General features: G+C 45.3%; 1 protein-coding gene and 1 long non-coding RNA gene across 6 annotated transcripts; both read right to left on the bottom strand.

Moving 5' to 3' along the window:
- Window positions 1-2788: 2788 nt before the first annotated feature.
- Window positions 2789-65275, bottom strand: LOC133344249 (protein 4.1-like). 5 transcript variants are annotated; one of them, XM_061554323.1, is made up of 19 exons: window positions 65129-65275; window positions 38917-39066; window positions 35908-36066; window positions 32832-32936; window positions 30333-30375; window positions 27357-27429; window positions 26759-26977; window positions 26257-26344; window positions 23862-24014; window positions 21836-21933; window positions 21007-21185; window positions 20278-20615; window positions 17785-17850; window positions 12505-12735; window positions 10341-10469; window positions 8630-8728; window positions 5543-5623; window positions 5194-5330; window positions 2789-4210 (listed from the first exon to the last, which is right to left on the bottom strand). In XM_061554323.1, the coding sequence occupies exons 2-18, from the start codon at window positions 39049-39051 to the stop codon at window positions 5220-5222; spliced, it is 2307 nt and encodes a 768-aa protein (XP_061410307.1). In that variant the 5' UTR covers window positions 39052-39066; window positions 65129-65275; the 3' UTR covers window positions 2789-4210; window positions 5194-5219. The 5 variants fall into 5 exon arrangements, with proteins under 5 accessions (XP_061410307.1, XP_061410306.1, XP_061410305.1 ...); XM_061554322.1 differs by having other exon boundaries at window positions 27357-27432; XM_061554321.1 differs by having other exon boundaries at window positions 30333-30402.
- A 31211-nt stretch (window positions 65276-96486) lies between these two features.
- On the bottom strand, window positions 96487-103563 carry LOC133344060 (uncharacterized). The gene is made up of 3 exons (XR_009755308.1): window positions 103380-103563; window positions 102777-102961; window positions 96487-98246 (listed from the first exon to the last, which is right to left on the bottom strand). It is a non-coding gene; the product is annotated as an uncharacterized LOC133344060 (long non-coding RNA).
- Window positions 103564-144179: the final 40616 nt, after the last annotated feature.

Below are 144179 nucleotides of genomic sequence, written 5' to 3' on the forward strand. Positions count from 1 at the left end.
CAGAGTTTATTCAAATCGAACCGTCAACACCGCCTCCATCGGTCTAGATTTCTTAGCCAAACACGTTTCATTTTTATAGGCGGAAACCCCACCTCTCAAACTGCTCGTTTTTTTTTCATGGCTAAAGCACAGATGCTGACACAACTACCACCAATAGCATGTTCACAGTATGTTTAACTTATTTCGCTCCGTACGAAGCCAACCGTGCTAATCGTGGGGTTACGCCTATAAAAATAAAACCGCTTTCATCGAGACCCAAATAAACAAGTTGGCAAATCTATCGGGCTGAATTTTGAAACGAAAAAAAAACCACGCAATTTTGGGTCGGATTGTCTCAAAAACGACAGCAAAATGCTCTACAAATGCTTTCGTCACCCCGCTCTGCAGCAGCTCACGGAAAGAAAACAAACTCCACACTCGCAACCTCTTCCTCCTCCTCCTCCTGCTGCTGCTGTTCTCTACACCGAGGAGCAGGAGACCATGGCCACTGGCCGGGCGTCGTCTCGACGTTGACAGCTCCCGCCGTCTGGAACGCGGCCACCACCACCACCGCTGCAACTGCAGCAAAATTCACAGCAGCAGCAGCCGCATTCAGTCCACACTGGCTTATAAGAGACACTTAAAGACCCCACCTCGTTCTTAAAGGGCCCACCTCTTTTTTTTTATTATTGTTCACCATTCTTAAATTGACCAATTCTTTCTTCAATGCCCACCTCCATCTCCTGGCTCCATGCACCTCAAGAGTAACGTCATATATGTCCGCAAAATGTTACGCGTGTGAAAAATGTGATTCTAGTCAAATCGATGTACCAATTGTGTGCGTGCGAGGGTGAAGGAGAATTAAGTATACCAGCCCATAGACAGACAACCCCATTCCTATACACGTACGCAGAGAAATGAGACTAAATAAAGTGCGTAGCAAGCATAGTACCAAAAAAACTGAGCAAATAACGAATACCCAAACATTCGGAAACATGTGTCATCATTCAGGGAACACTCGATGCTTTCCTGTTCCCATACACACTCTGCACGATGTGCACAACATTAACTTGAGAGATATCTTGGGCTTGCCTACATCCACACGCAGCTGCTGAATAATATGCACTTGAATGCTGAACATTGCTACATACTTTTGAAAAGTCTGGCGGAAACACAGTTGTTTTTGCCCCTTTTCATGAAATATCTGACGCAAATGAGAGTGCATGCGAGGGGTTTTAAGTGCAAAAAAAAAACATTGCTGGCCTTGAACACATTTTACATACAACTTAAAATTCGTATTTTGGCAATGTGTAAACAGACATGTATAAATTCTAAGAGTTAACATTTCCCCCCCATTTGATAATTGTGAAGCCGGAAATGGATCCCACATTTCACAACTTGTTAAGGACACACATTCTGCGGTTCGCAGAAATAAACCGGATGTTGAAAAAATCTTCTAAATGTAAAAATGAAATGTTTTGACGTTTAAAACTTCAGCGATATTGCTCTGGGATATCTAATAACCCACGCACAACACATCATTGTGCCAGGACTAAGTGGAACCAAACCCATACCCCACTGGCTCAAGGGCCACGAGCCCATCCAGCCGCTCCAAATAAATCAACGCATGTGGAAAAACAATAGCAGTCCAAAGTCCCCCCCCCCCATTAAATGTAACTGACCGACAGCAACAAGTGTGGACGTTATCACTGCGGAGCGGTGTATTAAGCAGCAGCAGCAGCAGGGCTTCAGAAATGTTATACGGAGCGCAGAGGCGTATTGAGTTGTACAAGTGGGGAAGGAAGTTTTGGCCTTTGGAGGAGTTATACCAATATAAAATGGTTGCGTTCCATAATAATTAATCTTGTACGCTTGCTGCATTGCCAATGCCCATACACAGATCCTACCTATTCATCATTGTAGACCATTGGGACAAGGGCTGTTAGCGAGCACCAATTGAAGCCAGCATGGTACTACTCGAGGCGATAATGTAGTGTATTGTGGTTATGACCGGCCACCTGTCTCTCCAGTGCTAATGTTCACACACCCTCCCACCCTCCCACCCCACTAGGTATTCATTTTAAGCAGAGCAGACCTCGAGGCGACTCGGGCCAGGATCAGACACCGACTGCCAGCGGTGTTGGTGCAAGGCCAGAAAGTTTGAAACGAGATTTGACCGGCAATGCGTTGCGGTGCACAAAGCACTGTGTGGCTGCAAGTGCACACACACACACGTGCTTCAAGTGGAAGCAATGTTGCAATGTTAACCAGAATAATCCGTCAATGATGAAAGAGGGCCCAAGAAAGTATATACCGTAACCGATTAAAGCAGTTGTGAAAATACAAATTTAAAACAGGTCCTCCAAACGTCTTTCATTAATGGTGGTCTTTGTGCATTTACCTAACATCTCATGCGTCACACATTTGTTTGATACTGTAGTATCCCTCAGCAGCACAACACTTAAGCGAGGTCAGTCCACCCATCACTTTTCATTGTTTCTTTAAGGAATATAAAGCTAGTTGATGACAACGAATCGACGCTCTTCGCCCCTCCATCCCAGCATAAATAGTCGCTCCAAGCCTGGGGCGTGCCATTCAGACTCTGCCTTCTCGACAGACCTGTTCTCCACCTGAAGACGGCTGCTTGCGTTGTGGCCGAAACGTCGTGAGAATTATTTATTGTTTTATTTTTATTCTTTTATTATTTTCCTTCTACGTGACTTTACCGAAAGAACCAAGAAAACGAATCGATGATTTAGAAAATGACATGCAGATATGCAATAAGACATGTAATGAAAGTTCACACGCATGAACACAACTGAATGTTTTTTTTAAATTCCGCTTTTATTCTTTTTAACAGGTGCAAATTCCTGGCTTGCAGCTGTAACATTTTACATGTATAAGATTCAACTTCACAAGATGTCAGAGTCTGGCAAGACACACCGATGCTACTGTGGGAATTGTCAATTCTGGTGAAAGGAACAGTCTTTGTTCACGTCTCAAGAGAAAACACAAAGTACAAAAAGAAAAATACATAAGTTGTACAACGAAAGTAAGTTAGTCTTCATCACAGGTTTAAAATGTGCAGTTTTAAAAAAACATTTACCAACTTAGACATAAATAGGTAGCACAAAAAAAACCAAGACAGAATGAGTGCAAATTCACGAAGGAAATGCACTTCAGAATGTGTTATAAAAAAAAAACTAGTCATCATAACATCTCTAGTGCGCTTCCCATGCTATTGGCACTACCGACATAAAACAGATGTGTGCGCGGGGTTAAAATGAAAGTTTTTCCATCCATTACTGAAGAAGGCTGGAGGGGGGGGGGGGAAGTTAACTGCAGTAAACTACCACACTTGGTAACATGGTGGACTTGCGTCTACGCGAAAATAATCGAAACGTTCCGGGAATAAACGACTGAAAACATTTAATGCTGGAACGCCCCCACCACCACCACCCCCCCCCCCCCGCTGAAGCTCATACTTGAGACTTGTAGGGATGGCGAATTATCCAGGATGTGGGAAACTGTAAAGGTCACAAACTTTAACAGAGTTTAGTGATTTAGTTGGGCCACTGACAGATTTTGTGACCTTGTTCATTATCGAAAACAAACTGATTGAGAGTCCTCATATAGGCCTGCCTCTGGTGTTTTTTTGGACAACTTTCCTCGAAATTCACAGATCTGTGTTCACTTACTGAAATTTGCCTCGAAGCATTTTCCATTTTCGGCACGGAGACTCGCACTGTGCGACACCCATATATTTAACTTAAATATGTCTCCAAAATGGAAAATCCAGTCAAGGGAGTCTGTCAAGTTTACACAAAGATATTGCAAGTGCCATTTGTCCCCCAATAACTGTTTACGTTTAACTTCAAACGTGTCCAAATTTTTCAACGTTAAGTGCACATTAATCTGAGAGTAAAAAACGTTCCGTCGACTTTACATGGGCGGGTGTTTTCACCTGAATCACCGAGTAAGTTATGCCCCTGGCTGACTGCGTGTGCAAGCTTGCATCGGAGTTGTTGCTCTCTTGGCTTTGCGTTCACAAGGTGCTTATCCCCTCCCCCGTGGCTGTCACTATCGGTGGCGGGATCATGACGATGTAATATATTAAGGAATAAAAAAAAGGACAACCCATCCGGGTTTGTTCTGTACGCTCCTCAAGCACCTCTGCAAGCTGCAGACGAGCGAGGTTTGTTCAGTACAAGCCACACTTTCCCATGTCTGCCTGTGGACACAAGAAGAAGAAATCACTTTTCACGTGTGTACAATAACCAGCGAACGTGGATGTGGTGTAATGAACCATCCAATTTAAGCGCGTGAATTGACTGTAATTCAAGGATGGCCTATGTCAGGGGTCGGCAACCAAAATAACAAGAAGAGCCATTTCTTTCCAATTCGGTACAAAATTCAGTATTTCAAGAGCCGCAATGCATCTGAGTACATACTGTACATACGTACATATCGTCAAGAAGCAGCCCGTAAAGAGCCGCATGCGGCTCCGGAGCCGTAGGTTGCCGACCCCTGGCCTATGTGGTTCACGGCAATGTTAGGATGTGCTGTTTTTGTTTGAGATATACAGCGAAATATTGGAATGAGTGGCTTTTGCCATGTGGGGCAGGGATTGTGTGTGTGTGTGTGGTTTCTCCTGGGCATGTGGTTCTAGGTGGGTTAAAGAGGCCTATTTAAGGTGTTGCTTTCCTCATGTAATTTGAGTAGCTATAACATTTTGGTATATGGCTTTCATGATTTCTAAATCTTTTTTTATTTAGGCATCAGTTTGTAAGAGTTTGGAAGGCTGCAAAAATGTTTGACCAATTCAAATACATTTTCCTCGTCTTGAAATCCGAGGCATAAGGGGGCATTTCATTCATGTGTAGTCTGGTTTCATCTGTTACTTCTCTCCACCTTGTCCCTCATTGCAATTTTTGTTTTGTTCCATTTCATTCATTCCACGATGCATAAGTAAACATTTCCAGAGCTAAAAAAAAAGTTTTACTTGCGCAACCAATCGCACGCATGCATTGCGAGCGCAAGAATCGATCTCATCCAATGAATGCCGAGTTTGAGGAATGGCGTGGCGTTTCGGAGCGTGCATCACACATCGTGGTTGCGTGCACCATCGCACGGATGTGTGCAAGTATTCGGCGTAGCGGGGCATGCGCGGTTCACAGGGTGAGACGGTGGGTGGTGTTCACATGCACAACGTACGATGGTTCGTACGTGTCCGGTGTGGTTCACTCGTGGTCAGCGGTGGCCAGAACCTCCGTCTCTTTGTGCACGACGACGCGAGTCACTGCCATGTCTGGATGCTGCTCTTTGGCCTCCTTGATTGCTTGGGCTAAGGCCTATTCCCCAAGGCCACACACAAAGGCAAAGATTCACCAGTTAGCCTTACGGACAATGGGGTCAAATGCTGCGAGTATAAACACATGGCAATAACAACCTCTAGACACAAAAACAATTGCTGTTAGAAACAAGTTATTAAGTCCATTAAAAGGCAGCAAAACCAGCACTCAGCCCAGCCACCTTGGTATCTCAAGTTCAAATGGCATGTTACCTGGTCGTGGTCAAGGTCCGAGTCGCCGCTGATCACAATTCTCTTCTCGATGCGCGTCTCTGAGATGCCGTCTTTCACAGTCTGCACGGGCACACGGCGGCGCATCAACGCTTTGGACACCGAAGCTGTCCGTACCGACACACGCGTTCTTGTGAGCACAAACACAATGCACTTAGGGATAAGGCTTTGATTGATAAAAAGGCACCATCGTCTCAACCGCGTCAATGCCCTGCTAGTCTCACCAATGGGACCCCCAGTGACAGACGTTGCTGTGCAACATAAGGTGAAAAACGTGGTACTATTCTGAAACGGGCATTTGTCTGCAGGTAGGGGGGCGATGTTGCTATGGGTTTGAAATTTAATAAATGTGCGAATCGTTGATCGTACGCCAAGTCAAAGTCTCCCTGCTCGAGCAAGCCTTGGCAACGTGGTTCTCTCCTGCAAGCGGTGGGAAATTCCACATTCGCATGGCGGGAGTCGGTTTATACACGACGGTACTGACTAGCTTCTCACACGTTGGTTCTTTATTTTATGCCCGATGCTGGAGTTCTTAATCGGCCAGGTGGAACGAGCATGGATTTAAATCGCCGCTTTTCCGATTGCGAGTCAAATGCCCTGCCATAGGTGGCCACTTGACACTCAAGTGTAGCCAGGTGAATTCAACGGAACACTAAGAGGGTGGGAAGGTTGATAAAACTTTACACGTAATAGTGAAAAGAGTAAGACACACAGTCAGCGTGGCCAAAATAACAGAGGGATGAAGAAACAACAGGACAAGCAATTGGGAGAAGGCACAGATAGGCGATAGGATGGACGCACATTAATTCCACAGGACGGGTTAATTCATGCCGCAACAAGGAGGCGAATTTTGTTTTATTTGCAACGTGTCCATCATGTGTCATTGGCCCACGTTCACCCTGCAGCCACTAGAAATGCCACATGGAACAAACAACGGCAAAACACCCATTATTGAATTGAGACCTTGAGCCATGACAATTCGTCCAATAATTTCAGCGAGGCGAATTGCTACCCGCCGAGCAGACACCTTTGCAGACGTACAAAGGCATTGCAACGCGCAGCGTCGTGTTTTTAAGAACAAATATTGTAGATTTTTTGTTTTGTTACACCAGTTTGTAAAGCCATTAATTGCAAAATACAATATTTCAATGCATATAATCGCAGTGCAGTTCTGTTATGTCAAATTAAGCTTCGATTTAAAGCTTTCGTGACTGCATGGATTCATCTTCTTGGTTCTTTCGGTAAAGTCACGTAGAAGGGAAATAATAAAATAATAAAAATAAAACATTATAAAAAATTCTCACGACGTTTCGGCCACAACGCAAGCAGCCGTCCTCAGGTGAAGAACAGGTCTGTCGGGGAGACAGCATCTGAATGACCCGAGGACGGCTGCTTGCGTTGTGGCCGAAACGTCGTGAGAATTATTTTATTATGTTTTATTTTTATTATTTTATTATTTCCCTTCTACGTGACTTTACCGAAAGAACCAAGAAGATCAAAGTAAGCTGTCACCGCCGGTGCAACAGCGCCCTCAGGTGGTTGTGTGTCGCTTAGCCAATGCACTGTGCACGGCACCACCACGGGGGGCAGCTCTGTCGACAGGCTCAGAGTATGTTTCTATCTCCCTGAATTCACCCAACAATATACATGGACCATCTCGTCCCGGTTACGGGGAGCGGTTCTGTGCGAGAGCCATTGGTGGGAATGTGTTTTGTAGACTGGGGGAAATATAAGGCAGGGATTCATATTCTTAGGTTTTTTTCGGTAAAGTCACGTAGGTACAAAAATTTAAATTAATAAAAGTAAAATAGCTGTATCTCACTTGATACAGCTATCGTGCTGTGACGGTTCCACCTGAAGGCGGAAGCTTGTGTTGCCTCCGAAACGTAGTGATTTTTATTTTATTTTTTATAAATTTTAATTTTTTACCTGCGTGACTTTACCGAAAAAACCTAAGAATATGAATCCTTGCAGTCACGAAAGCTTCAAATCTAGAATATAAGGCAGGGGACCGGTGGATAAATGATCAGAGGCTTCTGCTATGGGAAGATTGAGAAAATTTTAGTTTCGAATCATAATCTTTATATTATATCCTGGAGCGAAAAAACTCTTTTTCACAGATGTCTAGAAGGGGCGGGTCACAAACTTTAATCAAATATCTCTTATGTTGTATATTTGTACTTGCATTGTGTACCCTAGGCTGTCTAACAAGAGTCCAAAACCTTGTGAAACGGGGAAAAACTGACTTTCAGCCGGGCAGGAGCGCAAGTAACGTGATTGTCGTGATATTGAAACTAAAATTAACTGTGACACCACTGCAATGTCACCAGCAAGCTCTCGCAATGGCTCTCGTGACATCACCACTGGGTCAAAGTATTAATATGTACGAGTGCTGTCACATCGTCATCACTATGACGGCCCACCTGAGTGGAGCTTTAAAAAGCTCATTAACAAGGTTTTCAAATACTGCGTCAGCCACACATCGCAGGTCGTACCTACGCAAGCAATTTATTTCACGAACTGGATCTTACTTTACGTTTTAGGGGAGCAGAATACAGTATTTCATATCGGCCCATGTAGCACGGTTCCAAGCAGCCAAAGACTAACAACTCGTGTTATTGTTACCCGGAGGTAACAGCACATGGCACGTAGCAAACATTTACAGTGTTTGAAGAGTGTACCAAACATGTTGTCTTCGCTTAAAATAAATACCGATGGAGTATTTTAAACGACTGTTGTTGAATCTGCTTGGTTCTTTCGGTAAATTCACGTAGAAGGGAAGTAATAAAATAATAAAAATAAAACATAATAAAATAATTCTCACGACGTTTCGACCACAACGCAAGCAGCCGTCCTCAGGTGAAGAGGACGGCTGCTTGCGTTGTGGCCGAAACGTCGTGAGAATTATTTTATTATGCTTTATTTTTATTATTTTATTACTTCCCTTCTACGCGACTTTACCGAAAGAACCAAGAAGATGAATCCCTGCAGTCACGAAAGCTTTAAATCGAAACTGTTGTTGAAATCAAGTTCCCATAGCCTTTGCGAATGGATATCAGACACCCCTACCTTGGTGATGTGTGTAGTCATTGTGGAGCTGGAGGTCTCGGACGTGATGGTCTGTGCACTCATCAGCAGCCCTGGCTTCCCATCATTTTCAACAATATCCTGCGCACAAAAGAGACAGATAGATCCCCCCCCCCCTGTAGCTTTAACAGACTTTTCGGGAAAGTGCTGTTCGCGAGCACCTATGAAGGCCGGCATGACACACGAGGGGGTGGCCAGGCAACATCACAAATATTTGTCTCCCGAGTGGCGATGTTTACACATGGTAGACAATCGCACCAGGTACTCATTTGAGGCTGAATCGACCCAGGGGAGGCCCAGAACCGGTCCAGATAATCGTCACCGGTGTTGGCCGTGAGCGGGAATCGAACTCGGATCGCTGAGTTCGTAGCGCAGCGCGCTAACCGCGACACTACCGTTCCTCACAAATCACAGATGCACGAACATACACATAATCACGTGCCAGCATTTGTACCCCTGATGCGATACTGCAGACGTGGGAATTTCTGACATTTATTATGCATACATCCACTATAAACATCGCATTGACCTTGCAGACAATCTGTAATTAGTTTCTTGCTCTTTTCTTCCCCCTCTTGAGAAAATCGGAGAGGACTTGAGTTGAATAATCAACTAATCTTCCCATTTCTTAATGTGAATCCCATGTAAATTTTGCATTATGGGAACAAACCATTCACCTCAATACTGGTTATAGATTTGGATATTACATCGGCACACTAAGGAGTGCTGTGAAAGTAGAGCAGATGATGACCGACCTTGCACCACCTCTGGAGGCCGAGTATGTATCGCATCAGCCAATCAAAAGCAGGAATCCACCGCTATAAGGTGCCACGTTATGCGTTATTTTTTATATACATTGCCGATTAATTAGGAAAAAAATTCTTACAAGTGTGATATTACACACAATCGTTCTTTTACAGATATATGCGGCATTCTTAAACTAAATCTCGACTTAAAGCTTTCGTGACTGCAGGAATTCATATTCTCTGGGTCTTTCGGTAAAGTCAAGCAGATAGGTTCAAAGAAAAGAAAAAAGAAAACTACGATGTTTCGATTACAACAGAAGGGATCGTCATCAGGAGGCATCGCTTGTGTTGTGATCGAAATGTCGTAGTTTTTTTGTTATTTTCTTTGAACCTATCTACGTGACTTTACCGAAAGACCCAAAGAATATTCTTAAACGAGGAATGCACGTGCCGAAAACGGACCACTCTGTAATATAAAATGCATTTTTGTACACTTCATGACATTTAGCCTCGCATTTTTTCCCATAAATGTCAGCTAGGAACATTATGTCTATGTAAAATTAGAGTTCTCTTTTGGCAATTTCGAGTTCAGTAGCATTTCCCAGGAACGCATCCCTCACATATAAAAGTGGGGGATATTCCTGCACTTCAAAGATAAACCATTTCTCAATATACCGAGCACATGTAGTCATGAGACAGAGCATCGGTGTCTGTGCCGCTATTATAAACACGACATGACAACGCGTGCAGGCATCGCACTTATCGCTGCAGCGTGGAACCTTTCAACCAAAATAGCGGTTGATCAAGAGCGGCGGCTCTAACAAATCCTCACTGTTTGTGGTGGGGGTGCAGGATGGGTACGAGGACAGATGGTGGAAGGTGTGAGCAGGTAACTGCGCAAGGATGGGTACGAGGAGGGTAGGTGATAAGATGGTGCGAGCAGGTACCTGTGGAGCCTCGTAGGTGATAGTCTTCGTTTCCGTGGCGACAATCGGCACATGGCGGGTGGTAATCTCCGTACCGGAGGCCGGGGAGGCCGAGTTGAAGCTCATGGTCTCAGTCTGAACCACAGGCGGCTGCGTGCAACAAACGTGGGAATGGGTGTGAGTGCACGCACAAAGACCCCCCCCACCCCCCGGTAAAGCTTAAACAGAATGTCGGGGAAAGTGCATTTAGTGAGCACATGAAAGCCGGCACTGCACACGAAGGGGGTGGGTGGACAGCACCACACCTGTCCGCCTTTGTCTCCCTCGTGCCGATAGTTACAAATCGCACCAGGTACTCATTTGAGGCCGAAATGACCAAGGGGAAGCCCAGGACCGCTTGAGATAATCGTCACTGGTGTTGACCGTGAGCGAGAATCCAACTTGGGTCGCCAGGTTTGTTGCGCAGCACGCTAATCGCTGCACTACCGCTACCCACCACATGCACGTACGCAGACAAACAACAAAAACAGCCGCCATTCGTCACTCAGTGCTGGTGACATCACCACGGCGCTTGTTTCAGGCCAGGTACACTCCGAGGCCATGTGAAGTGTCGAAGGCTAGCTGACAGGTCACGGGACAAACCCAGATGGCCATGGGTTGACAGATGACTGGCAGATGCACAACCTGTGCCCCCAACTGAGCCAACTTGCTGCATTTCAGCTGCCCGATGCTCCACTCTTTGTTGTGAGCGTCGCTACTCTGCCCTCCTGCTGCTGTTGGAGGGAGACTGCCTCCAACTGCCCAGTGGCGTCCTTCACAATACCCCTCTCATAGAGGCCTTTCTTGACACCACTGGTCTTGGGCACCAGCTCCACATACTCGAATATTGCATCAGTCCATATCTTCTCCAGCCCATGCCATGCCTATTTAGCTTCCTATATCTGGCCAAATAGAAGCTGCTTGGGCATGCGGTGGCTGGGCATGCGTGCTACATGACCGAGCCAACGCAGCCTTGCCCACCAGTGGAGCTCACTGATGGGAATGTGTCCAGATTTTTAAAGGATGTGTGAACTCCTCAAACAGATAGGACCTTAGAAACACACACACAGCCACATGCACACCCACAAACACAATGCGTGGACACATATAGATACAAACATTAAGCGTAAGAGACTTTAAGGGCAATTTCTGAAAAAAGAAAGCACATTAATTCTGTAATAGCATATTATCTTATTACACTCATTTACCAAGCAAGGCCTCACCGAGTCTCGAGACTTTTTAAAGAGAGTACTACCAATCTTGATTTGAAGCTTTCGTGACTGCAGGAATCCACTCTTTGGTTATTTCGGTAAAGTCACGTAGGCATGGGCTACACCCATGGGCTACACCCATTTCAAACCTTTAAAACAGTCTGCATCAGCAGCAGGCCATGCTTTCCCACCTGATGACGGACGCTTGTGTTGCACCCGAAACGTCGTGATTTATTTTATTTTTATACCTACGTGACTTTACCGAAAGAACCAAAGAGTAGGGTACTACCAAGTTTTCACAGGAGAGGGCAATGATTGCTATGTAAGTTCCAATTGAGTAATTTTGAGAATATGGCAACTTTGGACCGAGACAACGGTGCACGACGGCCTGCTCTTGCTCATGACATCACACACTCCTTAAGGTCCAGTGCGTGGTTGATACACCTGCAGAGTTAACCCTTTTCAGTTCAGAGACGTCTGCAAGTTGCAGGGTGGGTCCCGTTCACCTCTGAATCTCGGAACCCACAATTGGTTAGGGTAAATTTTATTTAGAGGCGTAGCGCCATTGTTTTTAAAAGACATTGCACTCACCGCAGAGAACTGTAGCGACAGGACCGCAACTACCATAGCTGGCGCCAAACTGTACCACACGCACTCCCACGTGGCCATGTGGGAGTCTCGGTACTGATAAAATTAGTTTTTTTTTTGATGATGTACACGTATCGAAAAGGAATTGGAAGAAAAAAATCAGAACGCGAAAGAATTAACAAAGGCAGCAGCTAGGCTCAATCCGCAAAAACTCTGCTACGAATGGCAAACTCACACGTCTCCGACCAAGATGCTTGAGGTACGTAAATCGGGGCAAAGGCGAGGGGGGGGACACCACACTGGGACGGCGCCATCAGTGAAACGCGCCACGCAAGAGCAACGCCCACCTGCTCCGGCTTGTCCTCAGTGCCGTTGGCGAGCGGACCCCCACCCGGTGGTGCGGTGTCAGCGTTGGACTGTTTGGCGGCTGGGCCAGCCGTGGCGGGGACTCCGCCCTCGCCGGAGAATCGCTTGTTCCAGTCGGCGTCCGCAGTCTGCGGGGCGCCCAGGAAAGAGCGCTTGAGCTCCGCCAGGTTGGCCTGGTGCCGCACGGCGTGCTCCGGCTTCTCGTCGAGGCCCTTGTGGGTGCGTGCGTTATGTAGGACGGAGAGCGTATGCGTGTACACATGTGTGCGCGGGATGATGGGTGTGTGTTATGCAGGAAGGAGGGTGCATGCATGTTCACGTGTGTGTGGGATGAGTGTGTTATACAGGAGGAAGCATCCATGCATGTACACGAGTGTGTCATACAGGAGGGAGTGAATGCGTACACGTGTATGCAGGACAATCAATGTTCGCCGGATAGTGTGTGTGAGGAGCATGACGTTCCGTGTAATGTACACAAGATTGAGTGGATAAAAGTGTGGACACGATGAGTGTGTGTACAGGGTTTGTGTGCGCACATAAGGAGGCAGACATTTAGAAGTAGTGTATGTGTGTGTGAGGGGAGAATGGTGGGAGAGTTCACAATTAGCAGCAACAAACACATGCCTTTTCGCAATACAAACTAAACAATTTTTTTATTTTACCAGGTAAGGCCCACGGAGCTATATTGCTATTTTTCAGAAGCGACCTGGCCACAAATGATAGCTCAACAAAGTGGCTTATCACGTTGTAATTTATAGCAGCCAAATACTCTAAATGCATGTTGATTATAACTGTGGAAGGAAAAACTGGAGGACCATGGGAAAAATCCACACGATCACGGGGAGAACACGCAAACTCCAAATATACAGGTGCCAGGGTCGGGATTGAACCCACGACCTCCTGTACACCAGGTGAAGTAGTTAACGTCGCCACAGGGGCACCACCTTATACCCTTGAAGCTATTTGTTCCACACGCTAAGCACACCATTAATATTCAACAAAATCCACATCACCGCAAGTTCAACAAGTAGCAGAGTTAATAGCACAGCCGCTCTGGACACGTGAAACGTTTCTGTTAGGAAATGATCGAATGCCCCGATGAAGCATTTTATGCATTTTTTTTTAAATACCAAATTAGTTGCTTAAGCTTGCTGCGTCAACACCGAGCAGCATAGCGTACCTTTAATGACTTGTAACATTATGAGACCTCCTTTACCAGTGGCAAAATATAGTAGTAGGTTTTTACCCTTTCAACTAGTACAAAACTGACACCTTTATACAAGGGATCATGTTTGCAATAACCACAACACAAGCAGTCAAAATGCAAACAAAAAGAAACAACTCTGATACTGATATGCACTGTCCTTGAAGTTGATTGGTCCACACAGTGTAAATGCTTACCCCGAGCTCTCAATACTCTGATAGTGCGCTGTTTTTTGAGTTGTACGCCTTTTGGCGTCATCTGGTCCAACACCAATGGAGACTAGGCTCTAAGAAACGCTGTCTCGGGTGTGGACCAATCAACTTCAAGGACAGTGCATATCATTATCATTATCAGCGTTGTTTCTTTTTGTTTGCATTTTGACTGCTTGTGTTGTGGTTATTGCAAACACGATCCCTTGTATAAAGGTGTCAGACTTGTAACATGGCAAGTACCTGCAGGGTCTTTCAAAAAATCTAATAACAAATGTAACCTTTTAATAACTCTACCTGTTTTACGCCTTCACGGTGTGCACTTGCACGCCTAATAATTCAATGCACGTTTGCGATGTTGTCGTAATTCCATTGAAGATGTTTTATTTATTCATGTTGTTGTGAATATGGCAACCTTAAAACTATTTTAACCCATATTATAAATCATCATCAACCATTATCTATCCACTGCTGGATAAAGGCCACCTAAGCACCCCTACCCCCCCCCGGCTCTTCTTGTTCTACATCTTCATTACATCATTTTTATCGCAATTCACCTTCAATAACTGCCCTCCGTATATATATGAGACAGGAATAAGCAGATATATGTAGACGTTTTAAGCATCTGAAAACAAATGTTGAGAGGGATACAACTGGAAACTTCACACCATGTACGCAAATAGAAAAACATCGATTTTTCCAAATGCGATTTTTCCCAATGAAAATGTATGCACGTGTCGTAAGGTTTAGTATCAATAGTAATCAATCACGTACGCATTTTGGCGTCCTCTGGTCTAACACCGTTTGAGACGAGGCTCAAAATAAAGCTGTCTCTGGTGTGGACCAATCAGTTTCAAGGACAATGCATATACTATCAGAGTATGTTTTTTGTTTGCATTCTAACCACAAGTATTGTGGTTAATGCAGACATGATTCATCGTAAAAGTTTTCAGTTTGGTGTTTTAACATCTCAACACCTGTTTTGTTGCCAGAAAAAAGGGGAAAACATCTTCTCATATTTTGGTACTGGCAAAGGAGGTCCCATGAAGTAATCAATCATTATACCCATATAATCTATACACGAAGTTCACATGTCAATGCCAAATTTTGTTAACAGCCTTTGGATAATAATAACTTACTCTTTGGTTCTTTCGGTAAAGTCACGAAGGTAGAACAAAATAAATCACGACGTTTCGAACGCAACACAAGCACCGAAACGTCGCAATTTATTTTATTTCTACCTACGTGACTTTACCGAAAGAACCAAAGAGTATGGATTCCTGCAGTCACGAAAGCTTCAAATCAGGATTAATAATAACTTGCGATCCTGCAAACTCAGGAAATAATACTAATTTGATTACAACTCACATTACTGATATTAACTGTGATGCAATGGAATAAAGTTTCTGTTTGACGTTGGGCTTCATAAAACATGTGTCCACTTCACAGAAGACTGACATACAATCCATAATGTCCACAAGAGTATTCCGATCTTTGGTACGATGTCCTGTTGAAGAGCCTCATGTCACAGTGCCCTCCAGCACTCGACTGGGTCACTATTCTTGGTTCTTTTGGTAAAGTCACGTAGAAGGGAAATAATAAAAGAATACAAATATAAAACAATAAAAATTCTCACGACGTTTCGACTGCAACACAAGCAATCATCATGAGGTGTGAAATCCACAGCAAGAAAATTTGAAAAAAGTGGCGGTTTGTCCTAACGTCAGCACCACAGACAGCGATTTGGCAGTTGGAATGCGGTCTGAAAGTCACCGTAAGCGTGAACACAATCAATTAAGACCCGAAATGGTTAATCAAATCCTTCCAATGATTGCTAAGCCAGAATCCATCTTCTCGGTTGAAATTGTCTCTGTGTTTGTATATGTGAATAGCCTCATGAACGAACCTCTCATGGTAGCCAGATGGCTTGCAAAGAACCTCTGTCTTGGATAAATCAATGTCATGTGAGCCCACTGAATTATAACAGTGATCTGGGTCATTATTATTCGTCGCTAATAAACAATTACAGGAGGGACACTTAGAAGCGCTGACATAATTGACCCCAAGCCAGAATGACGAGTGGCTGACGTACAGAAGCACATCAGGCTTGATTAAACACTTCAGGCATTTATATTCGTAACAATAATCAGCTACATTTAGAAAGACCCTGTGATTGGAATAAATACCAATGCGGATTCGGATAAAAAAAAATGGGGGCAAAAAAGCTGGACAGACAAAGCACAACAGCAAAGCGACTCAATAAGTGAAGAGGTGGTTGCCTTTTTAGCACATTTATATTGCTTAACATTAATTGGTTTAATTAAGCTGTCGGCCTGTGTACAATTAGTTATTTAAATAATTGTGCATTGCCGTGCTTAACAAAACATATTTTCTGCAAAGACTTTACCCGTTTTAACTTTGCAGTTGAAAAAACTGAACTTTTTTTTTACACACAACATGGGTAAATCATTACCGGATGGTATATGTTAGAGACGCTTGACTATCATCGCTAACATCACCTTCGGATAATTGGCATACGTGTTTACTGGCTTATAATAATGATAATTCACTGCTGCATTTGCTAATACGAGTAGGAGGGTATTCACGGCACCGTAATACGTATGTAAGCAGCATTGCATCCAAACGCGCTCCTTCGATGCATATTTATCCCCATGCCCATTATGCTGATTTGGGCAAAGGGGCTCTTGTCCAATCATTACCAATGATGCACAGCAATGCGGTTACCATGACCACTATCGTTACCACCTGCAGGTGAACACTGGAACAGGTGGAACGGCCCATTTGTTGAAGGCCACAGGGCAATAGCTTTTAACACTGGGGAACCTTTTATGTGGAAGCTCGCTGACAACACCGCTTAATTATTAAAAAGGCCCACTTAACAGGCATTTCTCGGCCAGCTTGGGCTATAACTCACTTTCATTCAGAGCCACGCAATCAGAGAACCACGACTCCACTGAATCACTTCACACGGCAACGGGTTAAACAAGCAGTGGCTCCCAACCTTACGCTTGCACACATGTAAGCAGAGTAATAGCAAACTGACCAGAACCAACAACTGTTCGATTCGTTGCCAACAAAGACTCCACTAAGTGTGGGAGGTTATGCCAATCAAGCGGTGTGTCATTGTGTACACGAGTACGATTTCGTGCGCTTGTACAAGTGCGGTATTTCAAGCATTAGCGGTGTGATCACTGTAAGGGCAGGGCGGCGTGGACACAGACGTGCACTCTATGTTAACGGCCGAGGGCAGCGCGAAATAATGAAACGTAATTGCCAGCGAGTGCGCTCTTAGGCACTCATGATAGGCGATGTCAAAACGTCCAGGATGAAGTCAGTTATGTGCGAACAAGTGACCGCTTGTGTGGACACAGTAAGGGGACTGCAAGTGCGTGCGTGTGTTCGTGTGCGAGCACTGCTGGTCCTGTGGCGAACGGTGGCGTAGCGGTTCGCGGGCTGCACGCCGAACCCGGCGACGCAAGTTCGATTCCCGCTCGCGGACAACATCGGTGACGAATATCTGAACCGGTTCTGGGCCTCCCGTAGGTCGACTCAGCCTTAAATGAGTACCTAGTGCAGTGTGTAAACATTGCCACTAGGAAGACAAAGGACATCCAGAAGTGGTGCTGGCCACCCACCCCCTCGTGTGCAGTGTCGGCCTTCATAGGTGCTCACTAACAGCACTTGCTTCAATCGTCTGTTAAGGCGACACGGAGGGGGGGTTGCCTTGGAGGGTCGTCAGGCAACAGGTTGGGACCCACAGGGTTAGAGTGTTAGGGCAGCATGCAGATACACGAGGAAAGCGTCGGCACAAGGTGCTGCGTACAGACCTCCAGCATGAGCCTGCTATGCCTAACAAACACATTTTCACCTGCCACTCTTCTGCTGGGATGGTTCTGGGATGAGACACAGTTCATGAAAATAAAATAACCGCAAACTGCTTTGAAAAATCAGATGCAAACCTAGGCTGTGTGTCACGGGCTGGCCAAAGGGAGTGTGAATCTTCGTTCATAAGAACAAAAGACTTTAAAGGTCAGGCAGGAGCGCAAGTTACATGACTGCGGACACACTGCACTAAAAACGCAAAAGCGTGGAGCTGCAGTTTACGTCATCAGAGGGGTACCAGGCCTTGACTTTAAAGTATTTTTCCTCCTTATCAAAACGTCAAACTCGTGCTGAATGTGCATGCATGGCACACAGCCTAGGTACATTGTCTACAAGATAACAGCCAATTGCTTTTTTAGAATTACGTACTTGCCAAATGTCATCAGTCACACACTTACATAGCAAGCGAATCTCAAGATAAAGTTTCAGGAGAAACCATCGACACAAGCTAATAAGAAACAGCTCCAGAAACCAATAGCACAAGGCTCTTCCAGTGCCTCAATCAACATTATCGACTCTTGCCTAATCTGGAGATCAACATCTAAAATTGTACACCTCCACTTTTGCATGATGCTACTTGCTGTCGACTCAGAACGGGGTAAAACAATTAAGTATGTTGTTATTATGGGCACTTGTCATTGTATCAGGGGCATAGCTAAACATCAATATACATGGCTCACCAGACCATGCGGTTTCAGGCATCACCAAACTGTGATTGTGCAATTTCCCTGCAGTATTGCGCAACTACAAACTCAGTGTAATGGTGCCGGTTGGTTGTGACCGTGCTGGTGATGGTGTTAATAGTGTTTGTATGCGTGCGCCTTTTCCATTAATTAACAACAGTTGTGCCACCGGTGGTGACGTTGTTGATTGTGTTAATGGCGGTGGTGTTCTTTTATTGAGGGCGGTGGTTATGGTTGGGAAATGGTGATGGACTGCACTGCCGTGTGCCATGCTAGCTGGACATACCGCCGATTGCGGTGCGGGCCAAGGTGGTCATGAAAGTCGATGCCCACGAGCACGAGGTTTGTTTTTGCCCCCCCCCCCCCCCCCCCCCCCCCCCCCCCCCTGCTAAGTTTTAACTCTGCGATCTGAGGCACAGGCTCAGTAACCTGACACATGCATCAGTGCTCCAAATCCACCTCGGCCACTTAAAACATTTCTGAAGGATAACAATCTGCAAATAAATATGGAGTGTAAACAGACGTGCAAATCGCATTATAAAAAGGTCCCAGGGCCGCACCAAAGAATGAAAAGTAACCGCGAGTGTGTGCAGCATTCTTAGTGCTCGTTTCAGCTTGGGGTCTAATCCTGCCAACCAAATGCTTTGCAGAGTGGAGAGAATGTCAGAACTTAAACGCTGAAGTCAATCAAACTATTATTCTGCTCAAACACACAGTAAATTAGCAATTCCTTCGCTTTTAAATCCCCATCAGCTACAGTCCATTGACGTTATTGAAAATGACATGAGAGCAACCGCATCTCAAGACCATCACCACGTGAGCAATTCATTATTCAATGGTGTGGCTCCCACTGTTTAAAGTGTGACTGCTAAGTGTTTGAGAACTGTCATTTTCAGCTCACTCTAGCGACCATTAAAAGAGGCCAGATAGAATGGCCAGATAGACTATTACTCGACTTGTCAATTAACATTAGGCGAGTTTAGTCATTAAGTCTCTGTTGGTTTTAGACCATCCAGTGTATCTCTTCGTGTAAAGATGGTTGCAGGCTAACCAAATATGCATTGTAACTGCCAATGAAGGACGTACGAGTTGTGAATAAACTACTGGCGATCAACATTGTAGCAGTCCATCATTATTATTAGGTTGGACGGGAGACATGATGATGGATATTATCATTTAAAAGAAAATAAATAATTATTTCTTTAGTTTCGAGTCCATCACAGCCAAGCAGTTATAGTCTACATTTCTAACTAGGTTAGAACCCGCTAACGAGGTTAGGATTCAAATTGTTTTTTTGTACAGGGTGATATGAATCTTGTCATAACATAAATTATATATATATTTAAAAAGACAATGCGTTTAGCCTGTTCACACAATTTCGGGGTGATATTTGTCATATGTACAGCCTTGAGGCAGTGGTGGAAATTCCACATTCTTATGGCCCCACAAGGTTATCCTCGAACATAACACTTGGCAAAAATGGATAAAATAAAGCAGAAAAAAACAAGTGATGGCAAGATGTGGTGAGATCGCATCATTCGCCATAATGACCTCTTGACCTTGATTACTATTAAGATATGTCATCATTATTACAAAAAAGAAAAGAGCACAATCATGACAACTACAATGTTGCAATCAACAGAGCGTAAAAATCACTCTCGAACAATAAATAAAAATCACAACACAAAGAACAAATGCAGCAGGGCAAACGGTGTGTGATGCGGGTTGGAGCAACCCCAGTAGCTTTCCACACACCTCTCTCCCCGTGGGGGGCGTCTGGCTGCTGCCGGCTTTCTCCCCCTCCCCCTCCGTGCTCGTCTGGTCGTTGGGCGTGGTTCCATCCTCGGGTGTTGCCATAGCCACCAAGCCGCCCCCCTTGCTGCTGCCGCTGGGAACCTTAGCGGCCCTCGCCCCGTCATCACCTTGCCGCCGCTGTTTGTCGACGGCGGAGGGGGGGGCCTCGTGGGGTTCCGCAGAGGCCTTGGGGACGGCCTCCACCTTCGCGGCACCGTTGGAGTCTACGGAGGGCGGCTGCACATCGCGAGCGGCTGCGCCGTCCAGTGACACCTTTTCGTGGTCGCTCACCATGGGTGCTGTGGAAACACGACCATCGACACAGTGACACCTCCAATAATAGCGCTCTTTCTTCCGTTCGTTTGTCACCGCATGCGACTCGCACGCTAGGTGGTGCCAGTGGGATGGTTGACAAGACATAGCGATAAACAACAAAAAAACAATTTTAACTAGCTGCATCAAAATAAACACACACGTTCTTTTCATTTCCCAATTTTCCAGGTCGCTAGCCGACTTGAGGTGGTACATAATTAGCAGCTTTCATTCAGCAGCAGATAGAAAACGGCGACGACGAAGATGACGAATGCCAATCGAGTGGCGGCCGCGAGGGAAAGGAGAGCCTTCCCCCGCACCTCCGATTAGCACGGTTGGCTACGTACGATGCTAAAGAAGTTCAACATACATACGTACCGCGGTCCAGGCTGCGCGTGCTCGTCTTTCGTTTGCTCGACGAGCGCTGGAACGCGGGCGCGGGGCGGTCAATGGCGGCGCTCATCTGCCGCGTCTCGGCCTGCGTGCGGCCGCTGTAGCGGAAGCGCGAGCCCAGCGTGAAGATGCGCGACTTGGGCTGGGGGTCGGCCGACACCAACCTGCCCGGGGGCGCGACGCACAGCAACAGAAGCAGCAGTAGGGGCACTGATCAGACACGTTGGCAGGCGCTGTCCAACACGACCCGTGAGAGCAACCGCTGGCGATCCATCTCAACACAAGCTATGCCAGCGATTGCTCACTACACCCCCCCCACCCCCCTGCGCTTGTGTCCGACCACTGACCACGTTAGGACTCCACCGCTGCTCTTCATTGTCATGATTCGGGGGGCTGAAATAAAATTTGTATCTATTATTTTTCTTCTTGCTTGTAACGTTTTTCTTGCGTCTGTTTGCATTGTGTCCCATTTGCTCCCTAATTTCATTGGGGTCATTAAAATAAGTACCACAAATTAGTTGGCGAAACTGCGTTGGCAGTAATGAACAAGCATAAACAACAAACCCACGTTTGTCAAGAACATTGCCTTTCTTAGGAACACTTATAAATCGGCAAAATAATATATTTTATATTTTTGCCAATCACATAGTTTTACTTTGAAGACAGCGGTGTTGACAAATGTGTTGTTTTGTAAAAAAAGATTACAACCCCAATTGGGCAGTTGCTGAGTTAATCAATGCAAAATGTATTGAAACAATTTGTTCACCACTAAATTAGCTGCTCCCTGACGCAATACTTTGGTGTTCCTTCTTACCGGAAGAAAGCGTGGTGCTCAATGCAGGTCTTCCACAACCGTTTAGCAGCTCTGTGCGTTGGGAGTTTAAATCCGATGGTGCTCTCAAACTGTTCAAACTGAATGACAAACGGCACCAATCCATTCAAGTGTTAAGGCGATGCGTCGGCAGTGTTGTACATGCACAAATAAACTCAGCAATTTTCGTTTTAAAGCTTTCGTGACTGCAGGGATTCATCTTCTTGGTTCTTTTGGTAAAGTAACGTAGAATGGAAATAATAAAATAATAAAAATAAAACAATAAAATAATTCTCACGACGTTTCGGCCACAACGCAAGCAGCCGTCCTCAGGTGAATAACAGGCCTGTTCTGGAAATAATAAAAATAAAACATAATAAAATAATTCTCACGACGTTTCGGCCAAAACGCAAGCAGCCGTCCTTAGGTGAAGAACAGGTCCGTTCTTCACCTGAGGACGGCTGCTTGCGTTGTGGGCCGAAACGTCGTGAGAATTATTTTATTATGTTTAATTTTTATTATTTTATTATTTCCATTCTACGTGACTTTACCGAAAGAACCAAGAAGATAAACTCAGCAACTTCATCGATGAGCAACGTAAATCTTTACACCTGCCCTTTCTGCTCTAAAGATCTGTCACTTCCCAAAATGTTAATTATGTTTAACTTCTTTCGCACTGTACGCAGCCAACCGTGCTAATCGGAGGTGCAGGGGAAGGACAAACAAACTAAAAACAAAAAGCAAATCTAGAAAAATTCGCTTTCAATCTAGATTTAAATCTTTGTTTTAAATCATTCATCTCACTTGGCACACGTCTCACGGGGGACTGCTCGCATTGACTTCACCTATTACACTTTAATGAGAGATGTAATCTAATTAAGACTTTAATTACATTGAAAAATACTTTAGTAAAGTGCCTTGTGCATCATTTCGGCAAAGTAAAATTTAACAGAATATTCTTACATATCTGAACGACGGTTGACGTGCAATGTATGTTTTTTAAACACTGCATGAAACACGTACAATTACACATTGAAGGAACACATCATGTAAATTCAACAAATATGTCAACATTGATGTAAGGGAGTCGGGTGACATAGGGTGAAAAAACGAATATACTTAAGTATTGCAATATTAAACACTATCCATAGTATACTTGCCGTGTATAACATTTGCAACCCAATGTACGAATGTCATGCCAAAGCGTTTGTGAATGTACAAACGAAATGTGGACGTTTAGTCCATTGGCAAACCAAGACTGGAAGAAGGCCTCCCCCCATGCAGTGTCCGTCATGGGGGTTGTTTGGCCATACTTGATCGGGCTGGTCAGTGCCGGTGGGTAAAAGTGGGGAAGCCAGGAAAATGTTTGGATATTACTGGCTACTGCTGTTAGCCAGGCAGGTTACTCGTGCAGTGTGCTAATCACTATGCCACTGCTCAGCCCTCGAGAAAAAAAAGAAATCACGTAATTGAAAAATAAACTTAATCGCAGAGAAATCTGTTACATCCGAAATAGCTATTTAAGCCCCCCTCTGGCTGCATTTGAATTTTGCATCGATAATGGCCGTTGGGATTTAGACTGAATATGTAAACAATTACGGGTAAGGAAAGATCTCGCAAAGAAGATGCTTCTCCAACCATCGTCATTTCACTGCTATAAAAAGGCAGAGTGCCAACCAAACTTCTTTTCTCTGGACGTGCATGTTCAAGCACTCCTGAGGAGTTAACCTCAGGAATTGGGATGTGGCCTGGCAGGCATTTAAAGGACTGGGGATTTGCTGGTCGCAATGTCAAAGGATAAAATTAATATGATTGGAGAAAGAATCTTCGAGGCGAGAACTTTCATTACCTATAATTTGTTTCAATATTAACATGGATTTACGCAGCAGCAGCAGCAACAAAAAGAGAGATGCAGCGGCTACACCCATAATTACGTTTCCTTTTGGGTCGAATCGTGTAAATATCAGTGTCGGTTAACCCACCACAACTACCCGACACAGCCAATTATTATGAATAATATTGGTCGCACCTCGCCCGGCCGGATCTTGATGTAGAAGTTGGTGCGTTTGTACGAGATCTTGAGGATCTTGGGCCAGGCAAAGCGGTTTATGCGCAGGCGGTCCCGGTAGATGAGCAGCCCGTTGGCGCAAACGCCCAGCATGATGTCCAAACCCTCCGAGTCCTGTCGCACACGGTGGTAAATGTAGGCATCTGGTCGTTAATTACTCGTTGCGGAATCCGCATTTAGGGCAGAAAAATGGAAAATGAAATCACATGTCATTATAATGCTAATAAGCGGCATCATCAACAGCATCACCGTCATCAGCAGTATCATTTATAGGTTAGATGACATGACCACAACCCGGTGGGAACTCAAAAGTGGCTGTTCCAAGGATAAAATATTAAAAGACTTCGTTCAAAGTGGTTGTGCAGAAGGGCCATTGTTCAAAAACAGTTGCCTGTACATATTGCTCTCCACTGCCTGAAACGCGAGCCGCTCGCGCTGTGGTCGAGGAGCACTCATTTAGCTCAAAGTTCCAACAAACGCAAAACCACCAGTTACTGAAGAACTGCTTTGTAATCCTTTCCCTTGGTGGAACTGGTGGCTGTGCATCAATTATTGCGGCCGTGTGTTATTGTGCACACGCAGTGCACGTTGTCGTGTTGGTGAAACTCTTCGTTTTTCCGGCCTGCGCCAATGTTTCTGTTGCGATGGGCTCGCTCGCAGTTTACGGATTTGAATTTGTTTATTTCAGCAGTGGGAAATGAGAAAAGCTGATGAAGTTAATAACGCTTGATAAAAATCACTGCTCTTCTTAACAAACACCGAGTTGGGACTATTCGCATAATTGGACTCAAACTAATTACACTATTGAAAGGCGTATGTCAATAATAATACGCGTTAATTCCCTACAAATGTACTTGTGTTTACTGTACAAGCCAAACAAAACTCGATAAGGATGGCATGGGAAAACAAAGCACCCTGCCCCCGACTTCCTCCTCTGGGCTCCGCTTAATTACCACAATGCTCAATGATGCAGAGCCACTGAACACATTGCGCATGCAATTTACAACCATCATTAAATATCCCGCAGGCTTAGGGTTTTGTTTTGCTTTCATTAACGACACCCTGTCTGGTTAATGCACAACCCACTCCATTCTCATGGAAATGCATGTAAACATCTATCACAATTAATGCCTAATGCATTCCAAGGCAATCAATCAACCTAACAAAGACTTCATTAAAAAAAGCATTCTGCTAAAGGGGATAAAACAAAAATTCCCAGCTTCTCCAAGTCACAACGATATTGTGAGTAAAACGTAGCTTTAGACATTCCAAAACTCGCCGAGCCAAAATATAGCATCCAGGAGATTGACTGTGGCTCCAACAATTGTTTTGTTTACACAATTGATTCATCTAGTAGAGTTATTGTCTGGTCAATTCAAATATATATACACACTTAATTGGTCTCATTGGGAGGGCTTTTGATGTCATAATCAGTAAGCAAGCATATATACTGAACATAACTTAACAGGCCACCAACATTCCTGGGCAGAACAAGATAATTTGACCTATGCAATAAATGGATAATCATCGCCATAGTCTACTGAATGGATCTTGCGGAATGCATGAGCCACAGCGGATGATGCACAAGCCCAGCAGACAGCAGCTTCCTTCACATGTCAATGCTGACAAACCAACACTGTCACGTACAACGTGTTGGGCAATTCATTTGTTGGTGATGTGAAACTTGGGGCATGCCCGTCACCCAATGCTTTCATTCTCTTGAGTCAAACATCCATTTTATTGAGTAAAATCCTTTGCTAAACTCCAACAGAAATGACCCAATCAAACAACTGGTTACCAACACTCTCCTGGCACTGGGATGCATTTGAGTTGTGGCGTGCATGGCTAGTTTGCGGTGCTATTGCTGACCATATTGCATTGTTAAATTGAGGACTCATTGAAAAACCATACTCTGACTCACAACCGTGCAGTATTTAACAAGTAAATGTTCTCTATTTACACAAGTGCCGATCAGATGGAGTACAATAACCATTGTCTATGAAATGTCTACGGAACTACGCAAGTATGAATTTAACTTCTTAGTTTAGTGGTGGGCAATTTCTAAATTTGGCATTTGAAACAGGAAGCCAACACAAAGTAGCCTACTATAAAAAATATCACGAGTTCCTGAGTGTTCCGCATTTGGTGTTGAATCTCTGTTGATTTTTACTGACGAGCCTTTAAAAAACATTTCAATGCTCTCACCTCCAAGGTGAACTTGTCAAGATGGCCATCTGATGGCTTCATTGGCAACAACAACAACGTCCGATGTATATGCAGCACAAAGGGATCATTACAACAATAAGCAGGGACACCATTCCCAATGAAGCAGACTTCACAGGAGCTGCTCACTCACCCGGGCATGGTGCAGATCCACCCCATACATAGACAGCTTCTTAGCATTCTCCAGAAAGTGCTGGTCAGCTTCTGCAGGAGTCATGTTCCTGTGACACACAGCAGAGGGGAAAATCAGATGATGGCGGTGACATTAGAGATGGCGATGGCTTATGGAGGTCTTCATGCACCAGAGGATTGATCATGGCTGATGATAACAGACTGCAAAGGTAGGGATCGTGTTGACAGTTGTACACTTTATGGCAATAAGCCTAGGTTCTTAAATTGATAAAATGGCCAACACAAAAACCTTGACGATTTGGTGCATAGTGATCGTAGCGGAGATGTTGGCACACTGGTACCGTTGTTACCACACTCCTGCTTTTGCAACGACTACAAGTGCTGCTGCTGCCCCTACTGCCGATAACAGCTGATGCCGCTTCTGCTGCCAACTCGACCGTTCATGCTACCGCCACCAGAGCTTCTGCTACGACAGCGGGCATGTAGACGCGCCGGCAACACACCTGTGCGTCTTGTGCAGCTCCACGACCTTGTCCTCCAGCTCGGGCGTCTGGTTGGGCGCGAAGCGGAACTCGGACGCGTAGCCGGGGCCGTGCTCGTCCGGCTCGTGGTCGCCCAGCTCCGCCTGCAGCGCGTACGAGCCCAGCACGGCGTGCGTGACGAACGAGCAGGGCAGCCGCCCGCTCGCCACGTCCTCGCGCAACTGCAGGCAAATATAGTACCTGGGGGAGGAGGGGGTGGGCGGATGACATTTCACAGGCTAAGTACACGTCAAACACATGTGTGGGAACAGAGGCATAGCATCGTTGGCTGGCATGGACCCAGATGAAAGGAAATAAATGGAGAACCCCTGCCTCGTATGCCATCCCCACCACTCTTCCTTGCCCTAGCCCCTCTGACCCGTGGGCCCCAGTGCATTTACACTGCCTGTATACCAGATAGCCATGTCAAAGCAGGGGCATAGGAACACATTTGTGAGCCTTACAATAATTTTGCTTACGATTCAGAGTAGAGCCTTACAAATGTTAATCTTTTGTGACCGGTTCCCATTCATCCACTGCGGTGGCATTTCACTCGGCACTGATGAGCATGTGAGCTTACCTGGTGATATCCTCAGTCAGCTGTGCAGGGTCTGGAGGGTAGAACTTGGTGTTAAAGATGAACGTCCAGGCTCCTGCTGTGGTGCAAAGCATCAGAGTCACAACCGTAACCGACTGCATGTCAAACTATCATTGACAATTCCGATATGGTGCTAAAAGCACCAACACAGTGAAAAGCAAACAAATTAACGGTGGTTGGGCTCAGCAGCAAGGGTGGATTATGGTTTGGGATAGTACTCAAGGTGCTGGTACCCTGGCCCCTTCTACAGTATGCATACTTGGCCAAGCAAAACCACAGACAGCATCTTCGTCTGCGGTGCTCACAGCTCTCGGTCCTCCATCCAGCGAAGTCATAGGGCAATATGCACCTTGAAAGTTTGAGCCATCTAGGCACCGATTGGCTCGTTTGGTTATGGCAAGGGAAAGGGTGAGTGGTGGGCATCTGTGCTCAGAGCGGTCTCGCTATTGTTGTTCGGATGACAAAACTAAAATCGGGTGCAGAGCTTACACTAGCGAACCTGACTGGCTCATTCAGCTAGAGTCGGGAGTTAGAGTCGGGAGTTAGAGTCGGGAGTTAGAGTCGGGAGTTAGAGTCGGGAGTTAGAGTCGGGAGTTAGAGTCGGGAGTTAGAGTCGGGAGTTAGAGTCGGGAGTTAGAGTCGGGAGTTAGAGTCGGGAGTTAGAGTCGGGAGTTAGAGTCGGGAGTTAGAGTCGGGAGTTAGAGTCGGGAGTTAGAGTCGGGAGTTAGAGTCGGGAGTTAGAGTCGGGAGTTAGAGTCGGGAGTTAGAGTCGGGAGTTAGAGTCGGGAGTTAGAGTCGGGAGTTAGAGTCGGGAGTTAGAGTCGGGAGTTAGAGTCGGGAGTTAGAGTCGGGAGTTAGAGTCGGGAGTTAGAGTCGGGAGTTAGAGTCGGGAGTTAGAGTCGGGAGTTAGAGTCGGGAGTTAGAGTCGGGAGTTAGAGTCGGGAGTTAGAGTCGGGAGTTAGAGTCGGGAGTAAGGCTCGCATGGTCAAGGCGAGGAGACACTGCTCGTGTAAAAGGTCTGGTAGGCCAAATTGAATGATTATGTTTGACTTTTGTCTCATTTGCTCTCGCATAAGTGTGACATTGATGATTTGTGATGTTGCGAGATGATTAAGGAAACAGTCTTGTCGGCTGGTTTCGCCATAGGTAGGGCTAGAGTCTGGTCGGCGAGTGATCTCCACACCTAACGCTGTGCCGCTCTCTCACTAATGCCAAAAACAGGCTTTTAATTTTTTTGAAATCACTTCTCACATTGTGTTTACAGCACATGAGCAATTTAATAATTAAAAATGTTCACCGATTATCACAATAAAACATAGATAAATGTCTAAGCTTAATTAAAGCAATTAACCAAAATGGACAGCCGTACTATTTGTTAGTCGTTTCCCCGACTGACATTTATTAACACCGTTTTCAGCAATGCCGCAAAAGGTGCTGTGCACATAACACAAAACTCAATTACCAAAAACCTCACTACGGCTCACGAAACCGCCACAGTAAAAACAAATTCACCTCTCATGAGAGCGTGTTCTTACGCGATTGCATTATTGAGAAATTGTAAATTTGAAAAAAAATTATGCCAGAGTCTGGAGCCTGCAGCTAGGAGAAATGAAACCCCATTTGGGAAACAGTGGGAAATGAAAGATAATAATGCATTACAGGACACGTACAAGCGACATTATTTTAACACGACACCGTGCGAGTGAGTGAGTCAAGACGTCTGGTTTGCAAACACTTCATGTCTACACTGTTACGAAAACACATTTACATTGGATATGGAAATTGTTGCCTTTGTAAGAAGCTCATTCCAATTCACACTTCACACGTACGCGAATAATCCACATTTGCCCCATTTTACTCAAATTATGTCCTTTTAGAAACATAATGGCAAGCTACTCAAACACCACCACTGTTTTAGTGTCACGATTCACCCTACTCGTTAGGAAATTAATTGTCGCGATTTAAGGTTGCAATTTAATTTGAAAAAAAAAAACTAATTTAAACATTGTTGGGAATGTAGCAACCTCTAGCGGCTGGAGGGGTCACATGGACTTACATCAGCGATTCAACGTTTGTATCACAAGCTTAGGAACAGATATTAAATCGAATTAATTGATGCATTGTTTCAGCACTAGTTTTAACAACTGAATACTCTGGGTATGGAGCGATAAAATCACGTGGATCACAACATCCAGGTTCATGAGGGATGGTGAAGGCATGGCGAGGCCTGCATGACCTTCACCACCAAGATGCTTTATGCTGACCTGAAGTTTAGAATGATTGGACCAGAAATAGGAGACTTGCTTTGGATTGGAAATGATCACCTCTCATTTTAAATTAACTTGTTTATGTCCGAGTTGACGTCACAGTCGCCCTGACTGTGAATGAGCCACAAAACCTTTCCTACTGCTTACAATATTCGCTTCAAAACGGCTGTCACTCACGCGCATATTAGCAATTCTATATATTTTATTTACAATAAGCGCAATGCTTTACCCACGAAGGATAATTCAAACGGGACAAGCCTTAATATGTGATGTTCCTAACAAAAGTGGCAAATAACAATGAAGAAACACTATCATTAACCCGAATTAATTTCGTAATTAGACAACTGCAGCAGCGAAGACATTTTATAAAGTGGCAGCACAAGGCTGAAGCAATTACATTAATGTAGGGTCTCAAGACCATTGCATTGTTAAAATGTTCAGTTAATCGAAGTTCAAAGGCGTTTGGTTGCTTACAATTCCACCCATCTGCCTGGTAATATTCGCACGTCAATTACCTATTTATTTACAGGTGACATAGCGGTGCAATTAAGCTGCACTTGTTCGGCACACCGAGATGTGGGTATTGTGGAAATTCTGGCATTTTTGGACGATTAGACGGGAGTGTGGCTGAAATAAGTTAATGGGTTGATTCTCTCACAAGCAAAAATGTGCGTCCATATTATCCACTTACCTCGCACCTGCCTTTTAATCTCCTTGTTTGGATCCAGCCAATTCTGAAATATCACAAGACAGGGTCCCTCCTAATGAGTTACAAATGAAACCACAGACATGTTAGAATCGCGCCAACGAAACAAATTAAACAAAGGTCTACAAATTATCCTAGTACAATGATTTTTTTTACCAGATGAGGCCCACTGACCTCTATATCGTTTTTTAGAAGTGATCTGGCCACAAATGATCGCTCAACGAAATGGCTTATCATGTGGAAATGTATAGCAGTCAAATACTCTAAACGCGTGGTGTTGAGTCTAAATGTGGTGGGAAAAACCGGAGGACCTGGAGAAAAATCCATGCGACCACGGGGGAGAACATGCAAACTCCAAATATACAAGCGTCAAAGTCGGGATCGAACCCACAACCTCCTGTACACCAGGCGAGGTAGTTAACATCTCCCCCACAATAATGGCAGAGTGGTGGTGCAGTGGTTAGCGCACTGCATCATAAACCCATAACCCAAATTAGATTTTCCGACATACATAGCAGTGACAAGTGATATCTGTACCAAGTATGGGCCTCAGATTTCACAAACCAGCATTGGCTAACGTGAACTTGTCAAAAACCCCATTGACCAACATGGCATGGGGACACCTTCATCCAGCAGTGGATTGACAAAAGGATGTCATGGATCACCTATTCATTTAATAATCTGTCAAAAGCGAGATCACAAACCCAATTTAAAATGTAACATCAACTGCCAAATCAGATTTGACGATGCTTTATTTTTACTTTTTCAAAAGATCACAACATGCATGCACTTGCCCAAACATCTTTAAAAGGAACAAAATACAAATGCCACGATGGCATATGTTCAACATTACACCATTGCCTAATAAGGGCTATTAAAAAAGCAAGCTCATGGACCAAATACTGTGCGTGATACGCGTTGAAATTAATAATATAACGCAAGCAATTTTTTTCCAAAACAATGAGGGTTTTGTTCATAATCAGCAAATATTGTTTCCAAACACTCTAGCATATAGAAACCGACATGGGCTGCGAAACTTTAGAAATCAAAATTTTCCAGGAAGTGAAGGAGGAGTTTTTTTTAGATTGCAGATGGCCTGAATGCAAACCGCAGCAAAGTTGTCGCAAAAACCCAACTACGCGGGTGGCAGCTTCCCCCTCCTGCAAGATCGTTATTTCCCCCCTCCTACACAAACGGAGAGGCTCCGTTTCCTCTTGTGGGTGTGAGCCAAGCAAGGTCACGTGCAAGAACACTGATGGATATGAATAACAAGTCGTGCTGAACACGAACAGTAAACACAAACGGTGAACATTAACGGTGAACCCAGGGCTGTGAAACACCGGGCTCAAGGATGAGGGCATTAATTGGTCAGCGACACTCATTCCCAGAGAAGGCTCTAACTTCGAATTGTTAAGCGGCAGGGATTCTACTCTTAGCCAAATGTATACAATTACAAACATCCTGAATGCCAATACAGCCAGTCACAGTTCTGTGCAATTTAAAGCTTCCACAAACAACCACTCATGAAACTGCTAACACAGACATGCGGCGTTGGTTATATCATCTCTGAAATTACAACCGCCACAACGATTACTGCAATGCTATGCTAAATAGTGAAAATATTGATCAGATAAGTACTGCAGGACCAAGGCCAAATGCCAGCAGACACAAATACTATGCTAATATTATACGTGCAATACTACAACCACCACTTTGTTACATTACAGGACTGTGAGAGGATGTTAATGCTCATGGAGGCCTTCTGCCAGCAGTGGACTGATCATGGCATTTGATGCTGAAGAGTAAAAAAAAGGTCTCCTTTACAAATAACCTGTAGTCTAATGTAAAAAAATATATATTTGGTTATGCTGCATTGGCAGTGGTGCATAAGCACAAACAACCAACAAAAAACTCGCATTCATAAGACTGTGGCCTTAAAAGGAATATACCAAATAGATACCGTTTCAGGCATTGACCATTCTTCATAGCAGTCTCAATGGACTCAGATTGGTTAATAAGTAACATTGATTGAGTATTGATTCTAACTAAAAAAAATGTATTTAAAAACTAAACAATTTTTATTTTACAAAGTAAGCCCATTGAGCTCTTTTTCAGACGCGACCTGGCCGCCAATGATAGCTCAATAAAATGGCTTCACGTATGTAAAATTCTAGCAGCCAAACTCTAAAACGCATGTTTTTGAATGTGGAAAGAAAAACCGGAAAACCCGGATAAAAATCCACGTGACCACAGGGAGGACATGCAAACTCCAAATAAACATGTATCAGGGTCGGGATCGAATCCACGACCTCCTGTATACCAGGCAAGGTAGTTAACATCTCAGCACCACGGCACCCTCTGATGGACCGACAACTTTCCAATTGCTATGCTTATTACAATTAGTGCAAACATGAAAAACAATGGAGGATGACGAATCAGCGTTAGAAAATACACTCCAAGGCTACTATGCCCACTGTCCCGTACCTTTTGCTCTGTATTGTCACGGTAGTTGAGTCCAAAGTAATCCTTTTCCAGCAGGTTGAGGTGCTCGCACACAAGGTCAAATAGGACCTGCCCTTTCGCTTGTTTCTGTGGAACAAAATATATCCACATAATCATCAACAACAAACTTACATCACATTTCGATTTGAATATGCAAATTACTTTGTCAAGGCCCTCTTCCTCCTCCCTCCCAGCTTAAATAGACGCTCCAAGCCCAGGACGTGTCATTCAGACTCTGTCTTATCGACAGACCTGTTCTTCACCTGAGGACGACTGCTTGCGTTGTGGCCGAAACGTCGTGATAATTATTTTATTATGTTTTATTTTTATTATGTTATTATTTCCATTCTACGTGACTTTACCGAAAGAACCAAGAAGATGAAACTTACATCATTTCATTCTCATCATCATATGAAGCTGTCTACAATGTTTAATGACACGTGGTGAAATTAAAATTCCCATCACTCCTTAAATCATAGCTGTCCCAAAAACACACGTGTAAAAAAATGGTTATCATGGAAACATATGGTCATTGGCTAAAATAAGACGTGACCTGTTCAATGCTAGCCAAGTGGCCACTTACATAAGCAGCTGGCAAAGTAGCTGAACTAAACTTAATTTTTTTTTACCAGGTAAGGCCCACTTGTGCTATATAGCCCTTTTTCAGAAGTGATCTGGCCACAAATGATAGCTTGATTAAGTGGCTTACAGTGGAAATTTATAGCAGCCAAATACTTCACACCAACTAAAACAACAAAGGCTTATTTACATTTATAATAACGGTTTATAAAGTTTTACAAATAAACCTGGAAAGCAGCAAAGCGACAGGTGCCACAGCACAGCCGGCCACAGCTTCGAAAGGCACAGTTTGCACTTTAAAACACAAGTGCAGTAACTCACGCATTTTCAACACCCCTTTGACAATATTTCCCTCCGCACAGAATTGTGATCGAGTTGAGAGTTATGGTCGGCGTGGCCAATTTCCATAAAGGGCATCAAAAAGGAAGGCCTTTAAATATAAATAAGGCCTCTCCAGCAATTGCAAATTCACAGGGAGCTATGGTTTAGTCCGATTTATTTTATTAGTTCTATTTGCCTGCATCGAATCCCATCTGCAATATACACAGAGACCAAGATGTGTTTTTCCATATCCAGAAGGTAGGCACTAGTGGCTAAAAAGAGGCTTTAGAAGAGCTACTGTAATTGACAATTCATTCGCATTTTTAAATAATTTATTCGCTCAAGACTGGGGAATACAAAGGTCAGTATTGTGAGCGATTTCATGGCTTATCAAGGGAGCGTGGCTTCACAATACCCAATTCATTTCTTAAACCACACACTAATCTTGTGGCTTTTCAACATTCGAAAATCTATTTAATTGTACGGCAACCACAACGAATTTATTTTTCCACAGATAAAGATAAATGGAAAGTGTACAATGCACACTACACCCAATTGCTGAAACATGGCTTACAAAAATCAAAACGCTAGTCTGCATGCTTCACAAAAAATACCGTGCTTAAAATATTAACCAGCAGGATAAGACACAAAATCATATTACGAATGTCCACCTCAAACTACGAGCGACACATTTCTGAATTGCGAGATAGTGTTGTGCATAAAGATTATTTTGAGCCTCATTCTTACAAATTGTAATTACAATTTACAGCTCTTCGTCTATCCACTGCTAAATGTAAGGCCTCCCCCCCCCCCCCCCCCCCATGCCATGTTGGTCACTGTTGCCGTTTTGACGATACTTCACCAGGCTTGTCATTGCGGAGTCAGGACCGATGCAGATATAATTCACCTCAAACGTTAGCCATGTTGGTAAACAAACTCGGTTAATCTCATTCATAGCAGTGCGTCACCACGCCACTTGAAAAACAAATGTATGAAACCATTAAATACACGCGTGGTCAGCAAAGTGGCCAAACATGCTACCGACTGCAAATTCCAGTTTTATTTGTTTATTAATAATGTGCAAATGGACATGTTTACGTTTACAAACTTGTATATATTTTGTGGTTCCACTTGAAATGCTGATGCAATGGTTATCAGAACACGAACCTTCATATCTATACTGTACTTTATATCTATCTTTCCCCACTGCTTTTTTTTCCACAAAAATAAGGACAGCGAAACAGAACGCACACCGGCTGAAGCTAAAAAGAACAACCACCACCCACAGGAAAATCGAAAAGTGCTATCATATTGCCTTACAGACCAGATTACATTTGACATATTAGAACTCATTACATTGAAAAATCACCAGCTATAAGCTATGGCACGGAAGGAACATGCACGACCAGATAAATACAGTGGTACCAACATGAATAATTACAATGATCATCAATCAACTGCGGTGGGGAACTTTCACCAATGGCTCAGAGCCATCATTAGAGATGATCACCGCCCTGTTTTGGTTTTTTTCAGGGAGACTGCGGCTTTTAATGAAATTAATTTAAAAAAACAATATTCCAAAAGAACAAAGAAACGATAGGTTCATTTTATAATGGAATATACAGGGGTACGCCCCACCCCTGAATTTATCCTGGTATTGAGGACACAATGTATGCCGTAAAATGTTCACCACCGACTCCAAGCCAGGAAAGAACAATGAGCTGCAGCTACTAACTAAAACACATGTCAAGCAAAAATGGATTTTCAAGAACTCTACCTTATAACGCTCATAGCAATTTGAGCGAAATGTCGCAAGCCGATGTTCAAGTCAGTTATGAACAGTTCGGAGAGGTGCTTTATTGGTCAAAACTTGATCAACATATTGGCATACACAAATAATAATCTTTGTCAACATATAGATGTATGTACAACTTATTTAGCAAACTACGTAGCTAACCGTGCTAATCAGAGGTGCGGGGGAAGGATGTTGGAGGGTTATCGACAAGAATGGTGCCATTAAACTCCTACGCGGCAAAACTCAAAAACGACTCGAGCAGCCAGACGCCGCTTACGACCCCACAGCTGACCCACTATTGACATTTACAGCGCTGAGCCACGCGGAGGGCCAGGGGGTGACACCGCCGTCGCAAATCCTTACGTCGACGTCGCATGGGAACACAGATCCGTCAAGCAGGCTGACAGAGCAGGGCACCGTGCGCTGCTTGCGCGAGCCGCGTGCCGGGGACTTGCCGCCCTTGCTCGGGGTGCTCTTGGCCGATCCCTGGTCTCCCTTTGACAGCCTCTCCCCGTCCAGCACCTGCTCTCTCACACAGCCATCGCCGACAGTTGCAGAATACACCGTGTTTTGAATTACAATGATTTGTAAAAAAACTAAGCATGTATTAGAGTGGGAATGGAAAGTGAAATAAATCAATTGCAACCATTAATATTGAAACATAATACTGTAATCTTGCAGATGCTTCAGTCTGGCTCTTTTAAAGTTACCCAACATTTATTGTAATTAAAGCGATTATAATTATCGTCTCGATACCTATGGATGAAACAATTGACGTCTTTCATGATTTGTAGAATTGATTATTAAGTGCATGTGAAATATCATGTGGCTGCAAGGTTTTCAATAATGAATCAACATTACATGGGAATTGGAGCGAACAATCGATTTCTTTTTTAGAACATAAGCAAACCTGGTTTGGTCAAAGTGAGGAATTGTTACAATTAAGCTTTGGCTTTAACCAGCCAGCTGTAATGTTTTTTTGGCAACGACAAAAAACGATGTTGAGCCCCACAAATAAAAAAATAAACTTCAATACAAAAGAATCGCTTCACTCGACGATTCTTTCACGCTTCAAATATTTATCTGCGTGTGACTGCAGAAATGCCTTTAGATTTGTACGAGAAAAAGCATTCTCATAAAAACAAAAGCTCCCATGCCTGAAGTCAACACACAACTATGTCGCTGCAAACAGAAATAGCATTGTGCGCCATGCAGCCTGCCTTCTTCGGGCGAGGCTTACACAGAGAAGAATGCGAGCGATTTGGCTCTTCGCAACAACAATGCAAAACAGAAGCCAAGGGGGGCTAAAAGGAGAGCACGGCCACACGACAAATCGCCTCCAAACATACGCCACCTCCACGGCGCTTTCCAGGCATGCGTCCCCGCAGGTCGCACCAAAAAACTACCAAAAACTCCCGCGGGTGCATAAATCCATGACACTAACAGTGTGTGCCTATGATGCAAGAGTGCTTAGTGCAGCAGCCGCCTTGAAAACCTTGTAGAGGGCAGATTTCCAAGCTCGCGTCGTCCCTCGGCGAAACACTGTGCCGATGACAGAACACCGTTAAATATGTGAAGCCAAGCAAGGATTAATTAGAACGCCTCGCCAACTGTGACAAACACTCTGCAGAGTGGCAAAGGCGGAAAATACAAGCCATTTGCTGCGTTGACTTAAAATTTAAGAACTGTGTTTATCAATGTTGAAAAAGCACGTGAAAAAAAACTGAATCATCATCATTAAAATGATTAAAAATGCCTTGGAGCAAAAAAATATATATACGGATGGCTAAATCTGATTAACGGCCCTGCTTTGAATGGGGCCCACTGTCCCAAAACATGTAGACGCTGTAATGCTGCAGTAATGTTTGAAGCTGGCAGGTTTTGTTTCGCGTTAAATGTCATGTACATACGGTAAAATACGAGAGGGCTTTTCGAATGTTTCTCACTGGAAGCATGACAGGATAATAACCATAGTGCCATTACCCGTGTCCATCGTCCTTGCTAAAGAGACTGAAGACAAAAACATTATTTTCAAATAAGGTTCAAATCTCTCAAATTATCTAAGAAATTAGTGGACCATTCGAATAACATGCTCTTGTATTTACAAGCATGGAGCTCAGTGGGTTCCCAGCGACATTAAGACCCAAAAATAGGTGTACCAAGTGTTGTTTTAATGACAGCTACACTGTGAATGGCATCTCTTGGGCACTCTGCAGCAATCGACAGCTCCGTCACAGACGACCCCTGCCAACTTGTCTTACCGTTACATAATATTTATGCTCACAGGAAGCTTTAATTGGACATCTTTACATAATCGATTAAGTGCAATGGTTAAGACTGCCAATGACAGCCTGAAAATGTCAAGTTGAAACTCCATTATGTGGCTCACTTAGCCCATCATCCCTCAGTGAGCACTACCCTGTGGGAAGTTAAGGAAAGTTGTCAGATGGAGAGACTAAGCCCTGCTGCAGAAAACCGACCTGCTGCAGAAATTCATTGTCAGCGACCCCACAATCCTCCAACCAGAATCTGATCTATCAGAGGAAGATCTGGTCCCTCCTTTAAATAGGATCCGGACCCTCCATGGAAGATAGTGGGACTGTGGTGCCGACATCTCAGACCGTGCGACATATCGTCAACAACTCTCCCAAACGGATCATTCAACGGCGATCTGAAACAAATCCACGCGGCTACTCCTGAAGCAGTCGAATGGATATCAAATCTCGACGTCAATTTGTAATCTGTTGTAATCCCCAAAACTGCCATACGAAAGAAGAAGTAGACTCGGCCCCCCACGTAAATTTGTGAAGTGTCCGCTATTAACTTGGGGCAACCAAGAGAAATGATGACCATGCTGCGATTGCAAGAATGGAGACACCGACGTTTGTCTTACCTTATTAGGTACATTACATTATTTAACGTAAGATACAGCCCCAAAAAGCCAGCTTGTACCTAGCAGGTGCCTATACTCTCTATGTCCTGGGTTGTCTTGACATGAGCTTGAAGCTTCATTAATAAGAAAAATAGTTGAAAGTGCATTTAAGGCATGCTCTAGTGAAGCCACTGTTGCACATCTTGCGTAATGGTTTATATGTCACTGTAAGATATGTCACTATCACTAGTGGTAACACGGTTTGTCCTGGAAGCCCTTTCAAAGTAGGTTTAATCATTAATGAAGCTTAAAACGCATGTCAGACAGATAGCTCGGGATACTGCCTTGGTGCGCCAACACACACACACATACACAAAAAGAGCGTTTTGTTGTTTGAATTTATTTCTGAGCAAAGCCCCAAAATGCCAAGTGGTGGGCAACAAACGGCAATATTTAAGACGTTCTTTAAAAAAAGGTGCAAGACAGCGTGAAACACCCACCTTCTCCTCCTTGCCGTTTCCGGTGGCGTTGGAGTGTGCCGGGCTGGGCGCTGCGCCGTCTGCCATCTCGGGCGCCTTCTTGTCGAAAGCGGCTTCCTCGCCCGTGCTGGCGCCGGCCCCAACCCCGCTAGCCATGCCTGATAAAGGCCCCTGCGGCACACGTGTAAGCGAGGGCAACACCGTCAGCGAGAGCCCTTTCAAAGCAGGCACATTTTCGAAATGACGAGCATCGTCAGGAAAGACACAAGCTTGGATCATTGGTACGGGAAGCAGACATGATCGTAAATGTGACCGCGGATGCCTCACTGTCCTTCGATGCCACTGGTGGTCATCCTCTACGGTGTGTTCTTCATTTGGTGGCCATTCTGTCCCGAGTCTTGTCCATAAGGATGATCCTCCGTTGACTTCTCTATCGAAGCCCACTTCTACACTGGACAGTGCCACTTGGTTGAGGTTAGTAAACTTATTTTTTTGTTGCATGAGATTCCTGACATCACAAACAAATTAACCTTCCATAAGACAGGTTTTTTTTGGGTTAGATCGAGTGATACATAAATGTGTCATTAAACCCGCCACCACCCTACACAGCCAATTAGCGAGGTTTGTCACGTAAACAGAACATGTCAATGTTTTTACAAGTACAGCACACCAGTGTGTTGGGGAGCAAAGCCACAAAATTTAGCTTCATCAGGCGACAGCCAGATTTGTGGAGAAATCCCTCCTGTTTTGTTCCTTAAGTAGAGGGGTAGATGTGATGACATCACTTGTAAGCTCTTCTTGCACTAAGTAGGGACTTTGCTCTCCAACACACCGGTGTGCTGTACTAGTAACGAATTGGCATGTTCTGTTTACGTGACAAACCTTACTAATTAGCTGTGTCAGGTGGTGGCGGGTTTAACGACACATTTATATATTTACGCGATCTAACCAAAAAAACCCTGTATTATGGATGATATTAGTCGTGAAAGCCTTCGTGTTATATCAAAATTAACCGTACTCAGTTTACCATCTCCAGAGGAATGAAGTGCCGAGTCAACCCCTGACCAGGCTTTGAACTCGCAAACTTCCGATTGCAAGTAGCATACGACTACCTACGTACAACTTAGCAGGACAGTATTTACATCTACCAGGTAATAAAGACAGTTATAACTAGGCTATATGTAAAAACAAAAAACTTAACCAACTATTTTGTTTACATACCCATGGCTTTTTGTTAGCATCATGGACAGGCTGAGCCGGAATAGAACGCAGCGTATTATAGCACGAAAGTCTCTCTTCAAAACTCTGCGAACTTAAATAGAACTCGCCAGTAATGTATTCAAAACTCATCGTGACAAGCCAGTTTCATTTTCATTGTAAAAAGGACTTGATTAAATATGCTTAAATGTTGAGGTCATTAACATATACATGTCATTGCTGTAACACTGTGGAATACTGCTTATGCATGTACAACAGGATGGAATCACTTCAGCTTACTTTCTTGAGCAGCTTTGACACACGAATAACATTACTTGGCCACCCCCTCTTGAAGTTTTTTTATCCAGAAGCAACTTGCAGTGAATGTATATCAGGGAAGTGCCATACTAATCAATGGGGGTTAAAGTAAGACTGATGGATGTCAGACGTTCCATTCAAATTAATAGGATTCTATTGGATAATATTTTTTGACTGTCAAAAGTATGCCATTCATTTCAATGATGCTGCAGAATTCACCATTGAAGTGGGCGTGACCCCTATTTTCATCACCAAGAAAACCATCCACGTAATTTGCCATTAATTCAAATCAACAGAATTCTAGTGGCGATTCTGAGGATCACCACTAGATGGGATGCTACCCATGTTAGTGTGCCACTGAAGTGAATGCAAGATTTTAACGTCGGAGGCAGCAAACGATCTTAAGACTCATAATCAACGTTTTTGGGTTTAGATCGCGTTATTTATAAATGTGTCGTAACCCTCCACCACCCGACACGGCCAATCAGTAAAAAAGTGTCACGTTGACAAAAGACAATTAGTTCACTGCTTTAGCCCACCGGTGTGTTGAAGCCACTCAAATTGTAAATGTTGTGGCTTCAACACACCGGTGGGCTAAAGCAGTGAACTATTTGTCTTTTGTAAACGTGACACTTTTTTACTGATTGGCCGTGTCGGGTGGTGGAGGGTTACGACACATTTATAAATAACGCGATCTAAACCCAAAAACGTTGATTATGAATAGCATTGGTCGCGAAAGCCTACGTGTTAAACTGATCTTAAGACTACGCGATTCCTGGTGAAATCATCCGCTCGGAATACGATTCCTGCAGGAATTGCCCGGCACGACACGCAGAGCCATTTGTTCCAACCCGAACCATTGTGGCATCTAAATTAGAACGTGAGCCGAGTGCGACTTGGCGAGAGACCGGAACGTCTCCTCTCCATCTCCCCTGAACTGGATACTTTGCTTAGAAAATCTGAGTGCTTCCGATCGTTGCATCTACCTCATTTGATTATAACTCGTGTTATGCTTTGTCAATGCTTTTTTTGCAAGTGATTAGCTGATTGTTTTTATGCGCTTACCGGATTTAAAACAAGAGATGAATTTAACTTGCACTCTTAATAACCCTGCTTATGCAACCCTCGGTCGCTATTCATTAAAATGTTAGTCTAAATGGGGTTCTTGGTAGTTGAATAATGAATGATTTCACACGTGGTTATAATTTTCATCAATGCTACTCATAACCTTGATGGGTTAAAGCCATAGAACGTCGTCATGATCGATTTTTATTGTCAATGAGCAACACATTTTTTATGTAACATTTAACTCATCTTTGTTGTGCAAATGCAAAGGCTAAACATATATCTTTTAATGTCTTACAGATGAGTATGTGACTTTGCATTATGGGGCGATTTTGGTCACAAATGCTATATCATCTCGGAGGTTTAGCTATTACAAAGCAAACCACAACACTAAGCATATCACATTGAGGGTGAGCTGTGCGCCACTGTGTATCCTTGTGCTGTTATCAAACGTAAACTGGATTAGGATATTTAAAAAAAATATTCCGTAAGTGCCATGGATTTATGGTTGTATAAATATTTAAAGTGCACGAATCAATATGCAGTGTGCACTTAACATTAATTCTGACATGTAAGTGATATGAATACTCAACTTGTAGTCGGTGCATTGATTCAAACTAATGGCCAGAAAAAAGCACCAATCACGTGTCCCGTTTTGGCAGATGGTTTCACCCGTGACCGCCAAGAGAAAAGGGGGGGGGGGTATTTTGTTTGTATTCTGTTAATCAAATGTCCATGTTAATAACAATAGCCACTTTGAAAGTCTGCAATAACAGGAATTCATGCGGTCAAAAGTGGCTCTAAACTACATTTTATTTACACTTTCAGCCAAGCCGTGGGCTTTTGCTGATATTTCGCAGCCTCTGCGGTGTGCGTAGTGGCAATTGGCAAGCGTCTTCCTTCTTCGCATCGTTTTACGGAATTTTATTGAAGGGAGCCAAGAAAAAAAACTATTGTTGAAATTATCTCCTTCTCGTAAAAACACGCACGGCTAAATTTCCCCACGCTTCCATTTTTACCCGATTTAAAAAAATCAAACAAGTCGTAATCTAAATGCTCCAGCATACCTCCGATTAGCACGATTGGCCAAGTACGTGCGAAAGAAGAAGTTCAACATACATACATAGCCAAACATTTCATATATGAAAATAATAAGGACTTTATTTTAGTCGCAAGTTTTTTTGACTATACTTCACCGCAGCGCTGGTATGACTGAATGGGTTAAAGCAGCGGTCGGGAACCTATGGCTCGCGAGCCATATATGGCTCTTCCGGTGACGGCATATGGCTCCCAGACAAATTTGAGTTGAAAAAAATAATAATAAAATAAAAATAAAATGAGTTTGGAACTGATTTTAAAATACTTCTGATATTGCTTAATAATACTGTGTCATTTTAAAGTAAACAGAAATTAGTTTTGAAGATAAAATTTCTCGGGTCACGGGTCCCGTGACCAGAAGTCGCATTAAAAGTAAGACATATTTAATTTATTATACGTTAAAAATACTATATGGCTCTCAATGAAATATATTAAGAAAAATTGGGCTTTTATGGCTCTCCCAGTCAAAAAGGTTCCCGACCCCTGGGTTAAAGTGTGTGGGGTCCAGCACAGATTGAGACATCACTCGCCACGGACGCGAGCCGTTGCCAGCAATGGACAACGTCTAGAGGTTCATTTTCGCAGCGGCGTGCACATTACTGTACCCCCCCCCCCCACACACATAATTTAATAAATGCGAGTTTATTTAAGTGTTCAAGGTGAAACAAATTTCGATACGTCTTCTTTGACGGGAAATGTCTTTTTTGGAACGCGTAAAACCTGCAATCAATGCGCCAGACGTATTGCTGTACTGTACATCAAGGACACATCTTTGCCCATCACTCATTCAATTCTCCTCCAGCATCTTCACCGCCCACACACACACACACAAAGACCAAGACCCCCGTATAGCCTTCAGAGACTGTAGGAGAAAGTGCTGTTAGCGAGAACCTATGAAGGCAGGCACAGCACACAAGGGGGGGGTGGGTGGATGGCCAGCACCACCCCGGCCGCCTTTGTCTCACCAGTGGCGAGGTTTACACACCGCACTAGGTACTCTTTTGAGGCCGAGTCGACCTAGGGGAGGCCCAGGACAGGTTCAGATAATCGTCACCGATGTTGGCCATGAGCAGGAATCGAGCTCGGGTCCCCGGGTTCGTAGCGCAGCGCGCTAACCACTACACTGCCGCTCGCACAATAAATACTGTATCATTATATACACGTGCACACACATCATCAAGCGGGGATAACGGACTTGTCCCATGCAAGCCAAAAGCATAACACAACAATAGCACGAAAGAGGCAACGTACAGAATTAAGTTTTTCATTGCAATACCCTACGAAGGATGGGTACGTGAAGAATGTTTTTTTTACAAGTAACAAACGCACGTGAGCCCACGCAACAAACAACGAGTTTGAAGAGTTCTTAAAATCATTACACCTTTTTACACTAATAAGGAAGCACCGATTTATCAGCGTAACTTTTTATGCATTTAAACACACTGGGAGTTAAAAAGTCCTGTTTAATAACATACATTAAGCCAGCAGCAGTAAAATTGTATTAAGTGCACTCCTTATGCAAAGTGCATATTTCTTTCCATGATAAGCAGTACCCCCATAAACTAGCGACGACCTGTTATTACTACCACGCAGCTGTAATTTTAATCACGGTAATGCATTAACCACAGACTGTGCATTAATTCTGGAGATACCTTTATAGCAAATTCTTTCCGAGCTTGGGAGGAAGATTTGTGAGTTCGGTCAATTTTTAAGCAGGGCTCTGCTTACTGTTCCAGTGGCTATGATACTGTGTGAAACTCACACCGACCAGAACACATTGGCGAAAAATGTATGCACGTGTGGGGCAATTAAAGCCACTCAATCCAATCTAATGGGATATTTGCAAATGTCAGTTCCCACTGAGTTGCCCTGTGCCCTCTTTCTCAAGCATCGCCAAAATACACTCAATAAGCAGCAGCGGCTGGGTTCGCATCTGTAACGAGTGGGACCCTCCCATCTATTAAGGCTGTTAAAATCTCTTTTATTACATGACCGGTAACACATGCAAAATCGGTTAAAAAAAAACTATTATCGGTTTGCCACACATTGAATGAACAAAACATGTTCACCTTTTAAACTCAGGGATGATAGGAGCTGCAGTGGTGCGATGGTGAGCACAATAAACTACAATGCAGAAAAAAGTTGCCGGTCTGATTATATCTCCCGGTGCGGCAGTGGAAAATAATTGGGCAAGTTTCTTAAAATCGCCACCACCTCCCACATCGCATCCGTCCAGCAAACAATTTAAAAGTAATTTGATCGGGAGCTCGCATGTGATAGGGTAAAGCATGGGTTTGTTCACGTCTCCAGCACATGTGTTCAACAAGGAAGAGTGGATAAAATATACTCTAGAGCTCCCTCGAGTGGAGGTCCTTCTGTCAACAGTGGCCTGAGCAAGCAATTGCTGCGCTGCACCTTCACCTGTTGAGTGAAAATTGCATGCGCCAGGGAAATGTGTACGTTCGTGCATGCGCACTCAGTGCATTCATAACGAACATTCAACTGGAAACAATTACCGGCCAATTAATTTTGAAACCAGTGATCGACTCTGAAAATCACTATCGGTTTACCAGTTAACACATTACAAACCTCGTTTCTTACCCAACGGTGACATCACTTCTCTAAATAAATGCAAACAACGAGCTTGGCAGGTTTGTGACAATGCCGTAAAGCATCACGTGAGGAACGAGTACAGTTTTGTACATTGTTTAGCATTGCCTTCGGCAGGCAAAACCCAGGTGCTATTTCAAATGGAATGGATATGTGATATTGCCTTGACCGATCACTTTACCTCGTATTTATACACAACAGCTCAAACTGTCAAGAGTGTACATTTTGCCCCTGCTCAAATAAGCGTTGTTGTTTCGATGCTCATCCACATTGGGGTTGAAAATTCCACAATCATTGGTGGGGACCAGTCTCTCCATTGGGATATCAAGCTGTTGACACTGCAGTTAATGAATGGTTGTTACATGTATGGTCATAAGTATTGGCATGAGCGCGCACAGTGTGTAGGATGCTAACTACTACGCTCTAAACTCAGAAACTCGAGTTTTCCTGTCAGGAATGGCTGAAATCAATACTTAGAAATATACGAAACAGTTCTGGGCCCAACCATTTATCAACCCTCACTGACCACCAACATTACCAAGCATGGTCAAATAACTCCCACGGCGTGCAAGGTGTGGGGAGGCCCTAATCCATCAGTGGCCTGACAAAGGTCTGTACCATGTACATGGATATATTTTTCAGATCTTCAAAAGCATTTCTTGGAAGGGACAAAATTTACACAAAACAGGGTGAATAATGAAAAAAAAACATGGACTTGGAAGAACTACTCAGAGATAAAAACGATAAACTAAACTATTCTTTTCCAGATAAGGCCCACTAAGCGAGAACACTATATTTTCAGAAGCAACATGGACAAAATGATAGCTCAACAAAGTTGCTTATCATCTGAAAATGTATAGCAGCCAAATACATTAAACGCATGGTTTCTAAATGTATGTGGAGGGAAAAAACTGGAGGGAAATCCACATGACCAGGGGGAGAACATGCAAACTCCAAATGTACAGCAGGCGTCCATGATCTGGATCGAATCCACGACCTCCTCCATACCAGGCGAGGTGGTTTTTCATCTCGCCACCATGAAAGAGGCAGGACCCAAGGTGGTACGAACACATGCGGTGTATGGAAGAAAATAGATGGCCAATTGAATTGGGGGATGGGAGGACGAACACCAACAGGCAGCGGACAAACAAGAGCTGAAAAAATGTTGGCAGGAGAGGACTGGACAGTGACTTAGGCAGAGAAAAGATGGGGAGATAGGAAAGCGAGATGAGATTGTCTGGCAACTCGCCCAGGAAACGCGTAGACAACGAGACCAATGCGGATTATGACAATGACTTAACATTACAAATTACCTTTGTTAACCTACAAAACTTAGGGAAACATCAACTACAGATTTACTCTTCTTCTTGGTTCTTTCGGTAAAGTCACGTAGAATGGAAATAATAAAATAATAAAAATAAAACATAATAAAATACAGATTTACTGTAACACTGACACCGACTAAAACTTAACAACATTTCATTGCATTTTAAAGTGCAGTGCACAGAAGGACGAGCTCAATTCTACACACGAAATTGCAATATTGCTGACGATTCTGAGCAGGGGAGATAAAGTGTGTGCAATGTAAGCATAAGCATGCTTTGAGCAAGAGCTAAGGTTTGCCCAGTAAGCATTAACGTCACGAGTGCAACAATGCCTCCGTTTTCATGACCACACAGCCAAAATCTCATAACAGACTTTACCTCCCCCGGAAATGCCTTAATAGCCCGTGCTGTAAAGCACTGCCGTGTGCACATCATCACAACATGTGCACATTCCTGATGCCAGCAAGCAAACTGCTGATGATACGCATTTTGAGGTTCAAGAGGCCGTTATCACCGACGGTGGTGTGGTAGTAACGCAGCGTTTTGGAGACACCAGTTGGTGGACCGCACATACGTGAAAATCGCAAACCCGGTGGGGCTGTCACCACCACCCCACACTTCAAACATTTAAATTTAATGCAAACAATTAAGATGCAGCGAGTGAGAGAGAAAAGCTGTCTTAATAAAAATAAAACATAATAAAATAATTCAGACTCTGTCTCCTCGACAAACCTGCTCTCTCCACCTGAGGACGGCTGCTTGCGTTGTGGCAGAAACGTCGTGAGAATTATTTAATTATGTTTTATTTTTATTATTTTATTATTTCCATTTTACGTGACTTTACCGAAAGAACCAAGAAGATGAAGCCCTGCAGTCACGAAAGCTTTAAATCGAAAAAAAAAGCTGTCTTACTCAGCAGAAAGGCTGAACAAGACAAGGAAGGAACCTAACACTTTGGCCAATTTCAGTGTCACCTTAATTACCTATTTTCCATTAGGTCATAATGCCCTAAAACCTTTATGGGGCATCAGTGAGACTTCAACTATTAAACCTGAAAAACTGCATGGGTGGAAAAAACATTCATGAACCAAAAGGTCACGTGGCCACATGACCTGTGCATGTACTGTGCGTGGGTGTGTATATGGGTATGAGCAGGCTACCGCTACGCTAACGTTTTGACCACAGCGTACGACTGCATCAGATGCTTATCCCGCATTCTGCACACTGGCACGGAGGCACAGAGGAGCCTGCAGCGGAAATCGATGGTAAAGATTAACTCAAAAGCAGAGCCGCAATCTCTGCCACCTCGCCGCTGTAATTCAGGGCAGGAGAGGGTCATATCCTGGAGGACTTATTTCCTAAGCATACCGACTGTAAATTTTAGAAATATATACTTACACGTTGCAAGCACACACACACATTACACACACACCGTATTTTGTTTCTCCCCATATGCACGAAAAAACAAATTGCCGATGAACAATTTTCCATTGCGGCTTCTATATTATCTAGAATTCCACTGAAAAACAATGCCGTTATGAAGATTACCCAAGCCAATCTCCACCACACAAGCAAGTCTCGCCAGGGCTAGAGTGCTATTACGGTGATGTATGGCACACAGACTTCCCGGCCTATCCAATTTTCAGGTTAAACAATGTCCCCTCAACGGAGATGACATTGTAGTGATACTAGTCTGTTGCTTAGATGCAAGAGTGTGTGTGTGTATGGCGGTACAGTGCATATCTGTGCAGCAGTGTAGGAGGTATGCCTGTGTGTGTGGCGGTGTAGTGATTTGCACACTTGTATAACACTGGTCACACTTTTTATGGCATAAGGTATTCCAACGGTTTTAATGTAATTTTGGGGTGCCGATTCCAAATCTGGCATCAGTTTTTTAGATATCAAATATTGCATTTTCAATAAAAACTGCAGAAGAAAAATATAAAATAAATGTGGATATCTACATAAAATGATATTATAAACACACTATCCTAAAAATACAGCACCATATTTCAACACTAAAGCAGTCACTGACTCGCAACAACTTGCAATCATAAGTGACAAGAGTTAATTTCGGGTAAAATCAATGATAATGGGGTATGCCGATAGCATAAAAATGAGATGTGATAGAGCAAATCTGAGATCAGATTTGGAATCAGCACCCTGAAATTAGTCTAAAACAGCTGCAAAAGTCCAGGCCAGAAAAAAAAACTTTTTTTTGTTGACCAGTGTTATCCTTGCTACAAACAACATCAGTGGCAAGTGACATCTGAAGCTTGATCTTCTTGGTTCTTTGGGTAAAGTCACGTAGAAGGGAAATAATAAAATAATAAAAATGAAACATAAAATACAATTCTCACGACGTTTCGGCCACAACGCAAGCAGCCGTCCTCAGGTTAAGAACAGGTCTGTCGACAAGACAGAGTCTCGACAGACCTGTTCTTCACCTGAGGACGGCTGCTTGCGTTGTGGCCGAAACGTCGTGAGAATTGTATTTTATAATGTTTTATTTTAATTGTATTATTTCCCTTCTACGTGACTTCACCGAAAGAACCAAGAAGATGAATCCCTCCAGTCACGAAAGCTTCAAATCGAAATCTGAAGCTTGATAACATGTCCACTGTGGAGATGGAGCAGTGAACATGAGCTCGTGTGCAGGACATCGGTGGACTGCTGTTTCGCGGAAGCATGAGAAGGCAACAGCTTTTGGAGGCATTCATCCAGCAGTGGGCAGATTATTGCTGATGACATTCAATCATCATTCAATATAAGAGAAAAAAAACAATATTGAACATAACACAACACACGGCGCTGTTAGGAACGAAACGGGCAGTGCAATACATTAATTGGCTGAAAGCTGCATATGGGCACATGCTGGGTACAAAACGCACCACACATCTGGCTGGGCCCTATCTATTATGGATGACCTCAAAGAAATGCCACATTTATTTAACCCTAGCAACACTAACATCAAGTGATTTCCGAGCCATAGCAACGCCAGCTCTTACCACCCCCCCCCCCCCCCAATGTATAGTATTAACAATGTATAATGTGCCTTTTCTTTCCCTCGATTTACCTCGGTAGTTTCAAGGATGGCACCCACCGAGTAACGCTCATATGAACCCAGCAGCCAAATGAAGGAATAGGCAAAGACATATGCCGAATGTGAGAGAGAGAGAACAAGGAAATAGTTAACATTCAAAATATTGACTCATTATATAGCCTTGCTGAACCCTCAGTTCATTTTCAGGAGGACCCTTCTTGGTAATGTTTGACCCTTGCATTCTTGAACTGTTTTTCTAATTTATGTATGTAGGGCATGAAAAAGCTGGAGACTCTGGGGGCAAAAAACCCACACAACATGACGTGAGAACACTCAGACTCGACGCAGTTGTCATGTACAATCATGTGCATGGTCTGATTGGCATTGGCACCTAGCCAATTGTCATTAAATCTGCCATGCAAGCTGCCTTGTCAGAAGACCCGTCAAACTAGCCGATAATATATATTTAAGATACTCATCGTTAATAGATCACAGCTTTTTATCAATCCACTGATGGAGGTCTTCACCTCCACATACTCTTATGGAAAGGAATCTGAATCAGGTCATCGGTTTCATAGCGCAGTGCGCTAACCGCTCAGGCACCGTTCCCACTGGTTCAAAATAAGGAAACATAAGTGCAGCTTCTTGATAAAATAACGTTTGACTTGCGGGAATTTTTCCACGAACGCACGACATTTTTTGGCAATTTTACACAATGCTGGGGAGTTACAGAACATAACATGGGTAACATGGTTGTGACATTTTAACATCACAATTTGCATTTCTATGTTGAACTTCTTTCGCACCGTACGTGGCCAAACGTTGCTAAACTTGGCACAAGTTTAAAAGTATGTTTTTTTGTAGAACCATATTTACTGTTAAAAAAGAAAATCGCTAAATCAGCTTTCGTTAACCCCTTGAACTACAGTTTCCATGGTAGCGTGATGCACACCAACACCCACGCGCCCAAATTTTATGGCTGCACAACACGCAATGGGCGATGCTCACCAAAGCTTCGCTTCGCTCGTTGGTCTACTTTACGGTTCACACTGCCAGCATTTTATTTCACCTCCTGACGTGCGGCGATCCGAGTGCCCCCTTGCTGCAATTTTTAGCGCCCGCTGGGGTCGGTTGGACCCACAACAGATTGCCCCCACCCCGCCCCCCCCGAGCTGCGATAAATGGAACCCTTGAAACAAAAAGCCACGCTTTTGATGACAAGGTCATTAAGAGCGCCGTGACCCCACGGCACGGCCGTGGTTACTTACAGCCTGTAGGTCGTTCAATCAGTGCCGCGTGACCGCGTACAGTAGAGATGGAAGCATTTTTAAAAGTCTTCGTTCACAACGTGCGTTGCTCATTTGCAATACTGTGATGACGCTATGGTGAGCACTGATGCTAACCAACTGGGAAAGGATAAAGCAGACAATCTTTTTTTTACAATGATGTCAATGAATAATAATGAACGGGATAAAAGTGGTGGATATGTTTTTCCAAGTCCACTTCTTAACCAAACATTTTGCAGATACACCTCATCATTATATTACTGTTACCATATAACAAATATACAATCAAGCCATACAAAGCTTTGGAGCAAAACCTGTTGGCAATTGCCTATTAAACCTGGAATGGTACATTTTGAATAGTGGGACCAGTAACACCCCCCCACACCCACTGCTTCAGGTACCAATTTTAGGTTGAGTCAACCTAGTTTCAGATAACTCATACCATACAGTTGTGTATACTCTTTGATTTTATCGGTAAAGTCACGTAGGTAAAAAAAGGAAAATAAATTAAATCACGACGTTTCGGAGGCTACACAAGCTTCCGTCTTCAAGTATAACCGTCACAGCAAAATGTATTTTCCTTTTTTCACCTATGTGACTTTACCGAAAAAACCAAAGAGTATGGACCCTTGCAGTCACGAAAACTTCAAATCTAGAAACATATAATTGTGCACTGACCACGAATCGAACCTGGGTGGGTCACTGGGATCAATATACAGCATGCTCAATAGCAAGATGGGTGTCCCACCAAGCACTCGCAGTACGGGACAACGCACATATCACGAATGTGCTGTCAACGCAGATATACTTTGCATGGCGACTATTTTAGGAGAGTGCAATTTTTGGAAGCGGGGAAGAGCATACCTTATCACAAATATAATCATCTCAAATACAGAACAAGGTTGGATGGGTCAGAGTTTATAACCCCTGACCCCCTGAACATCAGAGGGTTAATACTGAGTACAATCTTTATACAAAATGTTAAACAAATGTCCCCTTACACCATTGGAACCTCATTTGCCAGTAAAAAAATATAATTGTTTTTTTTTACCCTTCTATCTGGCGCCTTTTGGCGTCATCTGGTCCAACCCGTGTGAGACTAGGCTCTAAGGAAAGCTGTATCGGGTGTGGACCAATAAACTTCAAGGACAGTGCACATTATCAGAGTTATGTTTTTTGTTTGCATTATGACTGCAGGTATTGTGGTCTATGCAAACATGACTCCTTGTAAAAAAGGTGTCAGTTTTGTTGCCAGATAGAAGGGTAAAAAAACAATTATCAAATATCCCCTTCTCCACCTCAAACATTAATGACAATGTGGCACGAGTTAATGACAGCACCGGATTACAGCAATCGTCCAGTTAAAAGCTACCCACACAACAGGCACACACATCTGGCGTGGCCCACTGCTGCCTGATTATTTTTAGTATTTAAAAAAATGTAATGGTGTGTACAGGTAGTGACACCGCCACCTGCTCACCTCACCTCCGCCACCTGGTATGGACTCTCTCCATGTGACAGGCATAATGGAGATGTGAGACACGATGATGTGCACACTGTTCCGCACAGAGACAGACATGAAGAGGACGACTTTTGATGAATACACACGGCGCGCAAATATAGCACAGAAACAAAGTTGATTTACGCCGGCTTTTATCCACCACACGTTTTGGTCATTTATGGCGAATGGAACTTGCTGCATTGGGTCTCTTCCTCACATGCACAGCTGTGTAGCGCAACTGAAATTCGTCAAAATAATACATCATACGTGTCAAGCAGTGGAAGAGGGAAAAAATCTATACGAGTGCAGCAACAATTGCTCTACACTCTTCATCATCCGTTCGCATTACAAAAATGTTTTCGGAGCAGTTAACTTGAAAAGCAAACAAAACGCTCAAAAGAGCAGAGGGCAACGTTTATAAGCCCTGGGTGTTTTACTGATGGCGCTTGACACTCTTCTAAAATACTTTGGAAGAAAATTGGTTGTTCAGGAATTGCACAAATTTACTTTGTTTTAATGCCGAGCAAAGGACCAGGCCTTGTCACGCTTCAATTGTCTCGCCTTCGAGTTAAAAAGCTCAAGACAGTAATCGATCCCAATTGAAAAAACATTTATTTCAAATTTAGAAATAGGTTTTCAGATCAATGCTCATTGATAAGAGCTAAGTGGAAATAGATTTGTGCAATGAATTCAGTCGCCAATTGTTTTCTCTCCCCCCACCCCCCCCCCCGTCAATACTATATATTAACTTATTTATAGGACTTCTGCAAAAAAACCCGTCAAAAATTGTAACACAAGGAAACCAAAGACAAGTTACACCATACTGGCATCTGAACCCTGTGGGACTTCCAGCATAGACTACACACCGTGACGACGACGAGCCACGTGTCTGGGTGTGACATTGATGCCCGAGCTGGAACAATGAATTCTCGCAATTCAGGCTTCCAATATTATTTTTCAACATTGCGGTGAACGGTAGCATCTTGGTAGCGTAAATCTAGGCATCGAAGTGTATTCACTCTTACGCGCATGATAGGATGCTTGAATTAAGAGTTGAAGAGTCACTATTAAGAGTTGAAACGATACTTCAATCTACCCATACTTTACACAAAGTGCTCATCAGGTTTGCAAGCATCTGCGTAATCAGGTAAGATTCATAAAATACAAATGAGCTGAATTAACCAACCACTGCAAGGAATAGTATAGGGTAAAGAAACATGCAATGGACACATTTTGTTCTGCTGGATTAAGATCTACTGCATGCTGCCAAACATTTATAACTGCTGTTTTTTCCAGATAACATATAAACAATATGTAAAGTGCTTGCAATCAGGGCCTGTGGCGTTTATTACAGAGTATTTGCAAAAAAGTCTGGATTTTATTTACAATCTATTGCTGATGATCTATGTAGAATTCCACCACCTGCTTCCCTGCCTGTTCCTCATTTGATTCCTTTACCTACTCCCCCTAAAATTCACATTAGAATGCACAGCATTTTTAAATCCCATCGAGTCTGAAAGTTTAAAATGCATTATAAATATCACCATCTGTTGATAAATGGCTCATGGAGACAAATAGCCAATCTTGTCCACAATTGAACGAGATTTTTCCTTCGCACACCACCGCCAAGCGTAGCGCTTCCGCTGACAAAAAGCCATTTAGCGAAGATGGTAGCCACTTCATTTTGAAAACGCTAACTTGAGTGGGCCGATTATTAGGTCTCGGAGGCTGTGTAAACTTAATGTTCCATACAGCATAATATTTTTAAGGCAGCGAGAGAGATAATACAGAAGGGGCTGGGATCAGTAACCGGGGAGGAGGAGGAGGGGGGGGGAGATTTTAAAACACAAGCATCGCAATGCGTGTAAACGTATCACAATGCGAATCTGCTCACTGATAGATATTGCCACAGATGAAGGTGAAAAGGGACTCAAGAGATATCTCCAAAAATGCAGAGTGGCGGCAGATAGGAGAGAGCAGCATGCTCTAGTACCATCTGCCGAGATGGGTCTAACAGCAGCACGATAGGTTACATAACCGTCATGGAGCGCAAGCGGTTGACTGCGCCATTTTTCCTGTCGGCCTCAAGATTCGTGATGGTTCATTGATTAGCAGATTGACTGCTTAATTTTACACAGGGGAACGGTTACGCATGCGTGCATGCAAAGGGTCGGCAGGGCACTTAATGGCCATGACGGTGCAGTGTCCGAATGTTGGTTCAACCTCATTTAGGGCAATACGGTGCAATACCTACCGGGTCGATTCTATCTCACAGCATGGCGCTGGCATAACGGTACGGTATGCGGAACAGGGATGCTATGAGAATCGACGTAAACAGCATTTAATGCTACCTCACGGGACGTTAAAACATCGATTGGGGTTGTGTAGGAGGCAGCATGGCAAGTAGTTGTTATAACCAATATAATAGGAGATTGAGTTATTTCCTCGTAAGTGGCAGTTTTCTCGGGGCGACTGCTTTCCTCCACATTATTTTTAATTCACGGACCCAATATCTGACGTAAGCCCCTCGTGAAAAGAGGTTTTAAATTCATAGCGAAGCATTCCCAGGTGAATAAGAATTATTAACATCATTATTATTTGTCAGAAAGCACTTAGACCGGGAAGGGACGTTCCTATATTTTATTTAGCATCCAAAGGCAAGCAGGCTCAGAATGTGCTCCTCGTTTCACAAGTTGCACAAGTGTGATGCTGTGAACAAAGCACTTAAGAGACACTCCACTACACTCACTCAAATCTGTTCCCTCTTATTTGCCATTAAAGTGTCGCACCCATCCAAAACAGAAAAACTGATTTTGAAAGCTACCGTACAGCATTGCTGTAATCACCAACTATTATGGAAAAGCCAGCTCGAAAGGGCTTCAGAGTCAACCCAGGTACAGTATTTGTGAAAGCTCCGCCAAGGAAAGCTGTAACCAGATGCAATTGATCTTGCTTACACATGGGTGTCCCCGGATAGGACGCAAGGAGAAGCGGTATAGGTTTCTGAAAGCATCATAGTGATAGCGACACTGCAGTTTCTCATTCAGACTAAACGGGAGCAGCCAGGGCATGGGGTAAAATAAAGGGACTCGCTCAAGCCAAATTGAGACGTTTCTCCAGGAAAATCAATTAAATAATGAAATCTCTTTTGTTCAGTCTCATCCAGTGCGTAGCATTCGTTTACACCGCAAATGTGCAGAACGACTCCATAGAGAATTGGCATCAATCGTAAATATTTGATTCACAAAAAACACAATTATAGCGCGAGCATAATGATCGATTTTAATAGATCAATGAACAATCAATTATATACACTGCTCTTAGAATTAGATAAGTTTGTTTGAAATTGTTGGCAGTAGTTGAAGATGCTGCCACCCATCGGGTCCTAAAAGTTAAGAGCAATGGGGAGTCCCGCATGAGAGTGACATGCCAGGATGTGCTACCAGGACCCCAGAACTTGTAAATTTGAGGCTACAATTGGGCACTCCTGTATGAATTGTGAGCATTGTTTTAGACTTCAGGGGGCCAAGCCAGACACAGGATGGTGTTGAAGATCATGATTAACATGCTAACAGATAATTCTATTTTTGCTTACCGTTTCCAAATGTAAGATGACCAATTGTCTGCAGCAAGAATAGCTGTTGACGTCAGATTTACAATATTTTTTAAACAGTCCTCAATTGGTATTATAAGTACCAATCAATGCCCCCCAACTAGGAGACTAATGTTCGTTTGCAGGCCAGGTGCTAAGTTACCTTCTGCCCAAAGGGGACAGCTGCCATTGCGGGTGCCCTTTCAACATTATAAAGATGAGATTTGATCTTGACTTAAAGCTTTCGTTACTGCAGGAATTCATCAAGATGCCTCGGCGTATAAGGTGCTATATCAGACACAAATCACTATCATCATCTTCTTCTTCTGACGTCAATGTGAAGCAACAACTATAATGTTACACTGAAGTAAATGAGCCAGATAATAGCATCAAGAGTCCTGGAGTCCATCACTTTGATGCCTCCATCATATTTGTGAATAGGGCATTGAGTTGTTATACATTCCATGGTCTGTTCTGGGTCACCACGGTCGCACACCGTAGAGTTTTTAATTTTCCATTTGTGCATCTCGTATACACATGGTTTGTGCAGATGCAGTTTAGGGCTGCCAATCGGCTTGTCCACCATTATTATAGTTGCTCATAGCATACAATCATTGCTTTTTTCAAAGTAATTTTGTCCTGATATTTCAGACATTTCTTGATTCGATGGTGACCTATTTTACTTACTTTGTCATCTGCCAATGGGAAAATTGTTGGCTACATTTAGCTCACGCAGGAAGGGAATTTTCCTAGAGCGCTATAGTGGAGAACACGTGCACATGGACAAGTTTCATGGAAACGTTTCCTCAATGTGGAACAGATTGGCTGCTTGGGCAATGCCACTCGCAGAGAACAAAGTCTGCATAAATGAAATTTCACGAACACCACTGGAATGAAACTGGAAGCCACACTAGCATGTATAATTCAGACTCCCACAACTTTCACAACATTCAGCAGGGATCCACCTTCCACGCTGAGGTTTAAGCTTTCCACAATGCACAGTTGTATTATTGAAAATACCAAACATTGTATACGATATGATCACAAAGCATTAATAATCCAGTGCATCTTGTGATGTTTTCATTCTACTGGGACGAAAGCATGAAGTGCTTTTTTCTAGCTCGCTTCCATAACTCAGCTGCTTAACACATTAATTCATCACAACTATAATATGAAAGGCTCTACAGTAATGCAATGGTTGTGAGGATAACCCATACGTTTATTTAATTGCAAAATGCTGCGTGATTTTTTTTCTAAAGCTTTACTCAATGGCTTTGCATAAATGCCTTATTCTAGATTTTTGTGCAAAACTTAAAATAAACAAACTAAAAACAGCCAGACAGTAGCAGGCAAAACTTAATTTCAGCCTTGCTTGGCTTAACTAATGAGGAAGATGAGCTCTGCCCGATTCCATCATCTTTGCTCAACATGCACAACCCATGATAAAAAAAGCATTATGAATGCACGAACTATTAATATGACGACGCGATGAGGAGTTTGGCATTAAAAAAGATAAATTCCCAAAAATGTGCTCAATGTCATCAGACATCACTCGCTAAGTATGGCTGAGCCTGGTTGATACTTGAACGGGTGACCAAAGGGCTTGCTAAGGCATCGCCAGGGTCGGGCTGCGAAGTGTAACCCAGGAGATGGCAGTTTTGAATGTCACCCCTTCGTATGCATTGGGTTTTCTCTGGATTTTCAGATTTTCTCAAGTATTGGTCAACTATCTCAAATTCAGGATTCTCCAGAAAAAGAGAGTACCGAAACTCATTGAGGCTTTCCTGGAAAACAAATTACTGTTATGGTGCTTACCGAGCGGACGTTATATATATGTGCCTACAAATTCGCTGGTGAAACGTAGCGTGTGTATAGGTCAGGTGCGATAACAATGTGATTACACCGCCGCGACTCCGTCTTCCACATCGCTCGCGATAGATGCGTGATTATGATACGAGGACATTACACAGCTTGTCCCCAGTGTAGGACGTGAGTGACACGGCAGAGAATAATGCGATGCAAGCTTTTGAAAAACAAGAAATCCACAAGATGAATTTAGAATAATACCAGTCACTTAAACAAATAAACAAATGACTTCCCTGGTGATGGTGGTGTGAAATATTTATTTCAAATACCCCTTTGAAATGTACACGTGAAAAAAAATGGGAACTGCACAGCCCAGTGTTTTCATGTAACAACTATAATAACTCAGTCAACCGTTACTCCATATTTTAGCTCGCAAGGAGCGCCATTGCCAAAAGCTTTATCATTCTCTCGTGGTCCGTCGTAAGGCAAAGCTAATGAAAAGTAGTTACTTTTTGTTGCAATGGATCTTTTAGCCAACAATGCCTAGACTTGGCATCAATGTGTTTTTTCAGGAGGATCCTGTTTACAAATGTTTTGGACAATTACATAACATAAATGGGCAAAGGTAGGTCAGCATCCTATTTGCTCTTGTTCTACAGGCCTTAGAGCCCTACAAACAGTAGCCTCATGCAAGCGATTATCTTTTCATGGTTAAACAACCTCTCCTCAAAATCCGCTGGATTACAGGAGTGACCAGCCCAACATAATTCATGTGATGCATGTTGACATTATGAATCGCCCAGCAATGAGAACCCAGCTGTGTTGTTTGTCAAAGCTATAGAGATCACACAAGACACTTTAGCAGCTTTCACAAGATGTTTGAAAGCGAGCCAAATAAATTGTCCGGAATTAATTGAACGTATCAGCACTAGCCCCAAGAATCCTTAAAATAAGATGGCCAAATCAAACAAATTACCCGTGATGTGCTCAATCAAAGCATATCTTGGAAGCCAAGCAGGTTTACCATTGGTATCTGAATTGGGGCACTGGTTAGTACTCGGATGAGAGAGTGCCTAAGAATACCACCTGCGGTAGGCTTGAGCTGCAAGGTAGTCAGGAAACTGCAAAGGATTCTCAAATATATTTTCTGGAGCGCTTCTAAAGTGTTTTTTTTCTCTTTCCCATAGCATGCATGGGTTTTTTTCCAGGTATACTCTGGTTTCTTCCACATGGGCCAAACACTCATACATGTAAATTGCCAAACATCCCAATGCAGAACCTTCACCACACTTAGTGAGGCTTCATAGTAAATGAGAACTTCCTGTTTTGAATTTGTTGAGGACAGATGTATGTCGAGCTGGGGGTTGTCTGTTCGAATAAAGTCATTTAAATCTCGTAACCAAATTCGCCATTTGGACTTCTCTTATCTCCACTTTAATATAGGGCACGACAAGCAGCTAAAAGGGATGACAGCCAATGGGCAAAAACAAGTGACAGAGTGTTACCGAAGAATAGAACACGACTCAAAGGTCGTCCACTGACAAAGTGAAGCGATGAAATCGGCTCATGTGCAGGTACTTGGGTGATTGTGACATTGTAGAACAGCGAGAGATGGACCGATTAAGACCAAAGATTATATTAGATACACAAAACCAGACCCATGTGCCTCGAGTGGGTGTTTGCGCCAGGGCGTCTTGACTCTGCACCTTGCCGTGTGAATAATTGTGGTGCTGAACCGTGCGATGCTATACAAGGCCAAGAGCTGCTCCTGTACTGTGCCGTGTTTTTGTTCAGCAATGCAGTGCTCAATTGCTGCCCGTGACATTGAACCCCAAGCACCCTTAGTCATTAGTGGAGTGCTCTTTAAGTTGGTGGCATTTTTTTTTTTATACGGGATGAATTTTTTTTTACTGTACGCTAAAGCCTAATAGAAAACATCAGCCGCGACCCTCACCAGGACAAGCGGATTGAGAAACGAACGAGCAATAAGTCGACATGCCTTTAATATCCAATATTTCCCAAGTTTACTTCTATGCTAATTCATGTTTAAACAATAAAGCAGCACCATTTTTTCGTACGCATTATCCACCATATGAAATTGGCACAAATGAAATGTAATTTTCTTAGGTATTAGTGAGTCCCGTCTCAATTTTCCAAAGCCTGAAACACCGGTGGATTGATGGGTGTTTATAGTTTGACACACGGTAAAGCACGTGATGAAGACACTCACGTGCCAGCAACGTACACTCATGCGTGCACATATACACAGACACAGCACATCCTCCCTCCCAGGCAAATCGATTTTATAAGTGTGGAAACACACAGGCATAAGACTCGTGCACTGTGCCCAACCAAAGTGTGGTGTGAAGCTGAGGCTAAATGAGACGGGAAGGAAATTGCATGTTGGGTAGAAAACAATGTTCGCTGAATAGTATTTCGGTAATAATACTAATTAACAATTATGAACATCCTTTTTACATAAGCTCACACCAAAGGCATTTTGCGAAATAACCAAATTGCACTGCCAATTTTTACATAGTGGCACTTCTGACATGAAATGAGTCTTCTCAAAACAGCGCACATTCATCCATATTAAATATGGAGATAAGTGCCGTGAGCAAGCAGCTCAAAGGACGGCACAGAATATGACGGTCTGGTGAAACCAGCGCTACGCATGACTGTCTCTCTAGTGCTGATGATAAAAGCACCATGTCAGATTCTGATGTAGGTGCAGCTAATTTAGGGGAGGCCCTGGTCAGGTTCAAAGCCATTATAATTAGTGTGGTTTTGAATTGAACCCAAGTTGTCAGGTTTATAATGCAGTGCGCTCCCTACTATTCCAACACTTTGACATGTACGAGGAAAGACAACGACTCTCCATAGAGCCACACAGGCTGTTAAAGCAAGTGCTGTTTGCAAGTATCTATCAAGTCAGACAAAGCGCACAAGGGAGAGTTTTTTTTTATTGGATGCAATTGTGAACAATAGCCATATCAGACATGAGTGCATCTAATCGGCATAATCATTCGTTCACTGTGGTCAGCATCACTCATGACCACTTTCATTTCCCCAGTGCCAATGTATCCTCACCCTACTTATTAAAAGCCAAGCAAACCTAGGGGAGGCCCAGTCGTAGTTACCACTCTTCATTAATATTAGCCTTGGCTGGGAATTGAACACAGGAGATCGGGTTCGTAGCACAGTGCAATAGCTACTACACCACTCCTCTCACACACACACAAACAGGCACACACCCTCATTATGCCGACTTAAAAATATAAATGGCACAAAAAACCATAAAGCACAGGCCGACACCATGAGTGGGAAGACATACAACTGGCAGAAACACTAAGTAGGGACCAATTTCCACTCATTCACCCCTGGGAATCAACCAATTAAGCAAGCGGGCAATAAACATGCACTGGTGCAGTGTGGTAGAAAGTTATTTTCTGCATCGGGGTTGGTTGCAGAGGGCGGCGGTGCCGATGAAATCCCTTCCCTTGTCGACAGGAGCCCCAAGGCCATGTCCATCGAGGCTGACAATCTAAGCCCACAACACATTTGCTCTGACTCACATACGATATCACGTTTACGAGTCCTCATACATGTATCAAAAAAACTAATGCCCACTTTTACAGGCGAGAGTTTGACATTGACGACTGTACTTGGGAGTTGACAGTGTTTGGGCCCTTAAAAAAAAATCTGGTCCCGGTCATAGGAATTCAATAAAAATGTGGAATTAAATTAACACGTCTGGCCCCTGTCATAAAATTGATGAGCACTTCCCCATTCCTTGTTTCTGTATGGAAACTATTAGACATATTTGATTGAAGAATTATACTTCAAAAATGCAACATGCCATAATGTAACAAGTGTTATGTGAAGCCACCTGGTGAAAGGATTTTCTTTTAAAAATGCAATAACCAACTGAAGGTTATGAAAGGCATATCACAGATGAGCATCTGTGATAAATGATCCAAAATAATTATTTATTCTTTAAAGGTCAACGCACGTAAAAAGCATTAGGATGGACGGGTCTATTTGTAATTATACTAAGGCATTTTAAATACGATTTTATCTTTTTTAAAAATCTTCCAATTTAGGTGAAAGATTTAAAGGGTAAACCTTTGTCTGAATATCTAAACATATTTTAAATAGACCTTTAAGTAAGCATAACAAATGTATTGACAACTCATCCCACCCAAAACCACAAATGCAAGGTATTCTTGAACCATTACATTTCACCTAATCAATACATCTATGCTCTGTGGAGAACACCCAAAGGCTGCATACAGTCACGCACAGTACGTTACATTTGCTCTACACATCTTTGTTGGAAAACAATGAACGGAGAACAGACGTGCAGACATCCCAGGAAAATAACATTTTCAGTTCTACGTCAATCCACTGGTGGGTGGGGTTGTATGACCATACTTCACCACAGTGGTCACTTCCCAGTTTGTAAAGTGGAAGGGGGGCTCAGAAACAATTCAGATATTACTCGCCACTGATGTTAGTTAGCCATGGTAACGACATAAAACTCAGTGCTTAACGAGTTCACAGCGTAGTGCGTGTGGATACGTGCGCCGCTGCTCCCACTCCAAGAACAAAAGTAACCTCCAAATTTGATGAGTATTACTACACTGACATAGCGATGTCGAGAGCAACACACACGAGGGTAGGGACGCGCGTGGTCAGACGTGAAAACAATTACTCTCCGGACATTGACCACAGACACATCAAATTCCCGCACACACAAGGCCACACATAGGAGCCAGGGCAACAAGCCAGGCTGTGGGTGGCGCTGTGAAGCACAAATTTACGACTGCAATGAATACCCCACAGCGATTGACTTGCCTCTTGGAAACGCTGGGTTTATTTGAATCCGATTGCACTCTAATATGTGCATGCGCCAATTGCACGCCGAGGTGACCTGCCCTTATTTGTCTTCATTCAATGTACATACACGTGACGGTGACAGTAAAGGCTGGGCTTTTAATATTCAATACGACTGACTTCATAAGGCCACGCTTGTTAATGTCTAATAGGTCTCCATGGGGCTGTACTTGCTGATGTGGAATTAAAACTCAGTGGAGCTTATTCACATACATCGGTTTACACAGAAATAAACATTGTTGTACAGCCTTACAGTTTAATCGTAGTAAAAATTCTGGATAAGCGAGTCGTCAACGTCGTGGTGTTAATTTGACCGCACCGTAACCACGCTGGGTCAGCGAGGTGGGTGGCGCAGATGCGTTGCTCACGGTTTATTCCATTTTCAGCAATTACAAGGGTAGTACAATAACAACAAAGTGTTGAAAATGTATTACCGTGCTCCACGAAGCTAATCTTCAAAAATGGTCATTCACAATCGTGGGAAATTGCACATTCTTGTGACAGGTCCTGGTCTCATTCCTTTGAGGCCCACACGCATGAGATGACCAAAATCTCGTTTTTCCACTTAAGTAACATAGCTGCTCGACTTAAACATATGCCGTCCCATCCTGACTCTGAGAGGCTGGTGCGTGCCTTTATTTCATAAAGGTTGAAGAATTATTACAATGCCTTGCTTGCTGGAATATCAAAAAAAAAATTAAATAGACTACAATATCTTCTTGGTTCTTTCGGTAAAGTCACGTAGAAGGGAAATAATAAAATAATAAAAATAAAACATAATAAAATAATCATCACGACGTTTCGGCCACAACGCAAGCAGCCGTCCTCAGATGAAGAACAGGTCTGTCGGTAAGACAGCGTCTGAATGAAACGCCACCAGGCTATTATTTCCCTTCTACGTGACTTTACCGAAAGAACCAAGAAGATGAATCCCTGCAGCCACGAAAGCTTTAAATCGAGACTACAATATATAACAAATTCGGCTGCCCGGGTTTTAAATCAGATCTATTACTCCAATTATTTTCCTCCCTGCGCTGGTTTCCCCCTGTAGTGTACAATAGATTTCAAGATTCTTCTTCTCACGTTTAAGGCCTTGAATGAGCTGGCTCCTAAAATATCTCCCCGATCTGCTAACGTTTTATATTCCACTATGAAAACTTACACCTGCCGATCCTGGTCTATTCATTATTTCCTAAGACCAGACTTTGTTCTATGAACTAGGGAGCTTTTTTGCAGTCAGGCTCTGTGATTGTGAAATTCCCTTCCTCGGTCCACGAGTCGATTTTTGAAATCGCGTCTTAAAACTAACCTTTATGCAAAGCTCATTTGCAAATTGCGCTATAGAAACCCGAGTTTAATAGTATCATCGTTATTATTATCACCCACACGACAAACGATGACTGCTGTCCCATATAGTATATGGTGCCAATTTTATTGCCCCTTAGACTGGGTATGATGACGAGGATGATGGAGTTGAGTAAAGCCTGCAAAGGAATTTGCACTTTGGGTCTCATCGCCTGCTGCTCTAACCATCTTTGTCATCAGCCATGATCAACCCACTGCTGGATTGAAGGGCTCCCTCCCCCAAACCATTGGCTCGCGATGATGTTGCTGCTCTTAAGAATTGAGCTACAATAACGCTCCCAACAATAACGCAAGTTAGTCAAATTATGATATCAACAATGATAATTGACATGTATATCGAAACGTATTATTGGGTCTTTCGGTAAAGGTCACGTAGATGGGTTCAAAGAAAATAACAAAGAATATCGACGAGACTTACCGAAAGACCCAAGAATATGAATTCCTTTAAGTCAAGATTTATATCGAAACAGATTATTAGAATGTGCAGTTAATCAATGCTTTCAAAACGTTTAAGTATTACATGTAGAACGCCTGGTAAATGTAACAATTTATGAAGAAAACTCATCACAAAATAAGCTGAAGTGAGGTTATCTGCGTCGTTGACAAGCCGTGCCATACATCCACAGAGTGGCACAAAGCCAGCTGTCTTACACTGAACACGCTACAAATCGCCAACAGCAGCATGACGAGGCACTAGTCACTTGTATACATTATACAAATCAAGCAAAAGTAAAAAAAACAAAGTGTTGATGTTCGTGACAGTTACAAGGTAAATTCAGCCCAAACACTTTAATTCTAATCAAACCAGCAGCTACTTTGTTTTTTTGTGGTTTCCATTCAACATTAAAGCATCTAAGCTCTATCCCATATTCGTGTTGTTGTTGTTTATAAAGTCGTCGTCGTCGTTGTTATTCAAAAAAAAGACGTTTTAAATCGTCAACAACACATCCACAGCTACATCTCGCGTCACGCCAGCCCCTCTGCGACTAAAACACAGACGCACACACACAGGAGACGATCAGACACACGGCGGCGTTACGAGCCCAAACGAACCACCGCCACGAAAAGCGCTCTAACAGTTGCTTAAAGTGAAATTAGCAAAGTTGTTGCGATCGTTTTGAGGGAACTGACCTCGGTAGGCGCGACGATGATTGATTGACGACGATGACAGGCGAAGGTAACGTGCGCTCCGCTCCCTTGCTCCGCGCTCTCCCGGGCGCGGACTGAGCGGCGAAGGCTGCCGAGCTCCACTTTATTAACGATCACAGCCCCCCCCCCTCACACCTCCTCCAGCCCTACCGCGTCATCGTTCAACGGACACTAGAATCCACGGCAGCCATCTTGAGTAAGGGCAATTGTCGCGGCCGTTGGGTGGGTGGGGTGGGTAGGGGTTGGTGCGCGTCGACCGTTGGTGACGTCACCGCACTGGCCACAATGCACCACCACCCCCTTCCCAAGATGGCGATCGCAGACCTCAGAGCGCACTTCTTTTTTCGAGTACGAATGTTCAGTGGGAAAAAAAAAAAATCAGTTTTCCGGTCATTTACGTACGGAAGCGCGGATTATAATATTTGCGTCAATCCCCCCTCCCACAAAAATATACAATTTCATTTGGAAAAAAAAAAAAATGGGGTGTAAAAGTGCAGTCTCCAACTCTTATCAACAATGTCTCCGCCGTAATTACGTGCAATTCAAGAGGGATCGCTCCCCGAAACGTCGCCTTTTTAACAGTATTCTATTTTACTTTCACGGTGGCGATGATGTAGGTTGTTGTTGACGAACTTGTTGAGGCATTTATCAAGTTGTGAGAGGGGAGTTCTCCAGAAGGCCCGTAACCGCCTCACCGTTGTATTTCATAACGCGGATGAGTATTCGCTGCGTCGCCACTGGGCAACGTTACCCAAGTTGGCCAATCACAGGCCGCGTACGGGGGGAGGGGGGCACGGATCGACGAATCAGAAGGCGCCGCGGTGGAAACGTCATAATGATACATTTTGTTTATACTGGTAGGAACCACCTGGTACCACCAGCCCACAGGGATTATTGTGTCCGTCCGTCGTGCATCAAAAATGAAGGGGTGGGGCTGGGTGGAGAGTGTAGGGGCTAGGTGGGGAGAGTGGGGGTGGGAGGGGTGGGGAGGGGCTGGGTGGGGAGGGTGGGGCTGGGTTGGGGGTGGGAGGGGTGGGGCTAGGTGGGGAGGGACTGGGTGAGGAGTGTGGGGAGGGGCTGGGTGGGGTGGGGAAGGTGGGGCTGGGTGGGAGGGGTGGGGCTAGGTGGGGAGGGGCTGGGTGGGGGGGTGGGAGGGGTGGGGCTAGGTGGGGAGGGACTGGGTGGGGTGTGTGGGGAGGGGCTGGGTGGGGTGGGGAAGGTGGGGCTGGGTGGGAGGGGTGGGGCTAGGTGGGGAGGGGCTGGGTGGGGGGGTGGGGAGGGGCTGGGTGGGGAGGGGCTGCTCACCCCGTGGTGCCCTTATAAAACTCAACGTTTAACCTACTCACGCCGGCTTGTGCCCGCCCTCACAGTCGGGCATATTTGCGGAATACACCACGCCGCCGTTGACCCTGGCCATTGACCGAGCAACCCGACGTTCCTACCAGCTCCCTCCGCAGGAATGTGTTTTACGATTGACGAATCCGATGAGCCCAACAACATGATAGGAGTGCAAAGTATAGGAAAACTAAACAAATCACTTATGATTCTAGATTTGAAGCTTTCGTGACTGCAAGGATTCATATTCTTAGGTTTTTTCGGTAAAGTCACATAGGTAAAAATGTTTAAATTAATAAAAGTAAAATAAAACAAAATAAAAATCACGACGTTTCGGAAGCAACACAAGCCTCCGTCTTCAGGTGGAACCGTCACAGCCACGACAGCTGTATCAAGTAACTAAAACTAAACTATTTTTTCCTATCTGACCAGATAAGACGCGATGTCAGACCAGGCAGGCGAGCCACGAGGCTATAATGATGTGAGCTGTGCTGGAAGAGGTCTTAGCTGTCCGAATAAAAACAAGTTTTGTAATCACTGAATACGTTTTGGTTATTTCGGTAAAGTCAGGTGACTTTACCGAAAGAACCAAAGAGTATGGATTCCTGCAGTCACAAAAGATTAAAATCAATCACTGTGAACTTTAAAATAAACTGTTAGTCTTGAATCTTGACTTAAAGCTTTCGTGACTGCAGGAATTCATATTCTTTGGGTCTTTCGGTAAAGTCACGTAGATAGAAAACAAAAATAATTAAAAAAAATTAACCCGTAAAAACAAAGTTTTTCACTCTAAATCCTTTATATGCGTGGCATCGGGGCGGCTAGAGTCCTCTCGTCCTCTGGCTTGAGATGGCTGCCACCTATGGGTCAGATGATTGTCTGGCAGCATTAAACAATTGGTAATTAAATATTTTTTAAAAATTGCCTAAACAGTGTACAATTTTGGAATTCTTTTTTCACGAAAATGCATTGTCACGCACAACGAGTCTGTGTGCAAAATGTCAGCTCGATTGGATCACGGGAAGTGGGTTAAAAAACGACCGAAAGATTTGCCCGGTCCTAAGCAAGCAAGCAAGCGAACTTAATATAAAGGATTTAATAACATTTAAATTTACAATTAAAATAATAAATTGAAAAAATTAAAAGCCAAAAACCCACGATTAAAATAGTAAAATTTAATTGAAATTTTAAAAAAGTATAAATTGAAAAGAATAAACGCAAAAAACCCACGACGTTTCGATTGCAACACAAGCGGTCTTCATCGCTTGTGTTGCGATCGAAACGTGGGGTATTTGGCTTTTATTATTTTCAATTTATTTTATATTTTATGTTGCTATTTTTATTGCGGGTTTTTGCTTTTTTCAATTTCTTTTAATGTTATTTTATTATTTTTCTGTCTACGTGACTTTACCGAAAGAACCAAGAATATAAACTCTCAGTCGTCTTTCAGATATCCTCAGATGCAACGTACACAACGAATTGCTAATGCTATTATTGAGTCACGTGTCTTCTTTTTTTAATGTACACGCAACGCTTAGCGAAACCTGAATTGGCTGCCAACATTAAATTCAAGCGTCACTTTCGATAACGCCAGCGCGTGCGGTTTCCTTTCAGTAAATTGATGATCATACGGATATTCCTGTCCCCGCCACAGAAATGTATAATTTCCACCACTGGCTCAGGGCTGTAAGGTGTGGTGAAGTATGATTAAGTAACGGTGGCGAGGTCTGGTCCAGCAGTAGATTCACAACAGGGCTGGAAATGTTTGGTCCTGCATTGCATTTTGAATGATGTAACAGGCTCCGAGTGATTTCACTTGGCTTCAATCCAATTGGATGCGTCAGTGAATACTGCAAGCGGCTGTGAACTGCGTACGACATACAACAAACCATGCTCTCTTACCGACCACTGCACAGGTGCAGTACTTTCACGCATAAACGAGAAGCGAGAGACCTTGGAGACAAGTCTTAACAAGGTATATCTACAATAGAAACAACAACAAAAACGGCATGCAAAATTTTCAGACATTGATAAAGACGGTACTTCGTAATGCACTTTGTCCTCAATGTTACGAAATTATATTGCACAGTACGTTGCAATAACTATATACAGTCCAGCTGTCAATACTGTATTCAGTATGCACTATGCATTATGGACAATATGTTTTTATACGTGTAGACTTCCATATATATCTTGGCCAGAATAAAATATAGTCACAATATATCAAGAGTTTGCCATTTTAATGGCATGGTAATAGAATATATAGTAATAGCATGCATTGAAAAAAATACATAAAGGTTAACAAGGGCTTTGCTTCAGTCGTGAAGGATGTGGCTGGCTGCTTTGGAGCTGATTAATGTTTGACCGCCTTAGCTAGTGGTGTTGGTGGAGAGTGATTGAGCTCTACGTACTAAGCCTGGAGGATATAAATTCATTATGGACACGTTACACATATGGTTTTATGCAAAGTAGAGTACCGCTTTATATACAATCGTCAAAGTCTCGCCATACTGCTATCCACATTTACCAATATTAATCGACTGAAAATTGGTTTAGTTGAAACTTGCATGCACCAGGTAATAATGTAAGGCGGACATGAGGTGTTGAGGTCCCTTAGTTTGGAACCCTTGGAGTTAAGATTTCCTCCAACCACCTAACCCAACAAACGTCCATTAGCTCATCAATGATGTGAATATCTTGCCTGCTATTTCTCTAAAAATCTGCAACAGAATCTCAGTCTGACCATCCCTCTCGTGTTAAGCCCTTTGTTCACCTCCCATCTCTGCTGAATAATATCCCTGCCCAATGAACCGCAACATCACCGCCATAATCATATTCTTTTTAAATCTTCAAAACTTCATCCCCTGTGTACCGCATGTGTCGATAATTTTCCATCCACTCTCGTATCCTCGACGTGTACGCATCTTTACCGTATTTGCCTATTCTGCTACTGAGATCATTATTCATGCCTTCATTACATCTACTGTATACTCAACTGCAATATTATAACTTTTCTATGACCTGGAATTACTCACCTTCAACCTGTAAACATGACCACCCCTGCCCCCTCCGAATCCTCCAGTCCTGTCAACTTCAATATCATTGTCTTCAAAATCCTCCATGAACTCGCCTCACCCACCTCACCCCGACCATCTTAGCCCCCATTCATTATTCCCTTCACTCCAGCAACCAAGAGCTGTTTAAAAAAAATTGGGAGGATCTGCTGTTGTCCCAGTTGTCTGGAATTCCCTTCCTCTGGCCGTCTGCACTCCTGAGACCCTTCTATTTCTGAAGTCCAGACTCAAAACTTTTCTTCTGTCTTCAGCTGAATATAAAGTGTCTTCATTTGTACTTCTATCAATGTTTCAACTTCTGTCTGGCCTGCAGCATTTTATCCCTCATTACTTGTTCAACATCCCCCTACCTTTTCGTCAAACTCGAAATGCATATGTTCCCAACCCTTCCCACTCTGTACAAAATGTTGAAGTTTGGTCACACTTTTATAGTTTATGAATCAACACTATTTTAAAGCGTTTTGCGCTGCTTAGTTTTCATTTTCGGTTAAGGTGACTGAAATATTATTCCTATGTCTTCATCATCATTGCCTCTGACTTCATCCTGTAAGAATCCAGGATAAATAAAGATTATGATTATGAAAATGGGTTCGGTGCATGATCACAATGTTTCATGTATTATGTTTGTTGGTGCAAAATCATTGGGTACATTTAAATTCCCACATCTGTATTTCATATGTAAAAAATATATTATATTCCCTTAATGACCCTTTATCCGTCCACTACTTTGGTTAAGTTTGACTATATTTTTCCTCGCTGGTGAATGTGGCTTGGTGAAACAAGGGCCGATGATTGGGAAATAGACTTAGCTCACCGAGTTCATAACAGTGTGTTGACCACTGCATCACCACTCTACCCATGTGGAAAAGATACGTCAAGTGTACTGTATTTATATTTTATGTACGTATTTCATTATAAATCTTTTTTTGAGGTGCCCATCTTCGCAATGGATCACCAACATATGAAACTATCTCGTGCCCCTGTGGTCATGCAGATTGGTTATGAGAATTTTCTCCATTCAATTTGACAATGCAATGAGTATACATATATATAAACGTGTTAGGGATATGCATTCAAAATTATTAAACACGAATGTAATTAATTGAGCCACCTTGTGTTTCGTAGTCCTTTAAACACTGAAGCTGAATTCAGTTTCAGCGTTTATAATCCAACCTCTCCCCGTGATATGCATGGAAACCAAAACTTTTCACTAAACTATAGTATGACCTCACCGGCTGTTATGTGAACAATTTGGTGAATTGTCCATTTTCGTATTACACACTTATTATATTTCACCTGCCTGAATGCTATTGGGAACTGTACACCGCAGGGTTGAGCTTTCAGAAGCTCTTCGATATCCCTCCAGGGCAAAAACTGGCTCATGGGTGTTGTTGAAAAAGAAATAAATGCACCACTGCGTCCGTTTTCTCACGAACACATCTCGCTTGCTGCACCGCATTATGGGCGCTCGAGATCATGTGACGTCGATTTTTTTTATTGACACTGACATCGAATGCTTTTACAATGAAAATTAAGTAATGTTCACAACCGTTATGTTTTGGGGCAATTACAGTATGTCGTTTTTTATTGATTTCAAACATGAAATTTAATTTACAATTGAACATGGATGCCACAACATCTTTAAAAATAAGTCTAACGAGGTAAGAAGAAGTAATGAATTCTGGTGTTCTTGAAGTGAATTGTACCGCATTGGAGACACAATTCCTGATCCCTGCAATCTGCATTGCTCTTAATTCCTGATTCAATTGCATCATCTCAACCTGAATCTCTTTCGAGTACAATCTGTCCGCAACGCGCCGCAGTTAAGTACAGTATACCTTTAAAATTGTCGCTGTTTTTTTTATATCTCACTAAAACATAACCAGCTTGCGGTGCAATTACATTACCGTACGTAACGAATTTTGGCGGCTAACCTGCATTAATGAGGCCAAAAGTCTGGGCCTTAAACATGCTGCCTGCTTGCTTGCACGTTGTAAATAACAGTCGCCTCCCACCACGAGCATTAGGAGCTCGTCTATAAATAAATCAGTATTCGCATGGGATGGGGCGGTGGCTTGCCTGCGTTATTTGCGACACGAGTCCACAAATCGTGCTGCGGCGATGCCCCCCCCCGACCCCTCCCCGCCGATGCTCGTCTGGCTCGTTTGCAACCACTCCCTTGCTGCAGGTGATGCACTCACGGATGATCGGATGGGGCGCCGCTCACTGCACGCTCATCACGGCTGTCAATTTAGGAACGTGCGCGCGCGCGTGCGCTTCTATTTTAATACTGTCAAGAAAGGATCCCAATACTCTGTGGTTTTTTCGGTAAAGTCACGTAGGTAAAAAAAATAAATAAATCACGACGTTTCGGAGGCAACACAAGAAGACTGAAGCTTGTGTTGCCTCCGAAACGTCGTGATTTAATTTATTTTATTGTTTAACCTACGTGACTTTACCGGAAAAAAAACAAAGAGTATGAATCCTTGCAGTCACGAAAACTTAAAATCTAGATTAATTTAAGTTCATACATTGCAGTGTTTGGTATAGGTAAAGCCGGGTGTTGTTCTGGTGGGAAGTTTTAAGGTTGTGCTGTCAATAAATATTGCACAATGCTCGCAAATGCATTTGCACGCGATTATATAAGCCTGGTGTATTTTACTGGGAACAAAATCCACGATGCGTTGGGTGTTCACGAATACAATTTTACAACGATGATGATGATGCGAATTAGTTGATATCCTACACGTGCTGTTTTTGTTAGCAGCTGTGTGATATTATTGAGAGAGCAGAAATTGTTATTCAGATTACGAATCCTTGCAGTCACGAAAACTTCAAATCTAGAAAGGTCCCAATGTTGTGCGCGTGTGCCTGCCGGATATTCCTCGGCCCCCTAAATTCCGACTACCCCATTTGCTCACAAAGCTTTCACGTGCAAACTCGAGGAGCCGGGAGCCTTCCCGACGCATAACTGTCGCGTGTTTTGTTTGGCGTCACGTCCCAGCGTTGTGGCTCCACGTGTGTGACGGCGCCGCTTCAGAGACGGAACCAGAGGCACGCAAAGCTTGCCAGCGAGGCGATATAGTATCGAGGGAGAAAGTGGACCGCTCGTTTCAGTCCCTCCGCCACGTGGAAAGAAATGCCGGACACTCCGGGCGAACGACGACGCATTCACGACCGTAAATCAGAGAACTAGGAAACCCACGTTGATAGCACTTGACTTTACCGAAAGAACCAAAGAGTATGGATTCCTGCAGTCACGAAAGCTTCAAATCAAGATTGTTCTACCACAAGTCAAGCGTGCATTCAAAATGCAGGCCCTATACTATCAATGTTGGTGACGGTAGTGGGTATAAACTCGATGGTAACGATTCGCAAATCCCCAGTTCTCGCCCCTCAATTTAGCAATTCAATTACTGTAATTGCTCTCTGATGTGTTTTCGGGGTTTGATTGCGCGTTATTCGCCATGCTGTCCGACGTTTCGCTCGAATGAGCTGTGCGCTTCTATACTGAACTGAAACGAGAGACTTCGTGCTGATTAAAATGAATTGTTGTGAATACAGGCAGTGTTGGTCCTGTTTTTACTGTCTCGTTTGTTTTGTTTCCCATTCTGGGTCCATCTTATTTGTACAGCTGCGTTCACCCGATTAGCCTAAATGTGACATTCGCATCTCATTTGCATGGCCGAAAAACATGAATTCTTCAACATGTGATTTGGCTCACATTGCGACTCTGAATAATCAATATTAATTGATGAATAGATGCATTTTTATACCCTAACAAGAATATATATCAGAGTAATGTTTTTTTTTAAATATATAATGTCATGTATTCAGAAAGCCTCACTAAATTGTGTACTCAGGGCCACCAGAGGTTTCCTGGTTGCCAAGGACTGAAGGTCTCTATTAAAATTGTAAAATTTTATTCGTATTTTTTTCAGTGATTTGTTTACCTTTCCTATATAGTGATAGGTTTTAACCCTTTCAACTGGAACAAAAACTGACACCTTTATACAAGGCATCATGTTTGCAATAACCACAACACAAGCAGTCAAAATGCAAACAAAAAGAATCAACTCTGATGATGATGATATTCACTGTCCTTGAAGTTGATTGGTCCACACTCGAGACAGCTTTTCTTAGAAAAGCTGTCTCGAATGTGGACCAATCAACATGATGCCTTGTATAAAGGTGTCAGTTTCTGTACCAGTTTAAAGGGTAAAAACCTATCACTATATTTTGCCACTGGTGAAGGAGGTCTCATAGTACCTTTCCTATACTTTGCACTCCAATCGTGTTTTTTTTAAATATGGTTTGTTGTTGCAACGTTCTGGCTTGCCCCTACCAGACATCTGTAAAAAAAAAGAGCTTAATAGCTCATCGGATTCCTCCTGCAGTATAAATTCATATTCAGATTTCGAGAATGTCACGTGGAGCCCCCTTATTAATTAGCGACAACAGAAAAAAAACTAGGCCCGTTGCGAGGCCCTCTTGTGTGTGGCCCTGAGAATATTCCCCCTTTGCCCCCACCTCCCCCAAACCACGCCACCGCACAGGGCAGCCCTGGGTTCATCCTCACACATGCCCTGCTGTTCATCACGTGCAAATCTATTAATACAAATGTTTAGCACTCAGAGCTGGAGTATGACAGATGACAAACCACATTTAATGTAACAAAAATGCGGTGTAGTCCTTCGTGACTGGGCTGAGACCATCAACAGGCGCAACTTGAGAACCCAGTAAATAATGGGAAGCTGGCCAGGATATTAATCTAAGATTTCAGGCATGCCCGTCTCAGTTGCTTTGACATGGTATCAGCCTCCTCCTGAACGACGTCAACAAAGTGACATTTGACAGTGCACATACAACAACAGCCCAGTTACACTCCAATTTCATTGGGAATAAAAGCAATACCGGGAGTGGCAGGGGTGCCGGAGTATTTGGCGCACTGCACTGTGAACCCGTCTGACATCGGTGGAAGATGATATCTGAACCAGACCTGCCTCAAATTTCGATTTAAAGCTTTCGTGACTGCAGGGATTCATCTTCTTGGTTCTTTCGGTAAAGTCACGTAGAAAGGAAATGACAAAAAATTTAAATAATAAAATAATTCTCACGACGTTTCGGCCACAACGCAAGCAGCCGTCCTCATGTGAAGACCAGGTCTGTCGGGGAGACAGCGTCTGAGGACGGCTGCTTGCGTTGTAGCCGAAACGTCGTGAGAATTATTTTATTATGTTTTATTTTTATTATTTTATTATTTCCCTTTTACGTGACTTTACCGAAAGAACCAAGAAGACAGACCTGCCTCCCCAACTCCCCTAACCTCCACTGACCAGCGTAGTTAAAGTACGGTCAAACGGAACGATCGAATGAAAATAGAAATACCGTCCAGCAGTTGATTAGCAAAGGGCTCTAAATTATTATTCTTGGCAGCATTCGTAGTAACGATCAATTACATTTCTCCCATGCACTGACATGACGAAGCCACGTGCACCCGATTGCGTGTTGTTTAAGAAAAACATATTCTCTACGTTATTAAGACATGTTTGTGAATGAAGAGCCTTCTCAATGCACTGCACGAGTGGAAAGGTGACGGTATAAATGTCATGTAATTAACACGTTTCATATACTGCCACTCTGGCACGTGTGAACTATGCACCTTAAACCCTGTCAACAAGAGTAATGCGAACGAGACCTCTTGTATCACCCCCTCTCTCCCTATACACCGCCCAGCCTTGTTTATAAATTGCAGATGCCCGCTGGAGGAAATTACAGTGACATAACGCGAAAAAGGATTCATCCACACACAGTGCGGAGGCTGTTCACGAGAGGATCAATTATCGCTGTAAATGGAAATTAAGGTGTTGGCAGATCTTCTTAAGGAATCAACGAAACACACCTCTAGGCGTTGGGCGAGCTGAACCACCGTGCGAGTTGAGTGCGAAATCCGTGTGGATGGGGGGGGGGGGGGTCCTCAATGCTTTCTCATCGCTGTCTCTGGCGTACGCGCCCTAGCTTCATTTGCTGAACGGTACTCGCATTGCCAATGAACTCCACGAAAGCCGCAGGCCAAAGGTTGAAAGAAAAAAATATAATTCGGATGGTCTGAGTCCTTGGTTTGAAGGTAACAGGCAAGGAGGGAAAAAGTGATGTATCAAAATTATTGTATTCAAGTCAAAATGTCCCAAAGCTCAAGTATTTAGGGCGGATTTTTTGTTGATGGACCTTTGGCGGTGGTATACGTTCTACGTTACTATGGCAGGCAAAGTCTGAATAATGCAGAGGTTTTAGGAGCCGCATCCCAGGGCCTCGTATTTTGACCCCCCCTTCTCGCCAAAACATATATATATAGATACAGTTTAATAGTTGAAACACAATACTGCATAGTAGCACTTTCAGAGGTCCTTTAGGCACCCTAGTTGGGTCATTAAAGCCATGGCTTCACCACGTGTGTTGTAACCGGGTATGCACGCAAATGAACGTACAGGTATATAATTCCGTTTTCATTGAAATTGGAACTGAAATAACAGAGGTAAATGGCAACGGTGTGTTTGGCAACTGGGTGGTAGTAGAAGTGTAATGAGAAGGGATTGACGACTCAAACTTCTTCTTGGTTCTTTCGGTAACGTCACGTAGAAGGGAAATAATAAAATATTAAAAATAAAACAGAAAATAATTCTCACGACGTTTCGGCCACAACGCAAGCAGCCGTCCTCAGGTGAAGAACAGGTCTGTCGGAAAGACAGCGTCTGAATGAACACCACCAGGCTTGGCAGCGTATATTTAAGCTGGGTTGGAGAAGGAAGAGCGCCTTGACAAAATAATTTGCATATCAAGAGGAATTTAGCATATTTATGGGAAATGCAGATATGGGATTAGTCACTACTTGTGGATGGAAGTCATAATGTAAGGTAACCTCGTTTGAGTTTGTATCAAAGTGGTCTTCGTTTTGTTGAACGTGGAGGGATGATGGATGGAGTGAACCCTTGACTGCAATTTGGACTGAAACTGTAGAAGCACCAATGCATGTGTACGTTCATACACCGCGCAGTAAAATAATTAAAACGTTCGGAAACAAATTTGTGTACTATGATAATTGGGGGAAACCCTACAAAGACATTTTAGTTTATTTTATCTAACAAGGTGAGAACTTCAGATGCCAGGACGAGTCTCATTTGCAAGAGTGACACGGGTTACCAACATTACAAAAGCAAAATAGACAAAAGTACAACGATGACGTAAAGCAATTGGACACAAAAAAAAACTCATCAATTACACGGCTACAGCAAAGTTCACGAGTTAGCATCCAATTAATTATTATTGGCCTTTGAGCAGAATGAATATACCGTACTCTTAATTGCACCCTGAGTTATTTTTCTCGAATAAAGAGAAAGGGCTCCACAAGACCACGTGACATTTACAAGAGTTTGGAACCCGCTGCTCCTGGACATGGAACAAGTGTCAACAAGAGGGGGGATGAGAGATAACATGACAGAGACCTTTTGCCTAGCAGTGGGAATATACCGGCCGACAAAAAGAACAGGAAAAAGAAACCTCAGTCCCACATATCCCGGGGGGGGGGGGTGCTTTGCGAACAGGAGGAAGATGACATCTACTTCGGAATAGTTGAAAGACGACCGTCTAATGTTAGTAAATTCATTTGCATGCACGCGGGCACACAGGCGTGTCAATGCCGTAAATGATGGAAGCTTGATATAACGAATTGTGTAGATTACATTTTACAGCAAAAGAAAAACATGATGTAATTTAAAATATGAGATGATGCTTGCATCTCAATACAACACAATAACAATGTGGATTTATGGGAGAGTCTGAATGCAACACGTCTCAAGGGAGATGTGCAAAAACATTGGGACAGTGCTTCATGGGGGAAAAGGTGTATACAGTGCTATTTTTTTTTATGAAGACCAGAGGTGGTGATCCATATTCAGAGAATATAAAGCTTGGGCTTTGAACAGTGGCAGTGGGTCAATGGGAGGGAGATTTTATTATATATATGGTAGTTTGTGATTTGAACATAGTGACCTGAGTTTGATTCCGGGCCGAGGCTAACGTCAGCGAGGAGTAATAGAGGAGTAATATCTGAATTGGTCTTGGCTCTGCACCTTCATCAGCACATGCTGATCAGCGTGGTGAATTTTGGTCAAATAACCCCCATGACCGGCACGACCGCGGAGAGGCCTTCATCCAGCAGTTGATTGAAATAAGGACGTACATTTCCATATTTTATATTTATACGCAGATATATCACCGTTCAGTGAAAAATATGGTGAAGAGTCAGATTTGTGAATAGCTAATAGATGCATAAAATGAGACTTGCCGATATGTCAGTTTCTTTGTATATTTCTCATACAGCGTCTTTTTTGAATATAGGCTTCTCGAAAGCCAGTTCTGGCAATCTCCCACGGGAGCATTCAAGCCCCAGTCAGCAATCTAAGCCAACTCCTTCCAACGTAACTCTCTCTATGCTAATCTATTTAGATCCATATTCATTAAATGGCTGTCTTGTCTTTGACCGGTCTTCTACGCGAAATGATTCTGCACCCTTTATTATTAGAAATCACCATGCTATTGATTTCGCCACTTCTGACTGCTTTATAACTTCATATCGATGTTTTCCATATTTTATTACCACATTTCATGACTTGTGCAGCTGAGGATGAATTAATTCAGTGAACAGATGAAAATAGTGTCCCACTTTACACTAATGTGCCTCATTTTCTTGCAAATTACTAGTTTTCTGAAATGGCTATTTCTGGATTTAAAAAAATGGTGTTCAAATAGCAATATGAATAAGTACACCGCGTATATTGTTTCTTTTAAAAGACTCATAGTGGCAAATATACAGGAATGTAATTTACACAGCCCTCGTCAAAATAGTGATAATGTGATGATCAGAGGTGGGACAAAGTCATTGTTATGCAAGTCCAAGTCGAGTCTGAAGTCATCAAATTCATGACTCGAGTCTGACTCGAGTCCAAGTCACATGACTCGAGTCCACACCTCAGAGGTGGGACAAAGTCATTGTTATGCAAGTCCAAGTCGAGTCTGAAGTCATCAAATTCATGACTCGAGTCTGACTCGAGTCCAAGTCACATGACTCGAGTCCACACCTCAGAGGTGGGACAAAGTCATTGTTATGCAAGTCCAAGTCGAGTCTAAAGTCATCAAATTCATGACTCGAGTCTGACTCGAGTCCAAGTCACATGACTCGAGTCCACACCACTGATGATACAGATCAAATATTCTTTCACATTATTTAGATTTTCTATTTCACCTGCGACAACCGAGGATGATTGTAAATTGTAAATTAAGTTCACAGGAATATCGTTCACAGGCACACGCATACAACACATACAATACAGTATTTATGAATACAATATTTTTGCATTAATACACTCCACTCAAGTGAAGTTTAGTATACTGAAAATAATCAACCAATTCTTTCGGAAGTCTTAGTAATGCCATCTATTCAATGCGCTGAACAACTGTGTATATTTTAGAGGCTGTGACGATTCGTAGTTTTGCAGAGTCAATGCATTTTCATGATTCGTAGCAGAGCAAACGTCAAAATGTTACCCTTTATCTTCTGCAACATACTTTTTTAATTATATATAATGTGTGCATGTGTTTTTTAATCAGCAAACTTAAACATAAAGCCATGAAATAAACTCATGCCACTGGTTAATAATAATCACCAGTACAAAAATACAAGAGATGCAGCCTCTAATCACAGTTTTATTTAAAACTGCACTTTGTGTTCAGTTTGTTATTCTCCCCCCGCACCAACGATCAGCACGGTTGTTTATGTACCTTGCGAAATAAGTTTAACACGCATACGGACCAATGGAATATATGTGAACATTATGAGACCTCCTTTACCAGTGGCAAAATATAGCAGTAGGTTTTTACCCTTTAAACTGGTACAAAACTGACACCTTTTTACAAGGCATCATGTTTGCAATAACCACAACACAAGTAGTCAAAATGCAAACAAAAAGAAACAACTCTGATAATGATAATAATATGCACTGCCCTTGAAGTTGATTGGTCCACACCCGAGGGGTAAGTAAATGCTTACCCCGAGCTCTCAATACTCTGATAGTGCACTGTTTTTGAGTTGTACGCCTTCTGGTGTCATCTGGTCCAACACCAATGGAGACTAGGCTCTAAGGAAAGCTGTCTCGGGTGTGGACCAATCAACTTCAAGGACAGTGCATATTATTATCATTATCAGAGTTGTTTCTTTTTGTTTGCATTTTGACTACTTGTGTTGTGGTTATTGCAAACATGATGCCTTGTATAAAGGTGTCAGTTTTGTACCAGTTTAAAGGGTAAAAACCTACTACTATATGTTGAATATTGCGTATTATAAGTTTGCCAGCGTCACTAACATTGAAAATATCAGCGTTTCCCAACGTTGCCGAATGTGGTATATTTATTTTCAGTATGTTTAAACACCTGCAGGTTAAATTCTATGACAGGCAACAAACACCTGCCATGTTCAGTGTGCGCGTCTTGTAAAACATGGCACAGCAGAGTAAACACGACATCACACGCCGATAGCGAAGGCATCACACACGCGAGTATTTTTATGTTGCTTTAGCATGAACACTGATTTTTGTTGTTATGTTAAGCCATGTCGACTTACAGGGTCTAATGCAGCGTGGAATTTGAACGTCACGACCAAAGGAATTTTACAGCAAACATTTTAAATGTACACGGTGGTCCAGATGTCACGTGACCTCCATTTAATCTTCTAAAAACGTATATTTTTAAAGTAAGGTGTATTTAACAGAGAAATAAATACGCAAAGGAACAAAAAATGTTCAGGGTAAATTGGTTGCGGGTCACAATACATCTGGACCACCCTGTACATATGTCCGTATGCTTGTGCAAATTGCATTTGATTTGTCTTTACCTTTGAATTGCATGCTTACTTATGAGTGTTGACTGCATGTGTAAGGTTTTATTTATCTTAAAAAAAAATACACGTTTTCCTTTAGTTTTGCTCATTAGCTGCATGCCCCGAGGTGAAGAATAATCCCTCAAGAATTCCCAATCGCCAAAGCATGGGCTTGGAATAATAACAGCGCAGAACTACATCTGAATTTACTTCAATAAGCCTGTATCAACCGACACGGTTGCACATGGAAAAAATAATTGCACGTAGAAGCAGACCTGATGATGCAGGCAGTGATGAGAAGGAAACTGCAGTGCCGGATTATCCTAGCAGCAAAAGTAGCTAGATAATGCTACGGGCCCCACACTTTCAAGGGCCCCGCGCTAAATGGTTTCAAGCTATCAATTCCGGTTCAGTGATTCTGCACTTGCTCTATTACTATAGTACTATACTGCCTTCAAATTTTATGAACGCCTGGATGTTTAAGGTTAGAGATTTCTCTATTATCTGGCTGTATAGCAAATGAAAAAGTACAATTACTTTACTATGAAAGTAAAAAATTTATGTGTTTTAATATTTAAGTTTTTATTTTATTTAGGGCCCCTTTATAACATGTGCTATAGGCCCCGCACTACCTTCATCCAGCACTGGGAAACTGGCACTATTTGGACACATCTGTAGGATGGACAGCAACAGGAACATTAAAAGTATTGTTGTTCGGATGACATGGAAGGAACCGGAGATCGAGGATGAACTCACAGAGAACGGCTTGACAACGACATAAGAGATTGGTGGCAGAAAGATGTGGCCACTACTTTAGCAAGACAGAGAGGAAAGTGGAAATTAATGACGAATGTGCAGTGAACACATATGGGGCTATCTGCTCATGGATCGAGATAATGATGATGATGATGATGATCACCCAACACCAGGCGATGATCTCCTGTGATCCTAAATAACCGTTTGCTGCAGGAGGTAATGGGTTCGATCCCGACCCTGATGCTTGCTGTATATGTGGAGTTTGCATGTTTACCTCGTGGTCGCGTGGATGTTTTTTCTTGGGGTCCGCTTTTTCCCTCCACATTTAGAAACACGCAATTCAGATTATTTAGAGAATTTTGCTGCTATAAATGTCAAAGTCATGGGCCACATTTGTGGCCAGGTCGCTTCTGAAAAAGAAGTCAATATCTCAGTGTGCTTTGCCTGGCAGGATGAGGATGGGGATGGTTTAGTTTTTTTGTATGTGTTTGGGTGATTTGTTTACATTTCTTGTACATTGCACTATTGCAATGTTTTTTTTTTATTGTTTGTTGTTGTAACGTTCTTACCCGCCCCTACCAGATATCTGTGGAAATAAATTCCTCCAGTATAAAAATATTATTATTCAAAAATAAATAAATATTCTAATACAATGAGTAAATCGGAACTCGTAAGGCTATCCTTAGTGAAAACAATTGAAACGTTTTGTCAATTTTATTAAGAAAACTATGATATATACTAATGTTTTGTATGTTGGCTTAACCTGCCTGGGATCATGAACTTGCTTTTATGAAATAACATGACTTAATAACATTTCTTATTCTATGGGAACCTCATTTGCCAGTAAAAATATGAGAATTGTTTTTTTACCCTTCTATCTGGCAACAAAACTGACACCTTTTTACAAGGAGTCATTTTTGCATAGACCGCAATACCTGCAGCCAAAATACAAACAAAAGAACATAACTCTGATAATGTGCACTGTCCTTGAAGTTGATTGGTCCACAACTTCAAGGACAGTGCACATTATCAGAGTTATGTTCTTTTGTTTGTATTATGACTGCAGGTATTGTGGTCTATGCAAAAATGACTCCTTGTAAAAAGGTGTCAGTTTTGTTGCCAGATAGAAGGGTAAAAAACCAATTCTCAACATTTCTTATTGTTTTAAGAAAATGTATGGTTGGTTTACAAACTATAGCGTGCACACGAGCCGAATGGGCCATTCTCTTGCTAATCTGTACTTTCATCGTCGTCAAAGTATGAATTAAGCAGAGAATATCTCATAAATCTGGCGATTATGGCAAACGTGAAAACATGAACCGTGAAACACCCAGTCATCGTCGAGACAGCAGGGACAGCTCGATTTGCGGCACTTTGCATAGTAAATTACACGGCACGGCGCCACCGTAAATCACACGGTGGCATAAATTACTGCGGTAATTAGTACACGTGCAGGCATGTGCAGGTTTTAACGGCCGGTGTCGTCGTGCACGGCACGCGACTTGCGATGAGAATAAAATACGTTGATAACAAAGTTGTTTTGATCCTCCTCCTCCACCCAAGATAATTAGTTTTTATGTCCTATTCGTTTATGGGAATGCAGTATCTGGCTGCAGCCAAAGGAAATAAAGACATAATTGCATAATCAATTTCAATGTCTCGCAAAAAAATAAAAGTTAAATTCCAGCCGGCTTACTTTTTTCGTACTGAATTGCGGAGTAGAGAAAGCACTGACAATAATGAGCTAAGCAGCGGAACGGATGATTAAGAACCGTTGGTCAATATGTATTACACTGCAGGGCACCTGGGTGTGTGTCGGTTATACTGGTAGGAACCTCCTGGTTACACCAGCCCACAGGGGATTATTGTGTCCGTCCGTCCGTCGTGAATCCAAAAATGGGAGGGGTGGGGCTGGGTGGAGAGGGGAAGGTGGGAAGGGGCTGGGTGGGGAGGGTGGGACTGGGTGGGGGGTGGGAGGGGTCGGGCTGGGTGGGGAGGGGCTGGTCACCCCGTGGTGCCCTTATAAAACTCAACGTTTAACCTACTCACGCCGGCTTGTGCCCGCCCTCACAGTCGGGCATATTTGCGGAATACACCACGCCGCCGTTGATCCTGGCCGTTGACCGAGCAACCCAACGTTCCTACCAGCTCCCTCCGCAGGAATGTGTTTGACATGAGGGGGAGCGGTAGTGTAGGGGTTAGCGCGCTGCGCTCCGAACCCGGCGTCCCGAGTTCGATTCCCGCTCACGGCCAACACCCAGCAACGATTATTTAAACCGGTCCTGGGCCTTCCCTAGGTCGACTCAGCCTTAAATTAATACCTAGTGCGATGTGTAAACATCGCTAATAGGGATACAAAGGCGGCTGGGTGTGGTGCTGGCCACCCACCCCCTCGTGTGCCGAAACCGCACTTTATAGGTGCTTGCTAACAGCACTTTCCCCAAACAGTCGGTTAAAGACTAGAGGGGAGATATTTGTTATTGACACTGGAACACGGCGGTATTTACGAAGCAAACTACTTGTGCATGCACGAAGATTTCATAAAGAGTTGCGCGGTGATTAGGGCCACTGTTCACATTGTAATTGGTAGTGCATACATCTCATATTCGTGACGCATTTCTGTTGCAAACAAAAAACACGTTTCTTCGGGGTGGGCAGGTAGGAACTTATTCTTAGTTGTTTTCGGTAAAGTCACGTAGGTAAAAAATAAAAATGAATAAAAGTAAAATAAAAAATAAAATAAAAATAACGACGTTTCGGAGGCTACACAAGCTTCCGTCTTCAGGTGGAACCGTCACAGCACGATAGCTGTATCAAGTAAGAGAAATTCCAAGAGAACAGTCCTTGTATATATACTGGTTGAGGGTGGGAGGAGCCAAGGTAGGCCCTGGATATTATATTTGTGAGGTTCGGTGCGGCTGAAACACGCTGTTAGGAATGAGCCTTTGTTGTGTAAACTAGGTGCGGATGATGTAAAGGTGCGTGTAAATGGGACTGAGCCTTTTGTTATGTAAAGGTAGGAACTTGGTTGGACAGCGCATTCGTACACGACAGAAAACTCGCGGTCACGTGACGCAATTCAACCAATCCGGGAGCCTACATGTTTGGGAGGGGCTATGCACGACAGACAAATCATCCCTGGTGGGAAGTGTGGAACTTGTTGTTCCTTCCTGTATAACCCCCAAATTGTATCCCAATTGCACTCGAGGCATCGTGTCACGAATTGGGATCCCTTGCAGAGCAGCGCAACACCTCCCGTGCCGGTTTAATGACCCACGGGGGTGGACATTGTTGAATAATTATGATGATGGGAGTGGCAGCCACGGAAATGGAAGGTATCCGAGAGGACGTCTACAAGGAAATGGAGCGAATGAAATCAGCTTCGACTGAAAACTCTTAGGTTGACAATGTATTTCTTAATAATTGCTTGTGTGTGTGTTTGTTTAGTTCCGGTAGTGTAGCGGTTAGTGCGCTGCGCTATGAACCTGGCGACCCGGGTTCGATTCCCGCTCACGGCAAACACCAGTGACGATTATCTGAACCGGTCCTGGACCTCCTCTAGCTCGACTCAGCCTGAAATGAGTACCTGGTGCGGTGTGTAAACATCGCCACTGGGGAGACAAAGGCGGTCGGGCGTGGTGCTGGCCACCCACCCCCTCGTGTACCGTTCCGGCCTTCATAGGTGCTTGCTAAAAGCACTTGCCCCTACAGTCTGTTAAGGCTACACGGGGGATCTTTGTTTAGTTCGTTGTCCTTTCCCCCACACTTGCGATGAGCACGGTTGGCCACGTACGGTGTGAAAGAAGTTCAACATACAAGACCCGCACAACTCATGAGCAATTGGTGCCAGGTGGAGTGTTGCATTTCAGGGTGGCAGTTTGAAGGAGGCCATCATTCAGCAGTAGAATGATCCTGGCTGAACGTAATGAAAAAAAAGAGATTAATTTAATACTCTTTGGTTTTTTCGGTAAAGTCACGTAGGTAAAAAATAATAACTCTCTTCACACACCTCAGTAATTTTGCCGGAGCAGTTAACACCTGATGACGGTTGCTTGTGTTGCTTCCGAAACGTCGTGATTTTATTTATTTTCTCTTTTTTACTTACGTGACTTTACCGAAAAAAACAATAAGTATGGACCCTTAAAGTCACGAAAACTTCAAATCTAGATTAATTTAAGTTCATACATTGCAGTGTTGGGTATAGGTAAAGCCAGGTGTTGTTCTGGTGGGAAGTTTTAAGGTTGTGCCGTCAATACATATTGCACAATGCCCGCAAACGCATTTGCACGCGATTATATAAGCCTGTTGTATTTTATTGGGAACAGAATCCACGATGCGTTGGGTGTTCACGAATACAATTTTACAACGATGATGATTATGCGAATTAGTTGATATCCTACACGTGCTATTTTTGTTAGCAGCTGTGTGATATTATATGATCTTGCACCATCGGTTAAAATACGTGACTGATGTCAAGATGTTACATTGAGTCTCCTTACACTAGAATGAGATAATTGCTTTCATGTGCATATCTGAAAGGCACTTTTTTGTTAGTATTTGCATTTGAGGCTAAAAAGAGAAGAGATATAATGCAAAAGCCTCAGTGGATATATAATCACTGAGGAGTGAAATCATATTGGCTGTGATGATGGAAGATAAAAAAACGGTAATTTGTTAAATTAAATAATTATTTTCCTGTCTGGAGGGCAATGTTTCTTTGTAAAGTTAATCATGATTAATTATTATAATTATTAATTAAAGAATAATTCTAATTACTCTTTGGTTCTTTCGGTAAAGTCACGTAGGTATAAAATAAAATAAATCACGACTTTCAGGGGTGAAACACAAGCGTCCGTCATCAGGTGACTTTACCGAAAGAACCAAAGAGTATGGATTCCTGCAGTCACGAAAGCTTCAGATCAAGATTGAATAATAATTATCATTATTATTTTATCTGAGATGAAAGCTGCGTTTAAAGGTGAAAGCAGAATGGAATTCAAATGAGAGTTTGAAATTATTGGCTTAAATAAATTGCCTCAAGTGTTATTGTCATCATTTCACTGAAGCTTTGGTTTCCTGGAGACAACGCGTAATAATGGGTGGCAGCCTGCCAGAAGCAAGCGCCTCATCGCACGTCATTCAATTTCATCTCAAACCCGTTCAACGAGAAACAATTATGCTGTGCTTAAGGGACGCGATTTAAAAATGTTTCATCCGAATAACTTTTGACGCCGGATGTTGTAGCTGCCATGTAAAGTGATACAAGTCAATAGTGACAGAGAAAGCAGTGGCGGATATTCCACGTTCCTATGGCGGGGATACGTCCATCCATATGCCAACCACTGTTGACTTCCCCCACGAAGTGATACTTCTTTTATTGACCCCGAGAGGGATAAGTCTGAGTCAACCCCCAAACCAAGACTTGAATATTTTTTTCGATTTAAAGCTTTCGTGACTGCCTTGACAAAGGAATTTGCATATCAACAGATATGCAAATTCTTTTGTCAAGGCGCCCTCCTCCTCTAACCCAGCTTAAATATACGCTGCCAAGCTTGGTGGTGTTCATTCAGACGCTGTCTTTTCTGACAGACCTGTTCTTCACCTGAGGACGGCTGCTTGCGTTGTGGCCGAAACGTCGTGAGAATTGTATTTTATTATGTTTAATTTTTATTATTTTATTATTTCCCTTCTACGTGACTTTACCGAAAGAACCAAGAAGAAGACTTGAATTCACGAGAATCTGATTGCGACCTACTCACACTACTTTTGAGCACCTTGCCATTATTAAAAGAGGTATTGTTATTTATTTTTGTAGAGAGGGTTTATTCATAATAAAGTTTTTGGGTTAGATCGCATTATTTATAAATGTGTCGTAACCCTCCACCACCCGACACGGCCAATCAGCAAAAAAGTGTGACGTTCACAAAAAGACAAATAGGTCACTACTTTAGCCCACCGGTGTGTTGAAGAGTGAATCCACAACATTTACAATTTTTGAGTACGACGTTTCGCTGGTAATTGTATCCAGCATCATCGGGCAATTCGGCAGAATGGTGAGGCTCTGCTCTTGCTCCCGGTCTTAAATAAAGCAGCAGCAGCAGGGTGACGTCATAATTTAACTCAAAGAGGGTTTACTTTTTGCCATGCATGCTGGGTAATTGTATGAAGAAAAAGTGGTCAAACTTCTGTTTGTTTAACGAATAATTTTTTACACCTCTCTCACCCTCTCTCTGCTGATCAAACTCCTTCCCCACCAACCCTAACTCGGGTTGTTAATGTTGCACACGCGACATGAAGGACGTGGGCACGTGCTCCAAATCGAGGGCAAACACATTTATTGTGGTTAATCTGTATAATGCAACAGCACGTGTGTCACACGCAGCAATCTTCACCGAGTCGCCATTAACCACGTGACTGGTGTACACGTCCGGTTAATCATTAACTCTGCCAGCCCCCCCCCCCCCCAACAGGCCCAACTCAGTCATCACATGCTGGTGTACACACGTGCATTGATGGACTGCACAGCACATAAGGACTTATTAAAAGAGTGGTCCATTTCCAATGTGCCACATTCAATTATTTCAGAATCTAATAATTGATTTCAGAATTGATAACCGGTTCGGAAGGTCAGTTACTGGTTGCCTGATTCCAGTGGAATTTTAGCAATTCATACACGAATTAAAATTTGCATAATTGTTTTAACTGCAAACCTGGGAGACGGAATCAAATCGGCGATGTTTTTTTACTTGCAATTCCAGTGCAATAACACTACGCCATGGCAGCTCCCTTCCTTTCTTACTTCAAAATATTAATATACTAGATGTTTTAATGTGTGTGGCAACGTCGTCACTGCTTATTTACTGTGTTTTTTATGATTATCGGTAATGTAAAAATACATTTTATTCCAAACATCACTGAGAACCTCTGAGTCCTTGAGCAGTTTGCCCAAGAATGGCCAATTGGTACCACTTATGGTAGCAAATGCAAACAAAAAATTTCTATAAGTATTACATCTCGAAATTTATAAATATGTATGATAGCATGTTCATCGCGGCAGCTTTGTATGATAAAAACTAACAAATATGCGTACTGTAGAATGATATACAATTGCGTTTTGGGAACAAAAATTCGACTGTGATTTGAAACATCCCAGAAATTAGAAAATAATTCGTGTGTTCATAAAACAGTTTGTACGCGAAACTGTCTGCCCATGATGGATGCTGCCAATGGTACAGATCCGTAGCATTTGCCAGCCAAGGTGCTACCAACCAACCTCCTTGGCCCCCTCGGGGCCATCTTGCCATGATTACGTCATTGTGTACCACATGAAGAAACACTCAGCAGTGTTAAAGCTATCCCCGAGAGGCTGAAGTGGTACATCATCATCATAATTGAGTGGTGGGCAGCTTAATAGAGCTCCACCGTGTTCAATAAATGCGTAAATAAAAAATTCCATCGCTGCGCTTTGCTGTCACGTTTGACCTTGGAGAGGCCTCCTCTTGGCATCCCGAAAACACGAGAACACCTCTCCCAGCAGAGCCATTCCCTTCAAATTATCACACTAAGTGGCGTCTGCTTTGATTCATCACAGAGCTCATTGATAATGTGTCCTTGTCATTATATGTCAAGACACACCTCTATGAATTCCGGAGTTTTTTTAAGGACATCTGGTCATTGTCCTTCTGTCTCAACAAATCGTCCGCGTGTTTGCCTCACATTTAAATAATGGCACCATACATAAATCTTTTGCTTTCTTTTCATAAAAAAAACCATGAAAACAAGCATACGTAGGCAAATGTGTCCCACTTTCCCTTATAGGCTGCTGGTGGCGAGTGATGTGAGTAGCTATTAAGAACTGCATTTACACACGAGGGCGTGGTGTGGCTAGTTCCATGCCCAGCTGCCTTTAGAGACACCATCTGCCTGCAGTCAGTACAGCATGCAGGTATCTAATAGGCTACGGCAGGAGATGTTAACTACCTCGCCTGGTATGCAGGAGGTCGTGGGTTTCATCCCGGCCCTGACTGCCTGTTGTATATTTGGAGTTGGCATGTTCTCACAGTGGTTCGCGTGGATTTTTCTCTGGGTAATCTCCGGCTTTTCCATTCCACATTTAGAAACACACGTTAAGAGTATTTGGCTGCTATAGATGTCCACGCGATAAGCCACTTCGTTGAGCTATCATTTGTGACTAGGCCACTTCTGAAGAAATATTTTTCTAGCTCAATGGACCTTTACCTGGTAACAAAAAAGAATGTAATTCAATTTAGTGTGTTGTCCTTGGTGTGTTGTTCTCTGGACAGTCTTATAACGTCCTACATGAACTAGAAATACAGCACTCGGGTTAGGAAATAGTTAAACATACCTTGGACAACCCTCCTGAAAATGTACGCTGTGACTCGGCGATGTTTTCTTGGGAAGGCACACGTCCGAGGAAGTGTTACTGCACATTATACTTCCTTACTCCTACGCGTTGCTCCCTGTGGAGCATAAGGCCGCAACGAGCCCCACGGCCGTGCCGGACGGTCCATTATCAGCTTTCTCCGCTTCACCCCAAGACAAGGCCCCGTGGCCTTTCGTTTGTTCTTGAACGGTGCGTCGCCAGGCTGGCCTACGGCCTGCCCCGTGGTCTTTTCCCCTTGCGGTGTCCACCGCAGGGAAGTTTTCGCTATGGACTTCGGGTTCCATATGTATACGGTCCGATATTGGAAACACGCCATATGTGATTCCAAGGCGTCTTTATGAATTAATGAAGCACAAACCGCAAAAGCCAATCCCAAAGTATGTTCTTCGTCACGTTCTTAACCGCATTGGCAGTGGTGCACAACCGCAAATAAACACGACACATTACCTTACATAGGATAAATATAAAGGGTGATATTTCTTGACAATGGCTCTTCTTCTTAGCAGACAGAAGCCAGAGAGGCTGATTGAACACAAAGTTGAAGACGGCACTATACACTATTGGGCCCTCGTGGTAGTGTCACTTTAAGTACATATTCATTAACAGGACATCACCCAGTTAAAGAACAACACCAATTTGCTATTGATCGCTCCTTGGCACGATTCAATTTATTGAAATCGACTACGTACTGTTCTTGTGGTGATTACTCAGGCCCCTTTTTGAAAGAAAAAAAATATCGTCTGCCTAAAAGGCAGGCAAACCTCTAGAAGCTATGCTCAGAGTGACGATGATGCCAGTCACGTCACCAAACTCTCACCGTAACCTCATGTTGCAGCGGTTGACTCAACCTTGAACAATACCCCAGCGCAATGAGTACATTACGAGTCTACGTGTGCGTGAGCCTTGCTCATTGATCTCTTGCGGGTTAAGTTTTGATACTGGATTTGCGAACACAAGTTATTTGGAGCACCAAATATGCCCAATGGTTTTCCATTTGAAAAATAGAGTTGGTGATAAGCGCCCTACCAGGGTTCAGAGACTTCAACATTTTCCTAATCAGAAGGGAGCCCCACATTATACTTCAAAAGGTGGATTTCACATTTGAACACGTCCGGGCAATTTGATTAAACATTCCAATTTAACTCAAAGCCCAGATATGCTTAAGGGATTTCCCACCACTCTAGTTTGTGGGCTAGGGTTGCATGCTTGAAATACTTTTTTTCTAAGTTTAACTTTTTATTAAAATAGCTACTAATTTAAACATATAATACCGCGAGTCAGCGTTTTCATCTGCATACGAGTTTTGACCCGCATTAGCATTTTGAATTTGCAACTGTGGTTCAACAACGTGTTCATAATTTAAATTGTCAGTCAACACAGCTGCGGTTAAATGTGCCACATGTTCAAGATGCACTGCTCATCGTGCACCGCTGCTCCACATGTCAATGAGCGGAGCCTCGAGCTCAATACTCATCCCACCGTGTCGGCACTTGTGGTGCTGCTCGCGCTGTGTTGTCACATGTCAGGGCTGCTCACACTCTTCGGATTTGGTAGATTTTGGAGGAGACTCTCTCGGATTCTGTGACCGTCTGGAAAAGTATTGAAGCAGAATCTGGACTGTACTTCATATGTTCTATTTGTAATGCGAGCATAAACAGGGTGGTTGTTGGCCTCCGCGCCAATCACGCGGGCCGGAGCATTAGGGGGGCGTAGCCAGGTCGACGGAGCGTGTGGGAGGAGCCACTGCTCATCTCGGCTCCAATGGGAGACGGGGGCAGTACGGGAAGGAGGAGTCAGGGGTCACGTGATGGGAAGGATATAAGGGGAAAGCCGGGAAGAGATCGGGAGTTGGAACGGAGTGAGAATAGGGGGGAAGCCACGCTGGGCAGAACGGGAGCAGCGACATCATCTGCCACGTGGTGGAGCGGCGCCATCTGCCACGTGGTGTGCGTGGGGTAGACGGGGCTAGCAGAGTGTGCGGGGCACCCGTGGCTAGTGAGTGACTAGCGGAGTGTGCGGGGCACACGTGGCTAGTGAGTGACTAGCGGGGTGTGCGGGGCACACGTGGCTAGTGAGTGACTAGCGGGGTGTGCGGGGCACACGGAGCGAGCGGTGTGGCTGGCGGCGTGTGCGGGGCACACGGAGAGAGCGGAGTGGCCACCAGCGAGTGCGGCCCACACAGAGCGTGCGCGGAGGGGTGCGGTACGAAGAACCCAATAAACGACACAACGGAGACCAATAAAGCCTGACCGAGTCGTTTATTACACATTCTTGATGGAAAATGGTCATTTCAATCATTGCAGATGGCCTGAGAGATTTGACTACTTTTTAACAATCAGTCGGGCCCATGGCCAGTTATAGAGCTGGGTTGATTAGTTGATTTGCTAAATGTTGTAACTGACTAATTTATTGTGATGGATAACTCGAGCCCCTTTAAAAATGGCGACCTTCCCGACATCCTTCCTCATGAAGGCTGGAAACCCCCTACAAACCATGTCAAGTGTGACGCAGCTGATGATGCTGCTGAAGGTGTAATCAAGTCTCATGTCACCTCCCGTCCAGCGGCACAAGTGGGAATAGTTGAGTCTTTTACTCCCAATTCTTTTAAGTTTATGAAATCAGTCGAGTTATCAAACCGATAATTTGTCATGAAATCAATTACTTAAATAATCGGATATCTCAGCTCAACTTCTACGTGCATAATAAAGCATGCATACCATAGTAAAAGTTACATTGAGTTAACTACATTTTAATTCCTGAATTAAGCGTTCTGAATGTAATTTTTTCTGTCTACACTCGTTTTTTATCGTTCTTAGGTTCTGCTCTGTATGTGTGTCTCCGTTCCTCTTGTTTTTATGTTTTGTCTTTCTTTGGAATTTTCACACTTAAATGCTAACTTAGCAATCTTTGAAATACGTATTCGACCAGGCTATGCGTTAATTGTGTGTTGACCGACTCTCTGTGTCGTTTTACATAACATTTCGATACTTTGCTAGGTTATTTAATTCAGTGTGTTCTGTCTCCCTCTAAGCCTGCTTACCTTACTTGCCCTCCCGTCGTACTCATTGACATGTAAAAAATTTTCCCTACCCCCTCCCTCTCTCTGCCTCCGCCCCCCCTCTGTATATTTAAGGCCACCCCACAGAGACGATCACCCCTCTCTGTTCCTGGGTTGCTCTCTCTATGTATCTTGGTGATATCTGTCTGCTTACATGTCTGTCTATAGTTTTCTGGTTAGATTCTGTGTCGCTATTTCATTATACCTGATGATGATTGCTTGTGTTGCAATCGAAACGTCGTATGCTATTATTTAATTTATTATTTTATCTTTATACGTGACTTTACCGAAAGAACCAAAGAATATTTCCAATGATTACTAAGTTTGTACCCATCATCACGGTTGAAATTATGTCTGTGTTTGCATATTTGTATGGCTTCGTGTACAAACCTTTGATGGTAGCCGGGAGGTTTGCAGAGAACCTTGGTCTCGGAAAAGACAATTTCCAATTTGTGGGAGAGGCGAGCGCAGCGGCGGGGGTCGCTTGTCCGAAGCGGTCGATGATGGAGCCGTTTTAATAGCAGAACGAAACCGCGCTGAGCAGTGGTCAGGCACTCGATGGGGCTTTTACGAGGGACCTCAGCAGAACTCCACAACGTTCACCTTGCGGTCTTCAGTTGACCCCCCCCCCCAGCTTCGTCCACATTGTGGTCTTCAGTTGACCCCCCCCCCACCCCCCGCTTCGTCCACATTGTGGTCTTCAGTTGACCCCCCCCCCCCACCCCCCGCTTCGTCCACATTGCGGTCTTCAGTTGACCCGCCTCCGCTTCGTCCACATTGCGGTCTTCAGTTGACCCCGTCCCCCCCCACCCCCCGCTTCGTCCACATTGCGGTCTTCAGTTGACCCCCCCCACCCCCCGCTTCGTCCACATTGTCTCGCGCGATCCCGCACCCGTTTTTTTCGGGATCTCAGAGGGGTTTCGTGGAGGGTTCGAGCACGTCTCGGTTGTCACGTACAAGTCGGTCGTTACAGTTTACCACGAAGGCTTTCGCGACCAAAACAATTCTGCCCACTGCTGCACCTGTTTGCCTCCTGCCCGCTGCTGTCCAAACGCTACAATTTGACAGCGAAACGTGTATCGCTCCTGGCGCAAGGCGTTGCCATTGTGAAGCCAACAGCTTCCCCCTTGGGTCTGCCCTCGCAACCGGCCTGAGCAATAGACCGTTGCATTCGGCTGTGACAGTGCTTATAATGCGAAGTGGGGGTTTTTTTTGGCACGTATTCGTGAAATCTCCGCCCATGAAAATGGCACCAGAAGGCATCATGCTCTACGTATAGGGGGATTGTTTGAAAAGCGCCCGAAAGTGCTTCTGTTTGTTAGCGATGCGATTTGAAAATAAAAACGCCCAACCACACCCACCTACAAGCCACACATTAAGCGTTCGTGGTATGCGAGTTATAAGAAATGCAGAACCGATTTGAACATAATTGGTGGGTTGATAGATAATCATAATAATGTTACCTTACAATGCGCACAATATTCGACCCACTCTCGAATACAGAGAACGAATGAGAGCCGTGAGGAACCACAGACAAGCTGGAGGGCAGCAGCCAGACAGTGAACCTGTACCAACAAGTGTCTAAGCTCTGCGGTCCTCTACATATTAGGATATTTTCTTCCAATTAATGAGTGTTTGTGTGGCACAGAATTGTGAGCCCTATGTTCGTGAGTAACATCGTTGCAGAATTGACGTTCTAAGTAAGACAAAGGCCTTTAAATTGACCATCCAACCTTTTCTAAGCAGAGGTGGCTTCATCTGTTTAATAATTGTCGTTTTGATGATCCAAGGAGTCTACCTGAGTCGGAACACTATTTTTTACGGGGGTTCTACATTGAGATGGTTGGTCATTTCCATTAATGAGTGTTTGCCTTCATGTGTAAGAAATCTGAAATGCTGAAATGAAAAGATAACACACACGTATGGGGAGATCCACATTTAAAGCTTCTGCACCGATATATTCGAGAATGCATTGCTGTGCTGCAAACTCCTGGCCACACCTCACAGCTCAAGGCTTCTGCACCTGGCGTTTCCCGGCAGTCTCACGTCCCCACGTATTAACCAGGCTAAACCCTGCTTAGCTTCCACGATGTGACGAGAGGGGTGCATTCAGAGGGGTGTGTCCATATGCAAGAGTTGTAGACATTGCAGCACTCGCTATCAGATGCGCTTCTGCTACAGAATTGCAATCAGTTGTCATTCGCACGCGTTCAACAACACCTCAAGAAAACAGTGTGTTTATGAGGCAGAAGGAAAACAACATGTGAACGTGATCTTTCTTGTTTTGGGTAATAATCAAAATGGCATAACTGGATTTTCTGCATTCCGTTCGTAAAAGAGAACCTTTTTTTGACACACTTGCGTGACACGGCATGCAGCTGCAACAAAGGGCAGTTCGAACTGGAATTGTTTAAATGAAACGCACAGGAGCTTAAAGAGATGTGCGGAGGTGAAGGCACCACAACAAACTGCCCTCCGTGAACACAATGTGACAAGGGTACAGATGGAGGTATTGGCGGCACAATACACCGGTACACCAGTGCAGCATAACACACCGGTCCTCAGTTGAACACGTAGCAGCTTTTCGCGACCAATATCATTCATAATAGGGGTTTTTGGGTTAGATCGCGTAAATGTATAAATGTGTCGTTAAAACCCGCCACCACCCGACACAGCCAACTAGTAAGGGTTGTCACGTAAACAGAACGTGGCCAATTCGTCGCTAGTACAGCACACCAGTGTGTTGGAGAGCCAAGCCACACAGTACTCAGATTGTAAATGTTGTGGCTTGGCTCTCCAACACACCGATGTTCTGTACTAGTGTCGAATTGGCATCTTCTGTTTACGTGACAATCCTTACTGGTTGGCTTTTATTTAATTTAATTTTTTACCAACGCGACTTTACCGAAAAAACCAAAGAGTATGAATCCTTGCAGTCACGAAAGCTTCAAATCTAGAATTACTAGTTGGCTGTTTAACACGTAGGCTTTCGCGACCAATATTATTCATAATCAACGTTTTTGGGTTAGATCGCGTTATTTATAAATGTGTCGTAACCCTCCACCACCCGACACGGCAAATCAGTAAAAAAGTGTCACGTTGACAAAAGACAAATAGTTCACTACTTTAGCCCACGGGTGTGTTGAAGAGTGAATCCACAGCATTTGTTGGCTGTGTCGGGTGGTGGCGGGTTTTAATGACACATTGATATATTTGTCTAACCCAAAACACCTCTATGATGGACACCGGTCCTCATAAAACAGCTTAGAAATAAACATTTTAAAATTTGAACTGACATTCGTTATTTGACCAATTTTATTATTATTTTTTATATTGGCTAAGTTTGACCCTGGTGCCGGCACACAATGGCTTACATTATGGACTGTGAAAAATATTTTACCGTTGTTGGTAATCAACCTGAAGCAATAACCAGGGCGGCCGGTGATGTGAACCGTGAACCTCTAAGAGAAGCGGCGAACACGCTACCGCTGAGCCGCGTTTCACCGAGCTGTCAATTAACAATCAGGTCTTGAAATCAAATCCTGCTCAGGGAATGACTCAGCTCAAGGTTAATAAAATCATAACCACTTGTGGAAGGTCACCAGTGATGGTGCTATGGATACTCGTGGCACTGGTATGGGAATTTGGAAGTTACACCATTGGCTCAACAGGTTAAAGTTCAAGTTCATTTATTAGGTATAGCCCTGTGAGCCATTCGGCTCTTGAATCGGGTGCAACCGCAACAAACAAAAAACTAAAACATGAACAAAAAAACATCTTAAAGTGAATATGTGACTGAGTGAAAACAGAAAATCCAAGGAAAGACAGCAAAATATTGCAGATAAAAACATCGTATACCAACGCTGTGTGCAAAAATCCCAGTGGGATGCAAGTCAAACAACCAACAACAACCACAAGACAACTTAGATTAAGGCCATCAGTCTAACTCTGTACTACAACAAACAAACATGGCTAAACCAATACACTTTTCGAAATCACCAAAATAAAGCCATGAAACCAATGAAACAATGAGCATAGGAACTGTGACGGAATTTTCACAATAAAAGGCATAAACATCATGTGAAGAGCACTGCCCCACCAGTTGAGCAGGAAGCCAGTGACTTCACGTTTTAATCTTCTCGTTGAACTGTCAATTAGTTAACACTATCCTGGTACGACCTTTACATGCGATCTTACTTTTTTTTTTACAAATCCCTGAAACAGATGAGTTGCTTACTCGGAAACGTTCGTCAAAATAGTAAGCACAACTATGTGGCGCACAGCCACAGCATTCTTGGACGGACGTAACGCACGGGCCTATAAATACCCGTTCCACTTTGAGACGAGTCTCTGTCCCGCGGCCTTCAGGCAAAACAATTACAAGATCATTACCGGAACAGTGTGGCTCTCTGGCAGGGCGCCGCTTTTCACGGGGGGTGGAGGGTGGGGTTGAAGATGCCTTGCGATGATACGTCGTTTCGGGAAGGTCACCTACTTGTCCTTGGGTGGGCGGCGATGGCACATGATTGTGAGCGGAGTACTAATGACCGCCCGCTTTTTCATATCCACGGCGTCAGGAGGCACGAATCAATTTTGTTCGCGCGGCGTCACCCACACTTGTCAAATCAAATCAGGCCACCACTTTAGCATGCCGGGCACGGGCCACGCATAAAGTGTTGTCTTGTTGTGTGAGCGAGACACATCCAGCGTGGCAAGTGAAAGCAGCAATATCTCGCGTGTGGCCCGGGCAGCCGTGTGCGCTTTGCACACTTTTTCAATCGAAGCCTTTTATGAACATTCAAAGACTGCAGAATCAGAATCAAATAATAAAACAATGACGGTTGAAACAGAGGATAATTAATATTATCTGCGCTCTCATTGACCACGATTCGTATTATTGCATGGGAGATGTAGGACCTAAGAAAACTCCTATTATCCGTGGCCCTATTCTTTATATTTGTAAAATCACAAATAGGATCTGTGATATTGGCCCCCCACATCACCGTGGAACAGAGGAGTTATCCTGTACTCTATTGTGCTGGTAGTGGCATACACGTGCAGTGTCAACGATTCAGAGACAGAGTTTCTAGGAGGCACTTTCTTTATCATCAACTTTCACGGTCTCGTCTGCACACTCTCCACAGTAGCTCAGCCTCGCATGTACACAACACTGGCCGTCTAACACTGACGGCGCTGTGCTGAGATAGCCAACTACTTTCCTTCGCAGTGCAATATCTAGCCGAGACATTTAGCGACGATGGCGACGAGACGACAGCAACGACGAGACGAGTCCACTCCCAGAACCGGCAGCCTCGAGCTCCCGCTCTCGACTCCTTTTATGCTCCCAGCGCAGCCTGGCTCCACCCTGACCGCCCCTCCCTTCTCGAACCTGCCAGCAGGTTCCAGGAGCCTCCAGATGGGGTCCTCCGTGACCCTTGCCCCAGTTCCTCCGCTCTGCCAACACACCGTGCACAGCCTCACAGGCGCGTGCGCTGTCTGTCCACCACAGTTGCTGCTTCTGTCCACCAGCCGGCACTATTACACTACACACGCACAACAAAAATGTATCATCACAATCTCTATGGCCTTACAATGCGCTGATGCATCAATTGACTATTTAAGCTCGCGTCACATGTATTAATTGCTCGTGTGCATCCTCGTAAAAAAACTAAATGACGATTATCCGATCATGTACCCTCTGTATAACGGTGGTGACCGTGACGCCAGTGGGCGTCAGAGGTCACTGCATATACCTCGCTGTAAAGTAAAACAAACAAATCGATTCTGGAATTGAATCGTGACCCCCTTAATAACCACGATACATCAAATCACAAGGGGGTCGGGAGGCGGATGGCTGGAGGTGGAGTCGCTGCAGTCCTGCGATCACACCTGGCGTCATCGCTCAAAGTTGCGTAATGAGCTATACGTCCATTCGAGGAACTTTCTTCAGAGCCGCTGATGTAGCCCGGGCTGCCACCGTACAGGTGCAGTGGCATTGCTCATTCAAGCCTTTTATTTACACTGCTCATTATCTCGTCACGGATATGTCAGTTCACGCCTGTTCGCACGCCAGCTTTCTGCAGATTTACCACTGTTGTCAATCCACCGCGCTGTCAGTCACACTTGCTACTCCCTGCTCTGACAAAAGGGCCATTGCCTTAAATGTCAGCTTACCACGTCAGTTTTCACAATACCGTAGGCCTGCTTTGAGGCTGTGTTAATGATAGTGAGGAGTTTTTTTTTCTCATTTTCCCCCGATTTTCAATGTTCGTAGTAAGCAACAATGCGCATGCATATTACAAGCCCACACGTGTCCGGGGTCGCGAGGGTTATTTGACCATACTTCACCACGTTCAACAGTGTGGCTGGTGACAGCGGGGTGCGTAGCCGTGGTAGCATAGAAGCACAGTACAACAATGGATGTTGGTGCACTGCCCACCGCATAGTCCTGCAAAGCCTTCTTTTCGTGCGGTGGTTGTCCATCCAAGCATTGTAGTGCCTCTACCCTGCATAGATCTGACGAGGTCAGTCACACTCCAGGCGATCTTGTCACAGACAAGACATGGTGGGCAGAGATGATTTACCAACAGCCTAACCGAACAGGCCATGTGTTTATGTAACAGGAACGAGATGGGTTAGGTTCTGACCAGGTCAATTATCAGACTGGAGCACGCATATTTTTCATAACCGACGGAAAACATGTTTTCTTAAAGGGTTTTAGTCGATGTGATTTCCACGCTTACAGAGCGTCGCTTCGGGATATTGTTAATGGGACATTGTCCATGGGGCATTGTTCATTGGACATTGTTCACAGGACATTATTCACGGGGCATTGTTCACGGGGCATTGTTCACGGGGCATTGTTCACGGGACATTGTTCACAGGACATTGGTCACGGGGCATTGTTCACGGGACATTGCTCACAGGACATTGTTCACGGGACATTGTTCGTAGACATTATTCATGGGACATTGTTCACAGAACATTGTTCATGGGGCATTGTTCATTGGACATTGCCCACAAGACATTGTTCATGGGACATTGTTCATGGAGCATTGTTCACAGGACATTGTTCATGGGGCATTGTTCATGGGACATTGTTCATGGAGCATTGTTCACAGGACATTGTTCATGGGGCATTGTTCATGGGACATTGTCCACAGGACATTGTTCACAGGACATTGTTCACAGGACATTGTTCATGGGACATTGTCCATGGGACGTTGTTCATGGGGCATTGTCCATGGGACATTGTTCATGGGGCATTGTTCATGGGGCATTGTTCACAAGACATTTTCACGGGACATTGTTCACAGAACAATGTTCATGGGACATTGTTCTACGGGTTCTGCTTTCCTGCGGTGCGCCGTCGTGGGTCCAATCTCATCAGCGGCAGAGCAGCGACGGTCTCGTGTTTGCAATGCCACTCGAAGCATGCAAACTATCAGCACATTGTGAATGAGGTGTCGATACATAAACTCTCGCCAGTGATGTTGCTTGAGGCCAGAAATCAAACTCAGGTTTGCCGAGTTCACAGCGCCATTGCTACCGCCGCCACCATTTACCCCATAAGGGTCTAGCCAAGCCTCAAGACTCTCTTTCAGGAGGAACCAGCATACTAGTTAATGAGCGTTGCACGTGGGAGAAACCCAAACTCCTACAGCTCACACACAACGAGCCAAGATTCACAGGGCCACCCAGATGGGTTAACGAATCAACCAATTGGCTACATCATAATCACATTGGGGCTCATCGAGTCTGTGGGAACTTAACAGATCAGTGTGGCACACCACCAACTCTCGCGTCCAGAGCACAGCATCACAGCTGCGGGCCACCGTCCAGTTCCTCAAAAGCGCCTGTGACCAGCATCGCACGTTTCCGAGCGTCTTCATCTCGAATGCACATTCGGCAATGGTCGATGGTGAGGCATCTATACTCTTAGTTTTTTTTTGTAAAGTCACGTAGGTAAAACATTAATAATAATAATACATTAAATAATATAAATAATAATAGAAATAAAATTATTGATTTATAATAATTTCTAATTTTATTTCTAACTATTTTAATTTTTATTATTTCTTTTTTACCTACGTGACTTTACCGAAAAAACCTAAGAGTATGAATCCTTGCAGTCACGAAAGCTTCAAATCGTGAGGCATCTGCCCACAGGGAAAACAAAACCCATGAAACTTGAGCTCCCTGGGGGCCATGAAGAGGGCTGGCAGTTCTCTGCAACCACAGCTGTGCGACTATTAAGAGTTTATACTCGGGCCATGAGAATGGATTTCAGGCAACGATGCCGTGAGAGATATTTCAAAGTCAATGAGGAGTCTATTTGCCTGTGAGATGCTCGCTGTGGGTTAAGCATGAGCCGGCCGTCAGCCTCCGTGAGCCTCCCTGTTAAACTAAAACTAAACAATTAGATTTAAAGCTTTCGTGACTGCAGGGATTCAAATTCTTGGTTCTATCGGTAAAGTCACGTAGAAGGGAAATAATAAAATAATAATAATAAAATATATAAAACAAAAAACTATATCACGACGTTTCGACTGCAACACAAGCAATCGTCATCAGGTGTGAAATCCACATCAGTCGAAATGTCGTGAGAATTTTTATTGTTTTATAAAATATTTTATTATTATTATTATTTTATAATTTCCCTTCTACGTGACTTTACCGAAAGAACCAAGAATATAAAACGAAACAATAAACATTTTACCAGCTAAGGTCCACCGAGCTATAAAGCTCTTTTTAAATCCTTTATATTAAGTTCGCTTGCTTGCGTGCTTGCTTGCTTACGACCGTGCAAACCTTTCGGTCGTTTTTTAACCCACTTCCTGTGATCCAATCGAGCTGACATTTTGCACACAGACTCGTTGCGCGAGACAATTACTGTTCGTGAAATTTTTTTTCCAAAATTTTACACTGTTTAGGGAAAACAAATTAAATCTTTAATTACCAATTGTTTAATACTGCAGACAATCATCTGACCCATAGGTGGCAGCCATCTCAAGCCAGAGGACGAGAGGACTCTAGCCACCACGCATATAAAGGATTTAGAGTGAAAAACTTTGTTTTTACGGGTTATACTTATTTCAGAAGCGACCTGGCCAACGAAGTGGCTTTTCACGTGAAAATGTACAGCAACTAAATACTCTAAACACACGTAACTGAATGTCGAGGGGAAAACCGGAGATCCCAGAGAAAAATCCACACGACCGCGGGGAGAACATGCAAACTCCAAACGTACAGGCGTCAGGGTCGGGATCGAACTCACGACCTCCTGTGCATCAGGCGAGGTATTTGACATCTTTTTCGATTTAAAGCTTTCGTGACTGCAGGGATTCATCTTCTTGGTTCTTTCGGTAAAGTCACGTAGAAGGGAAATAATAAAATAATAAAAATATTGTTTAATTTTTATTATTTTAATAAAAATATTGTTTTATTTTTATTATTTTATTATCTCCCTTCTACGTGACTTTACCGAAAGAACCAAGAAGATATTTGACATCTGTTTCCGTACGCATCTTGCAGAAATTGCCCAACTCGGGGAGTCTCATCATCTCGCCACCGTGGTGAACATTTGCTCAACTTGGGACACCTCACCACGCTTGTATGACATCTATCCCCGTTGCCCTGCTGATGCAACTATTAGACCCGTGTCAAGTTGTGGAGTTAACGTCTTGTCACCGCGTGATATTGTTGCGTGGAGACGGGTTTGGTTTCCAGAGGGGAGATTGTCTCAGGATTTTGGTGGGGAGGTTCTGGATAATGATTCATCGACGTGCGCGTGGGAGGGGAGTGGGATGTGTGAATGCACACACTGCCGTGCATACATTGAGGCTTAATCAGAACAAATAGATATAAAAGTGATGCAAAAGAGATTGTAGAAATGCATAATAATAATAACTATCATTATTCAACAAGCTGCTACTCAGACTCAGAATATGTATTTATACTGGAGGAGGAATCCAACTGGCTATGAAGCTCTTTTTTACGGATGTTCAATACTGGATGACGAAGGGCTCGTTACACTTTGTCAGTCATGGGGGGGATGTTTGACCATGCTTCACCTTGACGGTCGTTGCAGGTTGGCAGGGAGGGAGGAGACCCAGGACTGGGTTCAGATATCGCTTGCCGCTCATCCGAGTCATCGCCGGGCTCACAGGCTCGTTATCCGCCGTGCCGCCGTTCCAACGCACTCAACAAATACGCGGACACAGGCCCGTTCTCCGATAATGCGGTGGTAGTTGCGTTCCTGAAGAAAGCCGCGTTATGGGGATACAAATTCGCGTTATAATGAGCACGGGGCGCGATAACGCGTGAGATGCGTACGTAGGCTCAAAACAAAGACCGAGGCGCGTGGATAAGCATCTGGAAAGCATCCAGCAGCATCCCCGCCGCCTTGTGCGATGCTACGCCGAGGCAGACGCGCAGCTGCTTATTTCTACTGGCGCGACGCAGTTCTGTTCACTCAGTCGCGTTGTATCTAATACGCACACGCGTTATATATATATTTTTTAAACGTGGTCACGAATAGATTCGTCGCGTTTTATACAATTATGAAAACGCGCAGCGTTACGAGAGATCGGACTATACTGTATTTGTTAAAAATTAAATGTTCACGTTTCTCCACGTGACGGACACCCACGACTGCCGAGAAAGTAAATACTCACTGTTCAGCTCTTGGAGGGATGACGATTGGTTGAATGGACTCCCATCCCTCGTTTTGACCCCGTGACCCGGGAGAATCCCTCCGCGTTACGCAGCCAAAAATAAATGATGTGTCTGTATTTATGGAAAAAAAAGGTTTTTACAACTGCCTCCGGTTTTGTAGTTCTGTATCGCTCTCCTGTGTCTTCTCAGTTTTCTCAGGGCGTGCAACAGGTTTAACAACCGGTTGTACAACCCGAGAAAACACATGCAGCGACGCTTTCTTTTCTTTCCGATTCAGCTGTCAAAATTTTTTTTTCTCTTTCACAATTAAGTTATTTGCAGCATTATTAATCATGCTTGTTGATGCTGTAGGGCTAACGGATGTGACGTGATTCGATTAAAACGACGCGTTTTGTTTGTTCTCTCGCACCCACGTGATTTTGCAACGACTGCGCGGAGAGCCTCGTGTAACATTTAACTTGAGCATCAGAGGCAGCGTGCGTGGCGATATTCTCCCCATTATTATTCGCTGTGAATAAAAACAACAAAACAAATTACATTTTAAATGTCACATATTGGTACATTTTCCAGTTACACAAACAGCATGCATTTGTATGCCATTAATGACATTGTCACGACTCGGAGATGGTATATTTTTGAAGCAAATCAAAGTGTCAGATGCATTAATTGATCTAAGATAATTAACACTTTTAACTTATACAATTAAGCCAGGTGGTAGACTGTATTTTAAAAAAGTATTTCTAGCTACTGTAGTAAGACACACAACAAAAACATCTACGTTGTTTTAAAATATAATGACAGTATATATAACACATTCCTGCGGAAGGAGCTGGTAGGAACGTTGGGTTTCTCGGTCAATGGCCAGGATCAACGGCGGCGTGGTGTATTCCGCAAATATGGCCGACTGTGAGGGCGGGCACAAGCCGGCGTGAGAAGGTTAAACGTTGAGTTTTATAAGAGCACCACGGGGTGACCAGCCCCTCCCCACCCAGCCCCACCCCTCCCACCCCCCCACCCAGCCCCACCCTCCCCACCCACCCCTCCCCTCTCCACCCAGCCCCTCCCCACCCCTCCCATTTTTGGATGCACGACGGACGGCCGGACACAATAATCCCCTGTGGGCTGGTAGAACCAGGTGGTTCCTACCAGTATAAAAAAAAACTATAGCATTCAGCTGATATATAGAATGTAGTCGTGATCAGCATCATTACACAATTTCTATACCTTACGCATTTTCTCGCAGCCCTTTGTGATTCCACTCGTGCATGGACGTCTCCACCACGCAGTCTCGGCCATGGAGGTTTGTTTGACTGTACTTCACCATGCTGGTCAGTGTGGATTGGTGAAGATGAGTGGTTGGCTACATACAAACGAAGTTCAACATACTGTATTTTTTCGTTCTACGCTTACAACTCACTTATTATCCTAGATTTGAAGCTTTCGTGACTGCAAGGATTCATATTCTTAGGTTTTTTCGGTAAAGTCACGTAGGTAAAACATTAAAATTAATAAAAGTAAAATAAAATAAAAATCACGACGTTTCGGAGGCCAACACAAGTCTCCGTCATCAGGTGGGACCGTCACAGCCAGATTTGCTGCATCAAGTGAGGCAATGATTCAAGATGTAATCCCTTAAAAGCAAGTTGATGCAGCAAATCTGGCTGTGACGGTCCCACCTGATGACGGAGACTTGTGTTGCCTCCGAAACGTCGTGATTTTTATTTTATTTTACTTTTATTAATTTTAATGTTTTACCTACGTGACTTTACCGAAAAAACCTAAGAATATCACTTAATATCGCTCGTTTACCCAAAACCCCCTGTCCCCATCCCTCCATCATTAACTCCATCCCTCTTCCCAACTTTCCTACCCATCCATCACACTCATTATTGTCATAAACCACTCACTGTCATTCTCATCATCGTTTATTTCACGCATCGTCACATTCATCGTGGACTACCATCCTCATCAACTCATCTCATCTCATCACACTATTCTGCTGCCACAAAGAGTTCATTCTTCATTCAGCGCTTTGTAGATTCAAACAATATAAAATATCTACTCAGATATCGATAGACTACGGACCATATAGGAAGCTCCTATAGTCTGCACTCTTTCAGTGGCAGAATAGTAACACTACATGAACCCTTTCCTGAAACCTTCTCGCGGTGAGCACACCTCGATATTGGCATTTAGCTCCTTAACAGGTTGCCACACGCAAGAATGCAATTCAGATAGCACTCACTCATGTTAGCCTTGGCCATGAATTAACACCCAAGTCTGCGAGTTCGTAACTCCGCCTGGGGTGGCCAGCTCTGTGTGGTGAAGACAAATAACAGCTGCGACGTATCACGCTGGGCAGAATATCTCGCAATGCCATAGGAGGGGAGAACTACGTTGTCGCAAGTGGTGTAGCATCATTATTATTATGAAACTGACAAAAAACGTGGACTTTTAATGATCCGGGAGGGAAGACTTAAGACTATACTGTATTTCACAGAACGGCTACGTCAAAGGAGAGAACTATCCTGGGAAAACTAGGACAGGTGACACCCGAAGGCAACGCGTCAATTCCTGTGTCAGCCCTCCCATCCGTCATCCCCACATCCTCAGATAAAGACATGTTTTGTTCACACGTTCTGTATAATGTTAACTCATTTCTGCTTGTTTTATTTTTGTTTGCCGAGCGTAACAGTTAAAAATGAATACTTGCAACGCAAAATTACCCTTTCCCATTGGGAGTCGTCCATCACCAAACAACAGCAAAAAAAATCGCAGCTACTGCGGAAATTTGAAACAGAGCGGGGCCATGGTAATAGCCGATAAAAGTTAATTGCATTTATTGAACTTGGCACTTTGTTAATTAATCGCGTATCTTCCCATGTGCAATACATTCAGCTCCCGCCGGTCGTCAGGCCGTTGTTATTTCAACGGAATAAACGTAAAAAAAGACACATTTATAAAAGGTCCACTTCGCGTTCAATTAACTCTGGGTGTTAGTGTTCGCGGTATATACGGAGGGGCACTTCCCCACTTGCCAAAGTGTCTTCATCGCCCGTCGTCTCGTGCACGCGGCCATCAGTGACGTACACTGGGGATGTACACGTGTTGGGGTCTGCGCAGGAGAAGTGGAATGACCCCCCCCTCTCCACCACATTCCCCGACCACGGAAATGTGATCGATTGTCGGAAACTAGCATCGTAATTCGATAAAAAAAATCGATTCATCGTTTGGTGAACAAATGAAACGAATCGGCGTTTGTAACGAGCCTGGCTGTGCTAATGACGTCCTCAGGTCAAAATGTGATCCACAATTTGCTTCCATAAACTGATTGACACGTCCAGAGGGCCAATAAGTGGCAGTTGGATGAGTGGGCATGTTGACCCTTCCCCCCCACCCTCCCTAACATCGTCAACCAATCGCGGCGTAGCTTGGTGTTTGGTGGGGAGGGGCATGGGGGGGCGCAATTCCGTGTATGTACGACCGACAGACAGACAAATAATCCCTGGTGGGCAGTGTGGAAACTTTACACCATTGGAACCTCACTTGCCAGTAAAAAATATGATAATTGGTTGTTTACCCTTCTATCTGGCAACAAAACTGACACCTTTTTTACAAGGAGTCATGTTTGCATATACCTGACTTCAACTTCAAGGACAGTGCATACATTATCAGAGTTATGTTTTTTGTTTGCATTATAACTGCAGGTATTGTGGTCTATGCAAACATGGCTCCTTGTAAAAAAAAGGTGTCAGTTTTGTTGCCAGATAAAAGGGCAAAAAAACAATTATCAGTGTGGAACCTGTTGTTCCTACCTGTATTAAGTTTATCATCCAGGATGTTCCGCAATCAGCACGCAATAAGTTTCGTACAATATTTGCTTAACAGAGCCTTGTCGCGAAGCTGGAATCGTCTTGTGTCTACAAGTAGTTCTGTGGCGTCATGTCCCAGGATTTATTATTTCGTTAACTACGGAAGATTCAACACATTGGTCATGGCCACCGTGGCCTTAAAAAGAAAAATATATGAAAATGCAATGGGTTGAGCAACGGCCATTCTTCATAGCATGTGAATAAAGTTGAGAGAGAGAGAGAGTGAATCCGAGTTGAACTCTTCCCGGCTTCTGTATCCATGCACTGTGGAAAAAGGGATGTTTAATTTGCAGCTCAGTGCGAGGGTCTGGTGGGTGAGGAGGGTGGACGCAACACCAATAACCTTTGATATGATATAATAAAAAAACATAAACAACAGCAATCGACCATGAGACAACAATGTAAGATAAAAGCCCGTCTGCACGAGACGGTACGAACAACACTCTCGTTTCGGGCACTTCGTTGTTCGGCTGCGAGTCCACACATAATGGCAGTGACACGATTTAAAAGATTTAAAAACTATGTTTATTTATTTATTTAGCCAGGTAATGCCCACTGAGCTGTGTAGATCTTATTCATAAGCGACCAGGCCACAAATGATAGCTCAACGAAGTGGCTTATCACGTGGTAATTCATGGCAGCTGAATACTCTTGAATGCACGTTTCTAAATGTGGAGGGAAAAACCGGAGAACCCGGTGACCAAAGGAGAGAGACAAGCAAACTCCAAATATACAGCAAGCTGTCAGGGTTGGGATCGAACCCCCGACCCTGTTGTATTCCTGGCGAGGTAGTTAACATCTCGCCACCATGGCGACCCAACTCCCTTGAGGCATCACGGGACGCAGCTGCTACATCAGAGCCGCATTGGCAGAAGTGGTAATGGGTGTTTTGGGCATCCCGTAGAAGATCGTGAAGTCCCCGTTGGTAGGGCAGGCACTCTTGAAATCCTCTTGCGCTACCACAAGGCCCCTGATGACACTCTCAGCAGAGTCACCACCTCATCGTTACCACCTCATCGTCACCACCTCATCGACCTATCATTGGCTACTGCGTCACATGGCGTGGCTGTGACAATGAGCACACCACTGCGTCACTCACTCACAGTTTACCGTAACTTAAGGTCCTTGTACAGATTCTAGATTTGAAGTTTTCGTGACTGCAAGGATTCATACTCTTTGATTTTTTCCGGTAAAGTCACGTCGGTAAAAAAATTAAATAAATTAAATTACGACGTTTCGGGCGCAACACAAGCGTCCTTCTTCAGGTGGGGACAACGTAGCGATTTACTTTATTTAAATTATTTACCTATGTGACTTTATCGAAAAAACCCAGAGTATGGATCCTTGTACAGAGACCCATTACGCCCACCAACATTCGTCTGGCGCAATGATGCTGTATTGCATGTCTGTTGAACTTCTTTCGCACCGTAAGTAGCCAACCGTGTATAATCGGGGGTGCTGATATTGCCACACTACTTTCTCCAATTCTGCCCTCAATATCTGACGGTAAACTCTTTCAGAGAGAATCAACATCTTAACACGTGAACGTAACTACTCCTCAGGAACAATTTTCGCCCAAAATATCCATGTTTCCCTTGCGAAAATATTTTAAATCGTAGTCAACATTTAGTCGGTTTATACAAGTGTACACAAGTATGCAGCACATATTACAATGCAGTAAATATACTGTACGATTATCTGTGCAGATGTTCGCTTTAACAGTTTCATGTCAAGCCAGTTCCCCCCCCCCACTTTCTCTGCATTATTTACGCAATAATACATTTCTTATTACAAATACTGCAAGTACATTAAACTATTTATGTTTGTTCTAGAATTGAAGCTTTCGTGACTGCAAGCATTCATACTCTTAGTTTTTTCGGGTAAAGTCACGTAGGTAAAAAAAAAAAATAAATAATAAGTTGAGTTATATTATTATTTCTATCATTTTATTATTTATTTTCATTATTTATTTTTCCCTACGTGACTTTACCGAAAAAACCTAAGCGTACTTATGTTTGCACTTAGGCACAAACATTAAAAAATTATTCTTCCTTCATAAAATGGCTGTTCCAGTGTTCTCTCCCCTCTTCTCTCTCCTCTCATCTTGACCAGTTATGCAATTTTGGCCGTGCCATGTCTGCACCACGTAAAAAAAACACTGCCGACGCTTTGGCATTGAGAAATTCTCGTCTATATTTAGTGTACGCACACTGGAATATTAGACGGGGGCTTGCTGCAACCGACCATTTGTTGATGTCTCTTGGGAGACTTTTCGTGTCAGAGGCATCCCACAACCACTTAAGTCATTTAGCATCTTTACTGCAGCGCGAGCACATCAAAAGACATTTCAAACACCCCGCATCATCCGTGTGTTACCAACACGTACCGTGATTTATTTGAGGAAAATGAAATGCAATTTATTTCTCCAGCAAAGCCCTATAAGAGAGCGTTTTAATCCCCTCAGATGTGGACCGTGCATCGGGTTATGTGGCTTGGCCAGTTCCTTTGTAAAGTGTTGCGCGTGTGTGCGAGGAATATCAAAGTGCCCAGAGAACACATTCCTGCGGAGGGAGCTGGTAGGAACGTTGGGTTGCTCGGTCAATGGCCAGGGTCAACGGCGGCGTGGTGTATTCCGCAAATATGCCCGCCTGTGAGGGCGGGCACAAGCCGGCGTGAGTAGGTTAAACGTTGAGTCTTAAAAGGGCACCACGGGGTGACCAGCCTCTCCCCACCCGCCCCACCCCTCCCACCCCACCCAGCCCCTCCCCACCCTCCCCTCCCCACCCAGCCCCACTCTCCCCACCCAGCCCCTCCCCACCCAGCCCCTCCCCACCCTCCCCTCCCCACCCAGCCCCCCCCTCCCCACCCAGCCCCTGCCTCCCCACCCAGCCCCTCCCTGCACGACGGACATAATAATCCCCTGTGGGCTGGTGTAACCAGGAGGTTCCTACCAGTAAAACCCAATCACGTGGCCTGTTGTGAAACTCCTTTCCCGCGGGCGTTGTGCATGAGCCATAGCTGTGGCTCGCCAGGAGAAGGTCGTACAACAAAAATGTGGACAACCACCTGTTCCGTCCGTCTGGTGTCGCCCCCTTGCACCTGTTGGTTTTGTCTGGGTGCTTATTAATTGGCCAATAACACCTTAACATAGAGAGGACCGCAGAACTTGGCCAATTGTTTGTGCCAATTCACCAGCGCGGCTGCCTTCTTCCTTGTCTGTGTTTTTTCGCGCGTCTGAATTGCTCTCTCTCTCTGAGAGTGAGCGAATACCGTGGGTATTAAAAGCTGAAATTATGTTAGTTTTTTTCAAGGGTTTATGAACTCACCTGCTTTACTGCGAGCTCATGGCCACCTCACAGCTAAGCGTACAACTTTGAGAATTTCATAGAATCTGCGCAATCCACAAACGCTCGCCTCCAAGCCGCGCACCGGACCGGATCAGTTGTAATATTTATCAAGAGTGATTTTCAACCGGGAATAAAGGTAACCGACACCTTTTAAAATGGCGTGGGAAAAACCAACGGACGTGTTTTGGCCACGAGTAACAACCCTGCAGCTTCCATCTATGTAGTTGATCAGTCAGGCTTGGTCAGTTTTTGGATGGGCGATCAGAAAATGCTGTTGTTGGCTCATTTAGCGGTCATCCTCTCGTCCCTGAGTCATAGCAGTAGTCCGATGTCCGAGCCTTGAGAGGCATCACCACGATTATGAGATGTTACTGGTAGGAACCTCCTGGTTACACCAGCCCACAGGGGATTATTGTGTCCGTCCGTCCGTCCGTCCGTCGTGCATCCATAAATGGGAGTGGTGGGGCTGGGTGGAGAGGGGAGGGTGGGGAGGGGCTGGCTGGGGAGGGTGGGGAGGGGCTGGGTGGGGAGGGAGGGTGGGGCTGGGTGGGGGGTGGGAGGGGCAGGGCTGGGTGGGGAGGGGCTGGTCACCCCGTGGTGCCCTTATAAAACTCAACGTTTAACCTACTCATGCCGGCTTGTGCCCGCCCTCACAGTCGGCCATATTGCGGAATACACCACGCCGCCGTTGACCCTGGCCATTGAACGAGCAACCCAACGTTCCTACCAGCTCCCTCCGCAGGAATGTGTTTAATCCATGAGCCCTTACGCTCTGGGTTATGATAAATGAATATCCAGGAACTTTATTCCGTAAAAAGCTGTGATGTTAATGCCAGCTAAAATACCATCAAAGGTCAATATCACCTTCGGTCACATCGAAATCCCCTTACCTGAATGAGTCTATGACATTTAGCAACCGCCCTGTGCACGCTGGATGTCTGGAAACATTAGGCAATTCAATGAATGTTAGCAGCATAACTGACCTTAAAATAGGACAAATTGCTCTGCAAGGACACTGGGAATGTTTCAATCAATATTAATAGCGCACAGAGAAAATAGACCCTACGTTTTAAAGTGTTAATTCTGTTACATTAGTTTAGAGGTTTTACCATCTGATAAAAAAAAATCCATTGGCTCAATAACATGAAAACAAATCCGGAAAAAAACTGTTTTGATTCTTATATGTTTTTATATCATTATCAGTGCCGGATTAAGCTCGTGCGGGGCCTGTAGCATTTGTTATAAAGAGGCCCTAAATAAAAACAATTTAAAGACAATTTGTTAACTTGCATAGTAAAGTAATTGTATTTTTTCATTCGCAATACAGCCCAGATAATACGATAAATCGCTAACCTTAAACAACCAGTCGTTTATAAAAGTTGAAGGCGGTTTAGTACTATAGTAATAGAGCAAGTGCAGAATCACTGAAACGGAATTGATAGCTTTTAGCGCGGGGCCCTTGAAAGTGCGGGGCCCGTAGCATATGCATTTGTGGGGAGTAATAGCCATTTTCTGTACTTTTGAGGCATACGCAATTAAGAAAATAACACTTACTACCCAGGAACAAAACATAAATACATTTGTTACACATTCTTATTAATGGAGTGGATTATGAACGTTGCTTTTAAATTTCGATTTAAAGCTTTCGTGACTGCAGGGATTCATCTTCTTGGTTATTTCGGTAAAGTCACGTAGAATGGAAATAAAAAAAGATAATTTTATATAAAATTTTTATTTTATTTTATTATTTCCATTCTACGTGACTTTACCTAAAGAACCAAGAACATGTTGCTTTTGTGTCCTGGTCACAAAAGCAAAGTTTGTGGGGAATAATATCCATTTTCAGTACTTTTGAGGCATAAGCAATTAGAAAATAACACTTACTACCTAGGAACAAAAACACAATTTTTGTTAGTCGGTGCTGCAGATGCGGCTGGGGGTGGGGGGTGGGATTCGCTTGACGTTTGTGTCGCATCGAGGCTGCCACGGGACGCGCCTGAGATTCCCCGGCACCATAAAGGAAGAAAAAAACGCAATTTACATTTTTACTGTTCCTTAGAGGAGCGACTGACTTACGATACACGAGACGGAATGTGTATACGCGCGCGCGTGTGTGTTTTATATATATAATGAAAACACACGTCTCATCTTCACCGCCTACGCCATGCAGGTGTTTGTCAGCGTGAGAATAATAAGGAGCTTGTTAATGTGCGAGTGATCATCGCGGAGCGGTGGCGCAAGTGCTTGGCGCAGTGTGACATCGAGTTCCGTGCCAAGCTATGGCCAACACGGGTGGCGAGCGATGTCTGAACCGTTCTCCTGATGTCACATATTGTACGAGGCATGCATCGATTCACCTCGCTCGTGATTCGGCGAATTGTCGCAATTCGCGGGTTTTATTCGTCCTTTGCCATTCTGGTGAATGTGCAACATTTATCTACGAATTTAAAACCACCGAGGTGTGACACAATTTGCGGCAAGTCTTGCGACTGTAAGAATCTGCTTGTGTTTCAAATGACGAATCATTACAAGCCTAAGATGTCCCTAACCCAATAGCCTATATTGTAGGACCTTTAAAACACAATTGTTGCACCAAATTAGCCTAATATTAGGTTGGAAAAATCGTAATATTGTTTTATGTTATTGCTTATGAGCTCTCACATATTTGTGAATGTACAGCAAGTGCTAATTTGACTTTAATAGGGATGAAGCGGCGTTGATTTGGTTCATCTTGGGAAGCGTGAAATTGCTATTTTTCTGAAAGCACGGCGATGTTACTGCTCTGATGAGCTGCCCTCGGAAGAAATCATCTCTGGAATAAACTGCTGCATGACAATCCTCGGCAATTGGTGTTGATGTTGATGATGACTCTGCCAAGGCGTAGATGAAGAAGTCGTCTTCACCCTGAATGCGATTGATGCCCGCCACACCACACATACCACTCAGGTGAATGTCTCAGGTGTGAGGTGAGTGATGAGTGGCACGTGTCTCGTGATTTGTGAGTGTCACGTAAGTGATGAGTGGTGATTAGTGAGCGATGCCAGGTGAGCGATGAGCGTCCGGTGAGTATTTGGCGAGTATCTGGTGAGGGTCAAGTGTCAGGATCGCATCACCCAATCCGTTGGATAGGCTGTTCCTCTTGTAAACTATAATCGAACATAATTCACGGCTTTAGGTGGTGTAGTTATTTAACACATTTTGTTTTTGTTTGCCCAGGAAATCAGTATACGTATACCTTTTATAAACATATCTAATTAGTGACTTCCGAGACACTTCGTGTAGAGGGTACTTCTTATTTTATTCATATACGGGCACAACACAGGCCAACCTTATCTTTCTCACTCTGAGTACAACACTTAGATATTAGCGTCTCTACTGGCTACTCCCACACGGCCGATCACTCGGCGTGGTTCCACCGTCCACTCTCCGCTATGCCGCTGGCTAGCGTCATGACGAGGATGGTGATGGAAGCCCACAGGAGATCTTCCACTTAGCCGGACGACGGAGAGAGTTGACGGCGAGCAGCGTCGCAGTCCGTACCCAAGACTCCACACACGAACCCCGAGACCCGGTCCGGCCCTGCTTATATCCTCCCAGATGCAGCTAGGCTTCGCCTCTGGCCATGCCCCATCGTGGAACCTTCGAGCAGGTTCCCGGAGCGTCTCGCCAACCCCCCCCCCCCCCATTACCTTTGCCCCAGATACTTCTCTACTTCAGATTGGATGTTGCCTTTAGCGGTGCCCATACCTGTGCTTCCTTTTCCAGCCAGCAGGTGTCATCATGTCATTACACATATAAAACAAAACCAAACAAAATACATCGGAATGACCATGAAGAAAAGTAAATGGACTTGGCAAGGACTTGCTTGCTGCTAGAGACGATCGCTGGTGAGCGAGGCTAACAACGGAGTGACAGCCACAGGACGGAATGCCACCAATAGGAGGGCCCACCAGGAGATGGAGCGATGAAATCCGTTCACTCGCAGGAGCTGGATCCGATGGTATCACATTCAAAACGGCGACGGAGTGGACGGTCCTTGAACTAGCAGTGGATAGACCCTGGTCAATGATGGTAAATCAGATCAAACCAGGGCTGTTCCCTGCTAGGGTGTGTTTCCTTGCCTTGGCAAAGGGGTGTTCCTTAAATGAGGAAACCGTCGTTCCCAGTCCAGAGGCAGTGGCACCACTGCTCTTGCAATAAGTGGACCGGAAAATGTAAAGTGTCATAAAAGTTAATAAATTACTTTAAATAAATAAATAACCACAAACTAAAATCGTGTCTAAAGGGACTTGGCAGGCAACGCGGTGCCTCACAGTCAATCTTTTCCAGTCTGAAAGTCACAAACATGTTCCAATCTCACCCGGGGAATTGCCAGCACTCCAGGTCAGGAGACGGTGCAATCCAACACGGGGTTTCACGGCGTATTTAATATTCTTACGGAAATGATGAAATTCCCCCGGGGTGGATGGCGCTTCTTCACACCTGGTTGCACCGTCACAGACCATCGAGGCAATGCGCCTCAGGTGGGCAAAGCATTCAGAAGTGCACCGTCCACAGCCGACACATTAACAACGGAGCACTCAGAACTAATGGGCCAATGGCATAGAGTATCATGTCATCAAAGCTGCCCTGTTAAGGGTCCTTTCAAAAATAGTTTCCAGGATCATCATCATCATCAGCAGCAGCAGCCGTGGCCTTTCAACTGCCGGATGAACGACCCACCAATCCACCGCCACCTCTCGCGATCCTGCGACGAGTCTTTAGTATTTCACTTACACATTCGTGAATATTTGGTGGTTACTATTGGGAAACTTGCATACAGCCACATGGACAAATGCACATCAGTTATACAGCATGTGCGCATCTTACCAATATGTGTTTTTTTTATTTACATATGATCAAATCAACCAGAATGCACCTCAATCTCAATTGATCTCAAATGCGAAGCAGGCTTTTTACGCCTGGTTAATACTGCAATAGGAATACCAGGCGTGGTAGGATTGGACTGCAAGGTGGTCAGAAGTTGGCATGACAGTAATGGATTCTCGAATCTATTTGTGTGGAGCTTTTAGTAGTTGTTATTGGGTTTGCTCTGACTACTCTGTTTTCCTCTCTCATGCTAAACATGTCGATGCAGCATCCTCCTGTGAAGGTCTTGAGACTCAGCGCACTTCCTTGTACGATTAATGGGCATCCCTCTTAATAATTATCAGATGATCAGCAGTGGGGGGGTAAAGCGTCGGTAACTCCCACCTTTTTCCGAAAGACGTCCGCTCAGTGTGTAAGAGTTGGCCAAAATACCCCGGAGAAAAGGCTGTCTCAATTTCCCTCTCGTGGAGGCCCATCTGCAAGCAGTGGCATGAGCCGGCAATTGCAGGGCAGCACCTTTATCGATTTATTACAAGATAATCAATAAACTCTACGTGCACACGCACACCCACGCTCGCCCCATGCACACACGTGTTTACACGAATACCTATACAACGTATAAAAAATATATATTTACCAGGTAAGGCCCGCTGAGCTCTCGAGATCATTTCCAGAAGTGAACTGGCCGCAAGTGACAGCTCAACCAAGTGGCTTATCGCGTGGACATTTCTGGCAGCCAAACAATCTGAACGCGTGTTTCTAAATGTGGAGGGAAACCGGACTAAAATACACGAGACCACGGGGAGAGAGGCATGCAAACTCCAAATATACAGGTGTAGTGAGTCCAGCTGGGTCGCAGACGTTATTCTATGGAGGCAACACATTTATTGTTACCAGATACAGCCTGGGGTGGTGACCACCCAGCTAACTACACTATATGTAGGAGTTACAGCTACGAAGGGTCGGACCCTCACTCGGGTCCCCGGCCACGTGTTGATGCCTCGTAGGACGTAGAGCTTCCAGCTTGTAGACGTTGAGCTTCCAGCTTGTAGACGTAGAGCTTCCAGCTTGTAGACGTAGAGCTTCCAGCTTGTAGATGTTGAGCTTCCAGCTTGTAGACGTGGAGCTTCCAGCTTGTAGACATAGAGCTTCCAGCTTGTAGACGTGGAGCTTCCAGCTTGTAGATGTTGAGCTTCCAGCTTGTAGACGGGGAGCTTCCAGCTTGTAGACGTGGAGCTTCCAGCTTGTAGACGTGGAGCTTCCGGCTTGTAGACGTAGAGCTTCCGGCTTGTAGACGTGGAGCTTCCAGCTTGTAGACATAGAGCTTCAGCTTGTAGACGTAAAGCTTCCAGCTTGTAGACGTAGAGCTTCCAACTTGTAGACGTAGAGCTTCCAGCTTGTAGACGTGGAGCTTCCAGCTTGTAGACGTTGAGCTTCCAGCTTGTAGACGTAGAGCTTCCAGCTTGTAGACGTAGAGCTTCCAGCTTGTAGATGTTGAGCTTCCAGCTTGTCGACGTAGAGCTTCCAGCTTGTAGACGTAGAGCTTCCATCTTGTAGACGGGGAGCTTCCAGCTTGTAGACGGGGAGCTTCCAGTTTGTAGACGTAGAGCTTCCAGCTTGTAGACGTGGAGCGTCCAGGTTGTAGACGTGGAGCTTCCAGCTTGCAGAACGAAGAGACCCCGGTCCCTCTCAGGGACCCACCTTATCTAGTTGCACGCCGAACGAAATCTTGGACGTCGTGCAAGCAACACGCCGCGCAACCGAAAACGCACTGCAGAGCCACGCAACGCACCGCAACCGTGAAAGGGTAGTCCAGTAGCAATGTGGAATTTCCATTGATGGATCAAGCAGGGTCTTTAACAGAGATGAGTACTAACCACAGAGGTTTCTCTCTTACACACACCCACAACAAAACAAATACTGTACAAGAAACGTTTCCTGCGTAGCTTCATAGGCTGGAGGTGCACGTGCTATTAACGGGCGCCGGTTAGAGCAGGCACGGCACACAGAGCATTGGTGTGAGCGGCACTCTGTGTGGCTGCCTTTGCCTCCCCAGTGCTCGTATCTGCCCCCTCTGTACTAGGCAGAGCCGTCCCTAGGGTACAGCAAATCGGGGCGACTGCCCCGGGCCCCGCGCTTTAAGGGGACCCCGCGCTTCGACATCACGGTGTGAGTTGTAATACATCAGGTTTCGATAATTGTTTTTTTACCCTTTTATCTGGTAACAAAACTGACACCTTTTTTATAAGGAGTCATGTTTGCATAGACCACAATACCTGCAGTCGAAATGCAAACAAAAAACAGTTTTCTTTAGAGCCTAGTCTCACATGGTGTTGGACCAGAAAGCTGTCTCGGGTGTGGACCAATCAACTTCAAGGACAGTGCATACATTATCAGAGTTGTGTTTTTTGTTTGCATTTCGACTGCAGGAATTGTGGTATATGCAAACATGACTCCTTGTAAAAAAAGGTGTCAGTTTTGTTGCCAGATAAAAGGGTATAAAAACAATTATCATATTTTTCTACTGGCAAATGAGGTTCCAATGGTGTACACCGGTTTCGTTTGAAGGCATCGGGGGCCCCACACGGTGGGATTTGCCCCGGGTCTCACCCCCCCCCCCCCCCCATGGACGGCACTGGTACCAGGCACTCATTTAAGGTCGACTTGAACGTGAGGAATGCCTGGACAAGTTTAGACACTGAAGTGATCCATTGCTGGAAATTATGATAATTGATGTGAATGTTATTAAGCCAGGGAAGCTTCCCCGAGTGTTCAAGACGTTTTCAGGAGGCACCTGTATTTCCCGGGTTGTTGGCATGCCTACAACTCCTGTCAAGCCCTGGCTGCTCACCTTCCCAAGTACTAACTAAGGTCAATGCTGTCCAGTTAATTGAGCAAATTGAATCTAAGCCGGATACGAAAAGACAAATTATCCCCCATATAGCCTTACCAGACTTTTGGGGCATGTCCTGTTATGAAGCACCTATGAAGGCCGGCATGACACACAGTGTGATGGGTGGCCAGCACCATGTCAGACCACCTTTGTCTCCCTCGTGGCGATCTTTACACACCGAAACAGGTACTCATTTGAGGCTGAGTCGACCTAGAGGAGGCCCACGGCCGCTTCAGATAATCGTCACCGGTGTTGGCGACATGAGCGGCAATCGAACTTGAGCGGCCGAGTTCGTAGCGCAGCGCGCTAACCGCTGTGCCTCCGCTCCTCAAGTAGTTCTACGCCGCCACTCGCGCACAGAGCCGTTGTAGCCGATATGTCCTTTGACAATCGGGCCAACATAGATTGTGAGATATGTTCAGGCAGAAATCAGGCCATTGCCTCGACGTGACCATTGGCAATATAAACTATTTGCTGGCAGTGCAGGGAAATTCTTCCCGACAGACATCCCCGCAGCTGGGACTCAGACCGAGACATCCGTAATGTATTGGCCGCACGCGACCGAAATCTGTTGCGCGCAGATGGCTAGGGCGTGTTGGGCCGAGCTTTTACAGCTTGAGCCAAGGCCAGAATGTGAACGGGGAAGAGGCCGAAACGTGGCGCGAGTAATTTCCTTGCCCACCTGTCCTCATGCATGGCAGTGAACCGGCAACAGCCATCTCGCGTGCTGTCGGCTGGTGTCCGCACGGTGCACCGACGTTTCGCTCCCCCCGGGGCTGGAATCTTCTTCAGGAAATAAAAGAGTCAGGTTTGAGTTCAAGGCATGAATAATAGCAGTGGCAAGTGGTATGTTACTGGTAGGAACCACCTGGTTCCACAAGCCCACAGGGGATTATTGTGTCCCTCCGTCCATCGTGCAGGGAGGGGCTGGGTGGGGAGGGAGGGGCTGGGTGGGGAGGGAGGGGCTGGGTGGGGACGGGAGGGGCTGGGTGGGGAGGGTGGGGCTGGGTGGGGGTGGGAGGGGTGGGGCTGGGTGAGGAGGGGCTGGTCACCCCATGGTGCCCTTATAAAACTCAACGTTTAACCTACTCACGCTGGCTTGTGCCCGCCCTCACAGTCGGCCATATTTGCGGAATACACCACGCCGCCGTTGACCCTGGCCATTGACCGAGCAACCTAACGTTCTTACCAGCTCCCTCCGCAGGAATGTGGTTATGAACACATGCGTGCACACACTAACTGTTGTTACACACACCTGCATATGCACACATCGACATTTAAAACTAATTTCTTTCTAACTGCGTATTTGCCTTCAGTGCGTTGTCCTTCCAACGGACTTCCAATAAGCACGGTTGGCAATGTACAGTGCTAAAGAAGTTCAACATGCATACATGTTGCCTTGTTTTCTTCGTTTCTTGTCCATGGCCTCCCCTAGGTTAACTAAGCCTTATATGAGTGCCATGTGTGATATGGAGTGAAAAGCAATGGTCCTTGAATCATTGGCATAAGAAGGGCTTATCGGTACCACCCTGTGTGGCAAATTATTGTACAAATACATGTCAGAATCAGAATCAGATATACATATCCATGTATACCGAGATCGCACGTAAGTTTAATAGCAAGGTCACCGTGGTACCGTTTCGTGAGAAAAATGTCATTAAATAACGGCACCAGAGTACGCTTGATAAACAAAAAGCTTTTGAAAAAATATTGTTTGTGATATGATACAGTGAGGGAAAAAAATATTTGATCCCCTGCTGACTTTGTACGTTTGCCAACTGACAAAGAAATTATCAGTATATTTCCCTCATTAAAATGCAAATCAAGTAATAACATTTTTGACATGCGTTTTTCTGGATTTTGTTGTTGTTATTCTGTCTCTCACTGTTCAAATAAACCTACCATTAAAATTAAAGACTGATCATTTATTTGTCAGTGGGCAAACGTACAAAATCAGCAGGGGATCAAATACTTTTTTTCCTCACTGTACATCCACAGAACATGAAAATAAAATGGGCAGCTTGACCATAAAACAGCCGGGTAACATGCCCTAAGATTAATGCCCACGGTGGCCACTTCTCACAGTGGCTACTGGTAGCATTCGTCACCGCAGGTGGCACCGACCAAACGCTCTTGGCTCATGGACTCGAAGTCCTACATCCTCCCACGTGCTATGCTGACGTGAAAAAGGTGCTCGCAAGAAGCACCTTCCCCCCGCAGTCTATGAAGCTAAATGGGTGTGGGGGGGATCTTTCCCTGTGTCAGGTAAATGGAGGGGACCCTTGTTATAACACTTCCATGGACTTGGAATGACACATCGCAATCGTCCTGAAAAATAGCCTTGCGACTTGGTGAGGCATTCCTGGGTCAACAAGCGTAATCGTAAAATCAAATAACAAATTATGAAAAGATAAAAGGCTATCGAAACGATAACGGAACAAAACGGTCCAGTAGATGTAGCTGCTCAACCCGAGCTCTTGATGTTTAAATATTTTGCATCGCATTTGTGTTGTTCGCCTTTTGGTGTTCTCTGCTGCTTTCGAGACAGGTCCAATCAGTCTCAAAGACGATGCACACGTTATCAAAGCGCGTTTGTTTTCATGTTTTACCACAGTTATATGTGGTTAATACAGACCCGATGCCTTGAAATGAGTATATCTATTTGGTGGTTCAACATCTGAACACCTCCCGTTTTATTGCCAGAAAGGGCAAAGCCTAAAAGGGGCAAAGCCCATTATCATTTTGATTCTAGTAAAAAAGCGTCCCATGAATTTATGAATAAAGACAGTTTCCGCTTTTATGACGTAATCCGTTCCTGGATACCCCATCGTAAATCGGACTTGCCGATGTATTTTTCACATCTAACGGGGTTTAAGAGGTAAAAATCCACAAAAACACCTGAGAATAATCAAAGCTCCACGGCAAAGTCAGATCGGAAACCAGCCCCACTCTGTTCTAATGTGTCCGGAGTCGTGTCGGAAGATGCTTCTTATATCGATCCATGGTGGCATTATATACGCGTCGTAAATGCGGGTCGTTGTCAATCAGACCGTCGTAAACAGGAGACCGCCTGTATTTGTAGATAATGTGAGTAAAAATACACGTGGAAATTCAAAATGCCACTAAAATAGTCATACGCGTTGGGGAGAGACATTCATGATATTTATGATGCATACATTTGCAGTGGCATTTATTCGTTACCATTAGTGGCAAACCTCAGCGTAGTTTAATGAAAATGCAACATGAGAAGTGAGCGTTCTTGTTTGATTCTTTTCGGGTTATCCGGCAACAACAATAAACAAATGCTGACGTCAATGTTTCACTCTTTTCTCTCTCAATGCGAAGTGACCTGCACTTCGCATTGAGAGAGACAAGAGTGAACTTTGTGAAATATGCATCTCTCCAATCGCTCGCTCGTTCCACTGCTGGTAGAAGGGCCTCCACTCAAGGGGGTTCTAGAGGCCCCCCCCTCTAGTAGGTGTTTTTGGCCTACTCTTCCACATCTTCCAATAATATTCTGGAAGAGATGGGGGGTACCCACACTTTACCCCACCACACGTGAACAACCGATCGACCGAGTGTGCCGTACCCATTTGTGCTGCTGGGCGGACAGAGGAGGAGGGGGTGAGGGATTTTTTGAAACTTGCTCCATTGTCTCAATTTCCGTGGCACGAGATTGCATCGAACCGGCAACCTCTGCATTGCAAGTCCAGTGTGGTCAGTCACCATTACACCACGGGAGAATCCCCAAACATAATGGGGCGCTACGGTGGGGAGATGTTAACTCCCTCGCCACATTGGATCGAGTTACGTGTACGGGATTTACAAGGCAGACGTTAGAGCCACACGAACATGCGTAACTTCAAGCGAGCATTCGTTACGTGCCGAACGGTGACACGGTAGACGTACGAAACAGTATCGAATCAACCAAACATCTCCCCATCTGCGTGGTACGCCAACTAATTGCATTCAAATGGTCATCCTTGATCAAGTCAAATCCCTTTGAAAACCCCCCCAAACCAAAACCCCAACGCACTCGAACCCTCGCCCCCAAGAGGCAAGAGAGTCCACCAGTCGATGTGTGTGCCTCGGGAGACCTGCCCCCCCCCCTCACCCACCCCTCTCAACCTTTAGCACAGCTGTTGTGGAGAGACAACTCTTCATTTTCCTAAAATATTCCCCACTAAAGCCTACGGAGGGAGCAAACTGTCAACTGCCACTCCCCCCAACCCACGTGGACTTGCGTCGTATGAATAAAATGTGGAATTTGCTCATCTCCTCCCGTCAAAGCCAATTCAATCAGAATCAGGATATTTACGTATACTGGAGGAATCCGATAAGCGATAAAGCTCCTTTTTCACATATTCAAGTGCGGGAGCATCCGTCGATCCAGCGCGTGGCAGCACCCGCCCTCCGGCACAAACCCCAAGGGGGGGGGGGGGTGGTTGCCCGTCTGGAAAAGCTCCCCAAGCGGGCCCCCTTCCTATCCCCAAGTCTCAATGGCGACGGTCGATGTGATGCAACCACGACCCCCTTGGTCTCCTCCTCCACCCACGAGGTTCACTCGCGCAGAGAACTTGGCGGGCAGGGTGAAGCAGGGTGAAGTGACCTACGTGCCCATAGCAAGGCACATCCACGGTATGCCGAAATTGAAAGCAATATCAAAGCAGGAATAAAAAAAACGTCGAGCTCATGCTAAAAATGGAGTGGATCGTGATTCATAATATATTTTTGGGGGGTTAGACCACGTAACTCTAAAATCAATTATGAATCAAAATATTGCCCGCAAAAAAACCCCTACGTGTCAGGGGTGAATAATGTGCAACAAAGAGCCACACCCAGTTAGCACGGCGTCAGGTACCCATTGGCTCTGTAGCAAGCCCGTAGCCATGGAGTCAACATTGGGGGGGACCAAATCTTCCAGAGGGTCTGGGGGTCCCCCCCCCCCAGAATTTTTTTTTATTTTTAAACGAATTTCCTGCCACCTAAGAATTCACTAACACGATGGATTTTATTTTTACAATGTCTAATGGTGTATTGTATTACATTGCTGTTTTTTTATTGTATTACCTTTTCTTGTTTCATTGTATGCAATGGCAGAGATTAGGGATTAATAGAGTGCAACTATAGCCACAATCATATAAACAGAAATCTATTTTAGAGCAATATATTTGGGGGGGGGGGCATTTTGAGCATATTTGAATATTGGGGGAGGGTGTCTCCAAATATATATTATAATTTCGGCCTTGCTCTGTAGTTATGAATATCGTATGGCTTTCAACACGGGTCACATCATTTATACACACTGGAGTCACACATTTAATACGGCACCAATTACTGCACTTAAACACGCATTTGTTTATACAGGGGGGGGGGGGTAGGCAAATTAACATGCCACCCCATATACAAGAAACAATCGCTCCGAAAAACACGTCACTTTTTTGAAGTCACTCTAACGAGCCAACAGCGCCTCTGTTTAATCAGAGGCGCCAGGAGGGCACGGGCGCTAAAACTTGTCACAATGAGACTCTCTCTCTCTCTGTATTCATTGAACTCTTCTCGCTGCCCGAGGGATGCAACCCCTCAATCCTCAAACTGAAGTATGCGCAACGACGACTTCCCTTCACACAATCGAATTAGATGAACCTCAACGTAGTTATAGACTGCTGTTTTTTTGTTTTGCGCCGGTTCCGCTCGAGGCACGTGCACACGTGACAAAATGCATGTCCACAATAAGCACCACGAGCTGGGTGTTGTGGCCACACACACACACCGGTCATACAGAGGCCTGTTAGACAAAATTATGCTGTTCGGGCAGAAGCCTTCTACAGACTCTGTTAGAGTCTATTCTGCACAATCCAGCATGATTGTAGCAGTGGCAATGCACAGGTTTTTTACGTTATGCTGTGAAGCTCCGCAAAATGTTATTTTATCAGGTAAGGCCCCACTGAGCTAAACATTATATCTCAACGAAGTGGCTTAACGCGTGGACATTTATAGCAGCCAAATGCTCTAAACGCAACGTTGATTCTAAATGTTGGAGGGAAAAACCGGATGACCCGGAGAAAAAATCCACGAGGCCACGGGGAGAGAGAAAATGCAAACTCCAAATATAAAGCAGCAGGCGTCAGGGTTGGGATCGAACCCACGTGCCTCCTGTACACCAGGCGAGGTAGTTTACATCTCGCCACTGCGGCGAGAAGCCGGGGGTTGATAATTGTTTTTTCACCCTTCTATCTGGCAACAAAACTGACACCTTTTTTACAAGGAGTCATGTTTGCATAGACCACAATACCTGCAGCCATAATGCAAACAAAAAACATAACTCTGATAATATATGCACTGTCCTTGAAGTTGATTGGTCCACACCCGAGACAGCTTTCCTTAGAACCTAGTCTCACATGGGTTGGACCAGATGACGCCAAAAGGCGCAAAACTCAAAGACAATGCACCATCAGAGTATGAGAGCTCGAGGTAAGCATTTACACCATTGGTACCTCATTTGCCAGTAAAGAATATGATAATTGGTTTTTTACCCTTCTATCCGGCAACAAAACTGACACCTTATGGCTGCAGGTATTGTGGTCTATGCAAACATGACTCCTTGTAAAAAAAAGGTGTCAGTTTTGTTGCCAGATAGAAGGGTAAAAAAACAATTATCATATTTTTTACTGGCAAATGAGGTACCAATGGTGTAAAAGCCGGGGGTTGTTCAAAACGGTTTCCGGCGCATCGCTCAATGTGCTGGGAACTTTCATTTCCTGCGCGTCGGTTCAGAAGCCCCCACCCAGCCCGTGGAGTGAACGGCTGGGAACCGTGCCACACAGCACACGCTGCAAACCCACAACAAACCCATCGGCGAGCTCGTACCGCGCGGAATGTTTGCCGAAATATTTATTCAAGCAACGTGACTATTAATTCCCCCACTTGCATAAACATTATACCACGGCAGCATCCTCAAATATAACAGGGCGCGCCATGGTGGCGAGATTTTAACTACCATCACCTGATTTTTCGATTTAAAGCTTTCGTTACTGCAGGTATTCATCTTCTTGGTTCTTTCGGTAAAGTCACGTAGAATGGAAATAATTAAATAATAGAAATAAAACATAATAAAATAATATAATATAAACAATAATAATATAATATTTTATTATGTTTTATTTGTATTATTTTATTATTTCCATTCTACGTGACTTTACCGAAAGAACCAAGAAGATACCATCACCTGGTATACGCAAAAGAACTGCGTCCCGTGGCAAGCAACGATTCGTTGCAGGCACGTGCAGGCATCAGGCAACCAAGCGGCAAGGCGGTGAAGACACAAGGCTCCCTCCGCACTCGCCTCGTGGCTGTGTCACCTGTGATGCCGCCGCCACGAAGCCGTTCGGCAGGCGCCCCATCCCCGACCTCGCCACCACCAAGCCCCTTGTCCCCCTCACCTCACCTCACATGAACACACCCGCACGCATTTCCCTCCCCCCCCCACATAGAGCTCCGAGGGGAGGTCACCTGGCCGACCGGTTTTTATCCGAGAAATCCTTATCGGGATTAACTCTCACGGTTTCCGGCGATCAGGGAATTGGATGACCTCCCCCGTGCTACATTGCGCCGCGGCGCTGCGACCGCCCTTAATATCGTGTGGTCGCGGCGTGGGGCATTCGGCCACCGCGGTTGAGGCGCATTTCCCCCCATACACACCCCCACGGGTCGACGGGGCAAGCAGGGGAGGGACGGGACAGCATGAATAGCGGGACCGCAGGAGCTGTTGCGTATAGTCATGGAGGGTTGGGATAATTACGCTTGAGCGTGCAGGCCCCATTGTTAGGGAGGGTAAGGGATTAATTAGGATGTACGCCGCCAACGCCGCTCACGGATTAGCATATCAAAAGCGCCCGGAACCGCCGTGTGCGCACTCGAGGTGCGCGAGCCCATTGTTCAGCGCAGCATCCCCTTTGAGGTAGGGAGGATAAATAGAGGGGCGCAGAGGGGAAATCGCTCTCTTACTCCAGCGCCAGGCGACCAGACGCAGCTCGAGCCAGCGACCCGGACGTCCGTGCGACGCACCGAGGCACGTGGTTAGCACAAGGATCAGCAGACCGCCGTGGACACTTAACAGTGAGTAAGAAGGTGAATTAGAATCATAGCAGATAAATCGGGAATAGGTATAGAGGTATCAGCGTAGGCCAGCCTCGTCGACTCACTGATTTAACATCTAGTTCCAGGTAGCGGATAATAAATCATTAATAGCTGATCGTGGCTTCGTGTGATCTCGTGTTATAAGTGTGAACGCGTGTGGCACGGTGTATGCGTAAGCTCTCGGCGTGCGTAATCGGCGTACCCCAGGTGCGCGATCATAACGTGAGCGGCCAGCGCGGCGCAGAGCGGTGCAAGAGTGGGTATCGCGTGTGGAGCTGTATGTGTGTGCGCGCACGTTCACGACGTGTATAATACAGGTGCGCGATCCTAACGTGGGTGGTCAGTGTTGAGTGAGTGCCGCGCAGAGCTGTGTGTGGGAGTGCGCATACGTTCGTTACGTGTCGGATACGGATGCGCATTGGTAACATGCCGCACAGGGCTATACTGCGAGCACGGCGTTTGATTGATGATGATGTGCGCACGTATGCTCGCAGCGTGGGAGCGCGGCGCGAGGCTGTAATAGTAGGGGCGTCGCGTTCGAATGCCGGCGAAACCGTAGCGGGTAATAGGGAGGTGGGGTAACGTAAACGGAATAGGGGATGCAGGCGGGAGGGACCCCGGGGGCCAACGGCCCCCGCAAATTGGTGTCAGAAGCGGTACGGACCCCCGCGTTACCTCACGCTAAAATAAGACTAATATTTACCGGCCGGGGGGCCCCTTCGTGGAAGGCATTCGCCCGCAATCTCTTAGGGGCCAAGGAAATTAATGGATGGACGGACGCGCAGGCAGTACGCCAACTTAATATGAATCTTGATGGGCGGGCAGCCGATTTTGTAGAAGCGTTACCCGCGAGCGCACAGACACAGCTAGAGGAGCTGATGCGCCGACTCGATCAGCGTTTTGGCACGCGTGACGAGGAGGAAGCAAAATCGGCCTTAGAGGCGCGCCGTCGCCAACCTGGCGAAGATCTACGTGATTACGCCGAGGATGTGCGCGAGTTAACAAAGATCGCACGCCCGGGGTACGCAACTGATGTTATTGAGGAACTGGCCGCCGAGAAAATCCAGCGGTACCTGTCTCGCACGGCGTGGTGGCAGCCAGACGTGAGCTGCCCACGTCTTCCCTTTAACGCCCTTGTCAAGCGCGCACGTAAGTGTGAAAGAATTCACAGCGAACGCGCGCAGCTCCGAGGGCTGGGACGAGAGCGCGCCATTGCGAGCCTGCTCTCGGAAGACGAGGAGGAGGAACAGGAGCTCACGAGGACGGTAAGGGGCCGGGAAAGAGAGCCACAGAGACCCAGCGAGACGACCCCGGGGTGGGTAGCCGGGTTACAGGCCGGCATGGGAGATATGATAACCCAAGTAGGTGAAAGGGTAACCCAGGTACACGAGGAAACGAATAAAAATATGACCAAACTGCAATCCTCCGTTGAGACCATCCGATCCGAGATGGGGGAACTAGACTCCACGGTAGGAGGGCTAACTGGAAGGATAGCGCTTCTAGAAGCAGAATATGAGCAGCAGCGCACTGGGGGAGGAGGGAGTGGGCAGAGAGCCCACTACGGAGCCGCCACCCCTCCCCGGGCGTGTTATGTGTGCGATCGGCGAGGGCATCTCAGGAGGGACTGTCCTCAGGTCGCCCGAGCTAGACAAGAGCTAAGGTCAAACACTAAGGCCCCCCTAGAGAGGGGACCACCGGGGGGTGAAATCGACGTAGCCCCGACACAAACAAGCTGTGAGAATAATGGCGAGCGAGTGATCTCCACACAGGTTCCAGCAACAACGCCCACAGAAACGGTGACTCCTGGCGACTGGCTACGGGAGCTGGTGGCGGGGATCACGGGGGCCACGTCGCTGGTGGAAGGGGAGGTTAACGGAGTGCGTACCCGAATCCTGCTGGACACGGGGGCGGTGGCCTCGCTCGTGAGCGCAGCGCACTGCAGCGCGATCGGGGTCGACGTGCGTCACCTGCAGGCCCCGGACCGCGCGCTGCACACTACGAGCGGAGCCGGAATGGGGCTGCTGGGGAGAGCCACCCTAGAGATCCGCATAGGCAGCCAGGTGTGCACGCAGGAGTTCTACGTGTCGAGTGCGTTGTGTCACGAGTGTATCGCATGCACCGACCTCCTAGAACGGTTGGGACTCAACGTGCAACCCCGCCAGCGATGCGCCACCATGGAGAGCAACGGCGAGCGGATACCGTTCCTGGGACGAAAACCAATGCGCCTCCGCTTTGCACCTGTGGCCGCTATCCTGGCGACGGCAGTCACCATCGGCCCGCTCACCGAGATGCTGGTGCCGGTAGCAACATCCCCCACCGACCCCGCGCTCCGACCATCAGGGGAGGTAATGCTAACTACTCACCCGGAGTTGGCAAAACGGTATGGGGTTGTGGGATCCACCACGTTGGTAAACGCAGATGGGGACCGATTGTTTATGCGGATGTTTAACCCCCACAATACCCCAGCGATACTGCGACGGCGCACCCCGATAGCCACAGTACACCCCCTGCACGCACGCCACTCTGACGAATCGGTGTTCGCACTCTGGGCTGAGGACCCCGGTCGTTCAGAGGGTGACCAGGACCTGGCCTGGCGAGTCGGCCCGACTCCCCGAGCCGAGGTCGTCTCCCCTGCTCGACGCATTACATGTACCATGGGCGGATTTACCTAAGGGAGAGGCCGATCGGCTGCGCGAGTTACTGCGGGAGTATGCCGACGTGTTCAGTGAACACGACTCGGACGTGGGTCGGACCGACCTTGTTAAGCACCATATTGACACCGGTGCAGCCCGACCCATCAAACTCCCTGCGTACCGAGTGGGCGCACCCGAACGCACCCAGATCAAAGAGGCGGTTGGGGACATGCTTCGCGATAACATAATTCAGCCCTCGGCGAGCCCCTGGTCAGCCCCGGTGGTACTAGTAACGAAAAAGGATGGGTCAACCCGGTTCTGCGTCGATTACCGTAAATTGAACGCAGTCACGCTCGGCGACGCCTTCCCCATACCCCGCATCGACGACACTTTTGACAGCCTCGATCTCGCGTTCGGGTACTGGCAGGTGGAGATGGCGGAGGAGGATCGGCTGAAAACCGCCTTCACCACCCCGATGGGACTATTCGAGTTTCGAGTACTCCCGTTCGGACTCACCAATGCGCCCGCGACGTTCCAGCGGCTGATGGAGTTGGTGATGCGGGGTTTGCAATGGGAACAGTGCCTGATTTACTTGGACGATGTGATCGTGTTCTGTAGATCTTTGTCTGAGCATTGGTCCAGGCTACGAGAGGTGTTCCAGCGACTGCGAGCGGCTCATCTCAAGCTCAAGCCACGTAAGTGTTACATCGCACAACGCGAGGTGGGGTACCTCGGGCATCGCGTCAGCGAGGCAGGCGTGCGCACCGATCCGGAGAAGGTATGCGCCGTAGTGGAGTGGCCACGGCCAAGGAATCTGACGGAGATCAGATCATTTTTGGGGCTCGCCACCTATTATCGTCGATTTGTAAAGGGATTCAGCGAGATTGCACGCCCTCTCACCCAACTCACCTCCCCTAAGCACCCCTACCAGTGGACGGGGGCCTGCCAGACGGCCTTCATCCACTCTCAAAGATCACCTCACCCACGCCCCCACCCTCGCTTTCCCCGATTTTACCACCGATTTTATTTTGGACACCGACGCCTGCAGCAGCGGGCTGGGCGCGGTGTTGTCACAGGTACAGGATGGGACGGAACGAGTCATCGCGTACGCCAGCCGGACCTTGAGTGGGGCCGAGCTTAACTATTGCGTGACCCGCCAAGAGTTGTACGCCGTGATTTTCGCATGTAAACAGTTCCGGCCGTATTTGTACGGCCGGAGATGTCACGTACGCACTGACCATTATGCTCTTCAGTTCCTTCTTACATTCAAGGAGCCGCGGGAGCAGATGGCCCGTTGGTTGGCGCAGTTGCAGGAGTACAACCTGCAAATCGAGTATCGGGCTGGCCGGACGCATGCAAACGCGGACGCCTTGTCGAGGCGGCCCACGGTGTACACTGAGACAAGGGCGGAGGAGGCCTGCCCGTGTTTCATGGGGGGACGCTGCCGGCAGGCAACGGACCCCCGAGAGGCCGCGGCCACTGACCCCCCCCCCCCCCAGCGAGAGAGAGTGCAGTGTGCACCACGGAGACCCTCACAGGTGGCACCGAGGATCCCGTCGACCGCCCGGCAAGCGCGGGACCCGCGGCTCGGGACCCGATCGGACGGATCCAGGAGGACGTCGGCTGTGCCTTCCCGGGCCTGAACGATGAGCAGCTGAGACAGATCCTAGCAGCGAGATCCGGATCTGGCGGCCGTGGAGGCGGCACTGCGGGAGGAAAAGAGCAGCCCTACCAGGACCCTGGAGCGGTTTGTATGCCCGGTTGTGTATGCAGAACAGAGTGGTACGGGAGTTAACCGAGGCCGGCCAGCCGGGGTGGATCTGTGTTCCTGCCCAGGTGCGACCCCAGCTGCTGCGGCTGGTGCATGACCACCCACTCGGGGGCCACGATGGGGAACGACGCACGTGAGAGACCCTGCGTCGCCAGTATCTCTGGCCCAAATTGGCACAAGACGTGGCGGCCTGGGTACAGGGCTGCCGCGCCTGTCAGCAGTGCGGGCCGAAACCGGCACGATACCAGGTACCCCTAAGGCCGTTCCGCGTCAGCCGCACGAATAAGCTGGTCGGGATCGACCTACAGGGGCCATTCCCGCGATCCCATCGAGGCAACTGGTATATCCTGGTCGCAGTAGAGTATTTCACCCGCTACCCCGTGGCAGTGGCCATCCCTGATAAAACGGCCTTGGTGGTGGCCCGGGCATTTGTGGAACATTACGTACTGAAGCACGGGATCCCAGAACGAGTCCTCACCGAACAGGGTAGCGAGTTCGAGGCCGAGCTGTTCCAGGCACTGTGCCGAGAATTCAGAATCCAGAAGGACCGAACCACAGCGTACCACCCCCAGGCGAATGGTATGGTAGAACGCATGAATCAGACCCTAGCGGGGAAACTCAAACGTATGGCGGCTGCAAATCAACGGAATTGGGACGAACACCTCCCCTACGCCCTTTTCGCCTACGCCACCACCGTACACACGTCGACGAGACAAACCCCGTTTTTAATGATGTTCGGCCGTGAGTCTCGTTTACCCGCAGATCTGCTATTCGGCGTCCCTTCCCCCCAGCCGGAGGAGGGAAGCCGCCCCGTGGAACACCTGTTGGAGACCCTGCGAGAAGCCCGAGGCCGAGCATACCCGCAAGGGGAAGCCGCGCATCGGCGGCAGGAACAGGGCACCCGACCCCGCATGGAACCCCCCTTATTCCTGACAGGCGCTAAGGTGTGGCTACACACTCCTCGCGTCGGGGCCGGGCAGGTGGGGAAACTGACGACCTACTGGCGGGGACCCTGGACCGTGGTGCGGCAGATATCCCCCTGGACGGTACTAATTTATGGCGGGGAGGGGCGTCGAGAGACGGTGGTCAATGTCCGCCGCTTAAAACCGTGGAAAGCGGCCCCGGCGAGAGAGAACCCCGTCACCCGAAGGCCCCGAAATCCCGGAGTACCCGCACCCCTCGTGTTGGGGGGCCTCGCACACTACATGGGCCCCGCCGGACCCCCGAGAGGCCCCGATCCAGTCCAGAGACGGCGCGGACGACGGGCCCTAGACCCTTCCGCTGCCGAGTTTGTGCCCCAGCCCACAGGTGCCGGAGGACGGGGAGAGCCGCTGGAGTGGAGGAGGAGGCCGCCGCAGGAGCTGCAGAGGACAGAACCACCCGCCCCGAGGCCAGCCACCAGGTCCGGACGGATCCCCCGGACCCCGCAACGTTTCCTCGTGGGCGCGGCCCTAGCGAGGTGCTCCAGTCAACCCGGGACGGGGACTGGCACCTCGGGGGGCTATGTGATGCCGCCGCCACGAAGCCGTTCGGCAGGCGCCCCATCCCTGACCTCGCCACCACCAAGCAACAGAGCCAACCCCTTGTCCCCCTCACCTCACCTCACATGAACACACCCGCACACATTTCCCCCCCCCCCCCCCCCATAGAGCTCCGAGGGGAGGTCACCTGGCCGACCGGTTTTTATCCGAGAAATCCTTATCGGGATTAACTCTCACGGTTTCCGGCGATCAGGGAATTGGATGACCTCCCCCGTGCTACATTGCGCCGCGGCGCTGCGACCGCCCTTAATATGGTTTGGTCGCGGCGTGGGGCATTCGGCCACCGCGGTTGAGGCGCATTTCCCCCCACACACACCCCCACGGGTCGACGGGGCAAGCAGGGGAGGGACGGGACAGCATGAATAGCGGGACCGCAGGAGCTGTTGCGTATAGTCATGGAGGGTTGGGATAATTACGCTTGAGCGCGCAGGCCCCATTGTTAGGGAGGGTAAGGGATTAATTAGGATGTACGCCGCCAACGCCGCTCACGGATTAGCATATCAAAAGCGCCCGGAACCGCCGTGCGCGCACTCGAGGTGCGCGAGCCCATTGTTCAGCGCAGCATCCCCTTTGAGGTAGGGAGGATAAATAGAGGGGCGCAGAGGGGAAATCGCTCTCTTACTCCAGCGCCAGGCGACCAGACGCAGCTCGAGCCAGCGACCCGGACGTCCGTGCGACGCACCGAGGCACGCGGTTAGCACAAGGATCAGCGGACCGCCGTGGACACTTAACAGTGAGTAAGAAGGTGAATTAGAATCATAGCAGATAAATCGGGAATAGGTATAGAGGTATCAGCATAGGCCAGCCTCGTCGACTCACTGATTTAACATCTAGTTCCAGGTAGCGGATAATAAATCATTAATAGCTGATCGTGGCCTCGTGTGATCTCGTGTTATAAGTGTGAACGCGTGTGGCACGGTGTATGCGTAAGCTCTCGGCGTGCGTAATCGGCGTACCCCAGGTGCGCGATCATAACGTGAGCGGCCAGCGCGGCGCAGAGCGGTGCAAGAGTGGGTATCACGTGTGGAGCTGTATGTGTGTGCGCGCACGTTCACGACGTGTATAATACAGGTGCGCGATCCTAACGTGGGTGGTCAGTGTTGAGTGAGTGCCGCGCAGAGCTGTGTGTGGGAGTGCGCATACGTTCGTTACGTGTCGGATACGGATGCGCATTGGTAACGTGCCGCACAGGGCTATACTGCGAGCACGGCGTTTGATTGATGATGATGTGCGCACGTATGCTCGCAGCGTGGGAGCGCGGCGCGAGGCTGTAATAGTAGGGGCGTCGCGTTCGAATGCCGGCGAAACCGTAGCGGGTAATAGGGAGGTGGGGTAACGTAAACGGAATAGGGGATGCAGGCGGGAGGGACCCCGGGGGCCAACGGCCCCCACACACCCAGCTCCTCGTAACTGTCGCGCTCCCAATGCACCGGAGTTCTATCAGCCGGGTTGCGAGAGGAGAGATTGAATTAACCCCAATGAAGATAGGCAAGAAAACAGTACCCGGTGCTGTGTCGGCGCTACTGGTTTTCTTTCCGCAATTCGGACACTTTGGGCAGCAGGGTGGCGCAGTGGTTAACACACTGCCTCTCGCGGCAAGAAATCCCTGGGTTCAATTCCCGACTCGGGTGCCTTTCCGTATGTAGTTGTTTGTTCCCCGCACCCTGTTCTGTGTGGATTTCGTCCGGGTGCACTGGTTACCTCCCAAAATAAAATATATACACAATAACTAACATCGCAAAGCTGAATACATATAATTACACTGCAACTGACTCGATTGAGTTTAAGTATAGCAACCCACGTCCCCTACTGCAAAACACTTCGCAAGACCCTCCAAAAAATGATTGAGACTCACTGAGGCTTGCTTGAGTAAACAAGTGTTATGTAATAATGTTATAATCATTATCATATGGCAGTGGTTTGCCGCTGCTTTATTGCTGAATCGGCGAATGCTCTGCACGCCATTCACAACTGTGTCAGATATCCTGACTTTCTGACAAGTTGTGAATAAAAAATAATGTTGAGATAAAGGGGGGGGGGGGGGGGGTTGGAATAAAAAAAAATATTAAGTATAAAGGCATATTTTATGGTGCATGGGACACATCAAATGGGTTTCATGGGTACGCTTGGATTGTTCGAACGCGACCGCAGAGCGCCCCAGAAACGTGTTATGTGTCTCGTGAATTTCATCGTTCATCCAAACACACACTTTGAAATGTGTGCTTCACTCGGTTGTACGAATTCATTTCCTCCCCCCCCCCCACCCCGTCGATGCATGGCTCTTCGTGGCGTGTCTTGCGCCTCCGAGGGTAGCACGAACCTCGACAACTGACTTCAAATAATTTTCACATCGGGTTCGTATATATTTTTGGGAGGTTGTGGTCTCAGCGCGCTTTTTTTGCCAGCCGCTCTCATATATTTGTGCACTTGCAAATATATGAAGAAAACATTTGCCAAAGCATCAAGCCTCCTTGGGGATTATGCTCTGCTTCGTATATCGCCTGCAGATGTCTCCTCCACTCGAGTCTGTCGAGGATGAATGAGAGAATCAATAAGCAACAGGGCAAAAGTCAGAGAAGTATTTTAACAGAAAAAGGACGCATTAAGCTCTTGAGTAAATTACTTAAAACAGAGAAACGACCGGGAAAAAATGCGATTCAAGATATGGGGAAACACAGTGGAAATACATGGACAGCGCCGCAATAACTTAACAGAAGCAAACGCAATAGTGTACTGTGCCGTACTCGTCTTAGGCCAAAGCTACAAAGACTGTGCCGCCAAGTGCCCGCAGCAGATCTGTGTTTCCCCAACGCTGGACTCTACGCCCGAGGTGGATTCGAACTCGCAGCCACCCAGAGGATTTGAGAGCTGCTGACAGCCTCCGAGCGCGACGCCCTCTGACACCCACCCAGAGCCGACAATGCATCCGTTATTCAGATTGAAGAGGCCCAATTATCGTGCTGTGTTTGTTTAGCAAAATGGCCTCTGCGAGAGGGAACCCGAGAGGGCCCCGCTATGAAGGGTATTTATTAGGCCTACTCTTCCATGCAGGACAGACGCCTTGTACGAGGTGGAAGCGACCCACATTTTACTCCACCACACGCGACCTTGCCGAGCCACTGCCTGGGTGAGCTGAGGTTGCGGCGGGGAGGATTTTAGAAACTTGGTCCATCGGCGGGAGATCGAATCGGACGGGCGACCTCCAGATTGTAAGTTCACATTGTGATCGCCGTTACCCCACTGCATATAATGCAGTATTCTAGATGATTAATTTCACCACAATCTCGAAAAGAATGTTCTAGTGGAGGAGACCTGGGATTGTGAAGGCGTTCTTTTAAAACGACACGGCCAATGCTTAAAGATCCGTACACCGGGCTGTAGATAAAAATGCATAAATAGGACGCTCAGATCTGGCAGGTAATTACGTAACCTGCCAGAAGCTATGCATCGGACGGGTTAAGCACTTCATTTATATGGAGTTGCGTGCAGAATCCTGGGCAGGCAGGAGGGACAGGAAGCAAATGACTGAAAGGATGAATTAACTGTTTTATTGCAAATCAGATGAGGGCACGTGGGTATGTACAATGTAACGCACGTGGGGATGTACAATGTAACGCACGTGGGGATGTACAATGTAACGCACGTGGGGATGTACAATGTAACGCACGTGGGGATGTACAATGTAACGCACGTGGGGATGTACAATGTAACGCACGTGGGGATGTACAATGTAACGCACGTGGGGATGTACAATGTAACGCACGTGGGGATGTACAATGTAACGCACGTGGGGATGTACAATGTAACGCACGTGGGGATGTACAATGTAACGCACGTGGGGATGTACAATGTAACGCACGTGGGGATGTACAATGTAACGCACGTGGGGATGTACAATGTAACGCACGTGGGGATGTACAATGTGACGCATCGCTCGCCAGCCAGTTAGTTATACGACCTGTGGGAACAGCGGTGTAGAAAAAAAAATAATAATAATCATCATAAATGAGGATTCAACAGATTAATGAAGACAAAGTGAAAAAGGCTCCGAAGGGTACATTGATGTCAAGGTTTTTGCATTTCATAAAATGACCCCGTGTAGCCATACAGGCTTCCATAAGAGGTTTTTTTTTGGGGGGTTAGATCGCGTAAATAGAAATATTTAGGCTGTTGTTGGGCTGCCCCTGTTAGGGGCTTGAATGACGACGAAGAGGGTGGGTGGTGTGGCCAGAAGAACCGCGCACGCCCGTCTCCGTCTTCCCAGCGTCGACGTTGAGGCACACGACATCATTTGGCGGTTCTTTGTTTTGTGTTTGTCTTTTTCACCCAATTTGTACTTGGATTGCACCGCATCTGTAAAGGACGAGGAAACCCATCGCACAAGGATAGACAAACGCACGCCTGAAACACAAAGAGCTAACAACACACACACGTGTCCATTAAATATACAGAAAGCTCTTTCTTTGTACACACGTAATGGTTTCAATCGAGGCGCACACTAGAACTTGGAGGCAACACGTTTAATTAACATCGCATAAACTCTTAACACTCACGGGATAACGACATAGGGTGGTAACCCACCTTTCCTATACTTAGCTATATACACTTGACGGAGATGGCTATACACACTCTCGATGGGACAACTACTCAATCGGACCTGGACAGCCAACACGCTGCCTGGTCCACGTGTGCGACGCCCGGAGAACGAAGACCACGAAGGTTCTAGATTTGAAGCTTTCGTGACTGCAAGGATTCATATTCTTAAGTTTTTTCGGCAAAGTCACGTAGGTAAAAAATAAAAATTAATAAAAATAAAATAAAATAAAAATCACGACGTTTCGGAGGCAACACAAGCTTCCGTCTTCAGGTGGAACCGTCACAGCACGCTTGCTGTATCAAGTGAGAGGATACAGCAAGCGTGCTGTGACGGTTCCACCTGAAGACGGAAGCTTGTGTTGCCTCCGAAACGTCGTGATTTTTATTTTGTTTTACTTTCATTAATTTTAATTTTTTACCTACGTGACTTTACCGAAAAAACCTAAGAATATCACTAAGGTTTATTCCCAGCCAGGACCAACCCTGGCTATCCTCCCTCCCTCCCGGGGCTCGGCTTTTATACCCGCGGCGTGGTCAGGCCCCGCCCTTGGCCACGCCCCTTTTCCAGATCCTTCGCGAGGGTTCAGGACCCACATCACGTGTTCCTCTCCCACTCACACGCTACAAGTCGCTACACTACAGTGCCATCTTCAATGACATTACACATTCAACGCGCACGTCTCGCTTGTCGCTCCATCTCGTACGTGGCCGTGCATGGAGGGATGGGGGACACACAACAACACATTGTTGGACAAACGGCGTCGCAAAAAAATTCGCTTCTGAATTGTATTTCATACGTTGACTTCTTACGCGAACTGTTTTCTTTCCAGCCGCCCTGCTACAGAGAAGTAAAGTTTGTGACATCGAACTCGCGCCATCGACTCGTTTAGAAATCGGCACAAATTCCCTGGCGATCGCCTCTGTATTTCAATGCAACAGCGGGCATCTCCGTGGCGTTCTCAGCACTGCAACAACAATTACCGACAGTGTGAGATGTGCGCTCATGTGCAAAACAAAGACAAATTATGCCCCGTGTAGCCTCTAACAGCCTGTCGGGGCAAGTGCTGTCAGCGAGCACCTATGAAGCAGGGACGTGCGGTCAGGGGAGGCAGGGGAGGCAGAGCCTCAGCTGTCATACTCCAATGAAAATAGCTGTCACGAAAAGTAAAAAAGAAAAGAATAATCAAATAAATAATAAGATTGTCCCACTTATCTATGTTATAAATGTAATTTCTGTACGATTCCAATCATTTTTATAGTCAAAATCGCCAAATTTGCGGAGCTCCGCTACAAATACAGGAAGAGACGAGAGGTGAGGCAGCGACGAGCTCGGCCTCCCCTCTGATTGCGCAACGCCTCAGTAACTGGATGGAGCCCGGGCAATAAGCGCGTGCCTGTTACTATCTCAATATGTCACCAATGTAATGTTTGTAGACCCCTTCATTTCATGTCCTCGCCTTCCATACTCCAGGTAACTTATTTCACGTATGTGTATAAAGATATTTAGGCTCGCTGGTCTCGTCATGAAACTGCAATGAAAAAGCACCAGGGGAGGCAGCTATCACATCTGCCTCACTGAGGGGGGCGTGTTAGACACGCCCCCCTCCGTGAGGACACGCCCCCTCAGTGAGGACACGCCCCCTCCGTGAGGACACGCCCCCTCAGTGAGGACACGCCCCCTCCGTGAGGACACGCCCCCCTCAGTGTGTGAATCTGGCTCTGACACGAGCCAGTGCCTCCTCAGCCATTGACTTCACCGCACATCACTGCTATGAAGGTCAGAAGGCACACAAAGGGGTGGGTAGCCAGCACCACGCCCGGCCGCCTTTGTCTCCCCAGTGACGATGTTTACACACCGCACCGGATACTCATTTGAAGCTGTGTCAGCCTAGGGCAGGACCAGGATCGGTTCTGATAATGGTCACTGGTATTCGTCGTGAGCAGGAATCGAACTCGAGTCCCCAGGTTCATAGGGCAGCACTCTAACCGTTATACGACTGCTCCCCACACAACTCCCACACACACACAGGGGTAAAGTGCTCGCACACAATACAGCAAACAACTCCAAATTGCATATACATCGTCGCAGGTTATTGAATTGCACAGATTGTACGAGTGATAAATCAAATCTGAGGAAATTAAATGACAGAATACCATCGCGAATGCCATAATTATACGTGGCAGATTATCGTAAAGTGTCTTCATAAAATAATTTATCATCTAAATAACCTACAATATTAAATAAAATCAATGTCTCCTGTTCCAAATTGCATGAAATTAAGCCATTAGCCGGAGGGAAAAAAAAAAAACGTTGTCAACCGTAATGTGAAATGTGCAATTTCCGCTAAATTACACGGTTTACCGATCGCTCACTGCCACGAGCGGCCACCGCGGCGGCGAATGCCAGAGCCGCTGTTTTCGTTCTCAAATTGACGGTCAAATTGCATCCCGTCTCTCTGGGTGTTTCGCAAGTGATCTCTGACTGGGCGAGGATCGGCAGGCCGCTCGCTTCTCGGTTGGATTGTCCTGCGCGAGAGTGCGCAGAGCGTCTCGCTCCAAACAACTGCTCACCGCAAATAAAAAAAAGTTTGAGTTTCCTCTGAGGCTAATTTGTATGTGTATGTATGTTGAACTTCTTTCGCACCGTACGTAGCCAACCGTGACAATCGGAGGTTCGGGGGAGAAGGGTAACAAACTAAACACAAAAAAGCTGTTTTGTGTTTTTATCGCATATAAAGTTGCAGTATTTTTTTGTTAAATCATTATTATGACGACCAAACTCCGTGATTTGATCGAAAGTCACATGTCAAAGTGTACCCATCGCTGTCCGATGCACCTTCATGCTCGACCGCGTTGTCGTTCAGCACGATGTCTGACGTTTCGCTCCACGTGTTTGGACCTTCTTCAGGCAAGTCATAGAGAAGCTCACCCCGCACGTGGAGCGAAACGTCGGGTGGCCGAGCGGTAACGCTCGTGCCTCACAGCAAAAAGCTCCCGGGTTCGATTCTCTACTCGGGTGGCCTCTTGTGTGGGGTTTGCATTAACTCACCCTGTTGTATGTATGCTGAACTTCTTTCGCACCGTACGTAGCCAACCGTGCTCATCGTAAGGTGCGATGGCAGGGCAACAAACTAACACACAAAAAAAGCAGCATTTAGAAATGAGTTTCAATGTAGATGTAAAAGTGCTTAGCTCCAAGGGCTTCCTAATATCGGGAGGAAGAGAGTTCCAGAAGGCCCCAGAAGCGCATCTAAAACCGACGCGCGATGTGGCGACCGCCTTTGTCGGATGGTCAGCAATAAGCCGCCGCGAGCATGACCGGAATTCGCGTGATGGTTCATGCTGCTTGCGTAGGTTTCCTCCGCATTCTGCAGTTTCCTCCCATCGCTAAAAACAGTGATTGCTCCCTTTCACTGGGATGTGCAGCTTCCACCACTGGTTCAGTGCAGCTAATGGAGATAAGAATGGCCCCAGTTTGGTGTTGAGCAGGTGGACTTGTCAATTGATAAATCATACAGTTTTTCACTTCGATTGTAACTCGTGGTTTGGATGACTACCACTACTCGAACCAGTGCTTGGGCAGTCGATGCTTGAGCCCAGGCTAAGTTTCCTCACTGAATTGAGGGCAGTGCTTTCTCTGCAGCAAATATATAATAACACGCTCTGCATGTATTTGCCTATGAACTAATCACTCCAGAATCCACCTGATCTCATCAGATCTCGGAAGCTAAGCAGGTTTGGGTCTGGCCAGTGGTTGGATAGGCGTTGTCGTCTGCTGTGCGGCTACGCTTCTCAGCAGAGGGGAGTGCAATTCACATCTCGTAAAGGACGAGGAAACACATGGCAAAGGGATAGACAAACGCACGCCGGAAACACAAAGAGCTAACAACACACACACACCACAGGTGTCCATTGAATATGCAGAAAGCTCTTTATTTGTACATACAATGCACACCTCTCGCTTGTTGCCCCATCTCTAACGGCAATATCCATTCTCGCACTGCACTCTGCTCCAACGTCTATGCTCCCCACCCTCATTGACTTGCACTGACCGGCGTGGTGAAGTATGGTCAAATATCCCCCACAGTCCACGCGGCGTAGGAAAGGCCCTCATCCAGCAGTGGAGTGACTGAATGTATGTATGGTGAACTTATTTCGCACCGTACGTAGCCAACCGTGTTAGTCGGAGGTGCTGTACATGTACGCACATTTACTTAGCAAAGATTCCAAAGATGCAGACGACAAAGTCTCGCAGTCTGCAGAACCCTGCCATGTCCAATTTGCCCCACCGTCCTCACGCCCCCGCAAGGCAAGCTCACATCGTGCATCGGCACGGCAGTGGCTCCTGCCGCTGCCTCACCTCCTGTTGACGTTCACTCTGACCACAATGCCGAGGTGGGCACAATCACGAAGGACGTGGTTGGCATGGGCCATAGTGCCAAGATTTTGTGGGGCCCCCCTTCCACTACACGCGGATGGCTTATGGCACTGAGAAGAGACTGGCCATTTTCTGGTCGTTGTAAGCCCGATACCTTCAAAAGCAAAATGTTGCACACTTGAAATGAGGATATGAGCGCTCCAGATCGATGGCACCACATGGATTTTGAAATCCCTGTAAAATGCTAAAATATAGAACTTACACTGAAAGCCTGTCCGTTATTCGCCGCGTGATTCTTGTGCATCCAATGATTACTCAAGAACCCCGCCCAGCCACCTACTGGCCGGAACCAATATTGACCACCCATGTACATACATGTACTGTTGAAACTGATAGAAAATAGGGACCTTGTAAACAAGCACAAAATATTCCAATGTTACAAAAATGTGATCGGGGCAACTCCATCATTTCTCTCCAATACAATAAAAACAAACGTTTCACCCAATATCAAGCAGCATTTGTTTAAGAGAGAAAACTCTTGATCGTTTTGACCTGCTGGGTCTCATCAGCACAAGTCCGGCTTATTCAACAAATACTGCTGAGTTTGCCGGACGTTACTGGCAATAGCACTCTCTCTAAACTGTGGGGCATTGTCCCGCACCTCTGATTAGCACGACTGGCTAGGTACGGTGCGAAAGAAGTCCAACATACACTTTTTAACGCAAACCAACCAAACAACTGTATTGTACACAATTAAGCTGTGGAGCATTTGAGATATAAATTTTGCTTTACATATATATAAACAAAATCAACGCCTATAGCACAGGGACATTCCCCAGCGCTGGGCCAACACGAGCTGCAGTTTCGGATTATTTGTCCGCTCGCCGCGCGCACCGCAGCCCCCGTCATTGCAAAGCGGCGTTCGCGGTGAAATATCGAGCGCGGGGGGGAGGGGGGGTCGGTCTTTATTTGCGCCGATTCCGGCGAAACGTTCCGAGACATCAAACCGGCATTCACGTGAAAATATATTGAAGAGATGACATTCACCCCGCGCCCCACATACCCCCCCCCCACCCTTTTTCATCGTCGCTTTTGTGTCTTGGGGGAGGGGGGGGGCAAAAAAAAACCCCAAGGGATCAAAGCAGGTGGCACCTCAGTGAGCTGACACGTCGCGTTCGTCAACAAGGCCTCAACCGGGAGGGTCGCTTTAAAAAAAACACGCGGACGGAAAAACATAGAGCCAGAGCCAATAACGGTGAAACCTTTGTCAACAAAAACCACACCGGGCCCGCGGATTGTTCAGGCGACCATTATTGGAGAAAACCTGATTAGTATTTTTATTGTTATAATAACACCGAGCGAACGATAACAAATAAAACATTTAATTGAATCCATTCGGATATGGGGAGCTGCTGCGGTGGCATCAAGGTAAACATCACACTGGGCCTGCAATCTGGAGGTCAACTGGTTCGATACCATCTCTGGGCGCGGCAGTTGAAGCCATGGTGCAGGTATCTTAAAGTCTCCTGACCTCAGTCCACCCGGCATTGTCAATGGGCTGCGGGAATTGCTGAAGGTAAATTATAAAGCGGGCTCCTGTGGACTAAAACTGAACGACTATTTTTAGTCTACCAGGTGAGGCCCACTGAGCCAAATCGCTCTTTTTCAGAAGCGACCTGGCCACAAATGATAACTGAACGAAGTGGCTCAAGTGGAAATTTATAGCAGCCAAATACTCTAAACGCATATTCTTTGGGTCTTTCGGTAAAGTTACGTAGATAAATTTCGATTTAAAGCTTTCGTGACTGCAGGGAGTCATCTTCTTGGTTCTTTCGGTAAAGTCACGTAGAAGGGAAGTAATAAAATAATAAAAATAAAACATAATAAAACAATTTTCACGACGTTTCGGCCACAACGCAAGTAGCCGTCCTTAGGTGAAAACCAGGTCTGTCGAGGCGACAGCGTCTGAATGAAACAGCACACGTGCTTGGAACATGTATTTTTAGTCTACATGCTCCAAGCACATGTGCTGTTTCATTCAGACGCTGTCGCCTCGACAGACCTGGTTTTCACCTGAGGACGGCTACTTGCGTTGTGGCCGAAACGTCGTGAAAATTGTTTTATTATGTTTCATTTTTATTATTTTATTACTTCCCTTCTACGTGACTTTACCGAAAGAACCAAGAAGATTACGTAGATAAGTTCAAATAAAAAAATAAAAAACTACGACGTTTCGTTCGCAACACAAGCGGTGGTCATCAGGAAAAGGGGGTTAACTTCTAAAGGCAAACTCTTAATAAAGGTTTGAAATGGGCAAAACCCAAGTGTCAGCAGCATGGGTGGGGCAGCTAATGTTAATGTAAGTGATGGGCTGCGACCGCGATGGCGGTGGGTTTCCACAAATTAAACGCATGTTTCGAAATGCAGAGTGAAAAATGCAGAGTGAAAAAACGGAGGACCTGGAGAAAAATCCACACAACAACAGGGAGAGAAACACACAAACTCCAAATATACAGGCATCAGGGTCGAACCCACAACCTCCTGTATACCATGGCGAGGTAGTTAACATCTGACCACCGTGGACAGTGGCTTTGATAAAGACAATGGACACACCGTAGCTTGACAGAATCTTTATCAGAATCGTTATCTAGACTGGAAAAATCTGATGAGCTATGAAGCTATTTTTCCACAGGTGTCCAGTCGGGGCAGGTTTAGCAATTGGCTGGTTGCCTGTCATGGTAGAGTAAAGTGTGGTAACTA

Source organism: Lethenteron reissneri, chromosome 19 (genome assembly GCF_015708825.2).
Source record: "Lethenteron reissneri isolate LAM-NWPU_2019-01 chromosome 19, ASM1570882v1, whole genome shotgun sequence".
NCBI lineage: Eukaryota > Metazoa > Chordata > Hyperoartia > Petromyzontiformes > Petromyzontidae > Lethenteron > Lethenteron reissneri.

Bases quoted from the DNA above. Each gene is read 5' to 3' on its own strand.
- LOC133344249 (XM_061554320.1), bottom strand. From the start codon at position 39,051: ATGGCTAGCGGGGTTGGGGCCGGCGCCAGCACGGGCGAGGAAGCCGCT. The intron at 27,433-30,332 runs GTAAGTGGATAA...TTTGCACCACAG, and splicing joins GATTAAAAGGCAGGTGCGAG to CAGGAGCCTGGACGTTCATC. The intron at 20,616-21,006 runs GTACGTATGTAT...GTGTTTCCACAG, and splicing joins CACGCGCAGCCTGGACCGCG to CACCCATGGTGAGCGACCAC.